At 38.9% G+C, this 121896-nt stretch overlaps 4 protein-coding genes across 6 annotated transcripts; 3 read left to right on the top strand and 1 right to left on the bottom strand.

Annotated features, from left to right (window-relative positions):
• Positions 1-1428: 1428 nt before the first annotated feature.
• nedd4a (NEDD4 E3 ubiquitin protein ligase a) lies at positions 1429-33153 on the top strand (the record flags this gene model as incomplete). 2 transcript variants are annotated; one of them, XM_079245798.1, is made up of 26 exons in its annotated part: positions 1429-1435; positions 1580-1633; positions 16803-16853; positions 17539-17600; positions 17781-17883; positions 19825-19988; positions 20077-20191; positions 21117-21281; positions 21519-21602; positions 21763-21882; positions 22953-23183; positions 23475-23552; positions 23664-23718; positions 23790-23848; positions 23946-24011; positions 24090-24319; positions 27209-27330; positions 27449-27519; positions 27622-27717; positions 27835-27908; positions 28003-28063; positions 28154-28213; positions 28295-28402; positions 28508-28604; positions 29497-29569; positions 30331-33153. In XM_079245798.1, the coding sequence occupies 25 exons, from the start codon at positions 1592-1594 to the stop codon at positions 30431-30433; spliced, it is 2490 nt and encodes an 829-aa protein (XP_079101924.1). In that variant the 3' UTR covers positions 30434-33153. The 2 variants fall into 2 exon arrangements, with proteins under 2 accessions (XP_079101924.1, XP_079101923.1); XM_079245797.1 differs by lacking the exons at positions 1429-1435; positions 1580-1633 and adding an exon at positions 10026-11351.
• A 5110-nt stretch (positions 33154-38263) lies between these two features.
• Positions 38264-64587, top strand: prtga (protogenin homolog a (Gallus gallus); the record flags this gene model as incomplete). The annotated part of the gene is made up of 19 exons (XM_079262569.1): positions 38264-38330; positions 38732-39034; positions 47002-47146; positions 47280-47413; positions 47675-47971; positions 48063-48222; positions 48579-48826; positions 50120-50284; positions 51041-51346; positions 53226-53414; positions 58545-58640; positions 58734-58920; positions 59387-59514; positions 59684-59854; positions 63003-63182; positions 63292-63415; positions 63511-63652; positions 63785-63895; positions 64189-64587. The coding sequence occupies 19 exons, from the start codon at positions 38264-38266 to the stop codon at positions 64585-64587; spliced, it is 3552 nt and encodes a 1183-aa protein (XP_079118695.1).
• Positions 64588-69442: 4855 nt separating this feature from the next.
• Positions 69443-78443, top strand: ccpg1 (cell cycle progression 1; the record flags this gene model as incomplete). Of its 2 annotated transcripts, XM_079240947.1 has the most annotated exons (11): positions 69443-69510; positions 70068-70156; positions 70943-71060; positions 71629-71687; positions 71782-71959; positions 72090-72182; positions 74521-74859; positions 75544-75659; positions 75996-76115; positions 76296-77596; positions 78251-78443. In XM_079240947.1, the coding sequence occupies exons 2-11, from the start codon at positions 70097-70099 to the stop codon at positions 78441-78443; spliced, it is 2577 nt and encodes an 858-aa protein (XP_079097073.1). In that variant the 5' UTR covers positions 69443-69510; positions 70068-70096. The 2 variants fall into 2 exon arrangements, with proteins under 2 accessions (XP_079097073.1, XP_079097074.1); XM_079240948.1 differs by lacking the exon at positions 72090-72182.
• Positions 78444-79044: 601 nt separating this feature from the next.
• On the bottom strand, positions 79045-83109 carry pigb (phosphatidylinositol glycan anchor biosynthesis, class B). The gene is made up of 12 exons (XM_079242925.1): positions 82778-83109; positions 82511-82649; positions 81844-81967; positions 81638-81742; positions 81173-81303; positions 80938-81078; positions 80810-80861; positions 80518-80729; positions 80281-80345; positions 79985-80204; positions 79253-79430; positions 79045-79177 (listed from the first exon to the last, which is right to left on the bottom strand). The coding sequence occupies exons 1-12, from the start codon at positions 82887-82889 to the stop codon at positions 79064-79066; spliced, it is 1593 nt and encodes a 530-aa protein (XP_079099051.1). The 5' UTR covers positions 82890-83109; the 3' UTR covers positions 79045-79063.
• Positions 83110-121896: the final 38787 nt, after the last annotated feature.

The following is a 121896-nucleotide window of genomic DNA, read 5'->3' as shown; positions in this document are numbered from 1 at the left end:
GATTTTTTTTAAATTTTTTAAATTTTTTTTAATTTAATTTTATTTTTTTTAAATCTTGTTTAAAAGCAAAAATGTGCCCCCCGGTGAGCTGCAGCTGTGTGAATTTACAAACTTTGTCTGACTAAAGTAGTTCTTGCAATAAAACCCTAGAGGAGAAAGCCAACCTAAAATGGAAAGCAGTCATGGAAATCTCGATTACTTTTTAAATATAGGAGTCTTAATCCAGGTGAATTTAAAATGATCACAGTCAGCATATGATAATGAAAATGATCATTTTGCTATAACTGTTTAATACATCATTGTTTTGCTCTCTTAATTCAGGATGAATCCAGAATCCTAAAGGTGAAAGTCATTGCTGGAATTGGGCTGGCCAAAAAAGATATTCTTGGAGCCAGGTATGTTCATGAGTCTGAAGGCTGATGTAAACATTGGTTTGATCACTGCTTAGTCCACCAATCAGATATTATATTTCTCTCACGAGCAGTTCTTAACTGCAACAGATTTGTTACTGTCAAATGAACAAAAACCAAAAGTTTTTTTCATCAAATTATACGACATAGCTCTTCATGTTGCTCTAGATGTGTTGTGTAATGATGGCTGTCAGTTGTTGTGTTTGATAATCTGGACAATTAGATTTATAAACTACCAGTTTGTTCTTTGAGTTCACTAAGTGAGAAAGCCTCAGTTATCCCCTGATATGATGGTTTGTTTTCTCAGTGTCCTTAATCTGGGCAAGTTTATTTTATTCTCAACATTTAGTTACAAAATAACATCTGGAATTTTCTGAGCAAACAACACTGCAATTCAGATTTTCCCCAAGAAAATCACCAATATGATAAAATTAAAAAAAAAAACAAAAAAAAAAACTACAAAATAATGTGACACCAAAATAATGTTTTTGTATTTTTTTCATGCTTTCATATCAGTCGCAACTCACTTAATACATAACTTATTAAACACTTCAGACATTAAGGCTGGTTAATGAATGATGTAATGGCAGTGATGGATGTTGTTATAATGAACAGTACCTCAAATCATTATAGAAGAAAATTACAGCTATTGCATGGGCACTGATTTACAGGAACTATTATGCTATCATTAAGACATAAAAAAGAAACTCATAACACAAAAGAACTCCACAAAATAATGCAACATAGATGGCCAAAAGTAAATATCATAATGTAAAACCAACTCTCACAGTGTCTTTTCTTTTTGTGTTCCAGTGATCCCTATACAAGACTCTCTCTGTATGATCCTGTTAATGGAGAAATCACAAGTCTGCAGACTAAAACAGTTAAAAAAGTAAGTAGATCAACATCTGCAGTTTCGGTCATATGTGCTTCATTTGTGGACTTTTTGGATATTTAATGTGTTTTTCTGTTCATGCTACCTGAAGACTCTGGATCCAAAATGGAATGAGGAGTTCTTTTTCAGAGTAAGTTGTATTTAAAGTAAAACATAACCATACTCCAAGATGCATTTCTTTACCTCCTGTTGCTTACATGGATGGGTCATGATCAGGATTGGTCTTTTTATTTAAAAAAATAATACTTACATCTGATCCAACTGCGTGTTCCAGGTGAATCCCAGGATGCATCGGTTGTTGTTCGAGGTCTTTGATGAGAACCGGCTGGTAAGCTGATGAGATTTGTTCAACCTTTCAATCGATTGGAAAACACGTTTTGAACTTGTGTTTAATTGATTTAATCATCACATGTTGTTGCTCTGTTTATTAACTAAATATTTAGGTTAATAAACACATAGGTGTAGAATGAAAGTATATGGAAGTGTGGACAACTATCTTGTGTATCTTTTAGTCAACTCTAAGTGAGCAACACATCTCAAAAATAAATGGATGCTTTTAGCAGATTCTACTTATTGAAAAGGGATATGAAGCCAAAGAGCTTCAAAAGACAAGTGTTTAGCCAAAGGAAGCATCTTCATTGTTTGTTATGTGAGACAAGGGAGGACGAGGAGGAAATGATTAACTAAAGCACAGCCATAGTCTTTATTTTTACAACCTTTAAAAGAAAAAGGAAAAAGACACACGTCCTATCAACTGAGTTGGGTCAAATGTAGTTTTATGCAACAAGCCATCAGGTATGCATTTATATTTAAAGGAACGGGAAGGGAAAAATACTCTGTTGTAAAATAGTGTCTGTTTTCTAAAGAGCTAAATGAAAAAAAGGAATCTACAGTAGGATAAGAACAGCTGTCTGTATTTTTCATTTTGCTGCTCCATCTGTTTTGGTATAATATCACTTATCTAACATGAACACTAACATGAACATCATTTTTGACAAATAGACTGGAAGATACTCCTTATTTTAGGCTCTGTCCAGATGGAATTTGCCTAATCTGCACAACATTTGTCTTATCTTTAAATATAATTAGTTTTGTTGTTCTGATTTACTGTCACATCAAGTTCATTTCCTGATGTGAACATTTCCATGTAAATTTTAACAATCTGCCAGATTGCAGATTACTTGTAGTACAGACTTAGGCACCATTTCTTCCTACAACTGTTGCTTGGAGCATGACAGATGGCAGCAACAGTTACAGTTCCTTTCTGATCGATATGCACATTTGTTTTAAATATCTAATGGGTTATAATAATGAGTTAGAGTATTTGAAGTCAGTTGCTTTCTTGGTGCAGAAAGACACATTTAGTGTGTGGGACTAAGCCTGCAGGTCATTCATTCATTCATTCATTTTCTGAACCGCTTATTGTGGGGAAGCTGGAGCCTATCCCAGCTGGCTTTGGGCAACAGGCAGGGTACACCCTGGACAGCTTGCCAGTCCATCGCAGGGCCACACAGAGAGATGAACAACCACACTCACGCTCACACTCACTCCTAGGGGCAATTTAGAGTGACCAATTAACCTATCATGCATGTCTTTGGATGGTGGGAGGAAGCCGGAGTACCTGGAGAGAACCCACGCATACATGGGGAGAACATGCAAACTCCACACAGAAAGGCCACTGACCAAACCAGCCAAGGATTGAACCAGCAACCTTCTTGCTGTGAGGCCACAGTGCTAACCACTGCGCCACCGTGCAGCCCCCCCTGCAGGTCATTAAATTATGAAATAACTTGGACATTTGAACAAACAAACTGGTGCTGTAAAGAGAAATGTGAAACAAACAAGCTACTAAATATTTTGGTATAACACAATTTTTCCAGGTTTTGGATTTTGTAGGATTTTGTATATCACAAGACACCATGATATCCAAACAAGGGAATGTGTCATATTTCAGTGCATGCAGGTATCCTCCAGTCAGTGCAAGGTTGACTTTGGTTTGTTTGACTGTCAAAGAAGCAGGGCCCTTATTTTACCATGATAAGTCTAATATTATTGGAAACCAAAGATACCTTATTAGTCACAGCTGTAAATACAGGCTAATCTGGCTACCGGATGTCTTAACTTGAGTAAAGATGAAAATATGTTGATAGATTGTGTCTTATTTTTATATTTTATCTTTATCTTATCAGTTATCACTTTTGAATGCATACATTTTATATATGTAAGATTTTAAGCGAAGACAGCAGTTTTGACAAGTTTAAGCATGTTTTTGTACTTTGCTGAATTTGTAGTCCCATCTGTTTTCATTAACCTGTTCTACTGGTAAATTGTGTTCAGTAATTACCAAGAAGGAACAAATTGGATTCCTAGAAGAGCAAGTCAGTGCATAGCCAGCTGAAAACATTATTCTTTGAAATCCTGGCAATTTATGCACACAGTATGTGTGACGTGTGATACAGTTTTACTCAAAGCAAACATTACTAAAACAAAATCTTGTGATTGTTTCTCTCCACTCCCTTTGAGCTGATTATTTTTTCATAGCTGTGTTCGCTTGTGCTTTGTTTCTTTGTCTTTCGCAACATTCATTGCACAAGATTTGGCATTAACACATTCTATCATTATTTCATAACATAACATACATGTTTAACCAGGGCACAATCACATAAATGAATCTGTTTTTCTATCATTTTTTCTATTTGATTTATTATATCAGCAGAGTGCCTGTAGAATGTGTCTGTACGTCACAGGTTTGGAGTCACATGATGAGATAAAATTAGGTGTGACTGAGTCAGGTCTGCCTTGTTGTGCTCCAGGTAGATTTTTATGGCACTTCAGAGGGTGTGTCGGTGTTGCAAGTATGTTTTTGTTAAAGTTAGTCACTGCTGCTGATCTGAAAGGCCGAGAATGGACTAAGAATTCAGAAACAGACCCAGCTGCAAAGTGAAGCTGGGTCTGTTTTTGACAATAATTTCATAACCCATTTTTATTTATTTTATTGTCAGGTAGTGGAATAATGACATAGCTTTGATCAACTTTGTTGTTTTGCCTGCTAATAATATTCATGTGCCATACAGGAATATAACCAATTAGTTTACCTTTCGTACCACAAAACCCGTTTTCACTTTTATCAGGAAAATGTGAAGGATTGATTAGCAGATTGGCACAAAGGTTCCTGAATGTGTAGTGTATGTTTTACAAGAACAAGACAAATATAAATTAAGTTGTGTACTGTAATGAAAGCTTCAGAAAACATGATACATGGCTGGTGTTTTGCAGTTAAATGTTCATTTCTCAGATGGGTAATTTTAATAATGCTAAAAGAATATGCACATTTGTTTGTGCAAAGCAGAAGCCTCTAGAGAGTTCCTGGCTTCATTACCAGAGGCTCCATTGTCTAATCTGATCTCATGACAACACAGACCTTCTTTGGTTCTAGGTTGTCTTCCAAATAACTTCAGACGCTGTCACACATCAGTCAGCAGGGGATAACTTATTAAAAATCAAACACTGATTGAAACAATTATTAAAGATTACATGGTTTCATGAGAATGTCTGTGTAAAAGGTTCTGTCTTACTTCCAGAAGTAAGACAGAACCAGCATGCATGAATAGCGGGTAGGTACATGCCATCAACACTATTCAGAAGTTACCATGGTTACCCCCTCTAGAATTCATTACCATAAATTCACACAATTAAAAACTCTGAAAAAGCTAAAATGGCGAAGGGCCTCCTGACAGATGACTGCGACAACAAATTCTGAAAGAAGAGTGTTTTTAATGTGTTTTTGTGTCTGACATTTGGTGAAAAAATGCATGTTCTGTAAAAACCGATTGTATTTTTACCCAGATTTTTGTTCTGGTCTTGCTTCTTTGGCAGAACACATTAGTTCCACACATGTACTTGTAAATGTCATAGTAAGCAGTAACAGATTATTTAAAAACAAAATTTTATAACAGAGATCTGACTAGTGACTTTTAAGCTTTTTCTCAGTATTTTTTCTCATTATGATGCAAGTGTCAGTAATTGCTTTGATTTCTGATCATCTTTGTGCACTTGTTTAAGATAAAACTGTGAACTAGAGCCTCACCACAGTAGATTTTTTGCAATTACCATGTTTGTAGAGTTTTTACCTTTTATTAATCTGTTATGTGACAATGTGCTTGAACATTGACTCGTTTAGTTTCTGCTAAACATTGCTAAAATAATTTTCCTCCATTGCAACAGCATATAGTGGGATTGTGCTTAACAGCAAGTGGATTTTTCTCTAAGATTGGTTTAGTTTGCATTTACAGCAAACGCGTGTGAATAACTGACGACTTTGTTAGATTATTGATATAGCATATTGTGTGACTTTGTGTATATAAATGTGCAGTGTGAGTCATTGATCTTATCTTTTGGCCGATGCATTAACTTTGCTATTGTCACTGTAAACAGTATTGTTCAGATGAGTTCTAAATAACCAATCACATGATTTAGTTTAAAAAATAGGTGATGAGTTCAACCTCCCGTGGGCTCACCATCTGCGGGAGGAGCCGTAGGGGTCGGGTGCAATGTGAGCTGGGCGGCAGCAAGGGGCGGGGACCCTGGCGGTCCGATCCCCGGCTGCAGAAGCTGGCTCTAGGGACGTGGAACGTCACCTCTCTGGTGGGGAAGGAGCCTGAGCTTGTGCGCGAGGTTGAGCAGTTCCGACTAGATATAGTTGGACTCACCTCGACGCATGGCTTGGGCTCTGGAACCAGTACCCTCGAGAGGGGCTGGACCTTCTTCCACTCTGGAGTTGCTCATGGTGAGAGGCGCCGAGCAGGTGTGGGCATTCTCATCAGCCCCCAGCTTGGTGCCTGCACGTTGGGGTTTACCCCGGTGGATGAAGGGGTAGTTTCCCTCCGCCTCCGGGTGGGGGGACGGGTCCTGACTGTTGTCTGTGCTTATGCACCGAACAGCAGTTCAGAGTACCCACCCTTTCTGGGGTCCTTGGAGGGAGTGCTGGAGGGTGCTCCTTCTGGGGACTCCATTGTTCTGCTGGGGGACTTCAATGCTCACGTGGGCAATGACAGTGAGACCTGGAGGGGAGTGATTGGGAGGCATGGTCCCCCCCCTCTGAACCCAAATGGTGTTTTGTTATTGGACTTCTGTGCTCATCATGGATTGTCTATAACGAACACCATGTTCCAGCATAAGAGTGTCCATATGTACACCTGGCATCAGGATTCCCTGGGCCGCAGTTCAATGATCGACTTTGTAGTCGTATCGTCGGACCTGCGGCCACATGCCTTGGACACTCGGGTGAAGAGGGGGGCGGAGCTGTCAACTGATCACCACCTGGTGGTGAGTTGGCTCAGATGGTGGGGGAGGAAGCCGGTCAGAGCTGGCAGGCCCAAACGTGTTGTGAGGGTCTGCTGGGAACGTCTGGCTGAGTCCCCTGTCAGAGCGAGCTTCAACTCCCACCTTCAGCAGAGCTTCGAACATGTCCCGGGTGAGGCGGGGGACATTGAGTCCGAATGGGCTGTGTTCCGTGCCTCTATTGCTGAGGCGGCCAGCCGGAGCTGTGGCTGCAAGGTCGTTGGTGCCTGTCGTGGCGGTAATCCCAGGACTCGTTGGTGGACACCAGCAGTGAGGGATGCCGTCAAGCTGAAGAAGGAGTCCTATCGGGCCTTCTTGGCCTGTGGGACTCTGGAGGCAGCTGATGGGTACCGACGGGCTAAGCGGCATGCGGCTTCGGCCGTTGCCGAGGCAAAAACTCGGGCATGGGAGGAGTTCGGCGAGGCCATGGAGAAAGACTTCCGGACGGCTTCGAGGAGATTCTGGTCCACCATCCGGCGGCTCAGGGGGGGGAAGCAGTGCTCCGTCAATACTGTGTACAGTGGAGGTGGGGAGCTGCTGACCTCAACTCGGGACGTTGTGGGTCGGTGGAGGGAATACTTCGAAGACCTCCTCAATCCTACCAACACGTCTTCCCATGAGAGGAGCAGAGCTGGTGGACTCAGGGGTGGACTCTCCTATCTCTGGGGCTGAAGTCGCTGAGGTGGTCAAAAAGCTCCTTGGCGGCAAGGCCCCGGGGGTGGATGAGATCCGCCCGGAGTTCCTTAAGGCTCTGGATGCTATGGGGCTGTCCTTGCTGACACGCCTCTGCAGCATCGCGTGGACATCGGGGGCGGTACCGCTGGATTGGCAGACTGGGGTGGAGGTCCCCCTGTTTAAGAAGGGGGACCGGAGGGTGTGTTCCAATTACAGGGGAATCACACTCCTCAGCCTCCCTGGTAAGGTCTATTCAGGGGTCCTGGAGAGGAGGGTCCGCCAGATAGTCGAATCCCGGATTGAGGAGGAGCAGTGTGGTTTTCGTCCTGGTCGCGGAACAGTGGACCAGCTCTATACCCTCTCTGGGGTCCTGGAGGGGGCATGGGAGTTTGCCCAACCAGTCTACATGTGCTTTGTGGACCTGGAGAAGGCATTCGACCGTGTCCCCCGGGGGCTCCTGTGGGGGGTACTCCGGGAGTATGGGGTACCGGACCCCCTTGTACGAGCTGTCCGGTCCCTGTACGACAGGTGTCAGAGCTTGGTCCGCATTGCCGGTAGTAAGTCGGATTCGTTTCCGGTGAGGGTTGGACTCCGCCAAGGCTGCCCTTTATCACCGATTCTGTTCATAACTTATATGGACAGAATTTCTAGGCGCAGCCGAGGGGTTGAGGGGATCTGACTTGGTGGCCTCAGGATTGGGTCCCTGCTTTTTGTGGATGACGTGGTCCTGTTGGCTTCATCTGGTCGTGATCTCCAGCTCTCGCTTGAGCGATTCGCGGCCGAGTGTGAAGCGGCTGGGATGGGAATCAGCACCTCAAAATCTGAGACCATGGTCCTCAGCCGGAATAGGGTGGATTGCCCTCTCCGGGTCGGGAGTCAGGTCCTGCCTCAAGTGGAGGAGTTTAAATATCTCGGGGTCTTGTTCACGAGTGAGGGAAGGATGGAGCGTGAGATCGACAGACGGATCGGTGCGGCGTCTGCAGTAATGCGGGCTCTGCGCCGGTCTGTCGTGGTGAAGAAGGAGCTGAGCCAGAAGGCGAAGCTCTCGATTTATCAGTCGATCTACGTTCCTACCCTCACCTATGGTCATGAGCTGTGGGTCGTGACCGAAAGAACGAGATCTCGTATACAGGCGGCTGAAATGAGTTACCTCCGCAGGGTGGCCGGGCTCTACCTTAGAGATAGGGTGAGGAGCTCAGTCATCCGGGAGGGGCTCAGAGTAGAGCCGCTGCTCCTTCGCATTGAGAGGAACCAGTTGAGGTGGCTCGGGCATCTGGTCAGGATGCCTCCTGGACGCCTCCCTGGTGAGGTGTTCCAGGCACGTCCCTCGGGGAGGAGACCCCGGGGAAGACCCAGGACACGCTGGAGGGATTACATCTCTCGGCTGGCCTGGGAACGCCTCGGGATCCCCCCCCGCAGAGTTGGCAAATGTGGCTGGGGAGAGGGAAGTCTGGGCTTCCCTGCTTAGGCTGCTGCCCCCGCGACCCGACCCCGGATAAGCGGCAGAAGATGGATGGATGGATGGATGGTGATGAGTTCATTTACAGCGTGTGTTCTGTAGTGAGTCATGACTTTATCTTGGCTGTGCCTTGTGCTATTAAACATTACCTTGAAACTGATTTGGAAACAGAGTAATGCCTTGAAATAGGTCAGCTGGGTTCACAATAGTCTGGCATTAATAAATTGGACTGTCAACAGCCACAGAGAAGAAATCAGACCAACTCTGACTGTTACATGAGGTATCATATAACTGGTGTCATTTCACTGCAATATCACAGTGATGATCACAGGTCTTTTTTATCCTCCTTGTGTTTTCTTAGTCAAGTAAATGGTGTGCAACAGCTTGCTTACTCCCTGCAGGAGGTGTTAAACTGCGTTGACATTCTTCAATATTTTACGACTTTAGTTTTATTTTTGCGTGAAACAAGCTTAATAACTTTTGTGGATTTATTTTAGGATTTCTACCATATTTTCACAGACCGGGGTATTTTTATGCAGCATGCTTTTCAGTAAGACAGGCCTTAGTTTGATGTAGAATTATGTTGAAAATCACTCTCTTTGATTTCCTGTAATTCAATAGCAGTGGGTAAAAATATTTGTGGGGGCACAGAGCAGCAGAAACATTAGAAGCATAGCAGCAGCAGGAAGGAGAGTCCTGAGTGAGTGACCCAAAGCAGATGTAACAGTTAAACAGTGTGGCTGAGCTTCGGTCTAGGATGCATCATGGAGGACTGCCATGTAGTTTTCTTCCAGAGAAGTAAACGACAGCGAGCTGGCTGCAGAAGACAGAAGGTGATATTAATCTGTGTGCATTCTGGAGGTACAGTCAAGTTGCACTGAGGACACAGCAGGTCAGCAGCAGAAGCTTTGTCGAAGTGTCAGTTATTTAATTTTCTATCGAGGGTCTAAGCTCCCTCAAGGAGCTCACTCAGGAGATTGCTCTAATTTCAAAGGTCGCATGTTTGGGTCATGTCTCCAAACAAAACCACTGGCCTCCTCTGACTTAAAGCTGAGATCACCCTGAAGAGGAATGTAGGTTGCCACCAGAACTGTTTTGGCAGTGTACAGCCACTAATGATTGTGATCACAGAGCGAAGTGTGGCACAGTTGCTTTGCTCTCTTTTTTTTTTTTTTTTTTTTTTCCTTACCAGCAAGTTTGATCATGCTGCTCTCAGCGGCACTGCAGGGATTAGAGAGTTAAGCAAATGGCACGACGGCTCCGCTTGCATTTTGCGTCAAGGAGAAGCAACACGGACCCCCTGTCAGAAAGCCTCAGCAGGCACGGTGAAGCGAATGGAGTCAATGTGTCAGCTCATAGCCCCGCAGAGAGTCTGGCGCAGAGTTCTGTCCACTTGAAGGTGACTCCTCTGTCACCAGACTTTGCCAGCAGTCAGTACTCTTCAGTATTTATACCTAGGGTTAACACTGGAGGGTGTAACAAGAAGAGCATTCTGCAAATCTCACTGCAGCCATGTGGAAAGCTCACTGGAGAGCTGGATGGCAGTATAGAGAATGGAGACCCAGGAGTTAGTGAAAGTGGAGCAGGTACTTGCTCGGACGGAGGCTCATGCAACAGCAGCATGGCCAGTGATGCCGGGTACTGTAGCAGCAACAGCATCTTTGAACCAGAGGCTACAGAGAAGCACAGCACCAACCAGGAGAGGAGTCTGCTCTGCTACAAGTCCAAGGTCCCTCTGCGACGGTGCTCCTCCTTGGTCATCTTTCCAAAGAGCCCCTGCAGCACCCCGCCAGCTTCCCCAGTAAGTCCTGTGGCTCTGCCCACTCTCCCTTCAGTAAGGGGGTCTAATCATTCGACTTTTCAGACATCCTCCTGTGATTTTCCACAAGATGATGAGAGAGTGACTGGCAAAGGGTCCACCACCACGGTAGTAAGTGGCCATCGTCAGCCAAGAGGAAGCTCTTCAGCTGAGTTTAGGGACACGAAACATATGGTGCACTTCAATATTCCTTTACAGGATGAACCAAAATGTAAAATGGAAGACAGGAGTACGGTAATGGAACTGTCTTCAGTTCCAGACAGATGTAATCATCACTCAAGCAGTGTGCTGCTGCGCTTTGCCCATCAGAGACCAATGACATCGGCAAAGGGAGCTACAACCAAGGCTGCAATGAATGTGCAATATCCTGAGGCTTATTACCCAGACGAACAGCCTCACAGTGAACATGACGCCTACAAAAAACTGTATCGCAGCACCTCTGCTTGTTTGTTTTCCTCAGCTAAGCCATTGGAGAAAAACAATAAGCTCTGTTTATCAGGAAAAGGCCATGACAGGCCTGAGGAAAACCATTGTCATCGCACCATACAAAGGAGCTTTTCCCTTGAGGTGCCCTACCCTAACACTGGAATTTCATGTCACGTTTCGAACCCAAAGCTCAGCAGCCCTTGCTCTCCACATGTACACATTCATTTGTCCCCTTGCTGCCCAGCAAAATTGCCCGGCGCTATTACTGATGTTAACACCAGTCGCAAAGGGTACAATCCACCAAAGAGTCCAGGTCTAAATGCCAAGGTGAGTGTCCATTTTAACTCATGCTTGATGGAATTAGCTGACATTGCTGAAACTTTTGAAGATATAACAACTCTTAATAAGATACTTATCAAGATTTTTGTCACACAGTGGCCCCATAGCAGGGCACTATGTACCTGCTGACAATGTTGTTTAACTGCTGATAGATTCTTTACTACTTTGGTCTGAGGACATCGACCTAACATCAATTTTGGGGAAAAAAAGCCCTAATGTTAATTTTATTTATAGTATGAATAACAAATTATATTAAGTTATTGTCATATTTAGTCAAATTTTAAGTATATTTGAGATGAACACTAACTCTTTACTGTTACAATACTACAGCTCTTCTGCACAACTGTTGCCACTCAAGTCAATAAAACTCTGTTTACGCAGGTTTAGCAATTAGCCCTCTTACAAGACGGCGACTGCCAGTAACTGAGAAGATCTGTACAGCTAAGACATGCAATTAACAAGCCCTATGTGGACAAACATTCAGAGGGGTTCGATTACATTACAGTAAATCCATGTGAATCTTATTTTCCAAGAAATGCATAAATTAGAAAAACAGGTTTTCTTTTATCCAGTGATTCTCATTGTTCATTTGTGTGCAAACTTAACTTTAAATAGTTCTGCATTTTTATTATTCTATTAACGCCATGAGTGATCGGCCTAAGTATTTACTGTGGCTAATTTTAGCGGTGAGAAAAGCATTGCCCCTTGCTGATATAAATAAAGTGCCTCTGAAATATTCCCCCTGACTCCAGATAGTCTGGTGGTCTGTAGCATTGCCCAGTCCTGAGGATTCAAATTTAACTGCATGATACTAGAGCAGCGCTCAGTCATGCCAGCCATCTGCGGACATGGTGTGTGTAGAGTGTAAGCCTTTCCCAGTAAACGGGTGGTGTGTTACTTTCCTTCTGGGTCCCCCTACCAAGCTGTGTTTGTTAAATATCATGTGTCAGCCTCCCCCTGCATTTAGCAGGTTGTCAAGAACGAAGGTCTCCTTCAGTAATTAGACAGTCCCTTTAACAGATCTAAATTTGTTTTTTTATTTTTGTACCTTCAGATGTGTCATTATACCACTGGTGACTCCTGAAAGGAAGCATTGATTATGCATCAGTTTAACACTCGTGTTTATTACTACACACCTTTCTTTTTCATTTTGCACTTTAGCTTTTCTACTTGCTCTGTTTTCTTTTAGAGCATTTTTGTACTGCATGCTAAAGCTGTGGTTTCTTATTTTACTTTTGCTTTAGTGTCCCTTTTTATCATTTATATCTAATCTGGCCATCAAAAAGGAGTAAATGCAAATACACTTTTACTAACTGAAATATGTTGATGAAAATGCACCTTATGGGTGTTTGTGGATACAAAAGACTGTGATGGGAACAATTTAACAATAGAAATCTTTATAGAATATAGAAATATGAGTCTTGAGTATGACTCTTCATATTTATTTACATTTTTAAATAACTTTAGTGGCTAAAGATGTCTAAATTTCTAAGTACAAGCTCCATGACTGACACATTGGCTGAAGTATATAAAGAAATTTGAGCTCTGTTGTTCTTATCTGTATTACTCTCATAGCCTCACATGCCTCCCCACACCAGTTAATCAGCAACCAGGTGTGGACATATTATATAAACATATGAATGGAAAACATGAATCGGACCTGTTATTTCCTATATTCACACTAAACATTTCTAACTTTTTTTTTATAACACGTTTAACTATGAGGTATTATTTTATAGTAAACCAACTGGCATAAATGTACAAACTCAAGCATTTTCTTATTGTAAAGGTGACTTTTTAACATGCATATACCTTATAAAATGGTGTCACTGCATTACAGGTGGGTCTTCATTTTCATTTTCTTGGTTAAGTTAAGCTATAGCTCCTTTAGATTCCTTCGGGAATAAAACTATACTTATTGGATATTTAATTCAAAATATTCATTATCACATACCCTGCATAGACAAGCACCTACTCATCTCACTGATCTTCATTTGCATACATACCACAATATGATCATTTAGGCCTTTGAACTTAAACCTGCTCGCCGTCCCTCGCACCCATTGGAAGACTTGTGAGGACAGAGCTTTTGCCTTCACTGCTCATGAACTCTGGGGCGCTTTCCCCACCTGGGCATTAAATTTGCGGACATTGTGAAGGTTTTAAGTTGAAGCTCAAGAAACACTTATTCACAGTTGCCTGTGGCTAGACGGGTTATACTGGAGTAAATGTCTTTTTGCTGTTAATATTTTATTGTCTGATAACTTTGTCTGTGTTTTCAATGTTTCTATCTTTTTGGTCTTTTATTACTGTCAAACATTTTGTGTTTTTTTTTCTGTGAAAAACTTTATATAGATTAACATTATTTACTTTCTTAGAGACGTCAGACCCCTATTTTTGAAAAGAGCTTAGCAGAGTGTCCTTTTTCCACACATGCTTAATGCCAATCCTAACTTCAAACTTTGAAAGGTTTCAAGATTGGATTTCAGCCAGCAGTCTGGAAAAATGTGACCTGCAGTTAAAATAAATATGTTTTGTTTTTTGCGCACTTTCTATGCGTGTAGCAAATGAATAATGCGGGTTCTCAGTCACAATGTGGCCACTGCTTGTAGTAACAGCAAATGTTTTCTTCTCCATAAAAAGGAAAACCATTAAATCATTTCACTGGTTTGAGTTAATGTGACAACAAAATGTGGTTATTACACCAGTGAAAACCACAGAATGGGTCATTGCCACACTCTTAGCTTACTGCCCTGATAACATTTAACCAGGCTGCTTTTCAGAAGTGTATTTTTCACAAGCTGCTGCCCACCTGTCAAAAGCAGTTTGTTGTTGCGCTGCTGAGATGGATATCACTAAGCTTGCCCCACAGATGTCTCGAACTTGTATCTAAAGCTGTTTGCCAGAGCCTTGTAAAGAGTCTACTACCACATGCTAAACCGGGTTGCATTTAGTGTTTCCTGAACCCTCATGGATAACTTCAGCGGTATAATAATGTGTTTACAGTTTCTACGTTTTATTTCTTGAACTTTACATCACCTCACCGGGAAGGCTTCTTAGAAGAGATTTGTCACCTCATGATCTAATATAGATCTGCTCACTCTGTCAAACTAGCGAGGAGAGTCATCGGCATAAGAGTTTAATTGTTTATACTTTTCTGGTTTTGGATTACTCTTTTAATTAGCCTGTGACTGTATAGTATAGCTCAGCCTTTGCCCATCTGAGCAGACTGTCAAATGTCATGAAGGCGCCATATGCTGAATATTATATTACTGATATTTTTAAATGCTGCAAATTAGCAAGCAACATGTAATTAAGTGTGAGCCTAATTATCTTGCAGTTTTAGTGGATTTTAAATGATTATGTAATTATCACAATATGAGGTGTCTTATTCACAAGTCTGTGGGGCTCTAGTGGACTGACAGAGTGACACTCTTCCTGAAGTTCACTCTGATAATGGTGTTTAGTTGAATTAAGTTGTAAAAAGATTAACATAATTTGCTTGGTTGTCAAACTAATTACAGGCTGCTCCCCTGCTGCTGGGCATCATCTCTTGTAGCATTAAGAGTCGCTAGATTACCAGTGGTGCAGATTTTTACTAAAGACATTTGACCATTTTTTTCTTTTGAAATATTCATAAACTTCTGATCTTAAAGGTGTGTAATAATGACTGACATCCAGTGGTAAATATGTGAATGGCAATTACTGCACTACTAATGGCTACCACAGTTGTAAATACAGTGGCTGTCATGTCATGACATGTTTTTCATCTCATAGTGGATCCAGGGTCCACAAGTACAATGATTACTGTACTACAAGTAATTAAATTTGGTGCCTTTTAGGGCATTGTTTTTTCCAAATGGTGTTTCAGCACTTGTCAGACAAAGCCGGTGCTGAAGTTTTCAGAGACACCTTGGTAAAATGATGGCAGAAATATAGCAGCTGGCATGTAAGTGGAATCACAGCAAGTAGCTCATTCTTGCCATATTTTAGTAAAGTGATTAGATGCTAACAGAAATATAGCCTATAATGATGTTTTTTTTTTTTGTTTTTTTTTGTCACTGAACTTTGATGTTGTTACACAATGCATTTTTGAAAGTCCAGACCCTGTAAACATCTGTCTACAGGGTCTTTACACGGTCCAGATCAGTGATCTGAGATGTAAAATTCTTGGCACTTTTTAGGGGTATGTTTGTAAATAGATATAAGGCTTTCTTTATATTTCAAACACATAAAAATGGTTGCAAGTAAAACGTATAGTGTTCTATATGCAGCCACACATACAACCTGTACTGTATTGTATACTGTATACACCACAGACTAGTAATTTTCTGGTTGCTGCTTCATGCAGAGTTAATATTTGAACAGAGCTTTACTATTGGACAGTAGAGTATAAATAAATTCAACTATTATAAATGATGCCCAGTGCTGATTTATCTTTTGTATCAGTACTAAGAAGACTTTGGTTCAAAGGAAATGATGTGCAAAGCAAGCAACTTCCCACTGAATATTGAACGGTATGAAAATACGAGAAGATAATGAGAAAATTGATGACAAAAATGCAGATGAGATTTTTGCAGTGAGCATTTTACAGAAATTCAAAATATAACTGCAAAAAAGCCTTAAAATGTTAAAATGATGAGAAAAAAGATTTTTCAATGTTCAGAGGTGATGTCAACTTTCTTTTAAGTTGACTTTATTGGATTTAAGGAAACTCTGTATGGATGTATTTCTTGGCTTCACCATCAGAAATGCAGAGGCAGTGCGAAGGAGGCCACTTCCTTAACTGGTGCACATGAACACTTGTACTGTTGTTAGAGAGTTTGACCTGTCATTGATGTTAATTTGGTCCCAAAGCAGACTCCCCCTATGGAGGGTGCTCACTTCAGGCTGTCTGTTTTTGAGACTACAAGAGGGCATGCAGTGAATGTGTCAAGCCTTCAAAGCAGAGACTGTATCTGGCAAATGTTTCTTTATTTTCATTCCAGTCACTGTAACAATAACACAGAGCAGCCATTCATTGGGACTGATAAATACATTCCTATCTGAGCTGAACATTAAATATACACAGAAATAGATCAAGTCAAATGACGGAAGGGAAACAGGCGCAGAGTTTGAGTTGAGGAAAAGAGATATTTTCTAATTCATGTCATTATTAGGGATGGTTGAGTAAAGAAGTAGAAAGGACAGTATTATTTTCCAAGAAATAGTCCTCGCTTTGGTTTGGGGACATGCTGTAGAAAAGGAAATGCATTACTTTAAACTAAGTAACACAGACATACTGTTAACTTTTGTCCTACTGTTCTACACTGTAAAGACAGCTGACTAACAGAACAGTCTTTTGTGTGTGTGTGCGTGTGTGTGTGTGTGCGTGTGTGCGTACGTGTGTGCTATTGTGGCTAATTCTGATGTTGGTGTGACTTCCTGTCTTCCTGTCAGACACGTGATGACTTTCTCGGACAGGTGGATATCCCATTAAATCAGATACCGGTGAGTCATTGGTTGTTTCTTTGTGTGCTGATTTCCCATAACTTCTTTTGCCAAAACTAAATTTTCATTTTCTGTTTAATCTTAATTTAATCTGTGAAGCAGGACTTCTGCTACTGAGATGTTGCTTTGTGATAGTGTCTGTGGAGCAGAAGAAGGATTCTCTAAAATAATGAGCTCCAGTAACATTACAAATATAGAAAATAAAACCAAATAGAATGAGAGTAGCAGAATAAAGCATCATTACAGTTTGCAGTGAAATATACTTACCTACAAGTTATTTGAAATGTACAAATTCCTTTTTCTTCCTCAAATTAAGACATTACCAAAACAAACATTGGGCAGCATGCCATTTGTTGTAACTGTACAGACTGTTGACCTGAATCTGACCGATGTCTCTGTGTAAACATAAATATGCTCACCCTTATTCTGGTGTCTGTTCCACATCGTTGTCAGTAGTTTTGGAAACAGTCCATCATGTTTATTTTGTTCCTGCTTTTGTTTGATTATAAATACAGCCATCACAAATTATCCTTTATGCTGCACTGCCATCACCATTTCATGTCATCTTGCAAGATAGTGTGTTCCGATGCATAATTAGGTTGTAGTTGTAGCCATGCTGGTGTAAAAGTGAACACAGAAGACTTAAAGCTTTCCTTTTTGTTTTCGTGTTTTTTTTTTCTCTCAGACAGAAAATCCAAATACAGAAAGGCCATATACATTCAAGGATTTTAAACTCCATCCACGAAGGTTGGCTTTTCAAAATCTTTTTTTTTTTCTTTCATTTCATTTTTACGTTTTTTTCCCTTCACACATTGGTACATGTATGTACAAGAAATGATGCATGGTTACAGTCTTTTGATTTGAAGCATCCTTGACAATATCTGTGCTCCATGAAAACATTTATTCTGTTTTTTCTTTCCTACACAGCCATAAGTCCAGAGTTCAAGGTGATTTGCGGCTAAAAATGACCTACCTGCCAAAAGACTCAGGTTCAGGAGAGGAAACTGCAGATCAGACCGAGGACACTGATGTAAGTTCATCTTTGGTGCCACACATCCTATGTGAAAGACTTGTATCTGAAGTAATCCTTCATCTGTTTACAGCAGATCATCTTCACTCCAAGCCCAGTTTATGTTGGCTTGGAGAACTTCGATTTATTCAACTTTATCCATTATTCATAATGTCATAAGCTTTAGCTTGCTCTCATGAATTTCTACTAACCAAGAAAAAAGCATATTCGCAGTTTTGTTTGACAGTATTACATTGGCTTGCAGTCCCACAGTGAAGAACGTTGGAATATTTTTTTTAATGATATCTTTTTTTAATTCACATATTAAACAGGTCTCTCAAGTAACTTTCTATAATCTGAGAAATATTTTCACAATCTGGTATATTCTGATCTTGAGTGAGGTTAAAACTTTTCATTTGTCATATTTAAGCTTGTGTAATGAACTGTTTTTTCAGGTAATTTATTAGTTGATCTAAAGCAGTGTTTCTAAATTCCGGTCCTCAGGCCCCCTGCCCTGCATGTTTTACAGGCAACCCTACTTTAACACATCTGAATGAAATAAAGGGCTTGTTAACAGGCTGCAAAGAACTTGATGAGGAAGCTCAATAATCTGACTCAGGTGCTTTGGAGCAGGGTCATATGTAAAACATGCAGGGCAGGGGGGCCTGAGGACCAGAATTGAGAAACACCGATCTAATGTCAGAATACTGACTGGTGCCGCCAAGAATAATCATATTTCTGCTCTTTTTAACTTTCCTGTAATGGCTGCCTGTAAATTAAGAATATATTATAAAAATGTGTGTTTTAATTCACAAAGTCGTTAATGGCATAGCTCTATTTTGTGTTATTCATTTAATTGCACCCTGTAAACCAATCAGAAGTGTTTATTTTAAAAAAATGCTGGCCTTAATGTGGTCCTCGGACCAAAATGGGAGACAGAGCCTTTAGTTTTCAGGTTTATCTGTATTGCAAAATTCAACAACAGTGGGATTCAAAGTGCTTTACAGAAATATTGCAACATTAAAAAATGAGAAGCATAATTTTTTATTGAAAAACAAGAGAGGAAGGAAAAAGAAAGAATACTGGATAACAATGGTACTAAAAATATGAAAAAATAGGGCAGATTTGCACTTTAAAAAAATTTATAATAAGTTCAAATGCAACTAAGAACAGGTGTGTCTTTAACCTGGTTTAAAAAAAAAAAACCTGTTTTTTTTTTTTTCTCAGATTGCTAATTTCATTAATTGATTTATATTTTACTATTATTTGCAATTGCTTTTATGATTCATTTTTACCTTCTACCACTGCCTTAACTCAAGTCCTCTGTCTTGTGCTTTGTAAAGCATTAGGTGTAATCTGAACGCAACTACTAACCTAAAAACATGAGTTGAGTCAAGCTTTTGGCTCAACAGCCAAACGAACGCTTCTTTCTCTGCATTGTCAGCTCGATTATTCGGAATGCCGGGAATAGTCTGGTCACAACTGGAAAGATACTAAATGGTCTGTTATAATAAGGGTAGTAGTAGTCTCACTTAGGCCAGACTGGGTTAGGGGTACAGGTTGGTTCTAGAGGTTAATTTCTGAAAAGGAATATCAAATTAAAGCTATTACGGGTAGCCCTCAAATTGATTCACTGGTTATTCTTTTTTTTTATTATTCCTTTTTTGTATCAATTGTCAAAGGTAACACAATAATTTTGTATTACAGAGCATCAGAGCAGGCATAAATCATGCCTTGACTTTAAATATCTCGCAATGACAACAAGGCAATAACATAAAAATGATAACTAATGCTTTATTTGTATTTTTAGGCCTACAATCTTGCATGGCAGACTGATTTGTTTCATAACCTTTATAAAATATGCCAATTAATTGTTGACAAAAGTACGTTTCGTGTGCAGTGATATTTGAAAATGCACCATCCATTAAACTCCACCCTTTAAACCTTTCTGTTGGTGTGCAGGCTGGTTGGGAGCTTCTTGAAGCTCAGGACATGTCCGGTCCCAGACAGAGCCAACAGTTGCTTCCTCTGCCCCCTGGCTGGGAGGAACGGCAGGACAACCTCGGTAGAATCTTTTATGTCCATCATGAAACCAGAACCACACAGTGGCAGAGACCCACCATGCAGTAAGATGGATCCCATCTTAGCATCAATCAGTTTACATGCTGGTGTATTTGCAATGAATGAGTGTGTATGTGTGTCTCTCTTACTCAGGGACAGTGATTTGGCAAGTCAGAGAAGACGGAACAATCTGGATGCAGAGCACGCCTTTATTACACGCAGACAGATCTCAGACCATGATGATAACAACACACACGAGCCATCTGAGGTAACACAGTGTTCTTGTTTTCAATTCTGAACTACCTTAAAGTTTATACTCTGTTTTTAACTCAGTGGGTCTGGTTAAATATCTGAAAATAAGAAAAGGCTCACCTGCACAGGCCTACTTATCAGCTCAGCATTATTGTGCTTTTAAATTGAATCATCTTATCTTTCATTTGCAAAAGCAGCTATTCTTAAAGAGAAACCTCTAAAAAGAAACTAGGTAAACAAACTCAACTTCATTACCTGTGTGATATCAAAGTAAAGGAACTCAATGGATGTAAAGCAGAAACACTAAACAGAGTGCAGGACAACAGGAACTGAAATTTGTCAAGCCTGAGTTGTGACTTGCAGTCAAAACTAATGTTGCTCAGCCTCTTGCTGGGTTTTGTATGATTCACATTTAATTAGTTAGAAAAGTAAAATGGATGTTGTAGAAATAAAATATTCTTTAAGTAATGTAAAACGTTATAGAGAATGGCACGTCTATACACATCTAACCAGCTTTGTTTCACCTGTGAATGAAAACCAAGTCAGGTGTGTAAATGTCCCATTTACACACCTGACTGTAATAATTAATTGGATGTGTATTCATATATCAGTGTTTCCCAGTTTTGTAAAGTGGAGAAATAATTTGTTTAATGCACATTTAAGCATGTGAGAGAGGCTGTCCACAATATAACAATAATGGATTAGATTTATGCAGCACTTCACATTGAATCTATTATACAGCCACAACAGCCCTGGGGCAGACTGACAGTGTGTCATGCCTTAATACACAAAAACAGATTAAATGGGATGAAGTGGGATTCAAACCACCAACTTTCTGGTTATTTGTGGCCCCTTCAGCTGCTTGAGCTGTCAAAGCCGGAGTCATTAACTGTAAACAAACTAAATCTTACCTTTGGTTTCTCTTCTCACTAATCTTGCAGAGGTGGGAAGTCATTACAGAGGACGGGTCCACCTTGTCTCACAGTAATAACCAGGTGAGATCACCAGCATCCTACCAGCCTCCAGAGTTCCAGCCATTTAGTGACGAACACAGAAACGTTTACGTTTCACGGCCTTCAGCTCGAGTGCACCGCAGCTCCCTTTCGGTGAGTCATTTCCTGCCAAAGCATAAAGTTCCTGTCACTGAAAGTCTGAGGAAAAGAGTCAAATGGATTAATGTGGCTCATTAGCTTCCATGAAGAGAGATGGAAAATGCAGATCATTGGTGTGATATAGCAATTTTAATAGAATTGTGCAGCACTTTGTGTTGCATTCTATTATAGGAAAAGTACTTTATAAATAAAGTTTGATTTGATTTGATTTGATTTGTTGCTCTCCTGCAGAATCATGTGAGTAATTCAAGCCATTCCAGTCTCAGAGAAAATGCCCGCCCTTCAACTAGAGAAGAGCATCCTGTTAATCCCACAGTGAGTGCTTCTCTTTCTGTTGAAATCACCCCTGAAGGTTTTCCAAACCTGTCTGGCTTTAGCCTGTTGTAAAGGCATAAGTATTCCAAGCTATCCATGTTGGATAGCTTGATTGTTATCAGTATTGATCAATGTGATAAATGTTTATGTCATTCAATAGTTGCTTCCTACCTCAGCTGGGTTGCCTCCAGGCTGGGAGGAAAAGAGGGACAACAAAGGAAGACGCTACTATGTCAACCACATCACCAAAACAACTACATGGGTACGGCCTGTTGTCCAGGTATGTTGTACACTTGCAGAGAGAAATTGTCTACCAAAGTAGTTCCGGTGTTAGTTTTCAACCAGATCTTGACTTAGAAACACTTTCTTCTGTGTGGACTACCAAAACATCAGTTCCAGTACCAAAAGTCCAGTGCTGCGTTAGCACCGACTCTTTGCTGGTGCAGAGCAAAGTACCACATAACCCTGCCCCAAATAGAGCAGGGTTATGTGGTTGTGGAAGTCTGCTTAATTCAGAGAAACGTGATAAAACACTACGCTTCAACTTCGATCTGCAACAGCATGAGCTCATTTTGCTGCTGTGTAGTGGTTTATATCTCCAGCCATATCTGTAAACACAATGGACTACATGAAGTGGCATTCACAATTACCATTTACAGCTACATTATTTAGTGTTTGAAGTTGTGCTTTTAACAATTCTGGGTGTTTTAAAATCTAAAGATCTACATTTGCAATTCATGCTCAAAACAGCTTATATAAATTGTATTTACGTCGATGTTCTTAATTTCTATTTGGCAATTGGAAATGGATTAAAACTGAAAAAAAAATGTTGCAATGCTTACCTTTAAAATCTAGACAGGTCATATGAAGACATCAGCAGTGTACTAATCCACTGTATGTCAGAGTTCACTGAAGAGCATCAAACATTTAATGGATAGAGTTGTTTTACTACCAAATACACATATTAAGTGGTAACAGATTTTGTTCTTACTGGCTGCTAAACTTTGACCAGATTTTGTGTGCACACTAACACAGAAACCAAGAAGTTAAATCCCCAGTAGTACTTCAGTATTACATTTGTACATGTAGACACCCGACCAGATCTCAGCCAGATCATCCGCTGCAACATCATCATCACCCCCACTGACTAAGCAGAATGAAGTAGCTGCATCTGTACGGATAGTTTATACCACTGATACACTGATAATTCCAAAGCTAGATAATGTTTTCATGAATCTTTCTAATGAAAGATAAGATAAAAAGATGAGAAAAGCTTCGGGCACATTTTTCTGTTAAAGAAAGCATTTTATATGCAGCTAACCTCTTATTGGTGTGTTTCCTGTTGTACAGAGATCTTCAGAGCCAGCAGCAGCAGTACAGGGCAGTGCTGGTCTGTCTCAAAGTCCCACATCATCCCAACAACCTGTCAACCCACTCACCCCACCTGAGGGGTCTCCTAAGCACACTCCAAGCCCAGAAGCCTCGTATGAATCTGGCTCCTTGCCTGCTGGTTGGGAAGTGCGCAGTGCACCAAATGGAAGGCCCTTTTTCATTGATCATAACACAAAGACCACCACCTGGGTGAGACGGGGACTTCACACATGCATTTTTATACAAATGGTCCAACATGACCACCATAACCTGGTTAAAAAATATATTTTAATTAAACAACTGGGGGGGTTAATCTAAGGGAATGAGTGTGTTTTCACAAGGAGTAAACTTAGTTTTTAGAATAGCTGTTTGTGTGTGTGTGTGTGCATGTGTATGTGTCATTTGTCTCATGTTGGCTACGTATATAATGTACAAGAGTCAGCATCTCAGCAGCATTTCCCCTTTTGCTGAAACACACCCTGTTTGCCTTCCTCTGAGCAGGAAGATCCCAGACTAAAGGTTCCTGTGCAAATGAGGAGGAGGGGCTCACTGGACCCGGCCAATCTCGGCCCTCTACCGGTAAGCTTGTCAAGAAAACCAGTAACAAAGCAGTTGAAAGGCATGTATCATAACTCTACTTTACCTCCTGTCATGTAATTTTACTCCAGTCGATGCTTTCTTATTTCTTAGCCTGGCTGGGAAGAAAGGGTCCACTCTGATGGGAGGGTATTCTACATAGATCACAGTATGTATGATCTTTCTGCTGAACCACACGGCACAGCTTGGATATGTTGTCTGATATATTTTCTTTTACAGACACCAAGAACACACAGTGGGATGATCCCAGATTGCAAAACTCAGCTATAACAGGACCAGTAAGTGTAGATGTGACTTGACGGTTTGTTCCACAACGTAAATTAGGAGATTCAAACTGGAATTTTGTCACCTAACACTGACCTTTGTTGATTGTAGGCAGTGCCTTACTCTCGAGATTATAAACAGAAGTATGATTTCTTCAGGAAGAACATGAAGAAACCAGTGAGTGTCTTCAGTAAAAATTCTGAATTAGTCACTGAATGCAACCATGAAAACTAAGTTTTGTATGTTTTAACAAAGGATGACATCCCAAATCGCTTTGAGATGAAGCTAAAGCGAAATTCAGTTCTGGAGGACTCGTATCGACGCATCCTTGCAGTAAAGAAGGCCGACCTGCTGAAGGCTCGACTTTGGGTGGAATTTGAGGGGGAAAAGGGACTGGATTATGGTGGTGTGGCAAGAGAGTGGTTCTTTCTCATGTCCAGGGAGATGTTCAACCCGTACTACGGACTCTTTGAGTACTCTGCCACGTGAGTCCGAGCTCAAATTGTTTCAAACCGTCTTTTCTTATTGTCTAGTTTTTTTTTATGTCTACAACAAACTTTTCATATTTAATTTTTTTTTTTGTTTGTTTGTTTTTACCTATTTTGATAAGTTGAGTAGTTTATAACTGTGAGCTTTGAAGAAACTATTTTAATGCGATCAGAGTTATCCTGATAGTCTTAAATATTAGTGTATACTGCTATATGTGGTATCACTGGTCATTTTTTTAGACTTCATATGCAATAGTAAAGTTTTCAACCAAAATAGGGTGTAATAGTCAGCGTCAGGGAAGGGTTTCTGCCACGAGGGGACAGGTTAAAGCATTTTAGAGTTTTAAGTTTTAAGATGATCAAGTTTATTCTACCTTAATTAAATACAATAAATATGTCAAATAAAATGAACACTTATTTTTTTCTATGTAAAATACATATATTGCATAACTTTGTTTTCATTTTGTGCTAAAGTTACACTGATCTGCTGATATGTTTTGGACATAATATTTTATAAAAACGTAATGATATTACAAGGTTTATGATGAATTAATCTTATTAAATCTAAACTAAGTTTGTTTAATGCAATGGCTTAGCTTAGCCTGAGGTATTGGCTAAGGAGGTTGAGCATCTGGGGGCATCTGATTGGGACACTTTTAGTGTTTTTCTTCTTTGGTGGTTTTCTTCTTCTTTTTTTTATGGAAATGTTTTTGAGATCCTGGGGAAAGACCTAAGATATGAGATTATGTTTTCCTTCATTCCCAGGAGGAACTGGAGAGTGTCACTGGGGAGAAATATATCTCACCAGTAGTGGTTGTGACTCAATTTCAGTCAGGCAGAGATAAATGGATTGATGGAAATGAGTTATAGTCATATTCTGAATGGAGTAAACCCATAAACACTGCTTGTGTTACTTCATATTTTACCTTACCAAGGTAGTTGTATGAAGGTTTTGTCATATCTGATGGCTATCTTGAGATTGGGAGCTCCCTGCACAGGAAGTCTGTTCTGGAAGCTGCTGGAACAAACAGAACACTGAAGATTATTTGTTAAGAGAAAAGAAAAGAATATATTCTGAAGGCTCTTGTCTTCTCTTGACTAGCTTTAGCAGACATTTAATCAGTCTGTTAAATCCCTAGAGCTTGTTTAGAACTGTTTGAAGTTTGCTCAGAAACTGGGTTAAGTTAGACGGACTATGTATCTGTCAGCTGCTCTTGTTCTTGTTTTGTAATGTACAGGTACATCTCAGAAAATTAGAATATTATGAAAAAGTTCAATATTTTTTGTCATTGATTTTAGAATGTGAAACCTATATGTTTTATAGAGTCATTACACAGAGTGAAACGTTTCAAATATTCAATCCTTGAAATTTTGATAATTGTGGCTTATAGATAATGAAAATCCGAAATGCTGTGTCTCAGAAAAATGGAATATTGTGAAAAACATCAATCTTAGAAAGTCATGGTGTCACACCCTAACCAACTAGTTAACTCAAAATACCTGTAAAGGTGTCCTAAACCTTTAAATGGTCTCTCAGTCCGGGTCGGATGGCTACACAACCATGGGGAAGACTGTTGGCTTGACAGATGTCCAGAAGATGATCATTGACCCTCCACAAGGAGGGAAAGCCATAAAAGGTCATTTCTAAAGAAGCTGGTTGTTCACAGAGTGCTGTGTCCAAGCATATTAATGGAAAGTTGAGTGGAAGGAAAACGTGCACCAGCAAAAGGCAGAACCGCAGCCTGAAGAAGATTGTCAAGCAACATCCGTGCAAAAATTTGTGGAGCTTCACAAGGAGCAGACTGAAGCCGGATTCAGTGCATCAGGAGCCACTACGCACAGATGAATCCTAGACATGGGCTACAAATTTCACATTCCTCGTGTCAAGCCACTCCTGAACCAGAGACGACAAATCATCTCACCTGGGTTAAGGAGAAAAAGGACTGGACTGTTTCTCAGATGAAAGCAAATTTTGTATTTCATTTGGAAATCAAGGTCCCAGAGTCTGGAGGAAGAGTGGAGAGGCACAGAATCCATGTTGCTTGAAGTCCAGTGTGAAGTTTCCACAGTCAGTGATGATTTTGGAGCCATGTCATCTGCTGGTGTTGGTCCACTGTGTTTTCTGAAGTACACAGTCAACACAGCATCTACCAGGACATTTTAGAGCTCTTCATGCTTCCTTCTGCTGACAAGCTTTATGTAGATGCTGATTTCATTTTCCAGCAGGACTTGGCACCTGCCTACACTGCCAAAGGTGCCAAAAGCTGCTTCAATGACCATGATGTTACTGTGCTTGACTGGTCAGCAAACTCACCTGATCTGAACCCCACAGAGAATCTGTGGGGTATTGTCAAGAGGAAGATGAGAGACACCAGACCCAACTAGATGACCTGAAGGCGGCTATCAAAGCAACTTGGGCTTCCATTACACCCGAGCAGTGCCAGACGCTGATCGCTTCCATTGCCACGCCACATTGATGTAGTAATTCATGCAAAAGGAGGCCCAACCAAGTATTGAGTGCATGGAAATGAACATACTTTTCAGAAGTCTGACATTTCTGTTTATAATATCCTTTTTTCATTGATCTTTTGTAATATTCAAAGTTTCTGAGACATTGCATTTTGGGTTTTCATGATCTATAAGCCACAATCATCAAAATTTCAAGAAATAAATGTTTGAAATGTTTCACTCTATGTGTAATGAAACTATACGTAATATGTGGGTTTCACTTTCTGAAATGATTGACAAAGAATATTGAACTTTTTCACAACATTCTAATTTTCTGAGATGTACCTGTAGAAATTGAGCACCACAATCAAGGTAGCTAAATAGAATATTTAGGTTAAAATATCACTTTGTGCTATTAATGCTGTCATTGTTTTGCAGGGACAACTACACACTGCAGATCAACCCTAACTCAGGATTGTGTAATGAGGACCACCTGACCTACTTCAAGTTCATAGGTCGTGTGGCAGGAATGGCCGTGTTTCATGGCAAACTCCTTGATGGTGAGTCTTACCCTATTGATGAATTTTAATTAAAACGAAGACTTCAGAAGTTTACGCTGCAATGCACTAATGATGTGAAAAGCATTTGTTGATCCTAACGTTGTTGTGCTCTTCAAAGCTTTCTTCATTCGACCGTTCTACAAGATGATGCTGCAGAAGTCGATCACGCTGCAGGACATGGAGTCTGTTGTAAGTATTCATAGAAAAGGACACATTGAATCTGGAGAAATAGGATCTTTAAAATTCACATGCGCCTATTTATGAAGTTATGAGCCATTTGTAACTCTTCAGGATAGTGAATATTTCAACTCCCTGAACTGGATTTTGGAGAACGACCCAACGGATTTGGATCTGAGGTTCACTATTGACGAGGAACTCTTTGGACAGGTTGTTTCAACATGAAGTCTTTTTTTTTTTTTTTTTTTTTTTTTTTTTAACCAACATTTAATTTATGACATTTTATTTCTGTATGTCTAATAGTACCTATCTCACACTTGTGTTCAGACTCGCCAGCATGAGCTGAAGCCGAATGGCGCAGAGATTGTTGTCACCAATGAAAATAAGAAGGAATATATTGAGTAAAGAACAATCATTTTTAAAAAATTACACATTTTATCATTTTTGAGGCATTGGTTGTGGTGTGATATTAAGCTCCTGTTCTGTGTCTGGCAGCCTGGTGATACAGTGGAGGTTTGTGAACAGAATACAGAAGCAGATGACAGCTTTCAAAGAGGTAACAAATTAATTTATTCTCTTCAATATGACGAATCATTTTCAGCAAAGAAATGAAAATGTGTTACAGCTTGTGCTTCCTGTGTTTTAGGGATTCTTTGAGCTAATACCACAGAATCTGATCAAGATCTTTGATGAGAATGAGCTTGAGGTCAGTTCACAGTTTCTGGTATGCTGTGATAAAAATGTAGATTTCAGAAGGTGAATATGTATCTGTCTGCTTCCTCTGCAGCTACTCATGTGTGGACTTGGAGATGTAGATGTGAATGACTGGAGGAATAACACAAAGTACAAGAACGGCTATAACTCTGACCATGTTGTCATCCACTGGTTTTGGAAAGTAAGACAACATTTTCTGCCTGGATCCTAGAAATGTTCTAAAGTGTAGAACTCTGTGCTTCTCTTATTTTTGTGTTGTTTCACTGTATTATTACTTTTATTATAGACCGTGCTGCTGATGGATGCAGAGAAGCGAATCCGTCTCTTACAGTTTGTGACGGGAACATCCAGGGTCCCCATGAATGGCTTTGCAGAACTCTATGGTGAAATAACTTTTGCTGATTTCTGAACTACTTGCTTTATTGTTTTTATTCTGGTTAATATTATCCATTCTCTTCTTTATTTATTTATTTGGTTGTTTTTCTCATCATCCTTTTTTTTTTTCCATTATTCAAATTAAGTGGCTACGGTTACATGACGTCATTCATTCTGGATAATTATTTAGAGTTAAATAATTACAAATTAAAGTCTCCTTTGTACTTCCATAGAGGTTGTCATTCCAAATTGATGTTTACATGGAAAACGTGTTTATTTGCCTTTACTTAATTCCACTTTAGATCTTGAGGTTAGGAAGGGTTCTGATTGGATAGGGAGCGGATGTGACGTACTCATGTGAACTCCACTTTCCGTTTCTTTTCTTTTTGGCTTAGCATGCAAGACCACATAATTCTCGCTCTGATTTTGATCATAATTTCGAAGCACCAGCTCGATGGGAGCGTACTGCTTAACTTTTTTCAGCAGCTGAGGAGGAGAATGAAGGGAGAATGGAGGCAGAGAACCACACACAATTTGTGCGTCATTGCAACGGAACGAGCATGTGCAGGACGACCAGAATTAACTTGAAGCGGAATGTTTACATAAAAAAGGAATGAATCAATTTGGATTAAAAATGAGAATGAAGCACTTGCTTCAGAATTAAGTTTAATCTGGCATTGTCATTTTCAGGAATTGGGTGTTTACATGGTCATTTTTTATTTCTTTAAAGGAAATTTACTTTTATTACAAATTAAAGAGGAATTAAAACTCTCATGTAAACGCGGCCAATTATACATTCCTGTATCATATTTTTTTGTTGTTGTTAGCATACATGTGGCTTGATATTATTTAGCTTCTTGCAAATGTATTCCAGTTAAAATAATGCTGAATTTTGTCCAGGGTCTAATGGACCACAGCTCTTCACCATTGAGCAATGGGGCACACGTGATAAACTTCCCAGAGCCCACACTTGGTAAGCATTCAGTGCAATTTTTTTTTTTTTCATGATGTGTCACTTACATTTAAACAAAGCAGAGGAAACATACAGAGATGCAGAAACATCAAAAGGGGACAACATCCATACCTCATTTTGTTTTAGACTTTACCGATTTCCCTCCACCCTGATTTACAAGTCTTTCTTGGTACATTTTGTCCTCTGAAAATAAAATATAAAATGACTGAGTTGCAATCAAGATGTTAATCATTGTAAAATATTCCACCTATTTACTTTTTAAAAACTCTCAAGTAGTTGCTAGTGAATATTTAACAATTGTCCATCTGTACTGTGAGACATCATCATTGGTTTGCACCTTTTTGTGGTGTATTAACTCTTAAGAAATTCTCTTCGCACAGAAAGGACCCTGTAACAATTCACCACTGCTGGTATTTGTAGAAGTTCAGGCTTAGTTTGTTTGCTGACCTCACAAGCTCACTATTATTGAGAGCTATTTTGTCCAACAATCCCAGCTCAAGACGAAAATTTTTTTCACACACACTTGACCCTCAGTGGTTCTTAAATCAGTATCCAGATACACAACACTGTGTATTAAACTGCAGTGGGTAGAAGCCCTCTAGGGGCAAAATACTGTCACAACTCACATATTCTTTCCACACAGGCACTGGCACAGATTCTCACAGCACATGTTAATCGTTAAGACTGTAGTGTTTTTTTTCTAATACTATTTTTTTCTAATGTCTTTTTAAATCTTTTGTTTTTATTTTTACTTCCTGAAGCTTCAATCGATTGGACCTTCCTCCTTATGAGTCTTTTGAAGAGCTTAAGGAGAAACTTAACATCGCCATTGAAAATGCACAAGGCTTTGATGGGGTGGATTAGGGCGTCTGAAAGAAACCGGCATCAAGTTTGACTACATGATGTGGAGGGAAAAACTGTGTTCGACTCAGGTCTTAACCTGCTGGCTGTGTTACAAACAGAGAGCCACACAGCTTCCCTTTGGTCCTCTTATGGGGAACTCATGAAGAAAAAAATTCTAAATCTGGAGTGATATATATATATATATATATATATATATATATATATATATATATATATATATATATATATACACACACTGTTTTTTTAACGTTTACAAAGCAGGTTTTCTTGCTCTGCAATTCTCTATTGTAAGTCGCTCAAAGGTGTATTTACTTGTTTGTGCTACTAAAATGCTTAAATGTAAGAACTTGATTCTGTGAAGTCATAAAGTCAAATATTACTGTGAAGGTATATTGTACAGTATATGATAGAAACATTTAATTTCCACCACAAACACTTAAAAACATTAATTTAATATAATTTAATCTGAACCGTCTCATGCCAACCTCCCTCTCTTTGCGATGTTTTGAAAGTTATCTTTCAAAACTTACTGACTTTTGTCTTTGTTACATTGCTACATTTATGAGGAGTAAAGTCAATGGCAGTTGTCACAATCAAACACTACAACCAAGTCAGTTTGTTGCAGTTTGCCTGATCTTCACATTGAGTTTATAAACTGACTCCACTGGAGCTAAATTTATACATACTTATAGAAGTTAGGAAAACTCCTTTGTGGGATGAGTTTAAAAATGTGTTTATTTCAGTAGCAATTTTTCCTATTTTTAAATTAAAATGAGTATATACCCCTTCCACATCTGTTCCTTCTAAAATGTCTCATCTTTTTTACAGTGATATCAATGAGTTTTACTGAGGCGACGCTCTGTGCACAGAGACAAATAAAACGTTCAAGGCAGATGGAACTCAGAAGGCAAGAGGTTTCTTTTGCAATAGTTAAACAATATCAAAGTTAACTACTAAAAAGGCTACCAAATAGGAAAACATATGCTCCATCCACCAATATGAAACATCTACTAATTACCATTATGTTGCTAATCAAACACATTTAAGTCTGAGTTTGACTGAGGCTTAAACGTGTAAAAGCTAAAACTCCCTAATTTTGTTTTTCTTGAGTTAAATACATGATTTATGCAGACTGACAAGGCTTAGACATTCATGGTGAATGTGCATGGAGTGCCATCTTATTGCGCAGTACTCTTTAGCAAGTTAAATTATCAATAAAGGAAAAATAACGTTATTCTTCTCCCATATTAGGACTCTGTATTTTATGTTGAAAACATAGATGTAAGACAACCAGATATGGGCACGATAGTGTATTCTTATGTGCTATAATTAGTTTGAAAGGGAATTTCGGTGGAATATTGTTTAATTTTGAAAACTATCCCAAGTAGTTGGATCAGTGGAAATGTTCAATTTCATTAGTGTGTTTTCTGTTTTTCACATTTTTCATTCCAGTATTGTAGAAACATTGCAGTAAATCTCCATTATATGGACCTGAAAAGCATTTAAAGCAGAAAATGTGCAGGTTCTTTGCACATTTGAGCAACTTCAGTTAAATTGCATCATGTATGAATAAATTATTATGGTATTGATGTACCAATGTCAGGACCAGTAAAAGGCTTACTTACAATGAATTAATTATTCTGTATCTGTATAAACCACAGATGGTAAGAAGTGACTGCATGCAGTGTTAGATTGCTATGAAATAATATGCATACTTGTACATGTTGATGTGAGATAATGAAAATCATATGATTGTTTTTATTATATAACATCCCTTTCATATTTACAAACAATACAACTTATTCTTCTACAAACTTATAAAGCATCTTTCACTAAATCTTTTTGTGTACGAGAAGAATTAATAAATGTATCATATTTATCTTGTATCTTTGCATAAATCTTATCTAACAAGCTGACCATACCCAGTTTCCATACAGTATGTTGAATTATTGTTCTCATCTGAGTTTTCTTTCTTCTACACATCAGGGGTGTCTAATCGCAGCACCGTGCTCTATTATAAGAGTGCAGCTTTAACTTTTTTTTTTTTTTCCTCAAAATGTGTACAGATTATACTTTTGTAAGAAAGTCACTGTACAAAGGCACTAGCTCTTAACATTTTCTGAATGATGAAACATGTTTACACTAGCTGCCATGTTTACAGATCTGCGAGAAAGGAAGCTATGGGGGACTGGTTTTTGTCTCTGACAAACACACTTTTCTACTTATGCTTTTATAAAATGAAGCACTTTGTTCATATTTGATAAGTCTTACTTCTAAACTGAATCTTTGCCAATCTGTCACCTGTGGACTGCTTAGACCACTCTTTGGAAATGCAATCCTTTGCTTCAAGTGCACATGTGTTTAAATGTTTACATTTGAAGCTTGTTAAAAAAAACAAAAAAACAAAATGAGCACATTCATTTCTTTCACTTCTGTTTAATAACAGAGGGCCTTCTTTTGTAACATGTCAAATCCGACTGTGTTTTTGCTGTTCTGATCTCTGAAAAGAAGTTTTTTTGGATGTGTAATGCTGTCCACTGAGGACAAAACTTAATGTGTGTAATGTATAATTTTAATGTGTGAAATTATGTTTCTAAAACACCCATAAGTGCATTACAGAAACTTTGTACATGATGCATATGTACATCAGGTAAAATGTAGAAAAGGGCTGTCAAATGCTAATTTGATGGCCTAAAGAAGTGAATATTAAAATATTTGAAAAATAAATTAATGGGAAATCAATGATGCAATGTCTTCGTGGCCTACTTAACACCTTACACACAGCGGCTGCCATGTTTTCAGTGGTGCATTTTACAACTGTAATTCCAAAAATGATGGAACATTGTGCAAAATGTTAACAAGAAAATCTTGCAAAGATTTACAAATGTCACAAACATGTACTATCTCCCAATAAAACATCACATTAGATGTTGAACAAAACACAATTTACAAGTTCATGAACAAGTTTAGGTCATTTTGAATATGATGGCAGCAACACGTCTCAGAGAAGTTGGAAAGAGGCAACACACGGCGCTGGATAAATAAGTGAAAAAGAATTGAAGGAGCACTTGACAACTAATTAGGTTAAAGTTGTGGAATAATACTATAATATGATGTCGTCTTAGTGTCTGCAGCATGAGCAGCTAACACATCTGTGAAGACCGCGTCAATGCTGGAAAAAAAAAGATTTCAGATCAACATCTGCTCTCATCTGGACAGCTCTCATTCAGAAAGAAGTTGCTAAACTATATACTGCATCCATCACAACAACATGGCTTTGTAAGCAAAGAGTCCAATGCTAAACTGGTCTGCCTGTTCTCCATATGTCTCACCAACAGAGATGTTGAAGCAAAAAACTGGACAGTAAATAACTCAGGACTGTTGAGAAACTGGAATCCTGCATCAGACAAGATGGGACAAGGATTCCTCTCCTAAAACTCTGGACCTTTCCAGTGTTTGCTAACAGTTGTTAAAAGAAGAAGGAATGAAAGCAATAATGCTACACAATCACAAACCACCTTTTTCCATTTTTTTTTTTTTTTAATATGTTGCTCCTGTCAAATTCAAAGTGGGCTTTTATTTTCCATGAAATGGTAAAATGTCTCAGTTTTAACATCGGATATGTCAACTATGTTCAGTTGTGGAATAAAGATTCATTTTCTCATTGTTTTATTTATATTTCACACATTGAACAAACTGTTTTGGAAATGGGGTTGTAATTTCATTGGAATTTAAAGACCAAATGTGGGGTATAATTGTCCATTAATTGGAAATTGCTGATACATACCAGGATGAATAAATATTCAGGTTATCATTGCATTTTTTGTTTAAGAATTTGTGGTAGTTTTACATGTCAATTTGTATTCATTGTTTATCTCTATTAGCTGTTGCAGTACAGCTATTCTTCCTGGAGTCAATCCAACATGCATCTCATAATACATTCATCACACCATTTTGCCACACCACCTTAATAGTGCACCCCACCCTTCCCTCTCCCATAAGCACATACACAAACTACTTTTTAATTAGGTGAAGTAGTTTGGTTGGAAAAATAATTATAACACAAGGCATTACAACACAGAGAAAGCTTTAATTATCTGGATTTATTTATTTTATGAGGACATAAAAAAAATGTTGTTTCATTATTTCAGTCAAAGTGTTTGCCCAAGTTGTTATATTGTGAAAACTAAACTGTTTATTGGCACTAAACAGCTGCAATAGAAGTGTGTGTTAATGTTTGCTGTCACACTGAGGTATTTTCTCTTTTACACACCTGTTTTTAAGCATACATTTTCTTTTTAAAACAGACAGTCTTAGTGATAATATCACACTCTTTCACTAGACCTGTGCCATCTGAAGATAGTCTTTCAGAGTCTTCAGAGGAGTTTAGCGCCTTATGTTTCTTTTTGTCTCAACAATTTTTCAATATTTTAAAGGGTTTTGTTTTTTTTAGAAATGGGATACTCTAGTTTACTGGGTAAATGTAATAGTGGCAGTACTTACCTAATATTTTACTTCAGATCCAGGGGGATCCATATCACAATACAAACTACAATACAGTGTAGAGAAAAAAAACCCAAACAAACCACAAAGTCTTTCACAATGTTTGTTGTCTAACATACATACAAGGCTGCCAATGGTTCCACGGACTGGAAGGAAATCTGACACAACATACACGGTTCACTAAAACAGTGATTAGGTCATTTTCTACACGTAAATCTATACATTGGTTTACATTGGGGAGCTGAAACATGTGATACATTCCTAAAGGGTGGCACAAAATTTGAATCTGATATCTAATAAATAAATTTGGCTTTGATTTGTTTTTGTTTGTTTCTTTTTCATTTTCCCTTCTTACAGCACGTCATGGGAAAATAGAAAGGTTGTAACTTCTATTCAACACACCCACACACTAGTTTGTGGATTCTGTTGGGTATTAATAGCATTGTGAAAAGAGGACTCACTGACATCTTTGTAGTTTAAACCTTTTGTGGGACTCAGCTGAAAAGTCACAGTCCTAATTTCCCTACAACCTTCCCATTGGGGTACTAAAAGCTCCTCCCTTCGTCTGAGGTCAGTGGAAAAGGTCACACATGATTCAGGCCAGGCTTTCGGACAATTCAGAGGTCATTGGGGATGGGCATGTGGGTTTGGAGGAAAACACTGCCCTCAACCAATAGCAGAAGGTTTTGGGAAAGCTGGGTCCCTTTTACCCACAACCTTGCCAAAGTGCACAACCTGATAATGACTTATACTCCATTGATCTGGCCTCAGAGCTTGACCTGAGCTCACATGCAGGCTGGACATTGCTCCACCCACAACTGTGCCCTATTGGCAGGTGCCCGAACTGAAGTGTTGATGAATTGAATACTCTGGGGAAAGACTGACGATGAATGATGTCAGACTCGTACTTTCTCATGTTGTGTAAAAGAGGTGCCCACTGTCTTAACTCTGCCTACTGACAATCATTTTATTATGTAACATGGTAAAAGAACAGCTAAACAAAGTATAAAGAGAAAATAGACTATCATTAAATAATAAGCATTTTGTTGTAAAAGACTCAGAGTAATTTCACACCTTTCTGATTAAAGGAAATTTCCCTTGAAAATGAAAAACTAATTCCTTTTCAGTAAGATGAGACAATACAAATCAAGTGTTTTCTTCTTATGCTAGTTAGTATGTCATAACAATGTGTGGCTTTTGAGTTTTTGAGACAGAACAACTGAAATTCAGTGCAGATAAAATATGTTTTACTTGGTACAAGTATTTAAAACCTTGAGTGGAATATTCTTCAGCATTCAATACAACAACACATTTATAGTGTATGTGAAAGCATTAAGCTTTTATTTGAGTGTTTTGAGGTTTTTTTTTTTAATTTTTTATCATTGAAGCAGCTAAATCTATCCTTTTGGACATCACAGCTGGGCAGTGGCCCTGCTGCTGAGTAAAGGACCACAGACGGAGGAAGGGGGAGGACAACAGGGGGAAGGGGGTTTGATCTCTCTCCACAATAGGTGATGGACATCGGATCAATATCGACATTGACACAGCAGCTGTCCTGCTCCTTTTAATGCTTCCTTGTAATTGCAGGTCGTACTTTTAAAGGACAAACTCATTTCCATTAACAATTTTTTCCCTCAGTCTGTGGAGACCCTTTGGTGTGCAGTCTCTGATACTGAGGGATGTGCCCTCATCAATAATCTTCTCTTGTATTGATAAGAGAAAGGAAAAAGGTTCCTGCTGTGCGAGGACTCTGTCTATAGGACATTAATACAGAACATGAATGGTGAATATTTCAGAGAAATGGTAGAACTGCTGCCATCGAAGTGGATTTTGTGAGCAGGACTGTTTGACTTTAACTTGATATATTTTCCTACAAACAAAAATAGTTCTACGAAAACTACAAATAAATATGTTTGTTTTTGCTGTCTTTTGTGCAAAAGTGGAAACCCTGAATAAAAGAAATACTCTCATGTCAACTTAAAAAAAATAATTTAGATATTAACTTAATTTATTTTTAATAGAATTTCCTGAAGACTTTCCATTCGCAATTAATGACTTATCAGCTGCCAGTTTCCCTTGTTGATCTATGAACATTGTATGAGCAACAAAAACAATGTTCTTGGGAGATTAAAGGGGTGAAAAGAGCTTTAATCAATACAGTACACTATAGTTTAGGATAGGATGTGCCGTGCTTTAGTGAAAGAACGGTTCATGGTTGTACAATGGATGTACAGTCAATAAAATAAATAGTCTGTAGCTATTATAACTGTAAATGTGAAGAACTTTCCAGGTCTGCACTGTGGGCACATTACACATTGTGTAATCTTTTACCCTTATGTTACTTCAACTGTTGTTGCAGAAGTAAGACAGTAGTTCATGTATTGGCTGAGCCATCCTTAGTATGATGAAACTGACATTGTGCCATTGTAACAGAGTTTAACAGCACAATTATTAAAAGCCTCCGCCACTTTGGGAGGTTCCTGCTAAGTTTCCTGCATTGTCTCTCCATCTAAATGATGAGCTTTATGTGTAAATGGAACCTACAGCTAAGTGATATTTGCCTTTTTGGTTTTATGTACAAAGAAGGAATGGCCAATTTTACATACTAATACTCAATACTACAACACAATATTATACAGCATTTCAGAATAAAAAACATTACCCCATTACATTATTGTGTTTGATTTAAGATTTAGTGTGTATATTAAGATTTTGTTATAACTTGTATATATAACATCACAGATGTTACATAAAAGTTTTTTGTTTAGTATTAATTAATTATACCAAGATAATCATTTGCATCGGTTTTCACATAAACTAATATATAAAATCCTACATCCTACATACAGCTTTTAAAATCTGCTAAATGCAATGGTTAAGATGTGAAGTCAGCTGGCTGGTCAAACTATGTATTTTCTAGCAAAAAGCTTGCCATAATACAGAAAAAAAAATAAGGACATCCATCCCATAATAAAAGTAATGGAGTCAGTAAACAGAGTAATGGAGTTCTGTAAATGCCTGATTGCAGTCTATAAATTTTGTACAAAGAATTTTATGCATGGTAAGGATTATTTGGTGTGATGCAGAGAGGATTATAAGAGCTGTGCCTGGTTGGACCTGTCCTGTTTGTGTTCTGCCAGCAGGTGGCGCTAGACCACACACTACACGATGGCCATCAAGAGGCAATTAAATTGACTGTCCATCCCAGAGGAGGGAAACTGCGCTCCTGCATCACTGACCACTAGTCCTTGTCGTCAGTAGCACTGCGGATCATGTTGAGGAAACAACCACCAGAGAATAGCTAGAATGCATGGACAATTAATGTAAATGGCGCCTGTCAAAAGGAAAATATATCAGCTTTTGCTGTTCTTTATCATTTTTCTTCCAATCTCAGGTAAGAAGCGTTTTAACTTTTGAGTAGTTTGCGAGTTGCAACACGTAAAGTGAGTAAGGTGTGTGACTGGCTGAAGAACATCTCTAGAGGAGCCGACAGCAGATCTGTTGTTAAAGTTTGGAGTTGCATTTTAATCTGACCTTTTCTGCGACAGAGTGATACCTCAGTACCTCGCTAACTGTCTCTGAACTGCTGCCTGTGTAAAACAAACCTCATGTGTTCCTTTTCACATCTAAATGAGCAGAAAATGCATTTATTTATATTAAACTACTTATCCCCATTGGTTGAACTCCTTGTGAAGTCCCTTCTTCCTCAGTCCTGACAGAAAGCCTCATGGTGATAAATATCTTCACATTTTGTGCTTGTTTCTCACTGTTCTCCTTGTCTTTTTTTTCCCACAGGTGTTTTCTGCTTTAGTGAATTATTTTTTACTAAGGAGCCCCATGATGTCACTGTCATGCGGAAAGAAGCGTGTATTTTGGACTGTCAGGCACGTGGAGAGGCCCCCATCGATGTTTCATGGCTCAAGAATGGAGTGAAGTTGGTGGAGAATGAACGGGTGTACCTGCTCTCCAATGGCTCCCTTTATATTTCAGAGGTGGAGAGCAGAAGAGGAGACAAATCAGATGAAGGGCGCTATCAGTGCCTTGCTCAGAACAAGTATGGAACAATCCTGAGCCAGAAAGCCCGTCTTACAATCGCAAGTGAGTATCATGCTGGAATTAGATGAAAAATGAAGTGTTGACAACATGTTATCGACATATAAGAAATATAAGGTTATTAAAAAAGTTCTATACCATTACTTTTTAAAACCTAAAGTAAAGTCCACATCTTAATGCCTGGATTTTCCTAATATATGTGTACTTGGACTCATATCTGTTGTGTTTTAGTTGCTTAGTCATGCACTCAGACAGCCTGGTGGGTAGCAGGAAGAAGAACAATTCTTCAAAGTTAGAGCTCAAGAAAGATGTTGCTTGGGTAAAGAAAATGTCTATTGGTGTGTTAATGAAGGAGCAGGAGATTTGAAAGGTTAGTAGCTGTCCAGGATACTAGCCTTCCAATGCTAAAGAGCAGATGACCCCTATTCACGAGCCTGGGCTTTCATGTTATTGCACCCTGATTGCTTGAGGAATTGTTCTTTTGGAATGCTTTCTCCTCCAGTGCAGTGTGAGTTGGCCTTGTATTTTAAGGGGGAGGTGGGGAAGCTTCAGGCTGTGCTGGTATTTGGAACCTTATATCATCTCCTCCTACCACCATGCCATGCATCTTGCAGAGCATTTTTCTAAGAATACATGTCACCTCTTCTACCCTGTGAGTGATGCATTCAACACTGTACTAAAATATCCGGTTTTAATGCCCCTTTAGTATATTTAAATTTGGAATATGTTAAATGATTGAAATTAAGAAAATAGCTGCTTGCTGTGTTTGTCATCTGTGTTTACATGTTATGTCTTAGTGTTTTACTGTGGAGTCAGTTCCTCCTTTGATGTGAAGATGATAATGCTGAATTGGCAATATTTGTTAAGATTTTTTTTTTTAAAAAATATGAATAAATCCAATTAAGTCTTTATATATATAAACTTTGTATCACCTCTATGTAAAAGAGATACTAATACTACCATAAAGTGCAATACGTACAAATTTTAGAACAGACATAATTATCCAAAGATGGCTTAATTAAATACATGTGGAGCTGGTACCCACGAGTATATATAGTTTTATTAATTGATCTAGTTGTAGGTTACCCGCTTTATAGCTAAAAGTAAAGAGGTGATAAAGGCTGTCAGTAAGCTTTACTAGTTTGTTTTAAAATGGCACTTAGACCTGCTCCAAGGTCTATCTGGAAGCTCATAAAATTTTCACATAACTGAGAAATGCTCAGTTGAAGGACACAGAGGTAGCAGTGGGGGTTGTCACAAGTGGCAAGCACACACACCTACACACACAAATGTGAATTGCTGTTTCCCAGTACTGCTGCTTTACCCCGAGTGTCTAAATGACCAAACTTTATTGCAGGCATTCCCAGGTCAGGGGGGATTGGAGTCTTTGCACACAATTGTTTTCTGCCTCACTACTCTGGTGAAAGAGTGAAAAGCTTTTCACTCTGACCGTTTTTGTCCCCATTGCCTCCCGTGCCCACAAAAGAAAGGAGATTCTTGGGGGGTAGTTGTTTGCCCTGAAATCAGTGGACAGAACAGCTGGACTTGGTCACCACAGCAAGGCTAATTACATTACAGTAGTTGTAAAAGTTAAATGTTAGTAAGGTTGCATAGTGATTGAAAAGTGAGGCTGCAAGTTGTTTGTGTAAATCTGTTGCTCTGCACTCAGAAAACATGATTGCTTGTTTTCAGGGTATGGCCACTGGAGAAATTTTGTTTATTATGAACATTTTGATCCGCGTGGTCTTGTGACCTGAGGCCTTTTCATATGTTAGCACCTCAGCTGGAAGATGGATGGCACAACATGTGGCAAGCCTCAGCACTTGCTTTCATGAAATGGTTTATGTCTCTGGTGCAGGAGTTATGCTGTGTGGGAGCTTTTTAACCCTTTACACACATGCCAAAACTTCTGATTGTCATTTGAGGCGCATGGTGTTGATGGAGAGTAACCTTAAACATTGGGTTATAAGGCACAAAGGTGAGATGGGATTTGGCCTCGATGAAAAGGAATGTGACACCTGATATTCATCATGTGACTTTTGTCAACAGACTTCAGATTGATAGGGGTTTTGGTTGAGAGATTGCCTCTAGAGGCAGCTCCCCTTTTACTGATCTCTTGTACCATGTGACCACAGGTACACAAGGCAAGAAAGCAAAAGAAAACATCAGATTTCTCTCAACTTTCCGCTGGTTTCACCAACTGTATGCTAACAGTAAAAGCCCCAGATCAGTCCATAATGGCAATGCTGTTATTGATTTGTTAAAAGTGAAATCTGGGGTCATGTATGGGGACAAAACACCAACTAACAATCTCAGTTGAAACAGACGGTCTGTCCATTCTAGTAGAAGGTTGTGTCTTTTGAGAATAGTCTGCTGTTACATTTATTATTATCAAAAAAGTGTTACTTGATATTATTTGGCATAACTGATGATGTTGACTGTGTTATTAACTCTTGATTTGAATGCTTTCAGTGTATGGCAATTTATGGCTGTATGTAATGTGGGCCTGACACATCTGTCTAAGGTGAGGTTAGAATTTCAGATCAACGCATCCATCAACATAAAATGACATCTGTTCTGTGGCAATGCAGAGAGGTGCTGCATGATTGCCCAAATATTTAGCAGATTTTGCTATCTGTATTCCTGTGTTTAAGTAGACCAGTGGTAGTGTAAAGCTTCTTACAGCAGTAAAAAGAAAAACCAGGGGTATCTAGCAAAATTATCATCCTGGCATCATGCTATTTGATAGATTTTTCTGTTTGCTGTGGTTAAAGGAAAGCTCATTCTCAAATACAGGTGAATTCTTATGAATATTTTCATCGAAAGCTTATAACTGCGTAAATGCAGAATAAAGTTTTTAATAAGGTGCATGAAGTGGCAGCTGCATTTTAGGACTAAAGTTTATTTCCTTTCCATGTCCACAGCAACCAGGTCAGGTCCATTATTTTAAGTTGCTAAGGAATCCATATGCTTTGCACTGGCTTGGCACAATTAGAAGCTCCAATAAGAGTAAAGCAAACCTTTAAGTGTGAACTGCAATGTGAATGAATGAAATGCCCTTAAGTGAGACAACTCAAAGCCTGGGATCTTGTTTTTCTCCCCTGCTGGATAGGAAAGGTTACCATGGCTCCCCTGAACGGCAGACCCAGAGGTCAAAGGTTTCTTTAAACTGTTCAATAGATGGAAGGCAGTGAGACACAGAACAAGACTTAAAACTGTTATAAAATAACACAAAACGCATATCTAATTTTTTTCCGTTGCCATGCTCAGTGGATTTAGTTCACTTTAATTTAATATTTTTCTTTTTACATTTTTGTTTGTTTTGCCGACATTTTATTTGTTATATGTGACATGGCCAAGGATAAAAGTTTGCTAAAAACAAAATAGAGCTATATAAATTGACTTTTTTTTTTTTTTTGCTTTGATCTGATATAGAGCTTAAAGACAATGAAACCACTGTCTGTGAGCGAAGGGTTACTGTTGAGTGATTAGAAAACTTTGGCAGAGATAAGGAACAGGAGGAGGACGATGAATGCTCTTTCTGACACTGCTCCCCCATTGACTAGCCCGAGCTTAGAGGGGTCATGCTGCTCATGGGAATTGTTCTTTGTTTAGTCAGGCCAGTGGTCACTTGACTGTCCTGCAGCCTATATGGAGAAGCAGCACATCCACCGACCAGTCAGTGATTGATTTGTGGGCTTTTCAGCTTTGCATTATTCTACTTTGTGCTTATCAGCCCTCCCTTTTTTCAGTGCTTTTTTATTAATGTTTATTGGGGTCAATGAACATGGTAAAGAAGTCACTGCTCAGTGAAATACTTGTGTTTTTCAGAAGAAATGGTGAAATGAACAAAAACAGAAACAGAGTAGATGTAAAGTTTTGAGGGTTGATTCGCTGAACTGATGGCCATCAATTCAGTGCACAGCCTGCAGGAGCAAGAGGAGATGATCAATTTTAATGTCTCCCAACAAAGATAGGACCCTTGGGGGTGGGTTGGATGAGGAATGGTTTGAGGGACATGATAGCCATTCACATAACTAAACACATATGCGCTGCCTTTGTCATCCGCACCAGGTTGAACTCCACCTACCATCTTTAATTAGTGACGGCATTATTTTTTAGAAGTGTCATGATAATTTCACGTCATAGCCCCTATCTCAGTGACAGTGGATTTGGTAAATATGTTGTTCTCCTAATGTGAAATGCTCAGTTGGAAGTTATAGACACAGTGTGTATTGTTTTGAGATGTGATATGTATTAAAAAATAAAGGTAATGTTTCCTTGTGCAGTAGCACAATTTAAGCTGACAACCTTAAAAGTAGAAGGCCAAATAGGAAAAACCCATTTCTGGAGGTGTTTCTGTACCTTCATAAAATGTCTACTGAAATAAAATGACTTGTGTCTTTATATATTTTGAAGAGTTAAATGTGTTAGCATACCTTATGTAGAAAACCTATTTATGCAGGTAAAAGATCTGTTGTGTCCACATACCAAAAAACTGACCATAGTAGCCACAGGAGAAAGGACTGAACTAATTCCAGGCATTTGTAGGGGAATCTTTGTTTGAGTTTGACCTGTCCACTGACCTTTAGTTTGTTGAGCTGCCTGCATTAGAGGGCCCATCTGCCACAAAGTAAAATGTGATATATATAGCTTTACTTTGCAGATTCCCTTTGGACTTCATGGTGAGCGTGATTGAATAAGCCATGAAAACTTATTTACAGTTACTTTTATAATTCTTCAGCTGTAACTGTGTACTATTACATGGACATGAAGTTTATTTAAATTAAAGTTTGTGATTCATTCAACAGTTGTTTTTGTGGATGTGTGGATGAATGCTGAACTGATGTCTCTCCTGAGGGAGAAGGGTGGCTTCTGACGTTCTCACATTACATATTGTGTGATGTAATGCCTTGCAGCAGCTTCATTTTGTTTTCCTTCATGTGTTTTAGTAGCATCGTCTGGCAGATGTCCTATTGAAACAGAAAGGGATATTATCACTAAACATGCTTTTAAATCAACACAGCGAGAGAATAAACTTGGTGTTTTCCAGGCAGTTTGCTTGGCAGAATTGAGCAGCAGCGCTGGCTTGGGGTAGTCAAACAGCACTCTGCCTGAGTTGAGTGTGAGTCAGGATTTGTGGAGGTCAGAGGTGAGAGGTGAGATTGCTGAAAAGGGCATATGGTCGGAACTGTTTCTTCAAGCTTTTGGAGAAAAGGCTGAGGTATTTATTCTATGTTTGAGTTAAGGGTGAATGCCAAAATGTGCTGTTATTACAAACACGAATGGGCTGTATGCTGTAAGAACTGCCTTCAGTTAAACATGATAATGGATTATGGATGGTTAAATGAATAAATGTATTTGATTAAATAAATCATACAGAGCTTGATTTATTTGCTGTGATAATTTAATCCTCGCATTAGTTGGTCCTCAGGCAAACACCATCGCTCAAAGCAGCTGGACTGCTCAGTCCAGTATACGACAACCCCGAACATATATAGATTTTCTACCTTGTCTTAGTAGTTTTATCAATAATCAATGACTGTCCTGCTGTTTGTCGGTTCAGAATCGCTTGCCTGAATGAAATGGCAAAGTAGGGAGGTAAGGGATCAGCGCAGCTCATCTCCCATGCCCTGCAGTCATGTCACTTCAACACATGGTGGGTGTGTGTGGAAAAGGGGGTTTGAATGGCTCTCCCTGCCTCTATCTTCACATCAAACAGCCACAGTGGAGTTAAGGGGGTAACAACTCAAGACTAATTTGATTAAATGGGCCCATGGTGAGGACATCTGATCCAGATCACAGTTTCCGTCTTGTTCAGCAAGAATATCAGTCACCCATTTAAAAAAAAACAACAATTTAATTATCAATCATGCATTTAATATTTTGGTTTATTCTTTCATCAGGTCGGTCCTACACAGTCTAAAGTCACCATTATGATGATTAAATAGAAATAACACCAGAAGCGATGAGAATAATGTTGCTGTTGTTTATGATGTGGACATGGCATTCATTTATTTATATATTTTTGTTGTGGACTGTTGTGTAACAAAATGCTGATCAAGCTGCTGCCTTTTGTTTTGGCCAGGACTCAGTCCAGACTCCCTAAAAAAACAGATATTTCATTTCCACAGTCCTATTTTTCTGCTTAGCATTGAATAGGAATAAATCCATGAAGCACATACTTTAAATACTTCAGTGAACAGACATATAGATCCTTTTCTCTTTCAAAATAAGGTGCATTTTCCACCTAAAATATCAGCATGGTTTGTCAGAAAGTTGCTGTCAGACGAGTAAAGGTCATTCATTGAATGTTTTTTCTTGTTTTTTGGAAGCTTGAGCTCTCCTGCTGTTTAGGACCACAACACCTGGCAGTTCTGCTTTAACACAGACATTCATCATCCCCCTCATGCACACTGTGTTTATTGCAGTGTAGGAATTTCTTCTAGACCTCTTCTTGAAAGCAGAGGTTGCCACAGCATGGTGCGATATGTTGTGGAAAACACAGTCAGGATGATGGATATCAAATGCTGTACAAAGCTGGCAATGTGTGTTTCCCCTTCTCGTTCTTGTTTTGTTTTTTTAACACACAGATTTACGTTTGCTGCATACTGTGTGTTCCATGCAACATTTCCAACTGATTAAATTATAAAACAAACTTAAAGTGTTTTGTAAAGTTCTATGAACCCCCCTCCCAAGTAATGGAAACACGTGGTTGGGCATAATGCTGCCCTTCCTGCCCCTTTGTGTGATTTTCCTTTTTTGACATCTGTTGACTCACTGCAGCTACGGCAGAGGCAGCTCTAGGTTTGTGGACAGAAGTTAAAGAGCACAAATATGTTTGTATGTAGGTTGTAGTTGTGCATTTTCAATATAAATGTCCTAAATATTTGAAATATGCATTTTTGTACGTCTACTGATTGCTCTCTCTCTCTCTTTCTCTCTCTACCTCTCTCTGTATGTTTGATTGTTTTATGTATTTATTGTAGTGAAAAGTTAGCATGCTGTGAGTCTCTGTCACATACAGCTGTGGAATTGATTTCTTTTTACAAATAACTAACCACGAGCTTCTGCAGCTCTCTGAGAAGAGGGGGATGGTAGGGCTGTGGGTGACCTTTAAGGGACTTTTATGGCTTGTGAAGAGCTCCTCTCAAAGGGAGTATTTATTAACAAAAACAGCTAAAACAACTTAAATCATTGTACAATTCACAGAGCACTGCTGTATAAAAAAAGGCCTTGTTGGAATTCACATTGAGTCTCATTTGCTTGTTGGTCAGCTGGTGGCTGACAACAGCTCAGTTTCAGCGAAACTCTATCCACGCAGGATGTAGCTGTTCCACTCCAGTCAACACCTTCTTGCAGCTCTCTGCATTTCTATGGCTTTCAGTAGCGGACATTGCTGTTACATGACATCCATTGGATGTGACTGACATGGATGAATGTCTAAAAAATATGACAATGTTTGAAAAGAAAGGCTAGTGTCATTTTGGACTTGTAAAAATGTTATTGTTTGTTAGTAATGACATCTGTATGTAGCTTCGTAGTAATAATCTTAGTCTCTTCCCTTTGCTTGGTTATGTAGGCAGGCATTTTGTTAAATTTGCTTGGACTTAAAGTCAGTTAAAGTTTCCCCAAAGCAAGTTTTAAGGCAACATGAGTGAAACTCAACACTGCCTTTTACAACAAAGAAACACCTCTTGGGAGTTTCCTGTGACTTCATCCTAAAAAGAGTACACATGAAGGATAAAAACAGGAGTTTTCTTTTGTTTATGGCCAAGAATGATGGTCTAGTCTTCTTGCAGATGTTCGTAATTGTCACGGTTTGATTGTGGACAAGTGTTAAATTCTTATTTAAGTATTTATTTACTGACTACATTCTAAATGATGGAGAAACAAGGGAAATATTTACTGAAGAAATGAACAACAGATTCATTTTGTTTCGACATAAGTTATGCAGACCATTATTTACCAAGAAAAATCCACAACTCATCTGCTATGATGATTTTCTCCAGGTATGTCCTCTTTTGCACTCCAGCCGATGTCCATCGTGGTTACTGAAGGCTCAGTTGCCAGATTTTCTTGTAAAATCAGTGCACACCCACCTCCTATCATCACTTGGGAGTTCAATCGTGTCACATTACCCCTCTCCTCAGAAAGGTATGTCTTATTGTTTTCAGTCTAACATCACGGTGCCTATTTATATTTCTCTGGAGAAAGATTTATAAGATAATGTGCCACCACTCTTGTTTTTTACACATTGTGAACATATTTGCCATGTAATCACATTTAGAATCACAGTCCTGCCTAGTGGGATTCTTCAAATCCACGGGGTGCAGCGAGCGGATACTGGACAATACCGCTGCATTGCCACCAACATTGCTAGCCGTCGCAGAAGCACAGAAGCCACCCTCACTGTCACTCCAGGTGTGTCAACTAGCTCCTTTTTTCACTGTTGTCAAAATTCTGCCCATTAAATTTGAACTTAATGTAGGTCCCATGAATTTATGATGAGATGTGAGAAGAATATCTGGTCTGTATCTTTGGAGTGATTATAGACTTGTCAATACAGAAAGGTCTATTTATTCTCTAAAGGCACAGCAACAGAGAGACAACACTTTTACTTGACTGTACACATCATATCACACAACGTGCACTAAATTCAGCTGTTCTCCTCTTTATTTTCAGCTCCTGGCCCGAAGCTTCCCCAGAGACCACACATCATTGCTGGACCACAGAACATCTCGGTGTCGTTGCATCAGAGTGCCATCCTGGAGTGCCTGGCTACTGGCTATCCACGGCCCCTCATTTCCTGGAGCCGAGCAGACAGCAAGTCTATTGACGTTTACAATACCAAAGTGTTGGGAAATGGCAACCTTATCATCACAGACATCAAGCCCCAGCATGGAGGAGTCTATATGTGCAGAGCCACCACTCCTGGCACACGAAACTATACCGTAGCTTCGGCCAATGTAACTGTGCTAGGTAAAGGCAGTGTCCTGTAATTTGTCTGTAAATATTTTGAAATGATACTAATTGCTTAGGAGTCTTCATTTTGATGTTGTTTTTTGTAAAGCACCACCTTCGTTTGTGGAGTGGCCTGAGAGCTTGACCCGTCCACGTGCTGGCACTGCCCGTTTTGTGTGCCACGCTGAGGGAGTTCCAGCACCTCAGATCACGTGGTTCAAGAACGGAGAGAAAGTTGACTCCAATGGGCGGATCAAGATGTACCACAAGTATGTTTCTCTTGCATTAATTTAAAATCATGGGATCCCATAAGTTTATTTTCTAACACTTCATGGCAACCAGAAACCTCTCTCTGTTGACAACCAGACGCTCATTTAACAGTTGTTGTCAACCAATTTAAAACAGCTAAAATAAATAATTCACTATGTTTCCTAGAGTAGAAAGGAAACTGAATAATTTACACCTGTGTAAATTGGATTTTAGTTGGTTTTCCAATAATTTGTTCCTGCTCTTTATTCAACTGTCACTGCTTGTTAAAGTAATTATAGAATGACAACACCCTGGAGAAAGGGCCTCGGAGCACAGCTGTGTGGATGTTTACTCTATATTTATTTGTGTCTCCCAGTAAATTGGTCATCAACCAGATAATCCTTGAAGATGATGCTGTTTATCAGTGCCAGGCTGAGAATGAACTGGGATCGGTCCTCTCAATGGCAAGACTCATCGTAGTGATGTCAGAGGACCGACCAAGTGCACCCAGGAATATCCAAGCTGACACAGTTTCAAGCTCTGCCATCCTTCTGGCTTGGGAGAGGCCTCAGTATAACTCTGATAAAGTTATTGCGTACTCTGTTCACTACATGAAAGCTGAAGGTACGTCAGAACATCTTTGTTTTTTGTGCCACTAGAAGCTATCCTTAAATTTAAAGAGAAAGAAATTTATTGTTTGGGACATTTAATGTGTCAGGAAGTATCAGCCTTGACTTTTCAGCTTCCTGCTTCAGACATTTCTTCAGAGTTGACAGTGCTATTCAGTCAGAGGTTAAAAACAGGAGTGATTTAAAGTGAAGTGCAACAGTTTTTTTTTTTTTTAACAAACTAGGCTAGCCATTAGTATGGTGGACTTATAGAATTTCAAGAGGTAGGTTCCTTTCCTCTCGCTGAAAAAATGCAGTATGAAGACAATCGTATGAATTTAAAAAAAAGCACAAGGGTTGTTTTGTAGCTGCAGAAAAGCTTTACGGTCTTTTCAGCTTTCCTGGGAACTCTTGCTGTTGATAACAAGAGTCACATTTAAACAATGCACCATTTCAGGAAAATATGCTGCCTGTGCATTCAAGCACTGCACTCAGTCACAATGGCACTAGCTTCATTTGTTGAATTCTACTTAGAAAAATGAACATCTGCTGGATGTAGCTGACAGTAAGGAGGTCAGAAAAAGGAATTTGACCAAATTCTTTCTGCTATATTGAATAATACACTGTCAGGGATTTTCTGGACTCAATATAGATTTTTTGACACATTTTCTTTGGTCCCAGTCAGACAAAATAGTTGTCCATTGACATTGACAGAGTATCAGACAGTGCACTCTGCACCTGAGGATGTTGACAGAGAGACTTTGCACTAAATTGAGGCACCAACTGAAAGGAGGAACTAATTAGCTTGTGTGATGGAGTGTCCAAAAACTGTGTATTCTGTGAGGCAGTGAGCGGGTGTGAAATGGACAGAAAGGCAAGCATTCTGTCTTCTCAAAGAGGCGCACTGAGGCTTTCAGACTGTTTACAATGCCCCTTTGTTTACTCTGAAGTACGATGTTTACCAGGTCAGAAATCAGACCAGGTATATGAGTAATTTTCTTCTGGAGTAAAAACTTTTAAGACTTTGCTTAAATACTTTTGTCACAAAGGCTCTAAAAATTTGTAATTACATGATTGTAAGAAGAAAACCTTGGAAAAAAGATCTGATCTGTTGAAAACTAGACAGTGTAATGCTGCTTTACTCTGGATCTACGCAGGTATACCTAACTTATATTCAGTTATTCAGTTTTAAAAACATGAATGTCTCCAAAACATATAACAACACATTGTTTCATGGCATCAATCACAGATTAGATGGATAAGTATTGTTATTCTTTGACCTAATTTTAGATTATTGTTATTTGTTCAGGATTAAACAATGAGGAATATCAGGTTGTGATTGGAAACGATACAACTCGCTACATTATTGATGATCTGGAGCCAGCTCGCAACTACACATTCTACGTGGTGGCCTACATGCCCATGGGAGCCAGCCGAATGTCGGACCATGTCTTCCAGTATACGCTCGAGGATGGTAAGGATTGCACCGAGGGAGGATTGAAAATGATGATTTCCCCCATACTGTAAAGACAAACTCAGAAAAAAGAAATATGAGATTACTTAAATTAGCAAATAATATTTGTCAGAAAACTTGGCTGTAACCTAGAAGTGCTGGAAGATCTGTAAATAGGTTAATAGTGCACTTTAGAGTCACAGATTTCCATCTTTTTTTACACCTTAATGACTTAATGTGACTGCTTCATGTATTGACAATGTCAGGGGAAAAAAAACAAAAAGAAAAACTTAATTTGTTTTTCTCTTACTCATTTATCATTAGTTTACATTTGGTTGGATGATGAGGAAAGTATTTTTCACAGATCAGTTAATGTTACAGTCATGTCAAATATTTCTAAACAGTATGTTTTATGGAAAATAGATTAAGAAATATTTTGTATATAAAAACAGACAGAAGCTGATCCAACTATCAAACACTGGATGATACTGGCAATTGATCACAATGTTGCAAAATAAAAATAACATAAAATAGTCTTTCTAAACCCGCTTGCAAAATTCTAGATAACAACCAAACACAGTCTGGGGAATTTGACTAAATTCATGTTGGTTGGTGGTAATGCATCAATTACCAGTTACTTATCTGTTTTATTCTTAGGTTGCACATTGGATTTTTTTTTTTACTGTGCAACCAATTGACATCATTATTTGAGATTCATTGAATAACAAAGTACCGTAGTTACATTCTGGTTAATTTTCTTCTCTTGTCGCTCTGCAGTTCCCCTCCGGGCCCCAGAGCTCAGCCTCACCAGCCACAGCCCCACAGACATCCAAGTGTCTTGGCAGTCTCTTCCAAAAAAGCTGAGTCGTGGGCGAGTTACCAGCTACCGCTTGTCCTACCGCACCACTTCTGAGAGTGCAGTATCACAGATCGAGCTGCCTGGAGAAAAGACACAACATCTCCTGGAGAACCTGCAGCCTGACACCATCTACCTTTTGCGCATTGTTGCTGCCACCAGCGTGGGGTGGGGGGAGCAATCAGTCTGGACATCCCACCGTACTCCAAAGGCATCCAGTGCTCAAGGTACAACATTAAAGTTCTCTTTTAAACTGTTGTGTGTTGTAACAATATTTCTATCACCACAGAGGAACTTGACAAATACATCTGAGTTACCACTACTTAGCTCAGTTTAAACCATGAGATCAACAAGACAGAAAGAAAAGCTTGCTCTAATAATGCTGTTAAGGGAATGTGTTTGTTACTTACTGACCTTTGCCCTACACCGTCAGTAACACTGGATGGGCTCAGCCGTGTGTCCTAAAGGAAGGGGCTCAGGCCTCCAGGTGGGGAGGGAGTATATGGCTGCTTTGAGGAACATCTGAAGCTTTGACAAAGAGGGAGGAATGATTCATTTTTTAAACTCAGATGGGAATCATTTACTGACAGCACCTCTCATTTCTAAGATAAAGTTCTGTGAAATGTCTCCGTCACCTGTTGACGTTCTTTCTAGTTTGTTTTGGGTGTGTAAAATTTGTTACATACTCAACAAGAAGTGAGAACTTTGTTCTTGCTCTCGAGGCCGCAAGAAAAAGAAAAAAAAAATAAAAAATCTTTTTCGTCTGGTCATTTCATATTCTACAAGAAACTTTGGGGCTGGGATCACTGCGTGTATATGCTTTTATGCACAATGAACCCTGTCATTTCAAATTTAACGAAAAACTTTGTGCGCAGCAGTGCAGGTTGTGCACCTGTTTGGGTCTGTATATTTAAATGCCACATGTAACATTTTTTGGTGCTTTCTCATCACCTAGCTGTCTTACTTAAACAAGCTGTTTAATCTGCATCAGCAAAAATGCAGAAGCGGCAACCATACGCTTTATGCTTTTCCATGTTAACAATGCCCACCTCAAATGTTCGACCAATTCAATTTAATTCAGTTCAATTCAACTTTATTTGTATAGCACCACTTCACAACAATGTTGTCACACGGCACTTTACACACACGAATCAACATACACATCATTTCGAGCCAATTCATACATAGCCTATAATAGAAACCAACTGATTGCATCGAGTCATGACTTCGATCCAATCCCCCATCCTGAGCATGCATGCGGCGACAGTGGGAAGGAAAAAACTCCCCTTTAACAGGAAGAAAACCTCCGGCAGAACCCGGCTCAGGGAGGGCAGCCATCTGCCTCGACTGGTTGGGGTGGAGAAGACAGGAAAGACAGAACAACATGTACAAATGCACTTATTCAGGAAGACCTGCGGAAAAAACGAGAAATAAGTTAACGGCAATATTGGCATAAATTTATACATTAATATATTGGAGAAATAGAGCAAGGTACTTCTCAGTTTATCAGGTCACATCCCCATTGCTACATAAGTAATGGATGGCTAGATTACCCATAACTATATCTCCAATCACACCATGCTTCTCTGAGCCCCACGATAAGAACGTTCTGCCAGACCGATGTGTTGAGAACGGTCTTCAACCACGTCCTTGAGAACAAAGTCACATCGTTTTCTTCTCGGGAAACTGAAAACAAGAAAGAGGTTCTCACTTCTCATGAAGTATGTAGTAGGTTTCACAGGCAGTGAGACTCATATGGTAGTTAACATTTCTCAGAAGAAAACCTGGTTAGGAGGCTCATCTGTCCAACATTTTAAGTCTGGAAACAGTTTATCCTACAGTACAGATAGCCTTCAGTTATGTGGTAGAAAACAGAAGCCTGTCTCTGAAGTTTTGTTGGTTTAAATTGGGGAAATATTAAAATAGTTTGCTGTGTCACTGTGTTAAAATTAGAAGCTAACTCAGTACATAGATTATTCATCAGGCAGAGGGCACATTACACGCACCTTTCATTACGTTTTCATTATCGTGTGTCTTCTTGTTTCTGTAAATCATCTTGCAAAACAATGATCAAAATAAATTTTTTTAAATTCTGTTTTTATTCAGTTCCTCTGGCTCCTGAGCTGCATCTGGAGCCTTCGAACTGCACCACCATTTCAGCACGATGGCAATTGACACCCAGAAACTCAGCCAGTGTGCAGGGCTATAAACTCTTCTATCATGAGGAGAGCCAGCCTGAGAGCATCCCACTTCAGCTGCATGCCTCTTCAAATAAACACATCATTGGAGGCCTTGGTAAGTTTTTCCCCCAGATTACCTTGTGCCACAGTGGCATCTTGTATGTAGGTTTCTGTATAGCAGTCCAATTGTGAAAACCAACACGTTAGTTGTTTTGTAATTCCACTGCAAGTTCTCCATATGACAACACTTTTAGCCAGTATGCTGCATAGATGTACATTTGTTACAAAGAACATAAACATAAAGTAAATTATGTTATGCCTAAGTTATATAACAAAATCAATTGTCCAGGTAATAACAGCTGTTGATCCGGCAACTAAAGTAAATTGCTCAAATATGTTTCAACACACCTTTTAAAGGTTTATATAGTTATTTTAACTCACAATATTTTCAGCAAAAAGCCTTTAGTTGGCAAATTTGTTTAAAGCAACCACAGAATCTGTTGACAGCCATGGCATGTGAGTGATTAATAGGTTTAAGCTTTGTCATGTGTGGAGCAGAGGTTCACTGGGCGTGGAGGAGAACAGCACCACATCCCAAGCCATGACCTCCCAACCTCTGAGCAGGATTTCTGTGCTGTGACTTTTTTAGCGGCTTCTGAATGGGGTTTGGGGCATATCACATCTTTTCTGGCCTTCGGGTCAGATTCATTTTAGCTGTTTTGTTTGAAAGAGGAAAGGAAGCCCAGGCCGATGCAATGGACATCTGACCATCTGTGGCCAGAGGGGGTCAACCAGGTGGTCAGCAGCTGACTTGTAAATCAGCAAGCTCTCTGCTTGAATGAGATCTGAAAGAAAGGAAGAGAGACAAGGAGGCACTATAAATTAATTAGGTGTTAACTCTTAACTGCTGCAGGCATTTAATCAGTTAGATATTTACTTGTGCTGCAGTATACGTCCTGTTAGAGTAACTGCTAAGACTGTCTTTGGTGATAAATTAAGTTTGATACAGATAAAAATCACACTACTAAACTTAATGCCTTATGATGCCATCTCTTCACTACCTAAAAAATTTTAAAGAAATAGCTAATATATTCAGCTGTATTTAGATTAATCTGTTTTTATTTGTATTTTCCTTTTTCGCATTTTTACATTAAATAAATAGAAAGGAGAAGATGAGCAAGATGCAGTCACTCACCATGAATAACTAAATGGAAAAAAAACATCAGATAAATAAAAATATGTTGTTTTTTTCCACTTTGTTAAAAGAGCTGTGCAAGGCTGTATTTTAAAGAGAGGAAAGCTGTTGTCTAAAGGCTGATTTATTGTGTGTTTTATGACTGCTTTGAGCTGCGTTGCTGGAGGAGCACGGACATCAAAGACTCTCATTGTGTTTGGCTTTGAGAGTCACAAAGATAGTTTATTAGCCAAGACTTAAAGGAAATGCATCCCTTGACTAACTGACAAGTGACTGAGTTGCTGGCCAAACAATGGGCCGGTCTTTTGAGCTCTCTAACTTGTAGCTTTGAGCTGCAACACCACACATGAAGGAAGAGGTGTAAACAGGAGAACCTACCCTCCTGTGTGGTAACACATCCTGCAACAGTGAAAACACTGACGTGCCGGAGGGAAAGTTTCCAGAAGATATCCAATGAGATTTAAAATGTCTTAACAATTCTTATATTTTAAAATGGTTTTGAAACTGTCCTTTTAAGATTAAGTGCAAGCAAACATAAAAAGGTTTTAGATTTAAAGCCAGTCGAGATATGGATTGAGTGTAATGAACATTAGATGTTGTATGACAGAAATGGAGGATAGACATAAATTCAGGATATAAAGAAATTTGCCCTGTATGTACAGTTTGTTAACATAAATCATCAGATGCTATGGGCCATATTAGACCAAGTAAAATGTGTTTATTCATTTTAAGAAAGATGGTGTCATTTTTTTGGCTAGGTTGTTGTGAGTACATTTTTAAGAGGCTTTGAGATAATTATTGGAGTTTTTGTTATAATTAAATAGATTTTCTCTACTTTAGCCTGTTATTTATTGCAAATGATCATAAAGCAAGATGAAAGGATTAGTACAAATTGGCCTAAAACTTGAAGAAAGAGTGATAATTATATATTTGGGTTGTGTTTGGTTGCAGTCATATAATGCTGACATTTGTTGGAAATGGTTATTAGCTGATATTTTCTCTACATGCAGTACTGTTCCTCTGATTTTAAGGTACTTCATAACAAACCACTGTGAACATGAATTGTTTCAGATAGTTTGGATGGTATTTCCTGCAAGTAACTTGAAGCCTGCAAGAAGTCCTAAGTTAATTTTTCCAAGCAGATGATCATTGCAAATTAAATGTTCTTGCACTGTAAATGGAATTTCCTATAATCCCTTTGACGTCGAACACAGCAGCCATGCCTTCATTTAAATATTCATTTATTTATTTACTTGCTAATAACAATGAGTACTAAACTATCAGCTGTAGCAGTACTGGGTGTTGTTGACTCAGCTCTGTATACAGCAGCAGAAGAACACGCTCTAAACTGGCCTCCTGTTAAATTATCAATTATGACAATCCAGATGATTGAAAGCAAACTCTGAGAGCTAGGAATGTGCCCGAGAGGCTCCAATTGGGTATAAATGGAGCAGTGATGTGACCTTTCCTTGCATGTGTATATTCTGTTCAGCCTATGAGAGGAACATGTAGTCATCACTGAGGCTTAAATACCTCTCATACCTGTTGGCACCAGACATTGCTAGACACACGACTAGATTTATCTCACAGCCTCAGGCCATGTTGCATCCTGTCCATTCAGATGTTATGAAGTGTAAAAACTGGATCAAAATAGGAGCCATTCTAACAGGTTATTTCATGCTTATTCTGTATGTGTGTCAGTGTGTGACTGTTGATTTGTGTGAATCGGGGCAATAGTGAGAGGAGTGGTGGGGGATGATAGATGCTGGTGTGAAGGTTCATGCAGGAGTTGACATTTGCGGCCCCTGTTCAGGCCTGGTTTGCTGCGGCCTGGGGGGCCTTTTGCAACAGAACAAAACTTTAGGGGCCAATAGCAACAGGATTTCAGCTGTAAAAAAGAAGTAGAAGAAGGGGGAGGGGGGTTACTGCAAATGGCTCAAATATGCCCTCTAAAACAAACAGAATAATATATGGCTGTATGTGTTCTTTCAAAAAAGCTTCCACAGCAGGACTTTATTTTTTGTGTGAAACTTACAGCTGATAACATTAAATGTTATCAAACTAATAAGTTACAATTATTCTTAGCAGTTTATCAAATGTCTTAGCCTTTGTACATAAGACATATGAAAGTATACATTACACAGTATATATGTATTGTTTTGAAAAATCATTTCATCCTTTAAAATCAGGATGTCAAAAGAAGATAAAAGAAAGCATTTTTAAAATCTTTTGCTTCACATGTTTATTTCATAGATACAAAGTTGTTGTAAAATTTTATTGTGAGTAATGTTACACCGTGGTCGTTTCTTATCTTTTTATTTGTTTTATCATCAGGAAGTCACATTGTATTTTGGTCACATCACGGTGCTGTTTCTGTTCACCCGTCTGTGTCTGATAAACACACATGATGGCCAGGTTGTATCTTATTAGGACACAGCACTGCCTGGTATTAAACAGCATTTTATTGACTCTTGGTGTTACCCTGTTTTTCCCCTCACTTCCTCTGCTTGACCCTCCCCCTTAAGAGCAAGATGTGTAACCCCTCCTTTTGCAGGATTTAGCTTGCCCAGATTCCATGTCAAAGGTCGTGGCCCAGATGTCACAGCTTCCCCCTCTTAGAGCTCCTCTCTCGCATAATTACGGCAGACCCATTGTATTGTGAGGCTGGGAAGAGGTGCACTCAAATGCCTGCTCCGCTTTAGAGGTGGACACTGAGGTTTAACAAACTGCAAGAAGAAAAAAACTCCAGATAACAAGAAAGACATTGTACAAAAACTCTAGAGAATCTTCTTTTTTAAAAACTTTTTCTGTCAGGAGCAAATGAAGCTATATCTCTCAGATCATTTGACATAATCAAAATCTAAATTCTCCTCAAAGGTTACATTATCAGACTTTTAGTTTTGCTTTTTCTTGTCTTTGTAATTAACTTTTAAGAGGGTTTCTTTGTAAAAGAGTCTCATCTCATATTCCACACCCACTTGCAGTTTTATCTCAGCCAGACCTGCCGGTCACTGTGCGGCTCTTGTGAAGCTCCTCAGGGTTTTCACTTCCTCCATTTCTCCTAAACTTTGAAAACCTTCATAGAAACAAATGAATCTCTAGTGGTCTTCCTCTGTTTCTACATTCCCAGTGCAAGAGGTGCAGATTTGCTGGACACAGAATTTTTAATATTATTAATAGGTTAACTTGTATCGTTCATATCGTACATTGAAGAAACTTTGAGGAAGCTGTTGTCAAACATTCATTATGCCTAATTGTATCACTAAAAACACAAATGTGTTTTAAATTTTCTAATAAATTAGCATCAGAAATATATAACAATATTGTCTTGTAAAATAAAAAAAAATGCTTCTATTTGAAAATGTTGTCTCCCTCCACACAGATTTTTTTTTTTTAACCTAGAAACAATTGAAACTTTAGGGCTCTTATTACATTTCCTTAACCGTCTGTTAGGGTTGACATATACTACCCACGGTATTGATATTGTATGCAGCATTTAAATTGGTGCCTGATCATTATTCTTTTTTGGGGGTAAAGGGACATTTGGTCAGATGGCTATTGTTTAGGACCCGGTCTTCAGGGTCACTGAGGCCTGCAACTGCTGTTGACTGGCTGCAGTGTCCCTCCCAAGGGATTTTATCTCTCTGACCCCTGGATTCAGAGCCTGCATAGAAATGGCCACTGACCGCTGACCAGTGGGTCTGACCGGGGCCAGAGAAAGGGCTTTCTTATTTGCAGTCAAAAGACTTGGGGTGACAGGGTGATAGATAGCGGAGCTTTTCAGTTCTGCTGTCCGGAGTGGTTGAAACTGACCAAAGGAGTCCCAGCACCGAGCATCTGTTACACTGCCTCACCTCTTGTTCCCATCACACAATCACAGAAACCTTACTGACCCCACACCCACACAATCCAGCTCACTTTCAAATAGCACCAATGCTCCCCATTGGCTGCAGAAATCTGACATATTGTTATGGCTCATGTTAAGTAATAACATTGATTGCACAATAATGGTGAGCGTAAACTAATTTTTTTTCCTTTTTCTAAATATAGATCCCAGAAAGAAGTACCATGTTAAACTTCTGGCTTATAATGTTGTTGGAGATGGGTACCAAGCAGACCAGACTATCAGTACCCCGGGATGTGTCTGTAAGTACTGCACTATTTTTCATGGTGCTTTTCCTACAATCCAAAGTAAAAACAACAACAAAAACCAAAATATCTATGTGCTGTGTCTCTCAGCTGTTAGAGATCGCCTCGTGCCTCCTCCACCTCCTCCACACAATGTGCACGCCAGGACCAACAGCTCCACTGCTGTGTTTCTACACTGGGGTCGACCAGCCTTCACATCCAGCAATGCGGTCAACTACACCGTCCGCTGCAATCCTGTAGGCCTGCAGAATGCGTCACTGGTGCTCTACCTGCAAACGTAAGAATCACAACACAAGATGTCAATTCCCTGGCACCACCTACACAAACCATGGCCTTTTAAACTTGCTGCTACTTGCAAGTAAATATGTGATTGCAAATTTACGAGACACAAGTTTCTCTGGCCACCTAATGAACTATTACAGATTGATGCTGCTTTACTCTGTCTCTGTCTATTGTCTGCTTTGACTTTCATGGATAGACTAATTATGGTCACATGATTTATCATACCATCAATCAGCTTTTTATACTGCAATACATAATTAAAAGTAGTTTGAGCTTCATTTGTTTTTTAGAGAAACATCATCTGACTCAGTTAAGGTTTAACAACATGAATAATTTCCTCAGCAGTATCTGTGTTGTTGCTCGCTGCACACACACACACATCATCTCCACATCACCCTCTTCTGGGCAGTTTGAGCAACATGTGTTTTTTTTTTTTTTTTTTACTCATTTTCATTCTGCAGGAATGAGCAAAACCTCCTGGTGAGAGATCTGGAGCCAAACACTAAGTATGAATTTGCCATTCGTCTTCATATTGACCAGCTGTCCAGCCCCTGGAGCCCTGTTGTCTATCAGAGCACCTTTCCTGAAGGTGAGTGTGAACTCTATATTTTATTTCCTCTCTTCTTATTAACATGGCCATGCACCTCAAGTTTTAATTAGCATTCTGCACCAAAGTTCCTCTCCCTTTATTCTGTCTTTAATGTATAAAATCTAATGGGTTTTTTTTTCACATTCTCTTTATGTCTGTCCCCTCTCAGCTCCCACACAGCCTCCATCCAACATCAAAGTGACTCTGATTGAGGAGGACACAGCGCTTGTTTCATGGAAGCTCCCAGATGAACCCAATGTTCCTGTTACACGCTACACAATCTTGTATGCCTCTAGAAATGCCTGGATTGCCGGGAAATGGCAAGTGCTTCAAAAAGAAGGTAAGTAAATAGGAGATGAAAAGACAGAAATGACTATTAATAATTCAGTTCAGTGAACCAGATGTCAGTGTTGACCTACACTTAAGTGATTATGATAGGACAACAAAATATGAAGATGCAAGAAAAATAAGTCACTCACAGTTGAAGAAGTCTTGGAATTACTATTTACAAATTTTCACAGATGAGGCAAAGGAGCATAATAGTGGCTTTTAGTATTTACGTATCTGAAAAGAGAGCAGGAAAAGGTTTACAACTTCCTGATCATATGCCAGCAGAGATTATGGAAGTTAAGGTCCTGGGTTAGGTTATCAGCATTTCAGTGCGTTGAAGAACATAAACAGAGCCATTCTCTCAGAAATAACCAAACACTCTGCATGTTAATAAAACAGGATGTGAGGTGGGATTTTTGTGGGTTCCAGCACACCTGGGAGTAGAAGTGAATGAAGGAATGGCCGATCTGACAAAACGTGTCGTGAAAAACGACAAAGTAGGATTTTATTTGCATTATGAGCCATTAGATTATGTGGAAACAATAAAAAAGTTATCCAAAAAGCAATAGCAAAGCTTATGGTAACATGATCCCAAGCATACTTTGCAATGTATGGACAGAAAAGTGTTGGTTTATTGATAAAATGAAAGATTCAGTTAGAATTACCAGGCTGAGACTTGGAAACAAAGACAAAATAACTGTTGCAATATTTGCCTAATATTAAGAGATTCATTAATTAATTAAGTTTCTCTGCCATTTATACCAATTTAAGGTCACAGGAGAGCTGGAGCCTATCCCAGCAATTAGCAGGGAGAGGCATTGTGCTCTCTGGACAGGTTGCTATCACAGGGCCAAAGCAGAAAGACACTCTCATTCATTCACACGGATAATTTAGAATGACCAGTCCACCTAACATGCATGACTGTGAATGGTGGAATACAGCTGGAGCACCTGGAAAGAACCCACACATACACAGGGAGAACATTCAAACTGTACTCAGAAATGCCCCTCTTCATTCCTCTCCCCAGTCAAGGTCCGAACCAGTGATTTTTTTGCTTTGAGGCTGCAGCACTAACCACACCAAACCACAGTGCGGCTCGAAGTCATTAAAAAAAAAAGTCACTTTTGGTAATATTAAGTTATAAAAGATGGTATAAAAAGCCTGACAATGACTGTGTACAGCTAGCCCATGGAAAATCACCTGAATAATAATGGCAATATTATGTCAGAGACGTGTGAAGCCAGCCAAACCCAAAGAAGAAAATATCTAAATCAATCATTTTTTAAATTTCTCCCTTCTTCCTCCTCTTTCTTACGTGATTTAAAAAAAGACTTTCATTTGTATTATTTACCATTTTTGTTTTCATTTAGGCTTGTATTTTGACTGTTACTCTGTTCACATCTGATACAGCAACTTTGCTTCATACTGATGATTGAGTATGGAGAAGATTGGAGTTCATTTTGTTTCTGTAGGGAGAATTTGTTTGCCTTTTTTTAGATATAAGATCATAATCTCAGAATCTACAAAACATTGTCATATGTTAGCACAGAATTATAAAAAACATGAACATTTAACAATATAATTCTTTGTCTATTAATAATAATGTTCTGTCTGAAGTCGAGAGGTGTTTTTAAGGCAGATGAACTCAGGAGACACATAAGAAAGACTCACAACTCCCCCTTTACCACTGGCAAAGAGGTCAAAAGTGAATTCCCTCCAGCTTAGCCCAGCCCCCTCTTACCTCAAACTGAGCATCCACCCCCATCCACCACCAGGGTTCCAGTCTTTGCTGGGACCCTGGTGGTGTGGAGACGGGATGGTCTAAAGAATGTGAACAGCTCTGATCCCCTGACCCCTGCCCTTCCCCTCAGATGCCCTCAGATGAGGACTGTTTTTACATGGTCATTTTCTTTAAAAATAAGCTCAACATGTGTGACGTGAGGAACATATGAACATGTGTCTTAATTTAGGAAAAAATGTCCTCGTAGTTTTTATTAATTATTAGTTTTTGTATGGGTGGAACATGTTATTGATATTACTGTATAGTCTCTTTGGACAGATTCCTTCCTTTTGCTCCTCTCAGGCTTCCAGTGTTGATGCAAAACTAACCAAAGCTAGAAATGGCTGCAACACCATGTTTTCTTAATAGACAAGTATTACAAGCCAAGAAGCAATTCTCAGTTGTGTAACTTTTCTCTAAATATTACATTTTAGTACTCATTAACGATCACAGTTTCACAAATCGCTAATATCTTAAATGAACCTGCACTAAATATGTCTACTATATATGCCTGTATGGTCTTTTAGTCACCCAAGTACTTCTTCATTGTACAGTCGTTAGAATACCAGATTCAGATTTTATTTACCTAGTATCTGTACACATACAAGTAACTTTACTCTGAATTTTCTATCTCACCTTTGCTCTACAGTATATATGACGGACAACCACGATTAAGCAACAATACTAATACTAAAAATTAAAAAAATATTAATTAAAAAAATACACATCATATAAATACAAATACAAGGTGTCCTGTGGATTGAAGGTGATCAGTGGATACAAAGTCGTGCAAAAAAAAAAGAGGTGCATAGAATAAATGATAAATATTAGGAGATAAATACCTGCATCTGTATGCATATCATATTCACAGCAGGATTATGTTACAATATGTACAGTGAGCAGGGTGTGACAGTGAAAGCATCACATGAAATTATTTTAATCATAAAAAATAATAATGCTCTGTACATACATTTTTATTTAATAATGCTGAAAAGGTAGGTGATTTTGGAGGCATATGGTTATTGACAATGGTTTGTAGAGTCTGGAGTTGTGTAGCACCTACTAGAGGGGAGAAGTGAGAATAAGCTGTGTTCAGGGTGTGATTGCTCAGAAATAGCTTGTTCTCTGACTCTGCAGGAGTCCAAGTGTTATAAATACAAAATACAAAATAATTTCAGTAAAACTATTTCAGTTATTTGACTTTTTTCCATTTATGGTATGTTTTTAACTACATCTGACAACTCAAAGGTATTTAATTGTGTTTTTGTGGTCAGAAGGTCATTACAGATACTGAGATTCTCACAATAATAGTATGTTGGCCTCAGGAAACAGGCATGAAAAAAATGTTTATTCACAAAGACCAATGATTTAATCACAGGGAGTATCACGATGGCGCTACTGGAGAACCTGAGGCCAGGCCAGGTGTACTTGGTAAAAGTTTCTGCATCTAATGACATGGGGGATGGACCATTTTCCCATGCTGTGGAGCTGACAGTAAGACCAGAGCTTTCCAGTGGTAATGATGTCCGGCTCTCTCGTGGTTCCACACACTCTACCGGTCAGTGCAATAAATATTATGGTCACTGAAATACAGGACTTACTGAAAATCCTTTTTGGTGGTGAAATACCGTAGATCTGTCTGACAGTGTAGCTGTCGTCATTTCCAGGCTTCTCTGACGGCTTCTACCACCTGGACCAAAAGTCAATGACTGGTATCAGTGTGGGAGTCTGCATTGCTCTCATCTGCATCATCATCTGTGCTTTCATCATCATATGCAGAGGCAAAAACAGGTACTTCCTGTCTCTTTACACAGTGATAACACTCTTTACTCGCCGCTATTATTCCACTTTTCTTGACTGTACACTCTCATGCTCTTTCTCTGCAGGAAACTTTCAGCTGTTAAAACTTATAGAGAGCACGCGAACACCTCTCCTCCAGCTGCAGGACATCTTGGATCTGAAGGACAAGTGGAGAATGCTGATCTAACCATGTCAATTATTAGTCAAAGCCATTTTATTGATGCCAAGGTACAGCAAACTTTGGAATAATATGCTGTTCTGATATAAAATGTCCTCTTAATGTGGAAGGAGTTAAAAAAAACTGCATATTTTTCATTTATCCTTCTTTTACAATTAACTTTTGAAACATTTTTACTGTAGGGTGGAACAAATCTCGTTATCAATTCTCTTGGCCCTGTTCAGTCCAACTCTAAGAATAAGAAATGGTCTTTCTTCAGACGTGAGATGAAAGAGGACACCAAAACAGTGCAGGTATGATTAAGTCTGAAAAGGTTTGTTCATTAAATCATCAGAGGCAGTTTTTGGATTGGAGCGGAGATAACCCCATATGTTGTGAACTAAACCCAAACACAACTTTTTGGCCTGTTTAGAAACGTTTCTCAGAAGTTTGAAATTTGCTTTTGAATTATTTACAAAGCTTTCTGTGAGGACTATTGAAAACATTGTTTCCATGAGTAGGGGACCTCATGACAGTGAGATCAATTTTAACCATCTGCAGCTGTAAAACGGAGGTGTGTGACTCACAAATTTTCTCTGTGCTGTAGCGACACGGTGTTGTCTCATACCAGGCGGGTATCACAGTGTTGACCTATGAAGAAGAACTCTCCTCTTCTCCAAACCAGCCAACCACCCTCCAAGCCCTGCTTGGATGTTCAGGCGATACGGAGAGGTCTTCCAACAGCGAGGGCAGTCATGAAACTGGTGACTCTGGTCGCTACTCTCATGATGAGACAGAGTTGACAAACCTGTCGTCTGGTCCTAACAGCCACCCCCCATCTCTGAGAGCAGAGGACAGCGAAAACTCAGACTGCAGCAGCCCTGCTGAAGAGCCAAATGAGCTATCAGAGGAGAACCCAACTGACCTAAAGGGAAGCGTGTCTGACGATACTGGCTGCGATCATCAGGACATCCAGAGCAGATCTCAGTCTGCACTAAGTGTGTAGGCACATCTGTGAGTTTGTGTGTGTGTGTGTGTGTGTGAGGGTGTGGCAGTGTGTTACTTGAAGAAATGTTTAATTGTGCTGAAGGATAAATGCATGCAGGGAAAAAGGGATAAAAAGTTTTTCTTTTCTGGTCCTGAGACAAGCATCGTATGCTGGAACATGGTTAGATTGAAGAAGATTGGTACAGCTTCTTCATCACTTGTTGATTATAAGGCTACAGGCTAAGTTAGCTAAAGACATACAACCCAGTGGCATCAGAATCCATCTACCTGCTCCTCTAAAGCTCACTGACATGGCATATTTAGATTATTGCTTAACCAAAGGAAATTAAGTATTGAACAACTCTGCTGGGAGCAGTGATGTTCTTGAGTCCTGCCCAGTTTCCTAGCAACACTGCAAGCCAAAAGAAGTCAAATAACCATTTTTAAGAGTGCAAACATTTCTTACATGAAATAAACAAGATGGGACGTGTTGAACAGGGAATTCAAAAGTTGTTAGGTAGATTTTGTTTTGCCTTTTTACTGAGTTGTGCACAGAAATCTCCCTGGCCAACTTTCAGATTATACTGTCAGATGACAGTGATAACTGTATTCTCATCTTTATCAGCACAGAAAGGACAGATTTGACGAAGATTCCCCCTCAAAAACCTGCAAAAGCTATTTTCCTTCACAAGTGCACTGCAGGTCTGAATGTGAGAGTTTTGTTATCATGAGACAAAAGTGTGAAGAAGAAGAGACATTTTTATCTTCTTCGCACTTTTTCATTTTTATTTCTTTTACTTCTTACTTTTTCTTCCAATTAATGTTTTTTTCTTTTTCTTTTTGTGTGTATATTTTGGGGGAAAAAAAAGAAATCTCACCCACCATGAATGTCTAGAGGATTGTCAGAAATGTCAAAAAAGATAAAAAGGTTGTCATTTCTGACATTATTTATGAAAGTTTATCACTGGAGTGGAAGGGAAACATGAGTCCTTTCTGCTGATTATCTACCTCGGTTTGCCTCAGGGCAACTTTTCCACTGTTTATTTAATAACTACTAATACTTATGTTCTGTAATGGGCTGCTTCAGTTATATTACATGTTGAACTTCCTGATTACTTTTTTCGTGATTGTGCTTTTTTTTTTTTTTTCTTGAGTTGTTGGATTTATTGGATGGTAAGGGCGCTGCAGCTTCTTGAAACACACACACGTCTCTATTTATCTCCTCAGGTGTCACTGAGGTACTGAGCCAGTATTAATAATTTTTTTTGTTTCATTTTGTCCATTATTGAGCAATGGTATGAAAGAAATAATGAATGTCAGGTTTTGTTTTGTATGTCAGTGTGCAGCTGCCCTTGCTATTCCTGTTTTATACTACCTCGTTTATGAGTTACTTTTATTGTTTTATCGTTTTCCTAAACTCAGGGAACATGGTTTAGTACATTTGAAAAGTCATGTAGCTTTACATGGTGAACTGACAGGGTATCTTCTCAGTACTAAACTACTGTAGTGTGTAATTGCCTGATAGAAAATGCTATGAATGTATCTCTGACATTGTGTGCCAGTAGCTCAAAAGTTAGCGCTGCCTTCTCCACAAATGTCTGTTTTACAACAAACTCCTGCGTTTGTTGACGTCTTCATTTGCGTAAAATTTCACACCAGAAGTGCTTGCAGTGGCATGTCGGAATAGAAAAGCTTTACAATTGGCCTTAATGTGGAAAGCGTCTCTCAGATGGGGAAACCAAAGCCTAATCTCTCTGAGGGAGCAGCTCCACGTGAGGATGCGACACATGAAGAATGACTGTAATGAAAGTAGCGGAAGTGTTTAATCAGAGATTGAAGTGAAGAATGAACACCGTGAAATGTTTTACCTCCAAAAAAAATCTATTTTTCTTAGAAGAATGTTCTTCAGTGGAATACACTTTGTAGTTAATTTGTAGGGGTTTTTTCTATGCTGTAGAGTAGATTAAAATTAGCACTTGTCTGCAACATAGTTTTGTATTACAGGCCAATGTGCAGCGGTGACTTGACGCTATTACCCAAAGAGTTGTTTGCTGATTTAGTTTATTTTAGTGTCTCAACTAATCTCTGGCAGAAGGTTACAGAGGAATGAGAAATAATCAAAAGACATCAGACCAAAGATGATACTCTGCCTTGGAGATCAGTAGAGGCTCTTTTCCCCAAACAAAGCCTTGCACATTAGTGGCCTTGACCCGCAACAGAGTGCAGATGGTTGTGGGTTCAAACTCTGAGGAAGTGCCATCAGGAACTTCATGGAGTGACTTTTAATAATCAAAATTATGCACACTGACCAAATTGTCCTTTCGCAGAGTTCTTAGTAAAATGTTGCAAACAGATATCTGTACATTGTAGGTGAATATTATAAGAGATAATTACAGTCTATTATATTGATTAGCGGTCTGTGTTGCAACTGTGCAGTCGTGTGTAAATGTGCATCCACTGATTTTTCTCCTTATAAATGAGGGGAAAAAATTTATAAAAATGATTTAAAAGGTTGTATTTGAGAGATTACTTTAGAAATGATTAAGTATGCGATTATATTCAGATTGAATATCTATATTTTGATAATGCATTCATTCTTTTTAGCACCCACAAATTAAGGTTATTGCAAATTTGAATTGTTTTATGACCTGAGAGGTTGCAAAAAAATCAGTGGGTGTGCAAATTATGTCACGCTTCTGTAATTTTAATCAGAGGACTCTGCAGAGGATTCAATCATGGGAAACAAGAGGTGAAACAATCAGTTTAACTTTCTTTAAAAAGGCAAACAATATAAACCAAAGATTTTTTTTATGTCACCGTTGCATATTGGCTTAAGAATGATATAAATATAAAGCATCCCATCATTGTGTGAAATGTCATTTTCAGTGTTTTTATGCTCATTTTTAGTAACTGCACGAGGTGTTGGACTATGAGAGAGCAGGAGGGAAGCAATCAATTTCTCACATAATCAGCTTTTCCTCTTTTTGAATCTGTCATTCAGGATAAAATGTTTTTGATGAAATGGTGTCATGTCATACTGCAAGGACAGAATTGTTTACTGTAACTTCACTCTATATATTCTGTATTAAGGGAGCTTTAGGGCCCAATCCTAAATCTGGAAAAAAAAAAATATTTCCTGAACCTACATCACAGTTCAGGACATGTGTCGTGAGTATGCAAACTTCCTGCTTCACAAAAGAAGCCACGACTGGAATCGTATGGGTTCTAAGTTGGGTCTTAATAACTCATGCAGTTACACAAATGCTACCTCAAGTGTCTATTTTTGTTGTTGGTGCAGACTTGGGTCAAGAATGTGTGTTATACTAAGGTCAAATAAGGGACCCAAGACATCAGTCTGCTGCTTTTCATCTAATTAAAGGTGTTATGTTGGAATTATGTTCCTGTCCAAGGATGTGAATTAAAGGGATAAAACTCAGAGTCTGGTCTGTGGAGGAAATGACCTGCTTTTTGTTCTCCCTTCTGAGTGGTGGTGCACTGTGGGTCATGTACAGTCACACTCAGGGGGACCCACAGCTGCTCAGCCTCAATAAATAACAGGTTTCAAGTTTTGAAATTGAATGTACCTTTTTGTAATTATGTTATCTGATATTTTCTGTTAATGTTTTATCATATCTTTTGTGTCAGAAATATTACATGCAAGTTTTTTTTTTCAGAAGTGTTTAGTTAGGAGATTTTAGACAATGTTTAATAATGAAAAACTTTGATTCTCAGTTTAAATAAAAAAAATTTAAATACAGCCATGTCTCATGTCTACAGTTTTTAAGGTTTTTTGACAGATTGTTTATTTTTAGTTTAACATGATGTGTCTTTGTTCATTTACTTGATTTGTAATTTATAGAGACCGTTTTAAAAAGAAGTTTGCATGAGTGAGTTTCTAGAAGTTAAAATAATCTTTTTGATCTTTCTAAAATATGTAATTTATATATCACACACACACACACATTTGGAAATTTGCAATGCCTTAAGATGTCCAAAATCATTAGAATTGTACATTAACTAAGTTTTGTTGTTGTTTGAGTGATTGTTTTTTAAATTTTTATTCATTATTTATTTTTTAAAACGCTTACACGCTTCCTTGTTTACGTTTTTCGCAGCGGCCAAGATTTGTTTCGACCTATGACGTTAGTGCCACATTGCGATCAAGGAACATGTAGTTCTAAAAGATCCCATGTACCCTTCTTTTCTCCACTTTATCGGGCAAAGAAACCTACATTTCCCGTAAACCACTAGTGTTGCAGCGTCGTCCGAGAAAATGAGCCTCGTTAGCTAGGGATTTTACTGCAGTAACTGGGTCCGCACCATTTAGTTCCCGGGTGACCGAGCGGATTATTAGGTGAGCGGAGTTTTCACTCCATAAATCACCCGAATAGCTGGGGCACCAGCCGGACGACCCGATCAGATGCGTAAGTTTATGCAGTGAGAACGACCCTTAAAAATAGGTGAAACAATCTGGGTGGGTCTCCAGATAAACTTAGCAAAATGTTCCAATATAATCAATAATGTTGACTTGTGGCTTTTATTTAAATTTTTAGTCATTTGGCACACGCTTTCGTTCAAAACGTACCACTGGTAAATCCAATAGATTGCCGCGCATTAAAATTGTTATGCAAACATTTTTATGATTCTGTTGTATTTTATAGATAGGACACTTTTGTATTTTCAAACAAACGCGTACAAACTGATTACCCTTTTATTATTATTATTATTATTATTATTATTATCGACATCGTTTGGAAAGATCCATGCCTCCTTTGTATTGGTAAATCAACTTTCGACCGGTCAAAACGATTTCCCCTTCTTTGCAGCAAACTAACGCTTCTTCCGGCTTCCTCCGGCTGATGGGGTGATGGTAAAGGAGCGGAGCAATTGTTGAGCTGCGTGCTAACAGCTGTGTAGTCGCTGGGTCCTTAGCATTGAAAAAGTAAGCTGCTTTTCTTCGTTTATAAAACTGTAGTAACGTTAAAACAACTGTTAAAAAGTGATGAGCGTTGCAGGCAGCCCAGTAAAAGACTGTTTTGAGCGGTAACGTTACCATTAAACTTGCAGAGATATTCAAACCGGCAGTGAAACAGCTCCTAAACGCAGTTATTTAATGCTAAAAAACAGAGCTAACAATAGCTACAAACTATATTGGCAGGGTTTACATGCCAGGTGCCTGTTTTTTTGTTGGTTTTTTTTGTTAGTATGTGGTTGTGTTTTTGTCAGGCCGCATGGGTGGCATCATCTGTTATTTGTTTAGGTTTATGCGGATCCTTCACCATAAGGTGTCGCTGTTACGCGTATTTGTTTGTAATAGGGGCCTTTAATAATTTTATACGACAGATTGTTTGAGGTCAAACAGGTCTTTCTTGCGAATGAGGCTGTGTTTTAGCTCGACTATCTGTATAAATAAAGGTTAGTAAAGAAATGGTCTGTCAAATCTTTTTTTTTTTTTTTTTTTTATCACATTTTTGTTTTTACCCTCATTGTGTCCTGTAGAGCCTGTTGTTTTCTGACAGCTTACAGAAATGTCAGCAACATCGAGTGATGCAGAGTCCTCCTGTGGCTGGACCATTATTAGCAATGAGGTAAATGTCATTGTCAGTCTTTATTTCATTCTATATGAAAATAAAAATGAAAACCATAAAATGAAACGATAACCTCCCCCAACCAAAAATAATGGGAAAAAAGTTTCATACTTTAAAGTAATTTCCTAACATTTTTAATTTCACAGTCTGTACCCTTACACCTGTAAATAAATTTTCTCTACACATGACATAATTATAAACGCTATTATCCACAAACAGCTTGCAATTGACCATCTTGGAAGCTTAAATAAGATAAATGTTCCTTAACTTTTTTTGTAACAACTGTTTCACTCTGTTGTTGTATTGTGTTTTAAATTAAGAGTTACTAAATTCAGAATGAATCGTTTCATAGTTACTGAGAAATCTCAACTTTAAGAAAAGATGAGGAATTGTCTAATAGTGAGAAGTTTTTTTCATTAATACGGTGTGGCTTTATTTTTTCTTTCTTTATTTGGGTGACAGATTTTTTTCTGTTTGATACTATTAATTGATCATTTAATCACATCTAATACACACGAAAAAGCAAATAATAATACAACTATAGCTTGGTTATAAACAGATATTTTTGTGTAAGCTCCATTTAAACAAAAAAAAAGTATTTTATTTACACATGCAAATTTTTAAATCCATTACTCTTGTTTTTTATTTTTTAATTTATTCATTCAATCTTAAAGTTATTAATTTTTTTAATGATTTTATTTAATTTCTTATTTGGATATTTAATTATTACAAAACAGTGACAAGACAGTTTGGTCAAACTGTCCAATACTTGGTGTGATTTTATAGGGTTCAGATGTCGAGATGCTGGGATCAGAGGTTGCAGTTGAACCTGGAGCAGAGTTGTTGGAGCGCTCCACCATGGAAGAACTGGAGCTGCTAGAATCACAAGCCTCTGCCGCTGCGGGTAAAAATCTTACCTTATTTTTATTTATGTTTGTTAAAAATGTGCTTTGCATTTTGGTGCAGAGACCAGGTTTCCTGTTAATTACATCTATTAAAGGAAACTAATTTATATAAAACCTATCCTTTGAAATTGTGGTTAGACTTAAACTTATGACTGGGGGCAGCTTGAGTTACAACATCTCGCTAATTGGTGTGCATGGTGTCTCCTTAGAGAACTGAGGATGGAAACCATCAAGCATAAATTCAAAGACTTCAAAATGGTGGTTCATAAACACGTGTGTGACGTTATTGTGGTCATGTGCATCTTTCATTTGTAGACTATGACTTTTAAATAACTGTCCACAATGCAAGGATGCTTCTGGTTTGCAGGCTTGATGTATAAAATGCAAAGATTTGTTTGGTATCGTTGTGGTTTTTCAGCATTGTGTTTGTGCTAAATGTGCCACTTGAAGCTTCATAGTTTTCTAATTTACCAACAAGTTGATTAATTTGACAGTTATTCATAATTTTGGACATATATGTGAAATGTAACTAAATCTTTGGAATTATTTTCAATATTGTATTTCCAGCTTTTTCTGTTGAAGGGAGGGTTGTCGATTCACTTGACAACACACTGTATGCTCCAGAGGTAAGAGGATCTGAAAAAAATGTGCAAGATGTTTAATAGATCGCCAACTTTTTTACTGCCTGCTTTAACACCTTCAGGAACGCATGTTTTACAGGCTGAAGATTATGCCACAGGGAAAGAGCAGGTGTTATTGTCCAGCGACCACTCTGACATTGTGACTCTGGGAGACTTGAAGGAATGCGAGCAAGCAGAAAGAGAGGCAACAGCCAGTGAGGAGCTTTACCTCGGCACCTCCTGCAGCAGCCGTTATACCTTCACAGCTCCAGACACGGGTAAGACTGCTGAACCACACACACTGAGATGGACAATCTTCATCTCTCCTTCAGAAAGCTGACTCTGATTCCACGCCCTTCTACCCAACATGGAGATGTTGCATAAAACATTGTTACTTTATCTGAGCAGGTTATTTGTTGGATCACTTGAAACCACCACAGATTCTGGTGAACTTAAACTACCATCTGAGAAGTCTGCTCGCTGGAGGCTTCTCATTTCCAGGTGGCTTGATTGAAAATGGTGTGAATTTAATTTGATGTTAAGCTTGTTCAGCAACATTTACAACTAATCCCAACAAATGTCTGACATACCTTTTCTTTTGTTTTGTTTTTTAACTGGCAAAAATAACTTTCAGTAATGCAATATCACAAATTCAAGATGTCTTAGTGCATTTTTGCTTGTATAAGCTGCATAAAACCACCTTGATTCAGCTCATTGCTTGTATTTATACAGTATTGTTATTGCATTGTAAAGAGAAGAATAAGCAGTAATTCAGCTATTACATTTATTGCATAGCAGTTGGCCACGTTTCTAGTTTTAAATGTATTTCCAGTCTTCACTGTATTTGTGCCATTAATATATTTGTCGCAAAGTTTATAGTTAGAAGCAAAAATGTGAAACTAAAAACAACTTTTGGGGGCAACAACATTATAAGAATCATGTGTTGTTCAAGTGTTGCACTTCCCAGGATTGCATAACATTTAACTTTTCTCCTCTTAAACTGAAGCCAGAATCAGTCAGTTTAGTTGATCATGAAACTTGGTAGCTCAGGTGCACACAGAATGACCTGCTGCTCACTGACAACACAACAAAAAGATGATTGTTTATTTGTATTGAGAAAAACTACATCAGTTCACATTTTTATCAGCAACGGTTGGGTTGAGCTGGCACAGGCAGATATTTTCAGTTTGTAGTGAAGACAGAACCCGTATTGGTTGGCACAAATCTCCATCTAGCCACCCATGTTTTCTTAATGTATTGCCACAAAACCCCCCAGCATCAACAAAAAATAATTGGTGCAGCAAATTTGCTTAGTTGTAACAAACTTTAAAGTGAAAAGTTGATGCGGATTCAGCAAAATTCTCCAGTTTTCTTGAAAGACCTTTCAAAGCTCCTCTTTGGACGTTTACTGCATTTAGTTTTGTTATCTCGACTAGATTATCCCACACTGCTCCGGTAATGTTGAGGTCGGACCTCTGGGAAGGATTTGCTGTCAAAAAGACTCGGTGTGTCTGATTTTCAGTCCAGCTAGGCATATCTTAGCATTTATTCTTATTTCCCTTTCTTCAGAATGTCAGTAAGCTTTCAGTGAACAGTATTTTTATAACTAAAGGGAAACTGCATCTTACAGATCTATTTTAGGTCTTTACAGGGTTTTGTGTAAGGATCATCACTTTCAGATACTACTCTTCTGCTGAAATTGTCCTTTAGGCCTTGCATTTCTTTACTTGGCCTCCACTTGTCCACTTTTCTTAATTTTATTAATGACACACTGCACATCACACAAAGATATATCATGTTTTTTTTAGTCAAGCCTTTTGGAATCAACTTTTTGGTTTAAAAAATATGTCTGTGTCTTTCACACTTTGTTGTCCTTTTCACTCATGCAACATAAGCAATGGGAACAAATTACAAAGTTGAAAACAGGTTTATTGTTCAGTTGTCTGCTATGTTTAGGTACAGCACTGGTTCATTGTTAAATTAGGTGCCTTTTTAATGCTTAAAACAGTTCTTTGAGAAGTTGTAAAGTACAAAGCTAGACTGAAAATGAAAAAGCAGCCAATGTCCAAAGGAAAAATAAAATTCAAAAGACCTTCAAAATGCTAAGGTACTATTACTCAAGACCATACGATTACAAGAAGGTGTGGCTCATTTAAAGCAAAATATTAAAGAAAAAAATAAGTAGGTGGTGGTTGAAGTCTTTGGTAAATGTCGTTATGTTTAATAATTAGAGGGCGTTCACTTGGCTTTGTGTACATAATTGCCTGGATGTTGTGAATGCATGACTCACCAATCAGTGTTTCAGATGATACCTTATTGCCAGACAACAATAATGTATCGTGTTTCGATGGTAAAGTATTGTGTTGTAACGGTGAAGTATTGCGAAAAAACACAAAAGAAAAAAAATCCCCCGTTCCTCTTGAGGGCTACAACTCTGTTATAGAGTAATAAAGTAAACTTGACTAAATTAAAATTTATTGCCAAGTCCTTGTAAACTTTTTCATAAGAGTGGGAAGTTCTCTTAAGATGGTGAGTAAAGCTGTTTAAAACATGATTGGCACCCAGTTAAGAAGTCACCAGTGAAATGGATGCAATGATGTAATTAGAAAGAAACATTTCCAGTTAAACTATTGGTTCAGTGTCCCTTTAATTTTTCACAAATAACACAAAATCGAGAATTTTGACTTTTCAGTTTTCATCATTTACAGAGTATGTTCATTTAATTCATTTGCTGTGTGCATGATTAACAGCACATATCCTCAATGTGTTTCTGAACCAGCATTTTTAATGTGTGCCTTTTTGCTTTTAACATCAATAAATTTCAATTTCTGATGTGTAGTTTTCCCAGGGCAGCAGCCAGCAATGACTAATTTAAGTAGCAGTGACGACGAGGCTGGGCGAAGTTCTGGCACTGTCATACGAAGACGAAGGGTGAGGAAGAACACTGTTAACATCGGGACCGAAGAGGAGGAGGAGGTGTTGCCGGGATCGCACTCTAGCAATAGTGATGAGAAGGAAGAGGTGGCTGAAGAACAGGAGCTGCTGGAGGAGCGGATTGAGGGTAGACATACTGCTCCTGTTGACAACCGAGGACGAGTTGGAGGTGGCAGAATCCTAAACAGATGTATCCTGCTCGCCCTTATTGTAGCCGTCATCATGGGCTTTGGCCACTTCTGTGGTAAGAAGTTTAATCCAGAATCACCAGACATTATTGAATATACACAATATATATATATATATATATATATATATATATATATGTATATATATATACTGCGATGGACTGGCGAGCTATCCAGGGTGTACCCTGCCTGTCGCCCAAAGCTGGCTGGGATAGGCTCCAGCTTCCCCGCGACCCTGAATTGGAATAAGCGGTTCGGAAAATTAACCTATCATGCGTGTCTTTGGACGGTGGGAGGAAGCCGGAGTACCCACGCATACACGGGGAGAACATGCAAACTCCACACAGAAAGGCCACTGACCAAACCCCTCCCCAGCCAAGGATTGAACCAGTGACCTTCTTGCTGTGAGGCCATATATATATGTACATATATATATATATATATATATATATATATATATATATATATATATATATATATATATATATGTATATGTATATATATATATATATATATATGTATATATATATATATGTATATATGTACATATGTATATATATATATATATATATGTATATATATTACACATAATTTAATGAAATATACCATGGAAGCTTTGTTCCGCTTAGATGTAGATGCAGTAGATCCCTGAAGACTCATGTGACGTGCAGACGTACCGTTACTGATCCTTCTATTGTTCTGTGTGGACAATTGATCTGTATTACAAATCTGTCTTGTAGCAACAATCCAGATTCAAGATCGGCAAAAAACTATGGATCAAATCAGAGTGAATGAGCTTAATGGCGTGAGAGACCTGCTTCAGCAGCATGTGGGAGAACAGCATTTCACAAACCTGGTATGCGGACTTGTTCTATAAACACATAATAAAGAGTTTGTGTGTTTTATGCTCATCGCTGTGATTGCATGTATGGAAAACGTATAACAAGGAGAGCTGTTCAAGTGATTGTGATAGTGGGTGAAGAGGAAAACACGTTAAAACTTATAAAACCTAGAAAATAATTTTTTTTTTTTTTTTAAAGTTTGATATTTCTTTCTATAGGTAATAATGGAAAATGATGTGTTCATTTTTCTTTATTTTATTTTATTTTTTACTCATATTCATCAGCATTTTGTTTTGTTGGAAAAAATCAGCATGACTCTGAAAATTAAACATTTTCTCTTTCCTACCCAGAGTATTGGCTTTGGACAAGACAGCCTGGATGAGCAACAAATTATTTCATTGCTTGCAGAGCTGATTGAGAAGATAAAGAAGGAGAACAAGGAGCTCAATGTGAAACAGCTGTACATGCAGGTAAACTGTTAAAACACAAATCCAAATGTTTTCAGTCAAGAACTTAAAATAAGCAAAATAATTTGTATTTTGGATTATTGAGTATTGTTTCACCATTCAAATGAAAAATAGTATGATTGGAGTCATCCTAAACATAATGTTGACAGTCTTGACCTTGTTTTGTTCATATTTCTTGTGAAGGCTCATAGAGATGACCTGGAAATGTTGCTGAAAGAGACAGCCAGGGAGCTGGCTGACATCATGTCTCAGCAGCAGAGTTTGAAAGCGGAAAACCGTCTGCTGAAAATCTCCTTAGAACATGAAGAAAAGTCCTTGTCCATCTTAAAGGAGGAGCTGAGAAACCTGCGCTCCAAGCACAGAGATCTGGAGGCGATGGGAGCTGGGACTGACACGCTGCTGAAAGAAAACCAGAGGCTGAAAGAGCAGCTGGAAGAAGAGAAACGTCTCATCGGGCACTTCCATGTTCAAAGAGAAGATATGATGTCTGAAGCACAGATGCTGAGGAAGAAGCTTGACAAAGAGAAAAAAGTTACAGAAGAGCTGAGAAGAGAACTAGTTCGTCTGAGAAGTCACATCCCTGAAGCTGGAAAGCAAAGTGGCTCAGAGGCCAAAGAGCTACAGTTGCGTCTGATGGAGCTGGAGAGGAAGCTGAGCTTTGAGCAGCAGCGCTCTGACCTGTGGGAGAGGCTGTATGTGGAAACCAAAGAAGAAAGAGCCAAAGGTGACCGAGAGTCGAAAGTGAAAAAAACAAAAGAGGGTGTGGCGGGGAAAGTGAAAGAGACATTTGATGCAGTGAAGAACTCCACCAAGGAGTTTGTCCACCACCACAAAGAGCAGATCAAGAAAGCCAAGGAGGCTGTGAAGGAAAACCTAAGGAAATTCTCAGATTCTGTCAAATCAACTTTCCGACACTTCAAGGATTCAGCCTCTACCTTCATCAGCAAAGCCAGAGGTTTTTACAATAAAAGACATGAGAAAAAGATCCCAGAAGAGTCATGGCAGCACAGACACCACAGGCCTCATCAAAAACAGAAATCTGACTTCTTCCAGAGCACCCATAACACTCGAAAATCAGGAGGGAAGGTTCATGAAAATCAAGGACACAACAGCCACAAAGCCAGCATGAAGGGATGCATCGGGGTGTTTGACTGTGCCTACCAGGAGTCCATGAATCTCTTCAACAAAGCCATGGAGCCAATCAGAGCAGATGAATTTTACCAGCTGCTACAGAGCTACCTGCATCAGGAGGTCGATCAGTTCCACCACTGGAAAGAGTTGGAGATGTTTATCAACAACTTCTTCCACAATGGAGTGTTTATCCATGACCAGATGCTGTTCACAGACTTCGTAAGTGGAGTTGAGGACTATCTCACAGACTTGCGCGAGTATCACGGCCTTTCTGATGACGTGTTTGGAGATCTTGATGACTACATCTACAGGCACTTCTTTGGGGATGCGTATGTAAGACGTTACGGACCACGGTAAGCCTGTTGCAGATTTATAAAGCACCGCCTCATCGGTCTGTTACAGAGCAATACTTAATTTGACAAAAATCCAACATACCCTTGACATTTTTGTTACCAGGGTTAACTTATCCAAACGTTCGCAATCCTGATAAGCAGTGACATGAAGCTGGTTATCAACTCTGCATTTTAATCCAGGGTTTTCCAATCTTGATTTGTGTGTACCTGCATAAAATGGTTGGTGTTTTTAGCGTTTGACCAGTTGCAAACATTGAGAAACCCTGCAGAGCAGCTATTTTAAAATGGAGGAGCTGACAGTCTTTCAAAAATATGAAGAATTCAAACATCATCCAAGTCAAAAGCAGCACTGTTGCCTCAACAAAACCAGACAGGCAGAAAATTACAGAATCAATATTAGTTCACTGGACAGTATAGACAGACAGCACTCTGATCACTGTTCAGCTTTATTATGACACCTTTTGTTGTTTGTTTTTTAAAGGAATTCAACTGAGAAAACTTCTGACAGCTAAAACAAACTACTCATGATGATATATGTTTATGATGGAAAGTATTCAGTATGTCCAAGTGGTTCTGATTTGTACTCAAACTGCAGTTTGTACAAGTTAAACTTAGATCAATGTCATCGGCTTGTTTTGTGTTTGCATCCCACAGTGGGCCTTTTGAAAGACCTGACACAGACTTAAAGGAAGAGATAAGAGCAAAACATCAACAGCGGAAGCAGCAGAGAGCCAGAACTCGAGCACACGGTGATTGCAAGTGGAGCAGATCAGGAAGGAACACCGACAGACACATGGCCGATGTCAAAATAGAACTGGGCCCAATGCCGTTTGACCCAAAATATTGATAAACTGGTTGAACTGGACAGCTGAAAATTTTTCTCTTTTTTTGCATTTAGCTGCAAAGTCTCATGTTTTGTAAGTTTGCACAATCTTTTTAATGCTACTGAGTGTTCTTGAGCTGTTTGGTGAAATAATCATTAAGTTGCAATGGAAGATGTGGCATATCTTGCACAAGCTGCACATTTGTAAGATGACGGTTTAACTTTTGGTTTCCTACCATATTATTTCTTGTTTGCCACCTTATTTTGTTCAAAAATACACAGAAAGCGTTAATGTTGACTCAGCGTGCCATGTCCACAAAACAGATGGTGCAAAGAAGCCACATTGATAGCAGCTGTGTGCATTGTTTTAATTTGCTGCTGCAGACCGGTTTGTGAATTGGTTGAAATCTGTTTCCTAACATTCCACCTCGAGCTTGTTCTAAAAAGGACCATGTGGTTTTAATTCCCTTTTACGTGTGTTACAACAAAAAGACTGGAGAAATGGGATCACAGCTAATTTAACTTAATGAAATGGGTTCTTCTTTTGACAGGGAATATTTTAAAATGACAACTTTTGAGTTTTAAATTTTTTTATTTTAGTAGCAAATTAAAATTACATGTCGAAGTCATTGTTTCAGTGTTTGTCAGTGCCTTTCATAAATAAAGATGCTTCCTCCAACTCTTCCTTCAGGAAAGTGAGTATGAAATATCTCTGTTGTCTTCAGAAAGTTATTCGCCCGCAGAAATGCAGAAATTTCCTGCAACAAGAACAAAAACAGGTTTTAGTTTATATATTTTCACAGACACATGCAAAGACTTCGGTTGTGTTTTACCTTTTCCAAAACATCAAATAAAACCAGATGTGTGGGCAAAGAGGATTTGTATGGAAATGAAGTCCTTAGCCAGAGAAGAGGTTTGTCGTAGAATATCTCCGCTTCATCAAAGTAACTTTCCTCTCCCAGATCTGGAGAACACTCCAAAAATCGCATCTTTAGTGGACAGTGGACATGGCTGAAAGGAGACAGGTGGCCATCAGCTGCAGGGTTCATCAAGTCACTCATTTCAAAACCAGATGGGGTTTTTTTGTGTTTTGTTTTTTAAAAACCGAGACAGTGTAATAAAAAAAAAAAATGCTTAAGATGCTTTCAAATATATTTATGTTCCTTAACTTTGGTACTCAGGTGTTGATCTACTGTGTGGGGAAAAAAAGGAAAATATGTGGATATTTCCTTTTTAAATCGCTGCATGACGCATTTTTGCCTAAGTTGATGCATGAAGCAAAAAAGGACAGTCATTAAAAAAAGTGTAAAACTGGTATCCTGATAGCTTTCTGTAATTATATTTCTTCTATCATACAAACATTTTGCTGTCACTATAAAAAAAATTTTTTTACTTCATGTAGACATGAATCACGCAGGTTTCTCTATTGGCTTTTTTTTTTATATAACTGGCAGTTAAACATGGCACATATAAACAAATAAAATCAGACTCCAGAGCTCTTTAAACCTCCATTTAGAAGACATCAGGTGGCTCATCATCTGCAGCCGTGGGATCCTGCAGTATACCTGTAGAAGGGTGTTGAGTGGCAGGGCATGAGGAAGAGGACATCTGGTTGCAGGTGACCGGAATAGCTGCTGTTGTCACACAGCATCTGCAGGTGGTTCATGACATCCAGAGTACCTCGCTGGTGAATGAGACCAAAGTACAGACCCGGCACCAGGTTGGACACCAGCAGGGTGACAGCGGCAGCTCGACGCCATGCTTTGAGGTGAGCCAACGATATTCCTATGTAGAAACATAACATGAACACATCTGTCGGCCAGCAGCATGCTGAATTTGTGGAAGTGAAATTAAAACTAACCACAGACAATCATGCAGAAAGGCAGCACAGGATAGATGAACCTGAACTCCTTGTGAGGAAGCAAGCTGAAGAGAAGAAAAAAAACTATTTAAGAACTTATTACTACTGCATTTCTAAACATTTTATACAAGTTAATAATATTAGGACTGTTTTTACAGATCACACTTGAATATAACCATAATGCTTCCTTCACTTTTCACCTTTGACCCCCATCTGGGGGATGATATAAGATTTCACCTGTACACTCCGATGGTCCACACGACTACTGCCAGAAGGATTTTGTATCTTCTGAAGGCAACGATGCATCCGTAAAAAAAGAATGGAAGATGAGGGCCCAGCACAACGGCAAAACCTTGAGTGAGGTACCAGTGCCAGGGGTGAGATCCATAAAAATCAGCCACACCGTGGAAGATATTGAACTTGAGGAAGTTGAACTGCACTAGAGTCAACTAAAACACACAGATCAGCTGTCACGTCTGACTTTAAGCACGGGAGATGCTGAATTTGGTTAAAGTCACTCTAATTTTACCTTTTCATAGAACAGGCTGTCAGTCAGCACTGAAACGACAACTGCCAAAATCCTGGTGATGAGAAAATAACATAATGAGGATATGAAGTGAACACTGGTTCAGAGGATATGAGGCTGGAAGTACAAACCCTATAGGAATGCAGCTGTGAGTGATGAGCCTCAGTTTATGTTCTTCCTGACAAAAGTGGTACAACAGCAGAGGAAACCAGACAATCAAAGCTGTTGGTCGAACAATCACAGCTAAGGCCACCAGGGCCAAGTACTTTTTACTGAGGGTGAAAAAACACAAGTGGGTAAATAACATGTTGTAGAAGTTAGTGGAGGAAAAAAAATTGGTAGGTAGGGATATTAACAAGCAGATACCTGCTATATGTTTTGGACCCCGGCAGAGGAAAGTAAAAAAGAGCCAAACAGGTGAGCATGGTCTCCGTGCTGTTAGTTAGAGTCCGGGTGCAGCAAAACCACGAGAACCAGGAACAAAGGTGACAAAAGAACTGAAAGTCAAAACCAGAGGAAACAGAACAATGACTGGTGAATTTGGGGTATGAAAACATTGCAGATATTCATGATTTCACAAATGTGTTGCTGTTCTTCCCTTTTTCAAACATGTATAATGCTGGTTGTCCTCAGTAATGATTTGTCTTGTATTACTGTGCAGTGCAATCAATGGTAAAAGATGACCAATCACTATCGGAGGGATAATATGACCCAAGAGTGCTTTTTTCAGCTTGAAATCCCCCCTGAACTCAAATATAACACATGATTTTGATGCAAAGCTGTCTTATGGTTGCTTCTTTTTAAAAGAAACACCACAATAACTTTATTTACCGTCCATCTCGCGACATCATGATTTTCCAATGTTTGGATGAGGAAGAAGAACGTAACATCTGCAGATGCAGCCAGGAGTGCTTGAATAACACGTGGAAGCCAAATCTGCAGAAGCAGCAGGATCCAGTTAAACAGAGATGCATAAATTCAACAAAATCATTCATTTATTTTAAAAAGTTTGTTCAGCAGTAAATAAAGCAACTCACCAGTATATAGACAGAGTCATAGTTTATGAGGTGCAGTATCTTGTATGGAAATGCAAAGAAAAGAGGATATAAAAACCCTCTTATTCCTGCCTTCCATTCCCAGGTCAGATGGCCATAAGTCACACTGTTAAGGTTGTAACGGTATACCGAAGACAAGGTCAGGCTACTGCATTTGTGTGCCCTGTTTGTGGATCTCAGGCTTAGCAGACAGATCAAATCAGAAGATAAAACTAACTGAAGGAACACAAATAAAATGTTGCTCAACTTAGAAAATCAAGCACAAAGATTTGTATTATACATTTTGGGATGAATAGAGGATGAGAAGAGAGATCCCCCTGCAGGTTGTTTTCATTAGGTCTTCTCAACAACTCTTTGGTGGGAACTTCCACCACTCATGTTCAGGTTTTCTCTTAAGTTTGATCACTTTGGAAAGAAAAAAAAAATCGGAAAGCAGGGGAAACAAACAACAAAACGGTGTCCAAAACTGGTGAAATAAGAAAATGGTGCCATGAAAAACGTATGTCCAAAGGCAACACAAATTATCTCCGTTCTCATGTATTGGTTTGTTAGTAAACTATTTAAGGTAAATGCCATTTACCATATTGCTATAAGGTTTTATTACACTGTGTGGTGTTGATGGCAGTCATAATCTGACGTGTCTCTCTACAAAGGATATTTGAAGACTATACGATGGGAAACCTCCAATGATTGCCAGTATTCATCAGGAACGAAGCTGGTCTGAACCAAGATGCAGTTTATGAGCCTGAACACCACACAGAACACGACCAGTCTGGTTCTCAGCACACCTGTGGAGTTCACAGTTATCACCGCAGATGAGTAAAAACAGGGATTCATTCACTGCACACCGTCTTTGACGAGTTCAGCATCACCATGATCACTTCTACAAGAACATGAACCTGAGTTACACTCGCACCATTGTTGAGAGGGTTCTCCTCCTCCTTCGAGTACAACAGAGATTTACGTTTCCTCAGTTTCACATCGTCCACTTTATTCCCAAATTTCAGTCGGGATCTGATGTTCTCCATTTTTTGACAACATAATTCACCTGTTAGGTGAAATCAGTTTCATTCAGAGGAAATCAGAGCTTTCCACGTTTTAAAAACACTACACCTATTTTAAAAATAAGAAAATTATTATAAATCCCTAAAATAACTCCGTCGTGTTGTATTAAACTGTTGCACCATTAACTAAACTATATTGAATTTGTTTTCCTGTAAACACAGCCAAACTGTGCATAGATTTAACCTGCGCTTCCGCACTCACTCACTTCCTGCTTCTTTTTTGTTTTTTATTTGTTGTCATTCTTTATTGGTGGCTGAAAAACGACGAAGAAGTGCTTTACTGCCATCAACTGGTAAGGAGTCTGGGTCAGGAGTCAGAACCAATGACACACACCTGACGTACATCAAACTTAATCTTGTCTTGTGCAGAGCTTGACATCAAACTCTGCACAAGTCTTCGAATTATCCGATAATTTGATTCAGCTAATTTGCAGAAAGGTTACTTCTAACACTTGCAGAATTGCGGCTCTCGAGGACCGGAGTGTCACACCCCTGCTCTATATACTAACAACACACCCTGTTGTGATGTAAGCTATATATCCCTCAATATACTCTGCTCATGAGTTTCTCTGTAAAATACTTAGAACACCTCCTTCCTATGTTGTTCTTTTTGTTCTGATTTTGGATTTATTAACGGTTGGTAAACCAGTTTAGATGTATATTAACACCATGTGCTGGACATGAGTGACACTGATGACAAGCAAGCAGAAAAATTATTTCTCTCTTTTTTGTGTGGTATTTGCTTGTAATGAATACATGAACTATTTGTGTATATATTACTGCTTCTTCAAAATTATTCTCAAATTGCAGCAAAGAATTCAAATACTTTGCCGCTTCTTTTCATTTCTTAATTTTTGGAAGTACAGCACAGAGCACAGAGAAACTTAGCACAACCAAAGCTTTATTTAGCCCACCTTTCACACAAATAAATGCAGCAAAAACAGCCCCCAAAAAAAACAAAAACAAACAAACAAAAAAAAACACAAAAAAAACAGGAGGGTCAAAGATTGTGTGCAGACATGCAGATGAATACAACATACATACATGGATACATTTAAGAGCAAGGGGATTGTGGTTGTGAGGAACCACTATCACATCTGACTCATTAATGTTAATAATAAGAGATTGTCAGGTTAATAACATATGCATGACTACAATAAATAAAATTGGACTGTAAAAAAAGCAATAAGATATATTAAAATAAGGAAAATTATAATTGTGCTTGGTGGGTTATTTCTTTATTATAACAATTCTTTTTTATAATAAACCTTAAACTTATGGAAAGCCTATTTATTTGCCTTTTAAATTGTATGACTTCCAAACAGTTTATTCTACTATACTTTTAGAAATAAGTCATACTTGCAATTCAATTATTTATAAATCTAACAAACATACCTCAGTGGCATGTGTAAGAATTATGTTCATCATGCTGGCTAACCATCTTGATCATATTACTGACTATTGCTGGCGTCCCAGTCTTTAGTCAGCATTTGTTGCAAATCAGCCAGTATCAGCACACAATTTGACACAACAATCAAACTGCTGTCTTCAGAATGTGGATTTATCGCTAAACATAATATTTTTCATATCCAGACTGCAGCGTTGCCAGAACTAATGTAAATGGACCTGATGGTAAAGGGCAACTAGTAAATAACAGGATAAGTTGTTTAGCATTGGTAAAGACCATTTTTCATGCATGTCATGTGTGCAATTGACATACTCAACTGTGAAAGTCATTCTACAAATATATTTTCCTTACAAATGTGGCACTGTTTAAAAGCTAATAAAATAAGCATTTGTGACGGCATAAGGTTTAACAAAAAAAATTTTTTTTAAATTATTTTTGTACTAAAATTATTGACTGTGTGCACATCTTCTAATTACATTTTTATTCATCATAAAGTGTCTTTCTGAGTTCTACTTGCCGTTTTGTAAAAATAACAGTGACTTCTGTTGTTTTCTTCCTATCTTTTTTCCCCCACACTGTAGGTGCCTTTAAATATTATAGATGCTTCTTTGGCATCATAGACATCTAATTACCTTTTCCTACATCCTCGTTTCCTTTCATAGGCATAAGATGAACATCCTTTTGCCTACTTTACAACCTGTTTATTTAATTACATGTTCAAAAACAGTTAAGACGTCTCTTTTATTCCCTGTGATGTGTGTTAACAACTAAAATCAACACCAACTGCTTTGGATAAAAGCATCTGCTTAAATGACTACAAAAAAGTCAGGAAGTTATGAAAATTTGAGAACATATTTTTAGAAAACACTTTACACTGCACATAACTACATTTTGGTTTTTATATCCTGAAATAATTCAAAACATGATTTTTGTGTTGCTGTGGTCCCATTGGGATGCAAAATAATATTAGTGTCAACCTTTTTACTTTAAAAAAAATATAGAAAGATTTAAACTGAACATTTTATGTAAACTAATGTAAATATTTCACTTACTGTATTGATTGACTCATTTAATCATGCCCTTATAATAACAATAACAACAACAACAACAATAATAATAATAATAATAATAATAATAATAATAATAATAATAATAATTAATAATTAAAGCCGCAAGCGGCATCCATCGGGTCCTCGCCTCATGTCGAACCCTCCACCCGAACTCGCCACAAAGCTTCCGGGTGAATGTGAAGTAAAAGGCATGAATCCAAAAGTAGTTTATTAAAAACCAATGCACATACAGTACTAAATGGGCATGAACGCCAAGATGGCAGACACCCCGTTGCCATGGTAACAGGTGCTTAATTGAGTTTTATGATTGTCTAGGGTTGATACACGTGTGGCGAATTTCGTAGCCCTAGCTCAAAGTAGACAATCGGGCCCCTAGGAGCCCCCTCCAAAATGTCCCGTTCCCCCCCCCCCCCCCCCCCCCCCCCCAATACATATTACAATGCATTAAGGACCTACCAAATATGAATTATTGGAATTTTGGTTCCAATCGGATCTATTTCTGCGAAGATATGAGTGAACCGTGTTTCATGGCGAGGAGGATTTTTTCCAAGATGGCGGACACACCGTTGCCATGGTAACAGGTTGTTAATTGAGTTTTTTGCTTGTCTCGGGTTGATACACATGTGTGCCGAATTTCGTAGCCCTAGGTCAAAGTAGACAATCGGGCCCCCCCCAAAATGCGCCCCCCCCTCCCCCCCACAATACATATTACAATGCATTAAGGACCTACCAAATATGAATTATTTTAATTTTGGTTCCGATCGGATGCATTTCTGTAGAGATATAAGCAAACCGAGTTTCATGGCGAGAACGCATTTTTCCATGGGTTGCCACGGTAACACGCTTTCTCCTATCAGAAAGATCTGAATAACTTTTTGTCCCCATCTTGTCACGAAGCTCCATGGCGAACGTGGAGCCAATAGCATGAATCGCCTCAGACTAGTTCGTTCAAATACGATGCGCCCAAATTGACAAAAACGGGCAAAAAAATGGCCGCAAACGCCAAGATGGCGGACAGCCCGTTGCCATGACAACAGGCGTTTCAATGACTTTTTTTACTTGTCTTGATGTGATAGACATGTGTACCGAATTTCGTCGTCCTACGTCAAACTAAATTTTTTTGACCCCATTCTAGAGGCCATTTTTGGCGTTTCTAGGGGGCGCCGGCGAGGCATTTTTTCATTGGCGTGCACGCGGACCCCAGAATATCGCTATTTTCGCCGGGACTGAGGTGTGTGCCAAGTTTCGCAACTTTTCACGGGGTCTAAGGGGGTCAAAAATGGCCGAGTTGTGGTGACAAAAATAATAAACATTACAATAACAATAGGGCCTTGCCATACTTCGTATGGCTCGAACCCTAAAAATCAATAGAAAAAATAAATAAATGAAATAAAAATAAGGGGTCTGTTAAGATGAATTTGTATTTTTTCTAAAATTTGTAACGTTTTTAACACTTTTGTATTAATTTGATTTAATTGTTCAAAAGTTTTTATGTAACTTTGGACATCTGTAGTTTCAAATACAAAGAAGGAGGGTAATTTCTTTAGCCAGATCATCTTATGAATAAAGAATTTTGTGAGTATACAAATCAAATTGATGTTATATATTTCATCAACCGAGAAATTAGGGCTGTTAAAGTAAAATAGGATACCTGTTTTTTTATGGTTTCCTTTTTAAGTATTCTTGAGATATACCTTTCTAAATGGAACCATGACAACGCCTAATGTGTCTGTTAATTTGCATGAAAAATTTATTAAATTAGCATTTCACTGCATTTATACACCAGTCGTCACTCACCCAGGGCGAAACCCATAACCCAGGCAATGGTAAACAGATTGCTTTTGTGAAAACATGTTTTCATAAATCTTTTACGCCAGCCCTCGTCTCCCGTCATTTTCTTGTCTGCAAGAGAACAATTTAGCATATTATAATCTAGCTAATCAGACTGCTTGGCTGGGGGAAAAAAGTTATATATATATATATATATATATATATATATATATATATATATATATATATATATATATATATATATATATATATATATAATAGTTTTATTCATAAAAGCTGAAAATATTGCAAACTGACAAATATATACTCACAAGTAGATGTAATGTTCAGATGAGCTGAAGAGTTTGTTCAGCTATGCGATAACGGTTAGCTACCAACGGCATTTTAAACTGCACTCGAGAATCTACGTGTCACGTGACTTACCAACGTAAACAGTGCAGCCGTTGTTCTGCTAGTTTGAAACTAAAAAGAAGAACTAAAGAACTAAAAAGTACACCCCCAGCGACAAGCATTTGTACCTTTTTAGGTACAAGCTGGTACCTCTATTTTTGAGTGTGAACTGGGGATTTTACCTATTAGCAGATGTACTGGTACCAACTGGTGCATGGGGAAAACAAATGTTGTACACTGGTGAAAGAACCAAGCCAGACTTTGAAGCAGAGTTCAGAAATTAAAAATCCTTTGTACACAAGCCTGATGCTCTCAGAAAACCTCTTCTTTTCTAACTTGTGTACCACAAGGGGGTGTAAAGTACCACAAATACTTACAGTTACACTTTCATTCATCATGTGATCATAGATAGAGCAGTTTGCAGGATCAAAGAGCATCACAGAGAAAGACATTCCCACCTGTAAGTATTTCTTTCTCCATAAATATGCAGCTGATTGTGAATGTGTCTGACTTCTAGAACATGAAGATCACCAAACATCATCTTCTCAGCTTCTGCATATTTCTGCTTTGGGTTGCAGGTAAATAATGATGAGAACTCACAGATCCTCACTGCAGGATTAGTATTTCAGGTAACAGTAGTATGTGTGATGATAGGTCAAAACTTTCAGCTTAAACTGTTTATTTTTAATCTGTTATACACACACACAGGTCTGATTCATGGCAGTGATGTCACACAGACCTCCATGCTGTGGAAAAACCAGGGAGACGATGCAACAATGGACTGCAACCACGCAAAAGGTCTAACTTATTTCCAGATGTACTGGTACAGACAGCGGCCAGGAGAAACCATGAAGCTGATTGTCTTCACAATGACGGGCAAAGCTGATCACGACTTTGGAGACTTCAGCAAAGACAAATTTTCAGCCACCAAGACTGAGGCTGAGAGAGGAACAGTCACAGTGAAGAACCATAAGATAAGCAAACAGATAACGGCTGGTATTTCTGTGCCGTCAGTGAACACAGTGATGCAGACGCATGTGAGAGCTGAACAAAAACCACGTCAACCAGCATGAAGAGAGCGACGTCTGTCTCATCAAGCGGCAGTCATGAAGAGGATATTACTGGTTTGGTTTTTAACTGAAACCAAGAGATTACATCCTCCTGAAATTGTTATGAAAGACTTGTTAGTGAGGATAAATCAGGATCTTTGATAGTGGAGACAATGATGTCTGAACTCAGAAGAGTGTGTTTCTTTGCTGTGATAAAACACAATAATAGAGGTGATTTAGACAAATAGTTCAGACTGGGTTTCAGCTGAGGCATAGTAAACATATACAGTACATAGTACACATATACAGCAACATAGTACACATAAACAGTACATAATACACATATACAGTACAGAGTACACATATATAGTAACATATTACACATATACAGTAATATAGTACACTTGACTAGACTAGTATTACCTACCTTTAAATCCGCTGATCCTAAGTGTTCTATGTAAATATCCTATGTAAACACCAGTGCTTAACAATGTATTTACTAAAGATGAATCCATGTAATAAAGAGATTCTGATCACCAGAGCAATAGTTCAATTAGTTCCTAAAATAAAGCAGCTTAAACACATCGTTTGCAAAATTCATAAATCTTTGTTCGATGGTTTTTTGAGGTTTGTTCAAAGTTGTGATCAGAATGTTACACATTCACATAGAAAAGTAATAATCTAGTCTTCAAAAATCCATATAGCAATTTTAAATAGTATAAACACTCTGTGAATGAATGTGCCACATGAGACAAGAACCTTGTATTTTGTAATGAGAACAAGAAAAAGGTAGGAAATATTCTAAGTAATACACTTTAACCTTTAAGCATCCTTAATAACCTTTAAAATCAAGAATTTAACCTTCTGTCTGTAGAAGTTGTTTTAAGCTGAGACATAATTACAACATGAGTGAAATATTAGGTTTTTTTTCTCCATGTAAAAAATTTATTTATATCAGACAACACTTATGAAAGATAAAACATTTTGAAATATTATGACTTTTTCCTCGCGACAGGACCCAAAAACAGAGACCAGAAGGTGATTTGGAAAGAAATGTATTTACAAAGAAGGGGAAAGGACCATGTGAAGATGGAAATAAGTCAGCAACCTTCAAAAGTAGATGATGGGGAACAGGACAGGTTGGTGACTCAAAGCTAGCTGATGACACTTCTCTTCCACAGGGGTTCCCAAACTTTTTCAGCCACAACCAGTCAAGATAACATGAGGTGGTGTTCACGACCCCTCCCTCCACGATGAATCGGTGGTTAATAGAGTGACATATCAAATGGGTCCTCCTGGGACCGTCCTCTATATGAGAACCAACCATGTAAGATTTTTACATTTTCATAAATAAGGAGGATAAGGTGGTTTTAACTGGATTATATTCACAGCTATATGCTAAATCACCCATATGCCAAAAATCAGCTTCTCTTGTCCAAATCATTCTCGATTCATATCTTTTTTATGCTATGAGTATTAGCTTCTTTTTTTTTTCTTTTTTTTTCTTTTTTTTTAAACAAAAATTATAAATTCCATATAAAAATGTGTTTGCACAGGGGTCGCAACTCCCAGTTTGGGAAAGGAAATCTAAAACTTTACACCTAGTAAAAACAGAAATCCTGAGAAAGGGGAAAGATTTCCATTCACCCCGAACAAGCAGCTCCTGTAACTGCATGATCATGGCATGGCATGTTGATGCACTTGTGCAGGCTGAAAGCAGACCAAACCAAATGAAGCAGTTCACCAGGGCTGATTGAGGACTGACTCTGAAAGAAGCTGGAAATAAGAAATATTACTGCTGATGCATGAAGGGAAATATTCAATTTTGTTAAAACTGTTAAACTGGTCTTAAAATCTTTAATGCAACCAAAGATTTAAGCAACAGAAAAAGTTTCTTTTCATTTCAGCCTTGTTCAGACTTTTTTTTAATTTTTTATTAGCATTACAGTTTAGCATTACAGTTCAAGCATTTCAGCATGAAAGCATTCACACTGCTGTTCTGCAAGAACAGCAATTTTTCTAGTATTAAGAATAATATTAAGGAATAAATGTTGTGGTAACAGAGAACAACACTATTTATGGTATACATACTTTTCTTAAGTAAAGGAGTCACAATATTTTTCACAAACGACCTGAGTGTCAATCCCCTAAAAACACTTATCTTTTAAAACATTTTTTTTTTTTTTTTTTTTTTTTTTTAAATTAAAAAGGTATGTTACAATATTTTGCCATCTAAATTGTCTTCTATTTTTCCCGCCTCGGAATTGGCAACTGATCCCAGGTATTCACTTTTATGCAGGGGAATAAGCTGTTTGAGTGGATTCAGGTTCACTTACTCTGACCTAATTCATATCAAATGTGCAGATCAATCAAGGACTTTAGACGAAGAGAAAAGGCCAGTGTAGCGACTTCCACAGTTGCTACTGAGGCGACGACTGGGTCCGGTCTATTTGTTTGACGCGCTGTTGGTGGTTCCCATGAATGACGCACATAGGTCGCAGATATCGAGGATTTATTTATTGGAAGTGTTACATATACTGCCTGATGATCGGGTACGATGTTATTTCACCAGCATAATATGTCACAGTGTGCAACGTCAAGTATGTATCTAGAGCGGTCAACAAAAATTACAGCTTCCCAGCCCTCCTCTCTAGCAAAAAAACCTGAGTGACTGGCTGACAGTGCCCTTTTAACTCCTCGGCCCTATACCGATCCACATCCATGTGACCCCAATTCATATCACCATGACAGCAATATAACATCAACCATCCACCAGTGATAATTCCCAACATAAACTACATTTATGGCTCCTACAGCCAGCATACTTATTTTTCACAAAGATAGGATCTCACACACATACATACATATATATATATATATATATATATATATATATATATATATGTATATATATATATATATATATATATATATATATATATATATATATATGTGTATATATATATATACATATATACGTATATATACACATATATATGTATGTATATATACATATATATATATACATATATATGTATATACATACATATCAATCAATCAATCAATCAATACTTTATTAGGTCCCCGAAGGGCAATTTGTGTGCAGCCGGTAGCATAAAAGTGCAATCAGTCAACAACAACAAACAATAAAAATAGTAAAATAATAAAATAAAAATAGTAAAATAATAAAATAATAATAAAATAATATAATAAAATAATAAAAGGCAAGTTAAATAACAGTGGAAACATGGTAAGATGAGAACATCACAGCACATAAAGCGACGCTAAAAGTAGCAAATTAACAACTATGATTTATTTAAAAATCCAATGGCTCTTGGGATGAAGGAGTTTCTGACTCTATTGGTTTTAAACTTAGGCACGCAATATCTCCTGCCTGAGCGCAATGGCTGAAACTGCCTGTGCAGAGGATGGGCAGGATCTGCAAGGATTTTCTTTGCCTTGCATACAGCCCTGCATTTGTAAAGGTCCCACAAATCACTTAACTGACAGCCAGTAATTTTACTGCACTCTTTAACTATGCTTTGTAAGCGGTTTCGATTTTTAAGATTTAACATGCCAAACCAGCAAAGAAAAGCAAAGGTAAGAGTTGACTCCACAAAACAGGAATAAAACATTTTCATAAAAACATTGTCGACGTTAAAAAATCTCAATTTGCGAAGGAAGTGCATTTTCTGGTGAGCTTTACTACAGACAGCATCAACCTGGGTGTCGAATGTTAATTTACTGTCCAGTACTGTTCCCAAGTACTTGTACTGATGCACCACCTCAACTACCTGTCCATTTATCAGGGCAGGAGGGAGGGCAGGAGTGGATTTCCTAAAATCTATCAACAATTCTTTTGTCTTTGACACATTTATGTGCAGGAAAGAAGACTGACACCACTCAAGAAAGTCAGTCAAGACAGGGCCATGATCAAGAACATCACCAGAGACCAGAGAAACTATGACAGAATCATCAGCAAACTTAATGACATGGCGGTTCTCATGGAGGCTTTGGCACATATTTGTGTACAATACAAACAACAAGGGAGACAAAATGCAACCCTGAGGTGCACCGGTGGAGGAAACCAGAGAGTCAGACAGAATGCTGTTGACTCTAACTTGCTGAGTCCTGCATGTTAGAAAGTCAATTAGCCATAGAATCAAAGTTCCATCCACATTCATATATTTAAGTCTCTCTGCCAGTAGATGTGGCTGAATTGAGTTGAAGGCTGAGGAAAAGTCAATGAAGAGCAGCCGCACTAATATATATATATATTAGTATATATATATACGTAAATATATATATTTACGTATATATATATATATATATATATATATATATATATACATATATATGTATATATATATATATATATATATATATATATATATATATATATATATATATTTACATATATATATATATACGTATATATATATGTATATATATATATATATATATATATATATATGTATATATATATATATATATATATATATATATATATATATATATATATATATATATATATATATACATATGTATACATAAATGTTTTTTGTTGGGTTTTTTTTATTTTGTTTAGTGTTTTTGGTTGTTTTATTGTTGCTTTGTTTTTGTTTGTTTGGTTGGTTTTTGTTTTTTGTTTTTGTGTTTTTGGTTGTTTTTTTTTTGTCGGGCTTTTTGTTTTTTTCCGGTTGCTTATTGTTTTGTTTGTGTTTGTTTGGTTGGTTTTTGTGTTTTGTTAGTTTTGTTAGTTTTTTTATTTGTTTGGCCTTGGGATTTTGATCAGGTGTGGTAAGCCTATGGCTTTGTGGTCTGTGCTTGTGGTTGTTTTTTGAATGTGTATGAATTAAGCTGATGGAAATGTGTGTATCCATTTATTCTGCTCCTTTGCAACACATGCATAACTGGGAGACGAACTTACCAATCCTTTGTAAAAAAAAAAAAAGAAAAAGGTGTTCACCTGAGCAGCATGCGATTGCTCTTCTGTACCATTACTGATGAACATATCAGAGGATCTCATGTTTGTGATGTTATGGACGGGTGTCGTTATATTTAACTGATTTGTCGCTGGGAGAGACTTCTGCAGAAGTTACAGCAGTAACTCTGTTAGCACTGGTCACATCGCTTGTGAAGCTGGTTAAACTGTTGACTGATTTAGTCGTTTCTTTAGTACTGGATGTAACAATGGTCTCTACTTCTATCGCACTGGGCTGAATGTCTGCCACATTTATCTGACTTAAGGTCTCAGAAGGCTGATTACTGGTGACAGAATAGAGTTCCTGATTTCTCTGATGATTAAATGCTTCAATCAACTCGACCTGACTTTGAATATTTGCCTCCATCATCTCTATAAGATATCTTACACGGCCTTTGTTGTTGTCATATTTATCCTTAACTGGTTTGTAGCTGGGAGAGACTTCTGCAGAAGTTACAGCAGTAACTCTGTTAGCACTGGTCACATCGCTTGTGAAGCTGGTTAAACTGTTGTCTGATTTAGCTGTTTCTTTAGTACTGGATGTAACAATGGTCTCTACTTCTATCGCACTGGGCTGAATGTCTGCCACATTTATCTGACTTAAGGTCTCAGAAGGCTGATTACTGGTGACAGAATAGAGTTCCTGATTTCTCTGATGATTAAATGCTTCAATCAACTCAACCTGACTTTGATTATTTGCCTCCATCATCTCTATAAGATATCTTAAACGGCCTTTGTTGTTGTCATATTTATCCTTAACTGGTTTGTAGCTGGGACAGACTTCTGCAGAAGTTACAGCTGTAACTCTGTTAGCACTGGTCACATCGCTTGTGTAGCTGGTTAAACTGTTGTCTGATTTAGTTGTTTCTTTAGTAACTGATGTAACAATGGTCTCTACTTCTATCACACTGGGCTGAATGTCTGCCACATTTATCTGACTTAAGGTCTCAGAAGGCTGATTACTGGTGACAGAATAGAGTTCCTGATTTATCCGATGATTAAATGCTTCATTAAACTCGACCCGCCTTTGAATAATTGCCTGCATCCTCTCTCTAAAATATCTTACACGGCCTTTGTTGTCATATTCATCCTTAACTGGTTTGTCGCTGGGAGAGACTTCTGCAGAAGTTACAGCAGTAACTCTGTTAGCACTGGTCACATCGCTTGTGAAGCTGGTTAAACTGTTGTCTGATTTAGTTGTTTCTTTAGTACTGGATGTAACAATGGTCTCTACTTCTATCACACTGGGCTGAATGTCTGCCACATTTATCTGACTTAAGGTCTCAGAAGGCTGATTACTGGTGACAGAAAAGAGTTCCTGATTTATCCGATGATTAAATGCTTCATTAAACTCGACCTGTGTTTGATTATTTGCCTCCATCCTCTCTCTAAAATATCTTACACGGCCTTTGTTGTCATATTCATCCTTAACTGGCTTGTCGCTGGGAGAGACTTCTGCAGAAGTTACAGCAGTAACTCTGTTAGCACTGGTCACATCGCTTGTGAAGCTGGTTAAACTGTTGTCTGATTTAGTTGTTTCTTTAGTAACTGATGTAACAATGGTCTCTACTTCTATCGCACTGGGCTGAATGTCTGCCACATTTATCTGACTTAAGGTCTTAGAAGGCTGATTACTGGTGACAGAATAGAGTTCCTGATTTTTCTGATGATTAAATGCTTCATTAAACTCGACCTGACTTTGATTATTTGCCTCCATCATCTCTATAAGATATCTTACACGGCCTTTGTTGTCATATTCATCCTTAACTGGTTTGTCGCTGGGAGAGACTTCTGCAGAAGTTACAGCTGTAACTCTGTTAGCACTGGTCACATCGCTTGTGAAGCTGGTTAAACTGTTGTCTGATTTAGCTGTTTCTTTAGTAACTGATGTAACAATGGTCTCTACTTCTATCGCACTGGGCTGAATGTCTGCCACATTTATCTGACTTAAGGTCTTAGAAGGCTGATTACTGGTGACAGAATAGAGTTCCTGATTTCTCTGATGATTACATGCTTCATTAAACTCGACCTGTGTTTGATTATTTGCCTCCATCATCTCTATAAGATATCTTACATGGCCTTTGTTGACATATTCATCCTTAACTGGTTTGTAGCTGGGAGAGACTTCTGCAGAAGTTACAGCAGTAACTCTGTTAGCACTGGTCACATCGCTTGTGAAGCTGGTTAAACTGTTGTCTGATTTAGTTGTTTCTTTAGTAACTGATGTAACAATGGTCTCTACTTCTATCGCACTGGGCTGAATGTCTGCCACATTTATCTGACTTAAGGTCTTAGAAGGCTGATTACTGGTGACAGAATAGAGTTCCTGATTTCTCTGATGATTACATGCTTCATTAAACTCGACCTGTGTTTGATTATTTGCCTCCATCATCTCTATAAGATATCTTACATGGCCTTTGTTGACATATTCATCCTTAACTGGTTTGTAGCTGGGAGAGACTTCTGCAGAAGTTACAGCAGTAACTCTGTTAGCACTGGTCACATCGCTTGTGAAGCTGGTTAAACTGTTGACTGATTTAGCTGTTTCTTTAGTACTGGATGTAACAATGGTCTCTACTTCTATCGCACTGGGCTGAATGTCTGCCACATTTATCTGACTTAAGGTCTCAGAAGGCTGATTACTGGTGACAGAAAAGAGTTCCTGATTTATCCGATGATTAAATGCTTCATTAAACTCGACCCGCCTTTGAATAATTGCCTGCATCCTCTCTCTAAAATATCTTACACGGCCTTTGTTGTCATATTCATCCTTAACTGGTTTGTAGCTGGGAGAGACTTCTGCAGAAGTTACAGCAGTAACTCTGTTAGCACTGGTCACATCGCTTGTGAAGCTGGTTAAACTGTTGTCTGATTTAGTTGTTTCTTTAGTAACTGATGTAACAATGGTCTCTACTTCTATCGCACTGGGCTGAATGTCTGCCACATTTATCTGACTTAAGGTCTTAGAAGGCTGATTACTGGTGACAGAATAGAGTTCCTGATTCATCCGATGATTAAATGCTTCATTAAACTCGACCTGTGTTTGATTATTTGCCTCCATCCTCTCTCTAAAATATCTTACACGGCCTTTGTTGACATATTCATCCTTAACTGGTTTGTAGCTGGGAAAGACTTCTGCAGAAGTTACAGCAGTAACTCTGTTAGCACTGGTCACATCACTTGTGAAGCTGGTTAAACTGTTGTCTGATTTAGTTGTTTCTTTAGTACTGGATGTAACAATGGTCTCTACTTCTATCACACTGGGCTGAATGTCTGCCACATTTATCTGACTTAAGTTGTCAGAAGGCTGATTACTTTCCTCAGATAAGGGAGTTTGAAGTATGAAAGGATGAATAAGTGCATCAGCAGGGGTGATCCGCTTGTCTGGATCCACCTGCAACATCTCTTTGAGAAGACTGATGAATCCATCCGTGTCTTCAGGTTCTGTGGACTTTTTAGGCACTGTATGCAGAGTTGGCAGATCGTCCAGACTAAAGATGTAATCGTATATATGCGTCAAATTATCTGATCCACTTGTAGGTCTTTCATATTCATTCGTTGTTTTCCATTTCCATTCTGAACTGTCATCCGTCTTCACCGAGTCAAAAAAGGTTTCTGTTTTCAGTCCTTTATCCAGTATGTAATTAGGAATACCTACAATCTTTGAAATGGCTCTCATGACGTGAGAATTATTTTTGGCTCGAAACAGGTTGTCACCAAGATACAAGAACATCAGTGTGCATCCCAAAGACCACATGTCAACTGCTTCACTGACTGGAAGGCCCAAAAAAATCTCGGGGGGCCTGTAAGAACGGTCTTGAAAGGTACGATTATTACACAAATCACCTGACTTCGCAGTTAGTCCAAAGTCAATTAGCTTCACTTTGAAAGGCTGCGATTTCTGGTTTACTAACAATACATTGTCGGGCTTAATATCATTATGTGACAAACCAATACTGTTGAGCGCGTTTATGGCCTCCAGTAACTGCTTTGCAACTGTTCCGATTTCAGAAACATGCAGTGGCTTCCTCTTCTGCTGGATCAACTCAGATAAACTAATGTCCAGCTTCTCACAAACCAGGCAATTTATGCCCTTGTACTGTAAGTGCCTGTGGAACTTCATCAAATTGGTTTTGTCAGGATCCAATTTTTGAATTTCGTGTAAGATCAAAGCTTCTCTCGTTCCTAGTTCGAAAAATTTTTGTTTCAAAAATTTAATTGCCACTTTCTCGTTTGTATCCATGTCGCTGCATTTGGCTACTTTTCCAAAAAACCCTTTTCCAATAAAGTTATCAACAGTATATCTATTACTCTTATATTGCACAATCTCACCTTCTTGTACCTTGATAGAATCCTGACTGAAACTGTTTCCCATTGTAAACTGTGACGTATCTTTCAAAAAATCCTGTAAATTTGCTGGAAACTAAAACTACTTGTCTTTTCTGAAGCTGTCCTTTAGAACTGAAGGCGTATCTGACAAGACCTGGCTATTATAGTGGGGCGGGTCTGACGTCATATTCGTTTGCCTTTGACATGACGTATCAAAGGACCAAAGAGGAAACTTATCTTTGATGATGACGTCAGATTCCATCCTCTTGATTCGATCTTAAGAACCTTTTGAAAATGAATTAAAGGATCCTTCTTTTAATTACAGGGGAAAATATTAAGATGTCGCAACAATTATTTCTATTTGTCATCCTCAAATAATCACTCGTCTTCTTCTTCTTCTTATTATTATTATTATTATTATTATTATTATTAATAATAATAATAATAATAATCATAATTAAAGCCGCAAGCGGCATCCATCGGGTCCTCGCCTCATGCCGAACCCTCCACCCGAGTCCTGGTTCTCCTAATGCTACATGTGAAGGACCCGCAGAGACAGTTCATTTTAATAGAGAAATACAATTCACATATTGAGAAAAGAATGTGTGTAAACGCCAAGATGGCGGACAGCCCGTTACCATGGCAACATGTGTTTCATTGACTTTGCAGCTCGTCTTGGGATGTTAGACATGTGTGCCGAATTTCGTAGCCCTACGTCAAAGTAGACGATCGGGCCCCTAGGTCCCCCCCAAGATGTGCCCCCCCCCACAATACATATTACAATGCGTGAAGGACCTACCAAATATGAATTATCAGAATTTTGGTTCCGATCGGATGTATTTCTGCAGGGATATGAGTGAACCGTGTTTCATGGCGAGAACGCTTTTTTCCATGGGTTGCCACGGTAACACGCTTTCTCCTATCAGAAAGATTTGAATAACTTTTGGTCTCCATCTTCTCACGAAGCTCCATGGCGAATGTGGAGCCAATAGCATGAATCGCTTCAGACTAGTTCGTTCAAATAAGATGCGCTTAAAGTGGTAAAAAGGGCATAAACGCCAAGATGGCGGACACCCCGTTGCCATGGTAACAGGTTCTCAATAGAGTTTTTTGCTCGTCTTGGTTACTTATACATGTGTACTGAATTTCGTAGCCATAGGTAGAAGTAGACTATCGGGCCCCTCGGGCCCCCCCCCACAATACATATTACAAAGCGTGAAGGACCTACCAAACATGAATTATTTTAATTTTGGTTCCGATCGGACGTATTTCTGCGAAGATATGAGTGAACCGTGTTTCATGGCGAGAACGCTTTTTTCCATGGGTTGCCACGGTAACACGCTTTCTCCTATCAAAAAGATTTGAATAACTTTTGGTCCCCATCTTGTCACGAAGCTCCATGGCGAATGTGGAGCCAATAGCATGAATCCCCTCAGACTAGTTCGTTCAAATGCGATGCGCCCAAATTGACAAAAACGGGCAAAAAAATGGCCGCAAACGCCAAGATGGCGGACAGCCCGTTGCCATGACAACAGGCGTTTCAATGACTTTTTTACTTGTCTTGATGTGATAGACATGTGTACCGAATTTCGTCGTCCTACGTCAAACTAAATTTTTTGACACCCCATTCTAGAGGCCATTTTTGGCGTTTCTAGGGGGCGCCGTCGAGGCATTTTTGAATTGGCGTGCATGCGGAACCTAGAATATCGCTATTTTCGCCGGGACTGAGGTGTGTGCCAAGTTTCGCAACTTTTCACGGGGGCTGAGTGGGTCAAAAATGGCCGAGTTGTGCTGAGAACGAGGAGAATAATAATAAACATTTGGAAAACAATAGGGCCTTGCCATACTTCGTATGGCTCGGACCCTAATAATAATAATAACAACTTTACACAGTACAATGGCGCCTCTTGATTCAATAAATATGCGGAGACTGCTAAACAGTGTTAATATGTGCCAGAAAATCACCTCAAGGCAAATTAAACGTTTGATAAAAATGCTAACTGAAGATGTATTATAATGATATGTCTTTGCCGTTTTGTATTCTAACAGCGTAACTACGTAACATTATCTTGTGTGTAAACTAGTCAATAATCGTTAATAGTGACGATACAGTAGACCACATATGTCAAAGTCAAGGCCCTTGTCAAGGCTGTGTAAGGAATGAATTATCTATGGCCCCGGGATGATATTTGATTAGTATTAGAACCGGCCCGCAGGCAGTAGCCACCCGCTGGTGTTTTGCACGCACCAATACTACATTTACCACAATGCAACGGTAACTCGCGAACTCACTGCAGCGAAGCAAGCAGACCTCTGCTTCATCATTCATTAGCAGTCAGAGCAGATGTCAACTTTCAGCTACCTCCTCCCCAAAAAATGGCTAAACGGAAGGTGGATGCTGAGAACAGGGGGTTTCAAGCTAGGTGGGAGGCAGAGTACATGTTCACTGAGGTAAATGGCAAACCTGTGTGTCTTCTGTGTGGAGAAAGTTTGGCTGTAATGAAAGAATACAATCTAAGAAGGCACCATGAAACGTCTAAGAAACACACAGAAAGTATTGTTTTGTCTGTGTGCCATATATTTTTGCATTTTATTTTATTTATTTATTTATATTTATTTTTCAGTTAATGGACTCAGGGAAAATTGCAGATAAGAGCCATGAGAAATAATACAACTGATTTGATTTATTCTATATTTTCTCATTTTACTATTTGAAGCAGTAATTGGTAGGATAATAGAGCAGGATAATATTGCATTTTCAGTTTATATTGCATGCAGTTTCATTTATGCATTTATCTTGATATAAGGAACGTATTTTGTTTCTGAAGGAAAATTGCTTTTTTGCTGTTTGCCTGTTGAAAATGTTTTCTCTTTAACTTACTGACAGAGCCATAAGAAAATGTTACTTTATTCATTTAATGTACAGGACATGTGATTTTTCTTTGAAGGAAGTTTGTTCTTGTCTGTGTGGCTGCTGAAAAATGTTTTCCCGATTATTCATTTAATCATTAAATAATACACTGTGTTAGGTCTTGGTTCAATAGGCTACGTGCAATCATTTCAATATGTTTTAATAAACATTGAACCAATCCGGCCCTCGGCTTATAGCCAATTTGTTTTTTTGGCCCTCTGTATATTTGACTTTGACATCCCTGCAGTAGACCATCGGATTTTAATAAACAGACTGGGAAGTCTAGTGGGTCTCTCGTGTATTGTGTAAATTGAATATATTTTCCAGACTGAATTGTGATGTGTTTTGTCACAGTTTTATGATCTTTGTGAACTTTTCTGAACTGGTGGCCAGGTCCCCGACACAAATGACATCTGGTTGATGGTACTGATGCAGCGGTGAAGGATGTGCTGCCAGGAGACAGTGTTCACACAGTTTGCTCAGTATCCTGGATGTAATCACTGTATGTCTGCGGTCTGTCTCTTCCTCTTCATGGTTTCCTTTCTTTTTATTTAACAGCTCTGTGAAGCACCTTTAACAATCCACAGTGTCCTCCCTAAACACACACACACTGTATTCTCTGTATTTTAGGGTTACCCAGCTCACTACAAAACGGTGTCGGACAGGGCTGCAGTCCCCTCCACTGTCCTGCGTCTTCCTGCTTTGGCATTTCAGTCAGTTTTTGAGAAATATTCTGAAACTCTGGTCTGAGTCATACAGGTAAATCACAGCTGCAGGTTGTCCTGATCTGCAAGCAGGCAGCGAAGCACTTTACACACATCCATGGTTTAATATTTGTTTTGATGCTGCAGATTATTATGGTGCGTCTCCAGAGACTGACCTTCCTCGCCTTACACAACTACCTCAGCCTCACCACTGAGTTCTTCAACCCGGTACTTCTGTATTTTTTCCCCTTTCTCAAACAGGGATACTCGGAGACACTCCAGGGGTTACATAAGAAAATAGAAAAAGGGAGATCAGGGTAACTACACACACATGGAAATGTAACGTCGAGATTTTAGAAAGTTACTCTCATCATAATGTGAAATACTGGATTTTCAGTTCCAGATGAAGCTGATGAAATATTAGTGATTACCATGTAACTTAGTTAATCCAAGATTATAATATAATATAATATAATATAATATAATATAATATAATATAATATAATATAATATAATATAATATAATATAATATATTATATTATATTATAATAAAATATAATATATAATAATCATTATTATATTATACAATATAATATAATAATAGAATAAGAATGTAATTATATTAGAATGATATTATTATTATTATCATTATTATTATTAATAATAATAATAATAGTAATAATAACAATAATAAATAATAATAATAATTATGATGGTGATGATGATGATATGATTATATTATATTATTGAAATTAAGTTCAATTAAATGAAAAATACTTTTTTGATCCCCAAACGGAAATTCAATATTGTTGCAGATAATTAACTAGAGGAGGTCTTGTTCCGGAGGCTGATGGCTGCTGCCAGGAATGATCTTCTGTATCTTTCAGTCTTAAAGCAGACCTGAAGAAGCCTCTCACTGAACACACTTTGTTGTTTCATCAGTGTTGTGGAGAGGGTGTGAAGAATCCTTCATCATCTTCATCAGCTTGTGCAGCATTCTTCTTTGGACAATCAGCTTCAGCGGCTCCAGAGTTACTCCAAGCACAGAACCAGCTTTCTTGATCAGTTTGTTGATTCTCTTCAAGTCTCTGTTTCTGATGCTACTACCCCAGCAGATGCTGCACAGTTGACTGCACTCTCCACAACTGACTTATAGAAGATATGCAACATCTTGGTGCAAACGTTAAACCATCTCAGCTTCCTTAAGAAGTGCAGTCTGCTCTGACCTTTCTTGTAGATGTAGTCAGTGTTGCATTTCCAGTCCAGTTTGTTGTCCAGCTGAACTCCAAGATACTTGTATTCCTCCACCACCTGCACCTCCTCTCCCAGGATGGAAACAGTGCTTTGTTTATTCTTGTTCCTCCTGAAGTCAACAATCATCTCTTTTGTTTTGCTGGTATTTAATATGAGATGATTGTCACCGCACCATTTAACAAACTGACTGACCAGTTCTCTGTACTCTGCTTCTTGTCCATCCCTGATACACCCCACAACTGCAGAGTCATCAGAGTATTTCTGCAGATGACAGGACTCAGAGTTGTACTGGAAGTCTGAGGTGTACAGAGTGAAGAGGAATGGCGAGAGTACAGTTCCTTGTGGTGCACCAGTGCTGCTGACCTCCATCTCAGACACACAACCTTTCAGTCTCACAAACTGTGGTCTGTTTGTAAGGTAGTCATAGATCCAGGTGGTTGTGGAGGTATCCACCTGGAATTTATGGAGCTTCTCACATAACAAAGCAGGCTGAATGGTATTAAAAGTACTTGAGAAATCAAAGAACATGACCCTCAGAGTGCTGCCCGAATGAGTCCAGATGAGAGTGTGCTCTCTGGAGCAGGTATATGATGGCATCTTCAACCCCAAGTCCATTACGATATGCAAACTGTAATGGGTCCTGAAAGGTGTTTACTTGCTTGTTGGGGTGAGCCAGTAAGAGTCTCTCCAGGACTTTCATGATGTGAGATGTCAGGGCAACTGGTCTGTAGTCACTTGGTTCAACTGGTTGTGTTTTTTTTAGGCACTGGAACAAGGCATGAGGTTTTCCACAGCACTGGGACTCTATTTTGTCTCAGACTGGTGTTGAAAAGGTGCTGGAGAATCAGACATAGTTGTTTTGAGCAGGAGACAAACAAGGTGGAGGTCTCATGATGTCCTGATGTGGAGGAAGATGAAGCTGTGTTCTGGTCCATGACTGAGCTGCAGGGTGACAGATTGGAGGCGTGACAGGAAAGCAGTGGGCTTATGGAGGGTGTGTGGTGAGTTGGGCTGGAGGTAGGGGGTGAACTGAACCTGTTGAAGAATATGTTCAGCTCATTAGCTCTGTCCAGACCTCCATCAGGCTGGTCCCCCTTTAACTTGAAGCCGGTGATCTTCTTCATTCCAGACCACACATCCCTCACGTTATTCTGCTGGAGCTGACTTTCTAACTTCTTCCCGTAGTCCTCCTTGCACTTCTTAGTTTGTGTTTTAAGTTGTTTTGTGTTGCCCTCAATAACTCCCTGTCTCCATCCCTGAAGGCTTTCTTTTTGATGTTCAGCAGTTTTTTCAGGTCACTGGTGATCCAGGGTTTGTTATTGGGGAAGCACCTCACTGTTCTTGTTGGGACGATGCTGTCCACACAGAAGTTTATGTAATCTGTCACACAATCAATCATAGCGTTGATGTCGTCTCCATGAGGTTCACAGAGGACATTCCAGTCTGTAGCCTCAAAGCCTCCTCTAAGAGCATCTGCAGCTTCAGCAGACCAGATTTTGATAGTCTTTGTGATGACTGGCTGCTGCTGAATGATGGGCTTGTAGGTGGAGGTGAGAAGAACCAGATTATGGTCAGATCTTCCTAAAGGAGGCAGGGCAGAACAACTATATATATGTGTGTGTGTGTGTGTGTGTGTGTGTGTGTGTGTGTGTGTGTGTGTGTGTGTGTGTGTGTGTGTGTGTGTATCATTTCATAAATGAGAAGTTAGAGCAGATGACTATGAGCAAATTTATTGACTGATTGTTGGGCTAAACTAAATAGAGTAGTCTTACATGTCACTTTTTCTGAAACAGTGATTTTTCCGGGCTACTGTTCCTGTTTTTATAACAAGGGTGAAAATTTGAGAGTAAACCCACTTCTTGAGGGCCCACTACACCACTGGTTACTATGCTGATAGGCTTATTAGTTCCATCCCTATGCCAACTTTTATCTATTTTAATATTCATGGTTAAACGATTCAAGTCCAAAATATAAATAAAAGCCAATGCGCTGAATTTAAAAAAGTATATTATTGACCAAATTAAAAAGTTTTATCACATTTTCTTTCCACCTTAAAATCCAACCCTTTATTTGGATTAGGACAATCCTGGTTTCCTGAAACAAAGTTTCTAAAAATGTTGTGAGCAATACAAACAGAAGGCTTAATCCAGATCAAAACTTGGATTGGATTGGTTTAAATTAATCTAATTTAAACAACCAAGGCCGGATTATCCAGTTGGCCGTATGGGTACAGGCCCAGGGCCCTCTTAGGGCCAATGTGGAGAGCAAACACCAGCAGTTTGGACATGAAACAAAATGTACATAAAAGCCAGATAGTTGCACCACAGTGTCTAGTGTATTCCTAGTGGTACCATTGGGTGAGAGATGTTAGAAATGTCATTTCATTCACAATTTTCACAATGTTGCGGTGGGGAATGGAGCCCCTGGAACACTCTGGGCCCAGGGGCCTGTGCACTTTTAATCCGGCCCTGTGAACAACCAATTTTCAAAACATGATCAAATTCTATCCCTGAAATCCAATCAGAAAACGTGGCTCCAACTGCCAGAAGGGGGCGCAAGCACGACGCATTCCACCTCGGGCAGCTAAATTAATAGTAGAAGAAGAAGTTTTCAAAACATCCGGTTTAGTTGTCAGGGAAGCGCGCGGTGACAGGAGGGACATTGGTTGCAGGTCTATCGAGGCAGCAGAAGTTGGAGCTACTTTCTCTTGTTTTCCTCAGAAAGACGACACTACCGTCACCATACCACCGTGTTTGGGACATTAACGTCAACCCGACCGCTCTGCAGTCTTACAACAATGAAGTTGTAAAGTGTAAGAAGCTTGTTTCGATCATTACATACAAGGTTATGTTTTAACCGGCTTTTATCTGTTTCTCTGTTTGTTTCTGTTCATGTTAACTCAAAAAAAAAGGTATGGGCGGAGTTTCATTAAGTTTTCAGGAGTTATTGTAAATGTAAAAAGGAAGAACTGGTTTAATTTTGTGGTGAAATTATCCGGATCACCGTCTGGATCCAGGAGCTTTTTTATAGATCTTTGGGTATGTTTGCGCTTTTTTTTTTTTTTCTAGTTTAAAACTAATATATACCTTTTTATTGTAACGAAGAGCAGGTGTGGAAGGCATTTTGGTAGTTTTTAGTTGGTAAAATAAATTTGGGGCTACGATACGTCGTTCGGGCATGAAAGAAAAACGCGTTTTCCTGCAGTTTATAATTGTTTTTGCACAGTTTTGTTCCTAAATCTCAATTACGAATTTGTCGAGTGTCTAAATTTTAAGCGAAGTTAATCCACTTTTTTCCAAGTAATTTCCATACTGGTTTTTATCTAGCACAATCTGATTGGCTTCCACAGATCAGACATTCACCTGGAAAAGAGCGTTTAACTCAGTTCACAAGGGAAACCACCTATAAATGCAGCTGTCTGGAAACAGCAGGGACATTTCAGTACTAGTTTTAACTAATCTTCTCTTCTCTATAAGCGCAAAAATAGAAGCTTAAAAAAATGCATATGGCTTTAATGTCTGTAACCTTGTCACGTGCCAGTTAATCTAGTCCTGGTTTGGCTCGGTGGCAGGTTAACTGACCTCACCTTGAGGCTGAAATCTGCCTTCTGATTGTGTCCAGGATATATATACTCTTTAAATGACTTTAAATGAACCCTTCTTATTAGCATACAACAAAATTTGCTACAGCAAATAAAACAATCAAAGTAGAAAAAAAAACATTTTAAATGTCTGTAAAAAGAAAAAAAAAATGCATGCTGTAAAGATTTCTTTATAAAGAGCACCAGTAAAGCAGAATTAAAATATAAGGTATAAAAAAAAGAAATGGACTAAATGATAAGAAATATAGTAAAAAGGATCATGATGAAAAAATATAAAAAAAAACAAAACAAGAATAATATATTAATTAATTATTATATTAATAATATTATAAGAATAATAATATAAAGAATATATGGAAAGTATAGGGAAAGTATTAAACATAAATTAAAAATGATGGGAATGATAGAGCTAATCCTCTTGCTTACTTTTTTTAAAAAACACAAATAATGATACCATAGAAGATATTACCTTGATTGTTAAATTCAACAGATATTTAGTAAATACTGGATCTGATCTGGTGAGTGAGATAAAACAATATATAAATATAAATACCACAAATAGAACAAATATAGAAATTAATTAATGTTTTTTTTCAAAGAAACTGATGAATCTTGATCTTGAATATAGTTAAAGGTTTCAAAAAGCAAACATTTTAAAGACTGTAATAATACTGATGCGGCATTTGTCATTTAAAAAAAAAAAAAAAAAAATTATAGGCAATTCAAGGCACACCCAATAAAGGAGTGGTTCTGCAGGTGGTGACCACAGACCATTTCTCAGGTCCGATGCTTTCTGGCTGGTTTGCTGTGTCTGTCAGCGTAGTGTCCAGAGCTGGAGGCGCTACCAGGAGACAGGCCAGTACATCAGGAGACGTGGATGAGGCCGTGGCAGGGCAACAACCCAGCAGCAGGACTGCTACCTTCTTCTTTGTGCAAGGAGGAACAGGAGGAGCACTGCCAGAGCCCTGCAAAATGAGCTCCAGCAGGCCACAAATGTGCATGTGTCTGCTCAAACAGTCAGAAACAGACTCCATGAGGTGGTATGAGGGCCCGACGTCCACAGGTGGGGGTTGTGTTTACAGCCCAACACCATGCAGGATGTTTGGCATTTGCCAGAGAACATCAAGATCGGCAAATTCGCCACTGGTGCCCTGTGCTCTTCACAGATGAAAGCAGGTTCACACTGAGCACATGTGACAGACGTGACAGAGTCTGGAGAGACCGTGGAGAACGTTCTGCTGCCTGCAACATCCTCCATGACCGGTTTGGCAGTGGGTCAGTAATGGTGTGGGGTGACATTTCTTTTGAGCGCCGCACAGCCTTCCGTGTGCTCGCCAGAGGTAGCCTGACTGCCATTAGGTACCGAGATGAGATCCTCAGACCCCTTGTGGGATCGTATGCTGGTGCGATTGGCCCTGGGTTCCTCCTAATGCAAGACAATGGTAGACTTCATGTGGCTGGAGTGTGTCAGCAGTTCCTGCAACACGAAGGCATTGATGTTATGGACTGGCCCGCCCGTTCCCCAGACCTGAATCCAGTTGAGCACATCTGGGACATCATGTCTCGCTCCATTCACCAACGCCAAGTTGCACCACAGACTGTCCAGGAGTTGGTGGATGCTTCAGTCCAGGTCTGGGAGGAGATCCTTCTGGAGAACATCTGCCGCCTCATCAGGAGCATGCCCAGTCGTTGTAGGGAGGTCATACAGGCACACGGAGGCCACACACACTACTGAGCCTCATTTTGACTTGTTTAAAGGACATTATATCAAAGTTGGATCAGCCTGTAGTGTGTTTTTCCACTTTCATTTTGAGTATAATTCCAAATCCAGACCTCCATGGGTTGATACATTTGATTTTCATTGATCATTTTTGTATGACTTTGTTGTCAGAATTTCAACTATCGAAAGACATATGGAAATACAGATTTTAAGACATCCACAGTAATTATCTTTATTTTGGTCTCGATCAGGTTTGGAGGACCTCCTCTCGAAGCGGTATGAGCTGAACCGGCAGATTAGGCAGGAAGAAGAGGAGAAAGAACGGCTGCAGCATGACATCCGTATCCTCTCAGAAAAGCTGAGCTGAATCAACGAGAGTCTGGCCCAAAAGCTGGTGGCCCGAGCCACGTTTGATCGCACCATCGCGGAGACAGAGACCGCCTACAGCAAAGTGTGTACCACTCTGCCTTAACCCTTCATAGAGCACTCAATAAAATACCTTTTAAATGAGAAATTTTAACCTAAGTTTGTCCTTCTGATATCAACCAAGACCTCCATTCTGTTGTTACATAAACAAAAAATATATAGTTTGACGGTAAATATGAAAAAACGAAGTGATGAAAAATAGTCACTTGGCCAATAAAGGGTTAAGAGTGTTAAAACTCTTAAAAGAACCCTTTAGGCCACATCTGTAAACTCTTCCCCTCTGCATTCATAGCGTTTGTTGCAGGCAAACACACACCATTGTGGCATGATGTATCTTAAATAATGCATGTCTTTGTTTTGTCTTTTTTTTTTTTAAACAAAGATCTTAACTTTTAACAGCTTCTAAAGACCTAAAATAGATCAACTCTCTCTTTTTATGAACAATTCAGTTGTTTTGTGCTTAAAAACATGACATTTCTTCCACAAAAAGCCTTTAAAAAAAAAACCTCCTGTAGTGTCGGAGTGAGCTTGCGTTGCGTTGTTATGATTTCATATCCCGCAGGATGAGGTCCGAGCATGCTTGTGATGCATCCACCCAGCGGATGCTGAACTCCCTGCGTGCTCACGTTAATCACTGAAAAACAAATACTCCTAAACTGCTCTCACAGGAAAAACAAGACAAAATTCACATAGTTTCTCTTCTTCCTTCCTGTAGATTGTGGAGAGTTCCCAGTCCCTCCTGTGTGTGTGAGACAGGAGGCAGGGAACTTAAGTCAGTCCATCGAATCGGCCCATCCTCGAAGATAAGACGCAGATAACCATCGCTAGATCACAATAATTTTTTTTTTTTTTTTTTAATTGAATAAATGTTTGTTGACATCAAAGTAAGACTCATCGAGAAGCTCTGATTTGTTCAAGTCATCTATTTATTCAGCTTTCATTTAAAGAAGTACGACATCTTTTTTTTTCACTTTCCCATATCATTGATGATAAGTTTACAGTAAGCACATCGGCTGCGATGTAGATTTACAGACGAAGGGAGGAAAAGATGAACATGATGGAGCTTCTACCACGACGGCCATCAGAAAAGTTCTTGCTGGTGTCATTTAAGACAATCAGTGGAGTTTTTTGGGGTTTTTTTCTCTACAATCCAGATCTGCCTGTTTGGTCCCGCAGGTCACAGAAAACACTGACAACCTCTTTGGGATTTTGGTAAACAAAAAACAGCAGCTACCACAGATGACTGTCACATGACCACGAGCCCAGGTTTAAATCTAACCCTACAGATCATTACAGACTTAAATGATTGCAGATTCAGACCTGATATTTTCACATAAGAAAAGGAAGGTTCTACTTTTGTAAAAGTAGAACGTGGCCATTTTTAATTAACTTAAACTTCTACAGAGTTTAAGTTTTTAAGTATTTCCTCAGTCTGAGTGGTTATAAGACAACTTATTTGGCCTAAGTGTTTATTTCAATGTTCTAAATACCTCATTTATTAATGTAATTGGATTAAACGTCAGGTTTTTTTTCCACATATTTTGCCAGAAAAGGCGTCATTCTGGCTTCTAATCCAACAATCAGACTGTTGCCTGTTAAACCTCATACAAGATTCCACATGTACACAAGTCTTGTAATACGTTCTTGATACAAATGAGTGAATAAAAGTACGTTCATATTACAAGATTAGGATAATTGTTTGTTACGTTTATAACTGGTCCTTTAAAATACAGGCCAATGGGAAGGAAAAAAGGGTGTTTCCAGACCTGGACCTGTGTCCTGTGGGCTGCAGTTTGTGGTCACAGTGACAAGGCCAACAGTCAGGAAACTGTTCAGATGCAAACACTGTGGCGAAAGTACAAAAAGAAAACACATGGCAACCATCGTCAGTGCATTCATCAGGTACGATTGAAGGGTTGTATTTCATGATCATTGAAAAACAAAACAATGCCTAATGTACAAAAAAAAAGTCAAATAAAAGTTAGTGGTATCTGGCCATCACAGCAACACTTTTAATCAGTTGGCATTAAGATTAAAAAATGATTTTAAAAAAATCATCTTGGTAACTTGGTGCATTCTTGCATATATATATAAAAAAAAAAGATTACATTTTTCAAACACACAATCTTGCATTCGTTTGCACAAACAAGTCATCATTTTAACTAGATGATGGTGATCGAAGCTGTTGCTCTCTGTGGAATGTCGAAGTGTGACTTTGTGGTCCATTTTTTCAGACATGCAAACCTCAATTTTACGCTGGAATAAATACGCAGAAAGTCCAGCAGGTAGACAGTTTTTTTTGTTTAGTATTTTCTTTTGGTTGAACGTGACGATTAACTTCAATAATAAAAAAAAATACATTCCACCACGATGACCAAAATTATGGACGTACAGACATTATTGGCGAAGGTCACTTTTGTCCGAGCGTTGGATAAATGAGAGCTGCTACTGATCGATGCCTCTCCTCTCCCTCCCCCGGGGTGCATGTCTTCCATCCGGCGGCTTTAATACAGCATGATATATTCCCCAGAACATATAAAAACTAAAAAGGCATAAAGAAGCTTTAAATTAAGAGACTTGAGCTGAAATCAAAAACAAAACTGTGGCACCCTTTTTACTTTTTTTCCCCCCTCTTTAGAAGTTAAGTCTGCCATCGATGTACAGAATGCAAGCAGAAATGTCCTCCACGTTGCCATGCCAACACTGAGCTCTGTCACCGTGGAGACGCCTTTGCTTCCTGTCAGCTCCTCAACATGGTCCAAAAGAGCAGAATGTATGTTGGATTGTTAGAGTCGGAGGGATGATGCTGACAGATCAACTGTCCCGGGATACAAAGAGGAAGGACACACACACAAAAAAAACAAACCTAGCAACACTAGAATGTGTTTCACTCATGTGTGCATTGTACATTTCTACCTTTCCTGGTGTTCCTTATTGGGCTGATGTGTGGCAGCCTCTTCCAGTCAATCAGGTTTGGGTTTGTCTGTTTGGGCTGATTAGCCACTATTTAAGTTTACCCTTGTGTGTCATTTGTTAGGTCAGTTTGTTTCGTTTTGTTTGAGTTACTTCTGTTACAAATTCTTTGATTATAGTTTTAAGTTGACCTCTTTTATAGGCCTGATGTATTCATGTGTGTTAAAACAACTTTTTCTCTTTTTTTTGGGTCAAAATAAAAACCCTATTTTTTTTATTTTTTTTTAAACTTTCAACCTGTGCCAGACTGCTTCACTGCTCAGCCCATCACAGTAGATCTTTATATCAGCAGGATGTCACTGAAATGGAAAAAAGTAGTGAGGCCACTCCCTCCTTTCAAATGATCTGGTGTGTCTTCTTCACTTTGCTCTTTAAATCCTTCAGGTTAGTTCATTCTTCACTATTGACTGTAAAACATTTACACAATCTGTGTTTCTAGATTCTTTGTTTTGGCAAAAGTCACGGCAAGGAAAATCTGCCACACTAGATTGGACCCAAGATGCAGATAGCACGTGAGTAGGATCACAATTTATTGCAAACATATGTAGAATCGCTTGGGTGTTTTCTGTCCAGGTTGTGTTTCTAGGAGGAGAAGATAATTAGTGGAGTCCAAAAGACATGAAGTCTCCGAGATAGTTTTTTGCCAACATGGAGCTTACTATGACCAGGGGTGGTTGTTTGGCTGGAGGGGGATAGTCAAGTTCCCAGGCATGGTGGACAAGACGGCAGGGCGAGCAGAGCAGCTGGAAATAACTCTTGGGTTGGTGGAGTGGATCCAGGCAAGGCAATGCTGCGTAGATAGCAGGAGCAGAAACATTGGTTAAATAACTCTTCGAGAAGACTGAGAAGCTCAAGGAGCCGGATTTACCAAAGGTACTGTGAGATAATCTGGCGGAGACTGGAGCTCTTGCAAGTGCTTAAATAGCAGTGCCAGATGAGCAGCAGGTGTGTTCCATTAGCACTCCAGACTCCGCCCTGAGCCACCAGGAAGCCTGCTCAGCCCCACCTAAAAATCCAGAAGAAGAAAAAACACTGCCAGGAGAAGCCCATGACAAAAAATAAACAGAATACATGTGTTTTAGCAAATGTTTGAGTTGTTATTAAGAAGAAGTTAATAGTGTAAACACTGAAACAGTAGTGTTATAACACTTAGTTTGGCTTTTACATACTGGTAGAGATGCTTGTAGCAACCCCCAAGGCCGAATTAACCCCAAAATCAGGACTTTCTACTTCAAAAGGAAGTCCATCCACACATCTCCAAAACAGAGCTCAATGAAAGCCCTAAAAATCAGATCCATCTTAATCCAGGTAGACAGACCTCCACTTTAAACCAGGAACCCTGGTGGCCTTGTTCCTGGTAGGAAATGTCTACACAGACAGACTGTGGCACCCTTTTGAAGTTGGACCCTGGTAAGAGCCTGTCGTCCATCACCCCAGGAGGTCCCTTTGTATCCTCAGCACACAAAGACCAAATTCCAGAGCAGGACCTTTAAGCTCTGAATTCTAAACTGTATAAAATACTGGATGTATCCTCAGCACACCTGGATAAATGGACTCTTCTTCCTTTCTAAATTAATCCAAGACTTTAACCGTTTTTCAGATGTGAAATCCACAAAAGTTAGCAAGTTAGTTCATTTCTGTGATTCCTTGGATGGAGCAATGGCACCATCTAGCAGACACCCTCGAACAGGTTGAGATATGCATTTCAGGCTGATTAAATACACCGTGATTAACATTATATGCTGTTGTTATTACCAACTCTGACTCAAAGTAAGAACTTGCTGTGTGGAAATGATTTCTTAACCCACCAGGTTCGTGGAAAGTTAAAATCATCGATGATGAAGTGTATTGAAGTCTTGAAATGTCTTAATGAAATGTCTTGTACCTGTTAAACATTTTCCCCTTTTGACAGCAGCAAAACTGTTTTAAGGTTCATGTTTATAAGGATCATTCCTACTTCTTCTCATCTATAAATGGATTTTATAGACATGTTTTGAGGTTGGAAAAATGTTAAGTTTAATTCCCCAAGAACTTAGTATTTTGACCAAACCTTCAGACCCCATGTCCTGACCCCTGCGCTCTGATTGGATAATCTAAAGTCCGCCCCAGAGCGCCAAATTTAACTACGGGTCTTCCCGGAACTCGTCTCATCCATTCTTACCTTTTTTCTTTTGTATTTTCTCTCGTTTTTTCTCTCTCATTTTCTTTTGTTTCTCTCTTATTTTTTCTTTTCGTTTTCGTTTGATGTTTGCTTTAGTTGTGTTTTTGTCCGTCTGGCGTCATGTTCGTTTTTATTAAGTAAGCTCGCTCGCTCCTGCTTAACACCAGAAAACTCCTCCAATTCTGGCTGAACAATTTTTGCTTCTGACACACCATCGAAGCTGTTCTCCCGGCCCACAAAGACTGTGACCAGTAACGCACGGACGACCCGAACGTTACTGCTCCAGCTGATCCCAGGACTTTGCCAGCACCCGGGACCTGTGGATTCTAATCAGAGTTGGGTCCAGCTTCAGACGTCGAACCAGGTGGTTCCATGCGAGCTCCTGACTTCTGTGGAGGTCCCCTTTGGACAAGTATCAGGACGACCACTGAATCCTTGCCCACTGGACCCAAGGTTCGGGTTCTCGACCACCAAGGCGCTGAAGTAAGGCCGACCCATTATTCCACTGTCTCCGATCCAGCTGGTGTCTTAGCATTTAGTTAACTTCATTAGACTTGCCATCTTTCCAACCTTCCTAGTTGTGTAAGTTATGTAAGCTGCTTACATACATGGAAGCTCGGCTCGGCTCGGCTCTCTCTCTCTCTCTCTCTCTCTCTCTCTCTCTCTCATCCTCATCTTGGCTAATTCAGTATTTCATTGCTTGCTGACGTTATTTCTGGTTTACATTATTAATTTCATTTGGACCTGATGATTTTAACCGGTGTGGTTTTTAATAAAGTGTGTTATATTTTAAGAAGTCATGGTAGCGTGATCGATCTTTGAGAAGTGATTGGTTCCCTCTGACGAGAACTTACAGTAAGCGTATTCTGAGACTGATTATCTGTTATTAGACAAATATCATTGTAATATTACGGTATTCCTTACCTGACCGCATAACAAATTTAGGGATGGGTGGTGCCCTGAGATCGTCCGCTTGTCTAAGGACACAGCGAATTAATAATTAAAAACACCCACTGTCGCTCCGACATTGGATCACAGGTTAACGTTAATGATAATACGCTACAACATAGAGATCAGTATTCATTTCAAGTCATTATTAGGTTTAGTTTGATCTGGATGACATCCTCAGTTGTTTCATACGCATCTGTGTTGTTTAAAATAAAGCCATGCTTGGCATATGACACATCAAAGTTGCTATTTTAGATAATCCAAGAGATAACAATCCAAAATAATTCCAATAATGACTAGAAAATCACACAAACTTCAGTTAGTTTCACTGAATATGAGACCAAAGAACATAACCTAAACTCTATAGATAACCTGATGACGAGCTGGAAGAGTTGATGGCAAACTTGTCTCTGCTGATAAGCCACAGTCATGCAACATTCAGTTGTCATAGCAACAGCTGTCACCTGATTGTCATGAAAACTGGAAAAAATAAAAAGAGTCCTGCACAAAATCCAGTCCTTCAAAACTTTGCGCTGTCCTTATAAATCCTCAGTTAGAGGCAGGACAAGAGAGACGTGCTCTGGCTGAGGCTGACATTACATCAACACTAAAAACTCTGTTCACATAAATGTACAGTTTGGTAGCGATAATCTTGTGTCTGAGTCCAGTGAACATCCACAGTGAGTGATTCTCCCAGCGTCTCACTGCAGTCCTGTTGGGTTTATAGTCTGCCCAATGGCCATGTGGTAGTGTGGCATATAAGAGAAAGGAGAGGGAGGGCTGATGCATTGAGTGGCATCAGAGAAGGAGACGCAGCTGAAACTGGATCAATCGGACAGTGGGTCACTGGGTGGGGAAGCACCAGTGATTCTGCTGAGCTCAGCTTACATCATGATGCCTTATTTCATCACTGAGTCTTTGTTGACAGTTTATATTTGCCAAGGCTTCTCACTTTGTCCTGAGAAAGCTTGAATAAACCTTTTACAGTACCACTTCCTTTCATTTACTTTTCTATCACAGAAGCAATGAAATAAATGCAAATAATACATGATAAATGTTGTATAAATAATATGGGTAGCTATATATAAATAAATACCTTTTCTAACTTAATGTTCCAGGCCAATAATAAACGTTGACTCGGAAGCAGCACACAGGTGTTCACACACAAACACACTTGTTCCATAAAACCATCTGAAAGTCTGACAGAACGTTTACAGCGTAAATTTTGATTTCTAATTTTATTCTGTGAGACTAATGAATCTCCAAACGTGTTTACTGAATGTAACTTTGTATTTACAGATTAATATTTACTCTGTTTTATCCATATTTACTCATTTGTATCAGTATATTCATTACTTGTATTGATATTTGATTAAGTTTCTCTTTGTGTGATATGTGTTTGTGAACTAAATACTAAATATCACAGTGAAGCGTGTAAATTCCTGTACAGTATTAATTGAGGTATGCTGGATCTCTTTTCATTAAATAGATTTTTTTAAAAAACCTTCTTTTTCAGCTCAACCAGCTTCACTCCCTTTTATCTGAAGATTGTGAAGTTTCTGCAACACACAGTTTCATTCATTCTACTACACACCTCTAACAGTCCTCCCACTCCACTCCCTCGCCTCCTATACTTCTGTCTTCAGTACACAAGCTGCAGGAAGGGAGAGAGCGGAGGGAGGGAGGAGATCAACCAACAATTTTGCACATTCTATAAAAAGGGGTTCACGGGACATTTAGTCGGGGTTCAGACTTCACACTGCCTGAGCTTCTGTCAGCAACAGGGAGAGGAACTCTGAACCCAGATCTGTATTGTAGGCTATATTTAATCAGTAATTCCCAATGCAAAAGATCCTGCTGATTATTGACCAGAAGAATGTAATATCTCAACATTTATCAGTATGATGATTAATCAGGTAGTTTATTAGCCTTTTAGCATAATTCTAAATCATTGTGGTGCTTTTGGGTTCTGCAAAGCAAGTAAAAACCAAACACATCTTTGAGGGGCATTTTCTCATTAATGCGTTTGTGTCGTTTATTTAAATGTATTAATGGAAAAACCTATTGAGATGCAACATCCCGTTTGCAAGACGGACCAATAAAACACAAAAATAACAATGAACTGTGACAACCAGTGGCGTAGTCCAGGGCAGTGTTTCTTAATCCTGGTCCTCGGGACCCAGTGCCCTGCACGTTTTGTAGGCACCCCTACTTAAACACAGCTGACTCAAATCAATGGCTCTTTATCAAGTTTTCATAGAACTTGGCAAGCAATTAAGATAATCTGCATCAAGTGTTCTGAGTTGGGAGGAACTAAAACATGCAGGGCAATGGGCCCGAGGACCAGGATTAAGAAACGCTGATCCAGGGTATATGCAGAGTATATACTCACGGTGTGTTCAGATCAAACGCATTTTGAGCGTCAAGAGCGGCAGGTTTCCATGTAAAGTCTATGGAGAGGCGCGCAAGGGGGCGTCGAGCTTTCTTTTTCAGCGTTTTGGGCGTCGGCGTTCCGCGCAGAACACGCGTCAAAAGCCGGAGACAAAACTTTGGCCGCTCGACGCGGGGCGTCTACCAATCAGAGTGATCAGCTCGCAGCTCCTGGAAGATTCCTGTGGTGAATCCAGACACGGGGCTGAGATGCCATTACTCCGTGCAATATTTTGGATAACCATTCCTTGCTAAAAAGCTGAATGTTACTGATTTGGCAACGTAGCATGATACGTTGCCTCGCAACGCCTTGTTTGGGGGCGGCGGCGGCTCTCAGCTAAGTGCGGTTCTTGTTGCATTAACACTGACTAATTGCCCTATGACAATGTCCTCTAGCTTTATTTATTAAATAAAACCATGCCATATCTCTACTGAATCCGCCATCATTCAAACTGACCGGAAGGAAAGCGCCGCCTCCCTCCTCTCTTTTCTCGCTCCAGACAAGCAGCAGACGGGACAGGAGCATTAGGAGCGTTTTGGGCGTCGGACACAAAAGTGGCAGTTTAGTGACCAGCGTCGAGCGTTCAGCGTCTCAAGTGTTTTCGACGCTCAAAACGCGTTTGGTCTGATCACACTGTCAGAATTGAGTATACCCACTTCTAAACCCCCTATGATGCTACTTTTACAATTACAAATGTGTCTAAACATGTACCTGCATCGACCAGCAGCTCAGCCAGGGTTACCCATGCTACACTGGTGCAGTTAACCATCAGCTGCGTTAACTTGAGCCTGAGCTTAGACAAAATAAAAACATATGTGTATGAGCCTGTCTCTCACCAGTCTCTTTGCCAGTATCAGTTTCTACATTTTATAACTCTTCCTCCCTGAAACCAAAGAGCAGAAATTAGGTGACAATCAGTAAATATGAGTAAATATACTGATGGATTTTTTTTGGGGGTAAACTGAATAGAGAAGTCTTACATGTCCCTTTTTCTGAAACAGCATTTGTTTTTTGTTTTTTTTGGGCTACTTTTTCCTGTTTTTGAAACAGGGATGAAAAATTGAAAGTATACCCTCTTCTTTAGGGACCACTACACCACTGGTGATAACATTCATTTTGCCATCTTAGAACAAGCTACAGAACTGTTTCTTGCTATAGGTGGACTAGGCGAATGTCCAGGCCCTCCAAGCCACCAGGGGGCCCCAAAGCTGCCTCTTCAGCCTCTTCTGAGGAGACTCAAAATGTCCATTTTAATCTGCAGCTAACTTGTGTGTCCATGACTCCCCTTACAGGCCTAAAAATAAACGTTGGTCTAAATAAAATAAACTGTAAGCAGTGCCTTGTTTGTTTCTTTGATGACATTATGAGATTGTTGCATACAGGGTGGAAGCTGGCTCAGATGGTAGAGCTTCTTGTCCTGTGGCCTGATGGGTCAGTGGTTTGCGTCCTGCTCCCTACGCTGCCAATTGATGAGTTATGATTTACTTTTACGAGTTTTAGTATTTCATGTGGGTCTCTTTTTTTTCTTTTCTGTTTTTGTTCACATTCCTTTGTTAACTTTTGATTTATACATTTTGATACAATGCTTTATTTTCAGACTTTGTTCAACTGTATCTCTTCACTGACAAGCTAGTAAATGTAAAGAAAGAGTCAACCATAGTCAAGAGAAAGCCAGCAACTATTCCCGTATTTTGTTCGGCATATGGTTGCAATAATCGGTGAAATATTGAAAGCAGATCGTGTGGAATTACATTTCACAAGACAGATGAATCCAAATGCGTCAATAAACAATCAAACATGTTAGTATCAAATTAATTTATACATTTATTTGGATTGTAGCTACTGTAGCGTTCGACATATCTGCAGCAGTTTGTTCTTACGGGAGAAAAGGACAGATCTCCATGTCTCGTCTGGGAACTCAGACCATTTATTGCAACTGCGCATGCCCACAAAAAAAAAAAATAATAATATTTCGGTGCACGCAGGCACACGTGGTATTGTGACATCAATACGCATGCTATTTAACATGGCTTTGTTATTCATATTGTGAAATGTCCTCAACACTTCCACTCAAAGACATGTGTATAGCCATCCTTTATATCAGTAAACATAGGAACAAGCAAAAAACAATAAAGATGATGGTACTGACAGTGTTCAAAATAATTCAAGATATTCGCATCTTCCAGTTCACATTACTCCCCAAACAAATACCTTTTGAACCTCTCAAACTTAGCTTTTGTCAGTGGTTTAGTAAGGACATCAGCTACCATGTCTGCAGTACAGCAGTACTCAATAGATATTTTCCCTTCTGTATGTGCAGACCGTACAAAATGGTACTTTATATCTATGTGTTTACTCCTCTGTCTACACACCGGATTCTTAGAGCTATTGCCCCATTGTTGTCTTCATATATCTTAACTGGTACATGATGATTACTACTATCTATCCCTTTGAGTAGTTGTGCGAGATACATACTTTCTTGAGTAGAGGCTGCTAGTGCCATGTACTCGGCTTCGCAGGTAGATAGTGCCACTGTTGGCTGCTTTTCCATGAAATTACTGGACCATTCTCACTCAAACTGAAACAATATCCAGATGTACTCTTCCTATCATTCCTATCGGCTGCCCAATCAGCATCACTGTATCCTTCAAGTTGTAGGTTTTTCTCACATTTTTGGTAGTGTAGTTCTTGGTCTACAGTTCCCTTCAAGTACCTCAAAACTTGTTTTGCTGCAGTCCAATGTGGCTGTTTTGGTTCTGCCAGGTGTTGTGACAGTTTACTAACAGTCCAGCTCAAATCAGGTCTAGTAGATGTCATAACATATATTAGACTACCTACTATTTCTCTGTATCCTGTTGGGTCTATGATCTCACCCTCTGTGTCAAAGTTTAACTTTTGTTCACATGGTGTGGATCTTGGTTTGCATTCTGACATCCCAAACTTTGCTAACATTCTTTCTATTTGTCTCTTCTGAGTCATTTTGATCTCTCCTTCACTCTGTTTAAAGTCAATGCCCAGGAAGTGTTTGAGTGGACCCATGTCTTTCATCTTAAACCTTCTCTTCAGCATTTCTTTCACATCACTGAGTAAGGTGTTGTTACTTGCTGCAATAAGCAAGTCATCTACCCAAACTAGTAGGATTACCTTCTCCTTCTCAGATTGTCTGCTGTAGACACAATGATCAGCATCATTTTGTACAAATCCATTCTCTGTCAGGTAATCGTGCAGTAACGTGTTCCAGTTACGTCCGGACTGTTTTAAGCCATACAACGACTTATTGAGTTTACATACTAAATGTTCTCCTGTTTTCGACTTCACCTCGAAACCTTCTGGCTGCTCCATATACACCTCACAGTCCATTGGAGCATGGAGGTAAGCAGTTTTTACATCCATTTGGTGTAAAGTAAGACCTTCCTGTACGGCAATCTGCATTATTGCTCTGACAGAAGCCATATTGGCCGTTGGTGAAAAAGTTTCTTTATAGTCAATCCCTTGTACTTGTCCATATCCTTTTGCAACATACCTTGCTTTACACATCTCTAATCCTTCTGGATTCTCTTTCACTGCATATACCCAGCGACCTCCCACTGCTTGTTTACCTTCTGGTAGTGGGGTCAAAGTGAAAGTTTCATTTTCTGTCAAAGAGTTCATCTCCTCTTTCATTGCCTCAACCATAGTTCTGAGTTCTTGGAGTCCATTGCCTCTTTAAATGTTTTAGGCATGTTATAAGTCACCCTGTAGAAATAATCAATATCATTTTCAACATCAATACATTCAGCCTTACACTGGTACTCCTTTAAGTGTTCTGGAGCTTTTCTTTCTCTCTTAGGGTATCTCCTTTCTTCTTCTTTCTGAGTCCCATCTATCTGGATTACACTCGTTTCAGCAGTCTCCTCATTGCTAGACTCATCACTCTCTTTAGGTTGTTTCTTGCTCTGACTGACCATGTTCTGTGGTGCATTACTGTAACACTCAATGTCATCTCTCATGTCACAGTCTGAGTTTGGTTATCCGTTTTACTTTTAGTGATGAATTTTATCAGCCTATGTTTGAGAATTTTTCCTGTCTCCGGATAGTATATGTTATATGCTGGACTGTATTTATCATATCCAACAAAAATTCCCTTTTCACATCTGGGATCCAGCTTTTTCTTATCCTGTTTATATACATAGCACTCAGATCCAAATATCTTCATGTTAGATAAGTTTGGTGTTTTTCCTGTGAAAACACGGTAAGGTGTCTGCTCTAGACGCTTACTGTAACACCTGTTACGGTTTTGGGCTGCTGTCTGAACAGCGTATGTCCATAGTTGTTTTGGGAGGTTACTCTCCAGCAGCATGCATCGTGACATTTCAAACAAGGTTCTCCAACCTCTTTCAGCAGTTCCATTTTGGTGGGGTGAGTAGGGTGCACTAGTCTCGTGCCTTATCCCGTTACTTCTGAGTAAAGACTGGAACTCTTGCCCGGTAAACTCTGTACCATTGTCTGACCTTATGCACTTTATCTTTCCATATGGAGCTACATCTGCTATGAATTTTTCTGTGGCTTTTACTGTGTCACCTTTTGTTTTGATGAAGTATGGGAAGATCATTCCACTGTAATCATCAGTAAATGATATTGCATATCTATATCCATCTTTATCTGCTGGTTCGATAGGACCACATAAGTCTGTGTGTACAAGTCCTAGTACTGTTGTAGCTTTAGTGTCTGCCTGTCTGTTCCTACTTTGTGTGTATTTTCCTTGTGTGCATATTTCAGTGTTGGCTGCTCTTGTCACGTTTCCCAGTTATTGACATCCCTTCAACCACCTTTTCTAGTTT

The sequence above is a fragment of the Telmatherina bonti genome (genome assembly GCF_933228915.1).
Source record: "Telmatherina bonti genome assembly, chromosome: 1".
NCBI lineage: Eukaryota > Metazoa > Chordata > Actinopteri > Atheriniformes > Telmatherinidae > Telmatherina > Telmatherina bonti.
The sequence above is the reverse complement of the archived record's forward strand: the minus strand, read 5'-3'. Positions and strand labels throughout refer to the sequence as shown.

Coding starts and splice junctions, on each gene's coding strand:
- pigb (XM_079242925.1), bottom strand. CDS start 82,889: ATGGAGAACATCAGATCCCGACTGAAATTTGGGAATAAAGTGGACGAT. Junction 81,743..81,843: donor ATGACTCTGTCTATATACTG/GTGAGTTGCTTT, acceptor CTGCTTCTGCAG/ATTTGGCTTCCACGTGTTAT. Junction 80,730..80,809: donor ACAGCCTGTTCTATGAAAAG/GTAAAATTAGAG, acceptor TGTGTGTTTTAG/TTGACTCTAGTGCAGTTCAA.